The sequence below is a fragment of the Aulonocara sp. 'chitande type north' Nkhata Bay genome, linkage group LG20, assembly GCF_057382095.1.
Source record: "Aulonocara sp. 'chitande type north' Nkhata Bay isolate Kocher_YH1m ecotype deep benthic linkage group LG20, A_spYH_male_GT1.1, whole genome shotgun sequence".
Classification (NCBI taxonomy): domain Eukaryota; kingdom Metazoa; phylum Chordata; class Actinopteri; order Cichliformes; family Cichlidae; genus Aulonocara; species Aulonocara sp. 'chitande type north' Nkhata Bay.
In genome coordinates this window covers 30,639,506-30,747,320 of record NC_141363.1, presented here as the reverse complement: position 1 = coordinate 30,747,320, position 107,815 = coordinate 30,639,506, and the positions used below count along the sequence as shown (strand labels likewise).

Sequence of the window (107,815 nt, the reverse complement as noted above, 5' to 3'; positions counted from 1 at the left end):
TTCTATTCAAAACACATGCACACACTCATGTTAATTAATCCAAAAATGGAGGGGAAATCGGAAAAAAGCCCACTGTCTCCACTTTTAATTGGACTGACTGTCGTCCAACCATAAAGAGAAAACAAGCTCAATCATTCTCCTCCATCTTGTCGCTTGTTGAATTATTGATAGACGAAGCGCACACAGCACTAGAAAATGAAATGGGGAAAGAGTACAGAGCTCGAGTGTGTTTGAATGTAGTGATAAAATGTGATTATTCATGTGTGATGCATGCTGTGTGGACCCTTGTAACAGAGTGAGGAGGAGTACTGAGTTTCTCCACAGTGACTATAGAGAACCTGTATGTGCCAGACAAGCCAGCTGGTATCTTGTTGTCCAAGTACACAATGCTCCAGCAGAAAAAAAGAAAAAAAAAACAACTGAAGAAGATGAGTGCTGAGATGGTACTCAGTCAGAAGGGATTCAGTTTTCAGTCACATTTGAACTACTATTAAATGCTCATCCGCTACCAGCCAGCACTCACCGCCTTCCCGACCCTGTTGGCCCCAGTATAAATCTTATAATCATCTCTTCATTTTACCCTTGCATCTCAAGTTTGATGATCTTGCTGATACGCTGATTAAATTATATCAGATTGGCTTTTAGCTAGCAGCTGTAGTTAAAAAGATTTTTTCGAATAATATTTTGGCATGTTAGCTCTTAAAAAAAAAGAAGAAAAAACTCGCCCTCTCATAACACAGTGTAACAGGAATCAGAAGCAATTTTCTCCTTCTCTAATGGACTGGTATGTGCTTCAAAAATTAAAATATAGCTACTTGCAAACTTTTATAACTGGAAGATATAATATAATACAGGTGATCCACGATGTGGCACATTAAATACCCATTATTGTTATTACCAACAATAATAGTATTAATATAGATAGTCACATAAAATGATATGTTATATGGACTTTAACTGCATATTACCTTAATAGAAAGATGATTATTTTTGTGACCTCTTAATTTTTTGATAATTCAACCAGATAATGAGAATGGGGAAATCCCTGAATGGGCTTCTGGGCTTTGACAGTGACAAAACATGTTTCACTTAAACTTCTAGAGGCCAAATAGAGACCTTGAAATATTCCCCTCATCAATTAATCTCCATTCAATGGCACACTGCTTTACTTAGCCAACCATTCAGCCTCTTCTGACTGCTATAATTGTCCTAGTTAATTGCTTTTCAGCTCTTGTTGATTACAAGGTTGGATCTGAATGGATGGTGTACATGGCTCAAAGTTTAGCTCTGTACTGGCCCCTCCCCCGTTTCCATCCATCTCCTTGTGTCCTGTCCTCTCTCCTTTTTTCTTTTTTTTCCACGGACCCACACAACTCAGGGTATCAGTCAGAGTTGTGATGTCCATGAAAATATTCATCATGATGACATGGTGTCCTTTAAGTTTGACATAGCTGATACATAATAAACCCAAAGATAGCCACTGCAGGACATAAATAAACACTTGCGGGAGTGGGGGCTGGAGTCTGGTAGGGGAAATTTTGGAAAATATAGTGTTTGAAAAAAAAAATCAGCATTTTACTCTACATAAAAAATGCTTTTGTACTTATTGTTTTAAATAATACATTTCATCATTTTGCCACAAAGAGGCATGGAGAGGAAAACTGTAGAGGAATAGAGATATATTGATGTGGCCTCATGAGAATAGCAGTGCTCTGCAACTGTCCCTGAATTTATGTACTGTTGAGATGGTCAGAAGCAGTGCCTATGAGAAAAAACCGGAGGGGGCTGGTGAGTGTGTGTGTGTGTTGCTCTTGTATCCTTCTCCTCTCCCTCCACAGCTCACACGGAGGCGACAGAGTCCCGCTCATTACTAAACAGCACAGCCCCCAAACAAAGACTCACACACCGACAGTGGCGCGTGTTCAGTACCGATAACTGCTGTGGCCTCTCATCTGAATTAGCATGCCGCTTAGGTCCTGACACATATTCACCCCATTACACGCACAAACATAGGCATGCATTCAGGTCCGAGCAGACAAAAAAAAAAACAGCACATACATGCAGGCATGTTCAAAAGCCCGCGCTCATGTGCAATTATTCACACAAGCACACACACACAAACACAAACACTCATCCTCCAAACTCTTGTGTCGAACAGATAGCGATTACCGGATTACTTTGCAGCGGCAACTTGAATATGCATTCAAGCTTTGCATTGTCAGCACTGGCTTTTGTTCTCCATGTGAAGAAGAGCCACAAAGCCTTTCTGACATCAAAGACGGGGAACATCAGAAATAGCAAATTGCAAAATACTAACTGTGGTTCTAAGGGACGCCGCTGGGTTGATTCGGAGAAGAACCTCGTACATAAGCAGCACAGCATTATTTGTACTCCACTGAATGTAGTTTTCTCCTCATCTGGCCTTCTCTGCGTTTCACACCTGGCTGGCTAAATGTGCCACTGGGCCTGAAGATGTGTGCTGAGGGGTGAACAGAAATGAGGCAGTGAACATACATGCACACAAATACACACACATATGTTGGCTGACCTTTGCGCCGTCAAGACCCTGAAAGACTAGGTTGTGCATTGCAAAAAGAAGTGAAATGAAAAGTGTAAGATTATCAGACAGTAGTTTTTTTTTAAATAAGTAGGCAATAGTCAGATGCAGTTCTATAAATAAACATCTTTCCTCTTTTTGCGGAGGCCATGTGGTAAAAGCAGGCTAGAAGAACGCTAACTCCTGTTGTGACTAATATCTGCAATCTTCCTGTCTCTCTGCCACACACAGTCTCAATAGCTTGTGTATCTTGCTGTCATATTTCTTTGATGCTATGTCACTTTCGGCTGTGATTGCGCAAATAGTCCTTACGTATAGTGAGATGCAATAACAGCAGGGAGCAAAATGGAGGACTTTGAAAATGTTTCATGTTTCGGCGAATGCGACCATGCACATCAATAACCGCGTCCTTCCGGTGGTTATGGAGGTTTTTGCCCCGATTTGCTGTGCTATATGGAACACTTTAACGCAGGTGGGAGTGACCTGTTTGGCAAATGAGTTTGGGATTGAGGAATATTTACAGAACAGGTAGCTAGCATGTCATTTCTCAAGCTGATAATGAGGGGAAAGTGTGAGGGAGGAAAGCATGGGAGAGGAGGAGTGGAGGAGGAGAAGTGACGAGATGTGGAGTGCAGGAAGGGAAGCCTAAAATATGCATGTCATCATGTGGATGACTGATAAGTTTCTGTGAAAGCTTCTCTTGATGGGTGCATACAAGGCAGGCCTCTAATTGAGCTCTGCTGCCAATCACAAGTGCTCATAGCTTGTGTGTGTGTGTCTGTGCGCGTGTATGACTGCATGCGTGTGTTGATTTGCAGTGTTACATCCCCCCACCGGAGCGTTGAACATACACACAGAACTCTTCTGTCTTTGATCATCTGAGTGAGACTGTTCTCTCCATGTTGTAATTAGCTTGGTGTTAAATGTGAGAGAGGAGACAGATCAAGCAGGGAACCCAACAAATGATCAGTGCATGGTGGGAATGTAATGATCATCCTAAACTATCAATACCAGTCTGCAGGGCTGACCATCTATTACCGCTTTCACTGTTACTCCAAAGGGACACAAGTTGTCTCAAGTTCTGGTTGCATATTCTCGTGAATATTCTCTGGCCAAGATTAGGATTTGGTGCCCTCCTCAGTAGCTATCAGTATCAAAATTTTGGGATTTTCAACCTTGCAACACAAGACTTGCCTTAAATTCAGTGCATTGATTATTTCTAGTATTTATTTGCACAACTACACACATATGCTATTACTTGCGTTATAAACGTGTCCTTACTCACTCTGTCTGAAGTGTCCTCTAAGCATCAGCTGTTTACTGCAGTGTTAATATTGTTTTTAACAAAATATTGGGAGCTTTTGACGTCAATGGCAGACTATTAAGAATAGATCAGGAGCAATAACAAAATATTTTCCCTCATCTCTGGTGCCAATCCAGCTGGTGGCACCGTAGGCGGCTGTCTAGTAGGCCAAAAACCACTCCTGCGTTTCTTAAATCCTCTTCAGGTTCATTCATTTTACACTTTGGTGCTGTTTCCCATTTGAAGCTCAAACGTGGTTAATTAAAGCAGCCAGAATGAAGACGTCAGTGACTAGAGCAGCCAATTTCTGTGTGGATTTTTGCCTTTTTGTTCAGAAGTCACGGCGAACATAAAAGCAAGTGACGCTCATCATAGCATCTCTACAGAACAACCGCTGTGTTGACTGTGGTGAGTGTTGTGCAAGCGTACTGAATTGCTTTAGATGGAACATGTTGATCTAATTCAATGAAAGGGATTTAAAAGAGGCTGTTTTGTGCATTCGCTAATATCTAAATAAGGTCAAAGATTAAAAAAAAGTTAAGCGCCTATAGTTAAACCCCAAGGCCTCATATCCATCTCTGAGAGCATGAATAAAAGAATATATACAGCACAGACAATTTCTATTTTCATTAACCCATAATGTTCTTGATCTCCATTATTTATTTATTTCGCTTTCACTTTTAATGGCACAAAGAGTCTCTTTTTGCACCTGCAGGCTTCCTGGTTTCCATCCTATACTTCCTCCCTCTGCTGGTCCAAGGTCTCGGCACATATAGACACAGGCAGCTCACAGAGGAGTAATATCGGTATCACCTCCTCACCATCCTTTATTACCCCCCTTTTTCTGTCTTTCCCTCATGAATAAACATCTCTTACATTCACTCAGTGCTGGCATGAAATGGCCACACAGCCCCTGGCACACGCAAGAGTAATGCCGCAATCATTATTCCACTGCAGTGGTCCCACACAAGCATATTTCACCAATCATGTGGCTCTCTCCCCTGGCTTTTGTTTGGATGACTTAAACAAATGATGTGGCAGTGAGGAGGGCCTGCGTACCACAGCTCCCCCTGTTAACACGGCAACCGTTGACACAGACACAGCAAAATTTGCATAAGAGTAAGCTTGAGTGGTACTGGCAATTCCAACAGGGGTCCACAGATTTTTTCCCTCTCTTTCTGTGAGAGGGGTGAGGTTGAGGTGGGGAGGGGGCTGTAAATTGAGGGGTGGTGTGTTATTTTTAGGTCTCCCGCTCTTCTCCTTCCTTTCATCCTGTTCTCCCCTCGCTCCCATTCACTCCAACTGCCAACTCCTCTTTTCTCTGGGGTTTAGTGCTGAATTGGAAGTAATAAAAGATGCACACATGCCATGAGACTGACTGGGCTTTCAGCAATAGAGACGGAGGAAGTCTATTTGGCAGAGCTCTTAAACACATACAACACAATGGTGGCATCTAAGAATCAGCCCAGTTACAAATGACTTCTACCTGATACTGAATGGCCACATATGCAGACACAGAAGTACTGTGGGTGCATGGGTAAGGAGAAATAATTGCATTTAAATTGAATAACTACAATTGATGGATTGACCTACAGAGGATATTTGTAAGTATTTTAGCAGTAACCACTGGATTGTGATGAGAAATCAGTTGGGGGGGTTAAATGCAATGTGACATTGTGAAGAGGGAGATGTGGCAACTGTCGTGGTGATCGGAGTACACTTAAAAAAGGACAGGGTTGCTGAGGAAGGTGAGGATGAGGAGGGTAATCATGATTATGCTTATTTCTGTTTTGGCTTATTTGTTGATGTTAATGTCTGAAAATAGGACAGGGGAGTGCTGCATTCAGAGAAGTTAATCAAGCAGCCCGAAGGGCCACAGCTCCATCCTTTTATGTGCCTATCTCTCCCTGCATTTCTCCTATCTCTATCTCTTTCATTCGCCTTATCTCGCCGTTCTTTAATCACAGCATATCAATGTGACTGATACATCTAAGAGATCTATTTGCGCGCTGTTCACTTTGTGAGAAAGTTCTATTTGAATTCCGTGATCTCGCTCTCGCTTGACTTTCAGACTTCTCACAGTGAAGTAGGAGCTCACAGGAATACCAAACAATGAAAACAACCAATAATATCTCCACGTATGCTTATGCAAAGCTGGTGTGCTGCCTTGCATTTGGGCGCATGGGAGTTTTAATGTGTGTGTGTGTGTGTGTGTGTGTGTGTGTGTGTGTGTGTGTGTGTGTGTGTGTGTGTGTGTGTGTGTGTAGGCAGCAGTGAATTTGCTGAATCCTAAGGGTGGGGTGTGGCCCACCACTGTTCAGAGGTTGTTTCCATGGTGATAGATGTTGGGTCATCTCCATGACGATGGATGGGAGTCGATGTTGGCCCAAGGTCGTGGACCAAGGACAAGGGAAGAGTGATTGCAGCCACCCAGACAGGAAATCGAAGAGGAACACTCCAAGGAGGTGGGTGGGGGGGTGCTGAGGAAAAAGGTGCAATTTCACAAGCCAAATTACTTCTGGGATGGAGAAGAGAAAAATATCACAGCAATAACGGAGCAAAGGATGACAGGAGGAATGGAGAAGGAGGAGGCGTAGGTGGCAGGGAAAAGGAGGGAGGTCCCAAACAAAAGCTCAATTATCAAAGTCTTCAAACGTGTATGCTTAGCTAAGCAAATAGAGCGACATCCCATCACCTGAGCGCCACAGAAACTTCCCATCAGTGAGAGAAATTTTCAGAAGTATCTGTCAGAGTTTGGCAGTGATTTTATATGCGGTTTATCAAGCTTGGTTTATTTCTGAGACTGATGCTGGCTGTGACTCGAAAATATTGATTGGATTGTGCAACGTTTTCCACTGCAGCCCTACTGATTTCTTTTTTCTTTTCTCCCTCTCTGCTCCTCCTCTGCTCTCTGGCGATTCCACAACATTAGTATGTGGAGCAACAGCATATCAGTAAATTGTTAACAAGAACCGACACGGTGAATAAATGACAACGACGACTTAAAATTTCTGCCTCGCTGCCTCGTCCTCTCCCTCCTTAGGATTTCCCACATATTCAAATTTCTCTGTGTTTCTGTTTGTGTGTGTAAGTGTGTGTGTGTGTATGTTTGTGCACGCTGGTACAGATGAGTGTCTGTATCGGCAGACTGAGTGCACTGAATCATTAAGTCCACAGTGCCACTGTGCCCATTGCCTCATTGCACCTAATTAAGCCCCCTTTGTTTCCTATCAATTAACATTGTAATTAAAACTAGTCCTGCTTCTGTTTACCCAGAGTCTGCTGATTCATGGGAAATGAAACACAAACAGTGATGTGCAGGAATTTAGCCAACACATCCATTCGCTTACAGTGGGCACGTACAGTACATCTAGAAATAAATACGAATGTGCCTGCAGTACAGTGCAATTTTTTTTTCTCACACTATTGCAACATGGGAGCTCATCTGGGCCTCTCAGTTTATTCAAGAGTGTGATAGAACAGGGGGTGCTGATGGAGATAGGATATTACAGCAGGATGCGTGTGTGTGTGTGTGTGTGTGTGTGTGTGTGTGTGTGTGTGTGTGTGTGTGTGTGTGTGAGAGTCTAAGTGTGAACCACTGTTGAGTCGTTAGCAGAACCAGGGGATTCACATCCCGATAATCTCACACTAATCACCTAATCCTCCCTCCCTCAGGTGAACAGACAGGAACGGAGTACTTGACAAAAGTGGAAGCCTGACAATATGAAACCCGCTCTCTCTCTCACACACACACACACACAAACAAAAAAACACACTCACACATACTCACATATATATCTCTCTATATATTATATATTTAAGTACATATACATACACGCTGATGAATGAGTAAGTCAAGCAAGCGTTACTCCATCGTGCCACTAGCAGCCCCATCCTCCTCGACGAGCAAATGTACATTTTCCCAAAAAGTATACACCCTATCGTCTTGTTTCCATGGCAACTGACTGTAGAGCTGTGAGTATATGAGGCAGCAGGCGAAATCACTGGAGTGAGAGGCGTACCGGTCTGTCACCTCAGCCTCCCCAGAGATACAACACCTCATACTGTACTACTGTACTCGCTCCTCTTTCTCTCTCTGCATCTATAGCTCGCGTTTAGATGAACACATCGATTTATCTTCACCCACACTGATACACCATCCTCCATGTTGCTTCATTTACAGTAGCTCAGGGCAGGCAGGGCTGCGACACCAGACTTTTGTGTGCAAAACATGTGTGATCTTCTTATTAAAACATGGATGTGAACTGCTACCCAGACAAGCCACCACTCCCCTTTTCTTCTCCTGTCAGGGGTGACTTCTGCTGGTGGTGATGGAGGCCAAACTGTCCTTGGGTGCAGTAAAGGATTACAGCAGCACACACACCATGTGACCTTAATCCCCCCCCAATGCCGGCTTCTGCTGTGCTCAGCCAATCAGTATTAGGGACGAGCTGGGCATGTATGTGTGTATGCTGTGCATATTTGTGTGCCTTTACATGGAGACCGCCATGTTTGACAGGCGTATGTACTCGAATGGATGGATTAAGTGAGATAAAAGCGGCGGGGGAGGGGGCTCTGAGGTTCTGATTGTGTATGCATGCGCCAGCTTGTGTTTTTAAAAAGTGGGGGAGATACTATGAATCAGCAGCAGAAACAACAGTCGGCATGTGTCACACAATCAGACAACCTCATTCATCCCCAGCAACCCCCAAAATCCCTCTGCTCCTTCCCCCTCACCCACAAACAGACCTCAGCCCTTGACACAGCCGCCACCATCAGTAGGCTCAGCTGGTAACTGAGGAAGGGGTGGGGTGGGGGGTAGCAGAGAGATGGATGGAAGGAAGGATGGATGGATGGATGGATTGGGGGGTTAAGATACTTAAAAGACAACTTAGTAAGAGGCTATTTTTTTTTAACGATGCAGAGGGAATAGATGTTACAGTATAAGAGGGCAGCTAAGTCTTAAAATGTGATGCATGTTGTTGGGATGGAGATCAGTGTGTGTGTTGTGGGGGTGTCAATTAGATATGGAGATCAGACATATTAAGCAGCAGTTTAAACATGAGCATTACATCAAGGGGAGACGTCTGGCTCTTATGGTGCTTTGCACCCGCCAGATAAGGCCCGCAAAGCTTTGTGTGTGCGTCTAAGAGTGTGCCCGTGTGTTTCTTTGTGTCTGTGACGCAGCAGACCCAACAGACGCAGCACCTTGCCTCATAAGGCACCCGCTGTTGTTGGTGACCTTTGACCTTAACTAAACCTTGACCCTGGCAGAAGGGAAGTGATTTACCCAACAAAGACAGATGACACAGCAGAGCCTGAAGCTAGTGCTAAACTCTGACCCTGAGCCCTCCACTCGTGACCCGAGCTCTATCTGAAGCCAAACACAACCAGCTCTGCGGACACACGTGCATAGATTCGGGTAACAAAAATGGAGCTATGCCACACTTGTCAATCAAAGTGTCAGAAAACCAATCCCATCAAATAACATACATATGCAAGTGACGCCATTTTTGTTATCATGGCTTATTCAGTTTGCTCATTTTGTGCTTTCATTGCAGATTTTTTTTAAAGTGCTGAGTTTGTATTTATATCACATCATCATAAATTTATTTTTTAGCAGAGGAAATTAGTTGTGACAAATGTAGAGAAAAAGCTAAATCAGTGGTTAAAAGGACAATAATAATAAAAAAGAAGGGGACCGAATACTAAATACTTAAATGGACTTAGATATATAGTAAATACAGACATAATATTATAGATTATTCACAAATAAAATAAATATAACAGAGGAAATAAAAAACCCAAAACATTTTAAGTACCCATGTCTGTGGGAGTGTCAATCTATAATGGACTGAACACAGCCACAAAGCCACATTATATCATACAATACTTTTTGGATTAAAAAAATTACACAAATTTGTAAAATATCTTTTGTACCATGTTCCTAAAGATTTTGGCTCAAATGACACGTGTGGTGTCACCGATTTCCTAATTTGCCTTTTCAAGGTCTGGTGCTGTGCTAAGGACTGGATTTATAACACCATGTAATCAGATGTAGTTTTGAAAACTGGAATGCAAACCTCCAAAGCATCAAAACATAAACAATAAAAGCAGAAAATATCTAAAAATCTATTTTTAAAAATGGATGGACATGTTTCAAAGGATTCAGTCCCCACAAATAATCCGCTGTTTACTTGTGATATCAAGTTAATTCTTCACTTTTCTAAACCTTACATGGAAATAGTGTATTTCTTGTTTATTTTTTTTACAGAAAAATTCAATTATTTATAAAATCTAGGCTTATTTTTGTAACTGCACAAGGTATCTGGGTGTCTTTTTGTCTGAGTCACGTAAAGTGGATGTCTAACCCCTGAATTAAATGTTCGTCTGTAACAGATGGTTTGTGTGTGTGTGAGTGTTTCCTCCAAAGTCTGGCAGAAGCACCTTATCACAGTGTGTTGCATCATTCCAACTGTTTTTAACCAACCACACAGAATCTTTCATTTCAACCTTTTACTCCTTTTGCATCTATGCTTTTTTAGTGTCATTTCTTTGTACCTGTCATACAATCAAAGTAAAGCTAAATTTTAGACACCCCCCAACACACACACACACACACACACACACACACACACACACACACACACACACACACACACACACACACACACACAAATAAATGAAAAATAAAAACAAAACACACTTTATTAAGTAATTCCAGGCTTTCTGTTCAGTATACCTAAGAGAGAATTATTTTTTTTGCCACTTGTTGTGTCAGCAGTTGGTTGTCTGGTAGCAGTGGAAGAAAAAGAGACGCTACCCTAGGATAGGCTGTAAAATGTTTGTGACATGCTAACATAAAACATTTAGGATTCTTACATGCCTTCCCACTTTGCAAAGCTTTCAAATGTTTGGACTCTTATTTATGTGGCAAGTGTTAGAATATTATAATCGTACATGAGTTTGGTAAAAGTGTTTATTTAAAAGAGCATATATGCAAAGAATTCACACATGTTGTGTATTTTCTGATGCATTTTTTCAATTTGTAAAAGTAAACCTGCTACCATATCAGATTTTCACAACAAGAAAAACATTGGTAAACAAATAAAAAATAAAATAATTAACTTGCAAAAGATTATTGCAATATCTACTTTCAGTACTTCCTGCAGTTTCAGAAACCTAAATTAAAACTACCTCTTTTTGGCTGGAAGTAGCCTACAGTGCTTTGCTACAGTATGTATCAATTAGGAACTGAAATAAACAATCCTTACCTTCTTTCATTTGTCTTAGCCAATTAGCCGCCAAAATGCTAGGATTATGCTAATGTATGGAGAGTTCTCCCTTTATGACACACATTTCAAAATGATACAGTACAGTGTTGTGCAAAAGTCTTGAGGATTTGATTGGGCAGTGGGTGAAGTGATTTTTTTTTTTCAAATGAAAAACAAAAATGGAAGTAAAGTATATAAAACAAAAACAGAGTTTGTACAATTCTAATCAGCTTCAGATTCAATAATTGGTATGATCACATTCATAATTTCAGTCTTTGGCAATCCTTCCTCTAATCTTCAGCCAACATCCAAAGCTCTTCTGTGGATGTTGGCTGCCTTTTGTTCTGCCTTCTGACGAGATGATCCAATGCCGTTTCAGTAACGTTGGCCTCCGGGCTTTGGGGAGACCAATCCATGACCGACAGTGCTTTGTTATGTGTTTTTCTGTCCAGGTATATTTTTTCTCTATTGGCAGTATTTTTGAGATCATCGTCATATTGAAAAATGAAGCTGTTGCCAATCAGACACTTTCTGGATGGTACTGCATGGTGGATTAACTTCTGACAGACTTTTCCTGTGTTCATATTTCCATCAATTTTTGACGAAACCCCCAACACTAGCAGAAATGCAACCCTGACCTATAACATAGCCTGCAGCGTCTTTTGCAGATGGCTGTAAACATTCACTGTTGCAGTTCTCTCTTAATGTTCTCTGTGCACATTGACAATGATTTGACCCAAAAAATGTCAAATTTAGATTCATCTCTCCATCAGACCTGTTGCCACTGATTCCAGTCCAGTTCTCCTGTAATGTGGTATACCTCAGCATTTTCTCCCTCTTTCACTTCCTTGAGAACGGCTTCTTGACAGCCACCCTTCCACTGAGACCATTACTGATTAAGCCTCAGTGAAGAGTAGATAAATCAGCTCAAGGTCCAGATGCATCTCTCGGGCCCTGTGTCATATCTTAGCTGGGTTTCTTCCTAGTAAGCACATGATCCTCAGCTACTGTTCATCTGCTGCAGATAGTGTTTTTTTAGGCCTGCCATTTTTTCTCAAGGACAAGCTGCTTAATAATTGATTAATCCAGGCATTGATATTGTCTCATCTTGAGTATTTCTCAGTAGTATGGTCTGGTGGTACAGTGGATCAGATTAAGAAACTGCAAATGGTACAAAGTAGAGCAGCACAAATGAATTGTTATAGATATCGATATTGTAAATAGATGTCTTAATTGAGTCACTGTAAAACATAGATTACTTTATTGTTGTTACTATGTAAAAAAAATTATCATTACAAAGATTCCAATTATTTTGTATAAAAATTATATTTCAGTGTAGATAGGACTATTCTACCCGACAGACTACAGAAGGACATTGTTATTACCCATAGCAATAACCAATTCAACTGAAAGAATATTTTTATACAAGGCTATGAAGAAATGGAATGTGTTGCAAATACAGATAATACACACACCACACACAGTGGTGTTTTTATATGTTAGTGGGGACATCTAATTGACATAACGCTAACCATCAAATGAATGCCTAAACCTAACCATTAAACCACATTTTGAGTCTCAAAAATCCCTTCAAACTTTTGGGGACAAGCATTTTGTCCCTATAAAAGCTGTTGGTCCCCACAAAGATATGTAAACATGATGTACACACACACACACACACACACACAAAAGTGCAACTGGATTTGAAAAACTGATTTGGGATCACGCCTGACCGATCATGGCAGATGGCTGCTGAGCCTGGTTCTTCTGGAGGTTTTTCCTTCCCACTGTCACCAAGTGCTTGCTCAACTGCTGAGCAAGGCAGACTGCATAGCTAGATCCTTGATTTCATACACCTGTGGCAATGGGACTGAAAACACTTCACTTCAAAGATTATGAGGTGGGACCAACACTTTTATCCACATAGTGTAGCTAAATAGCTAAATTTAAACAAAAAAATGTTTTAAAAAAATGTGCCTATGTATACGTTTGGGGTGGATGAAAATCTCTGCTGTGGCTTCTCTCGTGGATGAAATCCTGTAAAATCTCTTGATGCTGTTACTTATCTAATTTTTGTAAAACCTTGTGTATATTTTTTTAAAATGTTGTCACAACCCCTTCTATTTATGCCACAGTTCCATGGGTCTCCATTTTTATGCACTATTTCACAAGTGTACCCTATAAAAGTGGAAGTCCAGTTAGTTCTCATATTTAGGGGGCATCCAGTTCCTACAGCTTCTTTTTCTTCTTTTTTTGTTCTGTGTTGGTCACAACTAGCGATAAAGTCCATTACAGCCACCTCCTATACTGAATATGTGGCTACTATTTATGACAGTATCATATGTATATTATTAATATGTTATTATTATTTCAATTTTGAAGATCATGGTCATAATTACAAACACATCCCAACACCTTTATGTTAAAGCAATGAAAAGCGATCCACAGTTTAGCCCACACAGACTAAACTGGTGTTATATGGGTTTAAAAATATTCATTTCTGGAAATAAATACTGCGTTCAGAAAACACCAAATACATCCACGCCGGGTATATCTGAGAGACGCAAACCTGGCAGTGTCATGGATTCTGAAATTCAATGTCTAATGACAGGGAAAATGATATTGTCCTCTCCTTTGTTGCACTTGCTCAGCAATATTTACAGTTTTTCTCAGTCGCTTTGGTGCGTTTCTCAGATCAGAATTGAAATTCTCATAACTATTAGTTCAACCTCCACAACACTCAGTCATTTGTGCACATCATAGTAGCAATTTCTCCTCTCTCTGAACAAACTGCAAATGATTTTGGACATGAATCAGTTGCTTCCATACATTTCCCTGCTGCTTTCTGACATTTCCATTTGCTTATGTCATGTCAGTCAAAAGTAATCATACCTATGGATGCTGAATAGTCGTTCCCAATAAAACTAATAGTCATACATCCATTGCTTGAGTCATCACACACAAAATTGTTGAACTAGTTATCACATGCCAAATATTGGCCATCTGTCAAGCAAATCCTATACCTTTCTGTATCATTGTTCCTGGAAATGTCTCCGAAATTGAACAATTGATCTCGGGTGAATTACAGCTGTCACTCATGAGGAGGCGTGTGAAAGTTTAGTTGTAACCAATGACAAACAACTTGTTCACTGTCAATTATGGATGAATCCTGTGAATCCCCAATTGGCAAGCATATATAAACTGCGCAGGAGCTAGTGTGTACCATTTCTACACTTCTGTGACGCAAAACGGAAGGTCAGCATCGTGGAAGAGGGGTGAGGATGCGGGGAGGAAGGGGAAGGGGAAGAGGGAGAAGAGGCAGATATAGGCGGATTCCTAATGAAATAAGGGCTACAATTGTGGACCATGTTGTCAATCACGGCCTCACCATGGAGGAGGCTGGTCGAAGGGTGCAACCCAATATTGGAAGAACTACTGTCAGTTCAATCATTCAAACATTCCGTAGGGAAAACAGGTATGCAAACAGTAATACACTGTACTGTACTGTGCCATCTCAGACACATCACATGTTACTGTACTGTATTTGCAATTTCACAAAAAGTTCACTCTGCACCACATAGGATTGTAAGACAACCTCGCGGAGGCGGAAGAGGGCCCCTTTTTACCCCACAGCAAGAAGAAGCCATTTGTGCAATGGTCATTGCAAACAATGCAATAAAGCTGAGAGACATACAAAGCGCTGTCATAGAGAATTACACGGTATTTGGCAATATTGAATCTGTTCCAATTTCAACAATTGACAGAGTACTCAAGAAAAATGAAATCCACATGAGCAAATGGCCCTGCTAGCAGCCATGGATGCAGCATGTGACGACATCACAGCAGGGTCCTGCAGAGGATGGATTCGCCACTCCAGGAGATACTTTCCTCGCTGCATTGCGAGGGATAACATCTGTTGTGATGTAGATGAAAATATGTGGCCAGACAGACAGGAACGTCTGGATGTGCCAGAATGATTTACTGTACTGTTACATGTGCTGTTTATTGTTCACATTAGTGCACAGCTCTACCAAATGGGTGGTTTTATGTTTACATGTATTCTACAGTGAACAAGTGATTGTAGCATATTTTTCTTTTGCACAATTCTGTAGGATTACAAACACTTCTACACAATGGAAATGTGAAACGTACGTATTCAGTGTCTCAGTTACTCCCAAGACTCCCATAACATCTACAGTGACTTTACTGCACATTTCAGATGGCTGTACAGGTAGGCCATAGTGCTGTCGTCAGCATTTTCAGGTGTCACCAATTGTTTTTGCAATGGGAAACACTGAAATTATAAACTGTCATAGTGGAAACATGACAATGCCATTTGACTATCTTGTTCATAAAGATGGTGTCAAGACTTTTCATTTTGATGGCACTGACAGTTTCATTGACATGGATACTTGCTTTTGAGGTATGGATAATCAATTCTGTGCATGTGACGTGCTTTTGCAGGCTATCCACTAGGTTTTGCAGTTTGCACTAATTGTTTTGGGAAATGCACTAACTGCTGTGCAAATGTTAATGGTGTTCTGAGAAACGCACCAAAGCGACTGAGAAAAACTGTAATAACTGTTCTAACAAGGCTTGTAGAAATGACAGCAGAAGAGGCCTGACATTTGCAGATAAATTTTCACGTTGTGCCATCAAGTGAGTAAATGCAAACAGATTATGAAGAGAAGAAGAAGAAAAAAGACAGACAGACAGACAGATAGATAGATAGATAGATAGATAGATAGATAGATAGATAGATAGATAGATAGATAGATAGATAGATAGATAGATAGATAGATAGATAGATAGATAGATAGATAGATAGATAGATAGATAGATAGATAGATAGATAGATAGATAGATAGATAGATAGATAGATAGATGAGATATAAAAAATCCCTAAAGATGCGTTTTCTCTGGTAATCTAGAACAGATTGTGCTTCAAAGTTATTTCAGTAAACTTTGTGGATTCACTAAAAATGTGATTGAACTGACAAAAAAGGAATGAGGGCGATGAGAGAGAGAGTGCAAGAAAGACCCGTTCACGCCTCTGAAAATCTGTGAAAGCAGTTTGGATTTCGCGAGTGTTTCTTGGGAAAGACACACACAGAGATTTCATTTCATAACGGCAGAAAATGCAATACCCAGCTGAAGAGCCACAGTGCTACAGAATTCTTTTTGGCAACACTTTGGTAGCATCAAGAGCCGACTACAAACAGCAAAGCAGCATTGATTTGACACGTGTCACGGGTGTTTTGTAAATACTTTGGATATTTTCCTCCCCCAGCATTAGACTATTGCTGCCTCCTGTCACACTGCTGCTGCTGTGACAAATACTCCAAAACACCCTTTCTGGCAGGTCAAGTGAAAAACATTTTCAAGGTTTTATGTGGGAGGAGGAATATTACATTGATTAATAAAGGCTGAATGGATTGGCAAATTATTATTTTTGAACTTCCACCACACAGTTTAGTGTGAATGAGTTCAGCTTCCCGCCTCCCTTTCTTGTCTGTATGCAGAGTCTGTCTCAGGGTTCTCATGCCATGCTGCTGCCGCTGCTGCTGCTCAGGCAGGCTGAGGGAGGCGTGGGGCGAGAGCAGTGGGGTGGGTGACAGGGCAGCATCCATGCCCAGACAGACACAGCCTCTCTTGGGCTGACGTTACCAGCATTCCTTGCTTCTAGAGATACGCACAGATGAGCCCTGTCTGGAGTCGCGGCTGCAGCCACAAAGTGTCGTCAAAGTCATGAAGTGTGTACGTGTGTGCTCACTGACACTTAGGGAAGGTAACCAAGTCCTTTAACTCATACACTTTAATCAAAGTAGTTCTATAAAGGGTAACACTGTTACATGGACTACAACTAGGGTGTCTAAATTTAAATGGAACTTTTTTTTTATTTGAACTTACAATGTAATTATAGTTACCTACACTAGAATAAAGGAGTACAGTTTATACAGGAAATAAGAAATAACTATTATTACAGTATTACTTACATACTGCTCAAAATTACACTTTAGTCTTTAATAATTACCCCATCATTCTAGTATATTTACTGCTAAGCAGGAAAAACAATGGAAATTGCATTTAAGTCGAGAGGAATTACAGCATTTGTTGCACTACTTAGAACTACTTTCAGCATAATTTGCGTGTCCTTACCTGTGAAATATAAGTTATGCACTACTTAGAATTACTTTCACACAACCTAAAACTGCTTATATAATACTTAAAATTACTTGCTTAGAATTGCTTACACACCGCATAAAATGAAGTACACTGAAATTATTTCTTATATTCTGTAAAAACCTGAATAATTGCCCTCTTATTCTAGTGCATGTACTACTAAGCAGGAAAAACACATGCAAACACTATTTATTTCGAGAGGACGTACAGCTTTAATTGGTGCTATCCTATGAAGAACTGTGTAAAATTGTTTGAAAATAGTATATTACAAATATATTTACTATCGTATATTGTTACATTTTGTGCATCTTTTTCTGTCAGACAATTTTTGCAGTTTGAAATGTATATGTTTTTACTCTAATGCAACTTTGAGAGACCTAGAGCAACATACTTGCAATTTTCCTACTGGATATAAAGCTATAGATCTGCCTGGTAAGTGTGCATGTATTACTGCACAGAATCAAAGCAGGTTTAAGAGAGACAGCCCATTTAAAGTCAACCTGTTATCGGATTCTGATAAAGTAACCTAAATTATTATTAGAGGTTAAATGCAGAATACAAGTTTATGTTGTTATTCACCTTTGGACACCTCTGAATCGTCACTGGTCTAGTCAATAGTCTGTAATTGTTAACTTATCTGAATGGACAAACTTTTATTTTGGTAAGTAAAATGGCAGAATGACAAACATTAAGACAAAGAAATAAAATAGTAACAGTGAAAATTAGATTTAAGCTCTGAAACTGGCACCAAAACTTTTGAAAAGGGTGTAACTGTGACATAAATCACTTTTCCTGTTGATTTTTTTAAAAGCATAATTAGATTATTTTTTTACACTTTTATTTCATGGAGACTGGATGGATTCTTAATCCATGATGTTTTCTATGATTCTGTGTAGCTGCTTTTAATACAACAGAGGATCAGAGTATTCTAAATTCAACTCTAATAAAAAGAAAGAAAAAGAAAAATTATTTTATATCCTGTCTAGCTGCAGCATTAATGTGATTCTTAGGGGTTTATTTCTGCCCTTAGACCCACATGACTGTAATACCTACAGTATAGGATATAATATCGCAATAAAATTAGTAATAGTACATTAAAAGTATACATTCGTGCTTTGATACTGGAGTACACCTTGTTGCTTTAAATGTGGTGCTTGAATTTTTCATCCCCAAAAAAAAAATAAAAATGCTCCTGTAGCTTCCATATCAACACAGACCTCTCAGTCAAGGCATTCATCCAAAAGAGCCTTTTTATAAAGATAATTAACCTATCCAGTACATCACCAGTGAATGAATGATGGAACTGGAGGTGAGGTGAGATGAGGTGAAAGTGGTGAGTGGCATAGAGGGGAGGACAGTGCGGTCACTGGGAAGGAAAGAAACGATGGATACAAAGCCGCGGGGTCTTGGCATTGCCTCCTTTTAACGACATTACAGTGGAAAGAACAAGCGGCAATGAGCGACACTGTCATTAACCTCTGGCTGGGCTATAAATCAACAGCAGTTCACACAAATTAGACCAATTCCCCCAGATCTGCCTCCAAAGGCCCGCGCTAGGACTATGCCATTATAAATCAGTGGCGGGGAGGAAGACACGCACACACACACACACACACACGCACACACACACACACACACACACACACAAATAAGCGCTCACACAGATACATGGAGAGACAATGCAGACACTTTTATTGTCAGTTTTTAAAGTGAGTCATATACACTAAAAGGATGAAATGTATCAGGCTTACCCTTAGTGATTCACACACATTGTCATCATCCCTGCTTATTATGGATACCTTAGTTCACTGTCAAGGGACTCGAGCGAACTAATGTTACTTGTAACCTGTGTTACAGAAGAGGAGAGTAGACAAGGACTGAAGAAACTTTACGAGATGACACAAGTTACGCAACTTCCTAATATTATTCAGCACAGCGCAGCCCTCGGGACTGATTTGATGTAAATATGAAAGAGTGCCGCATTAACTTTTTTTCTCAAACACAAAAGAATGATTTCTACAGAAACCAAAAATAACAGTGGCTACAAATAGAATACTCTAATTTATCACAAATATACTCATTAATGAATTTTGAATGGTGATTTTTTTTTTTTTTTGCCACATTTGAATTGGGCTGTTCGTAGACTACGTCCTTGCAGGGTGGTGCGGGGCGAGGGATGGACAGCTGCCGTCTCTCTGTGGTCGTCTGTAGGAAAGAGTACATGTTGCACGTCACTCGGAAAGGTAACAGATACGGCAGTATGTCCCTACCATCTGTCACTAGAGCTTCACAAATCTACACAGACAAAGGAAAACCAGGCTGCTGAGACGGCAGTGAGGCCCCAGCCTATTATTGTCCTTCAGGCTTCTGGGTGAATGCAGGGGCCCTTATCATCAGGCCTTATTGCAGTGACATAGGTTTTTTAAAGGTAGTATTGTTGATCATGCATAACCAGCAGGCCAAAGAGAATAAGGAAGTGTATATAATTGCATTGGCATGGGTGATTCTCTAATAGTAATAAACCTTTTTTTTTCACTTTTTGTCCAGTTTGATTTGTTGTGCCTGATTTTAACACGTGTCTTTTTTTTTTTTATAAATCTCTTAAATAAAACCAGAGATGTGCACACTCTTGTGAACACAGACTTCTATCCAACTCAAACTCCTGCAGATAAGGTCCCGGGCTTAGTGGACAGGGTCGATTTTCCATTATGGAATTTCATAATAAAGATAAACTGTCACAGCAATCAAAGCATCACTTAAGGCTGCCTTAAAGCAAAGCCAGGACCTCTGTTTTTATCCAGCAACCTCTTCCCCATCCCCCGAAATAATCACCCTCAGTCCCTCCAAACACTGCAGATCCTCCAAGAGTTCCATCTTTTCCTTTATCTCTGCTTAGAAGAAAGAAAATGAAGGAAAGATGAGGAAGGTCAACGATCTGTCAGCAGTAGATAAAGAAGGAGAGAAGAAAGAAGAGATCGATAGGAAATCTAAAAAAAAAAAAAAAAAAGTTGCAGTTTTTGGTCTCAAAGGAAAACAGGGCGACAAAATGCTGTCAGGCTCCAAGTATTCTCACTCTTCCTGCTGTTGCAGGTATTGTTTTTTTTAAATGATTTTTTGTGTTTTAAATAAAAATCATGTCAGCAGTGGACAGTCAAGCATGTTTGTGATTTATGAGCTTCTCTGTGTTGTCTGTGTCTGGGTGCAAAACTGTCAGGGAAAAAGCCTCCCTTGTTCCTTTTTTGGACAGCATTACAGGCCAACATGTGAGATTACAAGATTTAATCCCTGTGTAATCTCCATGTTCGTGTTCGTCTGCTGTAAAAGTTGTCTCGGCGCGAAGGTCCAACGTCTTTGCAAATCGTCTCCTAAATTTTCTGTTTGTTTGTTTTTATTGCAAATTTGTGCTCTGCGAGCAAAACATAGAAGCCGACATTAAACATCTGCACCATTGGTAATATTAACCTGATAAGAGTTTAACACTATAAAACTAGCCTAATGCAGTTTTATCAGGGCTACGTTAGACTAAAAGTGACATACAAATGTCATCAGATTTTTCATCCAAATGTTGAAACGGTTCACAGAAGAAGAAAAAAAACCAGCATGGAGGGTACAGATATGAACACAAGAATTTGCGAAATAACCACAACTGTCCAAACTTTTGCTTGAGCAGCAAAACGTCACTAATATTAAGAAACTGGATGAAAAAAGAAAAAGAAAAAAGGGGGGCAGGAGGTTTGGGGCTTCTGGAGCTTTAAAATTTGCTATTGTGAATGCACAGCGAGCCAACAGTGCATGCAGGGAAGGATTTGGTAGAGCTGAAGGGAACCAGCCCGCTGTAGAGGCCAAGGTATAACCCTTCAGATCTCAGCTCTGTGTGTGCAAGGGTGGTTCATGTTTTGAAGTTGGGGTTTCCAATCAGACAGATTGCTGTTGGGGCCCCTTTTGACATGAAGAGCCAAGTGTTGCTTCAAATCCTGGTGGGCCCACTGGCAGCCTCTGAGGAAACCTGTTTCAATTACCATAAGAGCCTTGGCTTGTTTCCATTCGTCCCATTCTTTAATGGACGACGCATGTAACATCTTATGCAAATCACTTATAGCAAGGTCTTTTTCTTTTTTTTTAGTGGTGCTGATATTCTGAAAGTTTTCTTGGTATGTGACTGGGTCTGTCTCTGTGTGTCTGTGGATGCACCGGTGTGTCTTCGTGTGCGATTAGCTATAAAAGATGTCAGCTATTACCCTGACACATTTCTGACCCCGTGGCAGCAGCGTTTTTGGGAAAGTCGATGAAAACAAAGAGTTCAAAAATACATAATTGCTGAGGCAGCCTGTGTTGACATTCTGTGAACGCGGGGCGATATCTATAAACCAGTCAACCAAAACATGCATTAGAAGCTGGAGATCAGACACAAGTCATATCAGTGTTTTCTTCACAGGCAAGCAGGGGGGAGAGACCTGGAGAGGAGAAGCAAGAGAGACAAGAAGAGCTAGAAGGAGAATGAATGCCACAAAGTCAATGAAAAGAGGAAAGACACATAGAAGTTCAGCGTTTTAGTACGGGATGCACCTGGCTGAGGATCTTACGTGGTCAGTACACACAAACAAAACAAAACAAAACAGTGAAGAAGGCGCAGCAGCGCCTCTTCTTTCTCAGGAGACTGAAAAGATTCGGCATGAGCCCCCGCATCCTCAGGACCTTCTATCGCTGTGCCATTGAGAGCATCCTCACTGGATGCATCACCACCTGGTATGGCAACAGCACCGCCTACAACTGCAAAGCTCTCCAGCGAGTAGTGCGGTGCTCTGAACGGATAATTGGAGGTGAGCTTCCCTCCCTCCAAGACATCTACAGGAAGCGGTGCCTGAGGAAAGCGGGGAGGATCATCAAGGACTCCAGTCACCCCAGCCATAAACTGTTCAGACTGCTTCCATCAGGAAGGAGGTTCTGCAGCATCCGGTCCCATACCAGCAGACTGAGAGACAGCTTTTTCCATCAGGCCATCAGACTGCTGAACACGTCATAGACACCTCAGCTTCACTACTGGAACTTCAACATTATGCACTCCACACTGTATATAAATGCCACTTGTTTTGCACATATTCAACTCTGTATATTTTATATATTTTATTATTATTATTATTATTTTATTTTATTTTTTTACTATTTAATTTGTAAAAATGTGTATACACACACACACACACACACACGTAGGAAAATATTTAGTATACACATCCAGAAATGCATACACTATTATATATTGTACATATATTTATTAGTTTCAGGTTGGCCATTCTTGTATTTTGCTCGTTTGTGTTGTTGTGTTTGCACATCTCTGTTGCTTGTGGGGCTCGCACACAAGAATTTCACTCGCATGTGCTGTGCCAGTGTGCCTGCACATGTGATGTGACAATAAAAAGTGATTTGATTTGATTTGATTTGCAATCAGCATCCAATTTGAGCCTCAGTCCTGTCTTTCATTGCTTTGCAATATCTTGTTTCTTGGCATAAACTTTAGAGTTGTTTAAATGTAAAACGTGTTAACAATCCATGATGACCTTTAAAAGAACAGGTCATTTTCAAATAGTTTTTTAGTAGAGAGATGGCAATAAATGAAAAAAAGAAAAAAACATTCAACAGCCTTGAACAAAATGGCACAAAAGGCCAGATGATTTTATCAGAGCTGTAAAAGCACATAGTAAAAGTACAGGTGTACCTAATACCCTAATACCATTAGCGATGTATCTGTTCTGGTAAAGACTCTCAGCAGCCCTGTGCGAATCACCCACAAAACCAGTATTGTAACATGCTGCTGAAAAGCAGATATGTTTATTACAAATTAGTGTTTTATGTTCAAAAGGGGCTGCAAACACAAAGAAAACCTAATTTGACCTGCTGATGGTGCTAGATGAAAGGTTATACAGTAAGCCATTCATTTTAATAAATCAACAAATTCATGGCAGGGAAATTCTGCCCTTGCGTGGTATAAATCTTTATGTCAATAAACTGGTAAAAAATAAAATAAAATATATGGAAAAACTCTGACTGTTCCTTAACATGACTTAAAATGAGATTCAAACTGTAAAACCATATGATATCGAGTTCTCTTTAATATTACTGGGCGCTCAAAATGTTTATCTATTAAGCAGCAAATATTTTAGCAATCAAATGAAAACAACAGCAACTCTGTATTCACTTTTAGTTAGAGTGTACGGACAAAGGGATTAGCCACAGTTCTTAATCTTGAAATTCAGGTGCATTCAGTCCCATTGTCGCAGGTGTATCAAATAAAGCATCTAGCCATGCAGTCTGCCTTTACACACATTTGTAAAAGAATGCAGCATTGTAAATAGCTCATTACTGTGATACTGTAATAGAATGCACTGCTGCAACAAGTCTGTTCCCTTCTAGATAAGAGCAAGTCAACCACAAAGTGTCAGACCATGTGAAGTTACAGAGTGAGGTTGTGGACTGTATAAAAGTTGCCAACACTCTGCTGAATCAGCAACTGCAGCATTCCAAACCTCTGGCATTAACATCAGCACATAAAGTGTGCACAAGGAGCTGTGTGGCACGGTGGCTGAGCAGCTACTGTAGATGTAATGTGTAGGTGACCCAGTACTTTTGTCCTTTTATAGTCTGTGCAGATATCTTGAGTTCACCTGGCAAAACCTGGATAAAGAGGAAAGACACCGAGAGCATGATTGTAAAAAATGTTTTTAGATGATAGATAATAGGATCTGGGTTTGCACTGGCTCAGCACCTCAGGCACATGAAGTCCACTTAAAGATGCCTTTGGTCTGTGTTACATTTGTTTCTACATATGAGCCTCTATGAGTTGTCTCCCATAAAATCTTGGTCCAAGTATGTGAAAATCAGTTTGAGACCAGATTTTGCAACACATTTCTTGTGAATGTAATCTACAGCATATCTAAAGGATGTACATGAGACCAGAGGGATGTTATCAGCTATCGTGTGAGATGCTCTTAGGTTCTGAAAATGCAGGTGTACAGCTTTGCTTTCCTTCCACTTTTGCTTTGTTAGTTTGTTTTTGTTTCCCATTTTATTTGCCACAAATTCAGTCAGTCAAATTATCGACGTGAATGTGGGAACATGCCTCCTCTAGGACCAATGAATATTTTGCAGCATTTCTTTCATGGTTGTCAAAGTTTGTCTTACACAAATGAAACCTACATACTGCAAAGGGCCCCGAAGTCTTAAAAGTCTGCAGTAATTTTGTACAGCACGTTATATGACTGGGGAAAAATAGAGATTAGTGAGATCCATGTTTGCTCATGTTTCAGTTGCTTGGATTAATTAGCAAGCCAGGCTAAATTCTCTACAGAGATGATGGAGGCAGCTGAACACACATTAAAATAAACTCATAATTAATTATATGTATGTCCTCACCAAAAATACACATCGGGGCTGCGCAGACAGCGCACAGCACTTGTTGCACGTCTTACACAGAAGCAGCTCACCGCTGGCTTGGTAGAGGTCTCTAGTGTTTCTTTGACACAGAAGCGACGTGAGAGCAAACCAGACAACGACTTTGGAATTGTATGAGATCCAATTATGAGAGGCGGAGGGGAGCTTTGTGCTCTTCCAGGTACTACCCCCAGGAAAGGAGTTCATCTGCTGGGGATGAGCTGTGGGATTACCTGACCATGAATTGGTTCCCGGAAAACAGGAAAAGTCTATTAGTAACAGTGTAATCTTCCACAGTTAAAATGGGTGGATAACAGCATGTCAGAACAGAGTGCCTACTCAGGCCATTTTGGTGTTGATGGGTGTGTGTGTGTCCATCTATCTAGTATCTTTCTGATTAGTATGCTCGGGCCATGAGGCCACTCTAACAGTGGGGCCTCTGAGAGCAGTAGCACCATGAATTCTTTAGCATGAGGCCGTGTGTACCCTTGCTCTCATCACGCCTGAGAGGACAAGTCCAGTCAACAGGAGACACACAGACACACACACACACACACAAAACTGCACTCACAAGTGCACACACACACATACAAATCTTAATTTGGCTCATACATCTATGCCTACTCCTCTGAGTTAAGTGAAGGTCCCTCTGGCCTACATGCTGCATCTAACCATCTCATCAGTACAAGGGCCAAACATACCCATGTATAATACACACACAACAAACACACACCCACAAACACGCACCTACACATATGCACACGCACACCAGATAAAATCTGAGGGAATTTTCAATCTCTTCTTCTCCTTTTCTCTCCCTGTCCGCCTGTGGAGAACACTGGCAGGAATCAGGGGGAAGAGCAGGGTTGCTAGGCGACAGGTTGTGGTTGCCATGGTGAATTTAAGTGGAACAGCTGGTCCAATCAGCATAAAGTGCGGGCAGGCGGGGGCAGAGCCAGGGAGGCTCATGCCAACACAGACAGACAGGAAGGAGAGGCTGCTAAGGCATGCAGGATGGAGAGGAGAGGAGAGGAGAGGAGAGGAGAGGAGAGGAGAGGAGAGGAGAGGAGAGGAGAGGAGAGGAGAGGAGAGGAGAGGAGAGGAGAGGAGAGGAGCTAAAGTAGGCTAATGGTGAGATAACACTAAAAATGGAAGTATGAGGTAAAAAAAAAAAAAAGTAGGAGGTCAGAATGACAGGACAGAATAAAAATCCTGGTTGGTCAGATGAGTAGACTTTAACTAAAGGAGGAGAATATATGAAGATCAGAGGAAGACCAAAATAGGTTCTGTTCAGGGATATTTTTCCCCCATAGATTCATGCAGATCTCTTCACTCAAAGATTACACTTCCCATGGTACCGACAGCAAACAACATCAAATGTATTTCCTAATGTGTGTGCTATATGTGTCTGAGACACGCCATCACACCAAATAAAGCACCATCTTCTGAGAGAAAATATCTGAAGGCACACTCACACACACACACACTCGAGTACAAGAAAAACAACACTGGCACCATCACAGTTAGACACAGCTAATGACAAAGTGGTGATAAGATGGTGATAATGATAATGGGGTGGGACAATGTGTGGATGGATGTGGGGATTGGGGGATTTGTGATTAATGGAGTATTTTTCAAAATATCTTGACTGCGGTTTGGGGAGGCTGAGAAATTGAAGCCTGTTTGCCAATAAAGTTTTCAGATAAGTGCAATCAGCAGCAGCTCTGAGAGATTGGCGAGGCATGTTGGGGTGACTGGTGACAGGGAGGATGGAGAAATACAGGTGAAACTGTATTGATGTAGTCAAGAGAGACTTGCAGAATGATTACATTATCGGCAATGCCGCTGTTGTCTACATCACTTATGTGGCAAGAAGCTACCGCACATTGAGGCGCTTTTATCATGCAGCATATTTGATGGTGCAGCTTTTTTTATAGCAAGAAACCGAAAACAAGGATGTGCAAAAAGCCACACAAGCTGAAACTGCGCAGAGAGTTAGACTACATATCAGTAAGACCTGACAGATGCTCCCTGGTGTCAGTTATTTCTGATTTTGCTTATCTGGTCAGTGTTCAGGAAACGGTCCATTTCCAGGTTCACCACCGGACAGTACTCCCCGCTGTCTGACACTTTATCAGTTATTGGTTTCACACTTTATCAGGCTTCTAAGACTGAACACTGTGCAGACACGCGCACATGCACACAAAAAAGATCAGAATTGTAGGAGCTGATTCTTTTCCTGCACACAGACACACTGGCGTGCAGGCATGTGTTTATTGCAGACTGTAAACTACAGCTCAAACACACACAGATAGGAACACAGAGAAACAATACGATTCAAAACTACCATCAGTGTTGCACTCGCTTCAGAGGTGAAAGCAGACTTGCGTGCTCTGGACACAGGGACACGCATGTCTTCTCCAAGGAGGACACGCTCTTAGAGCGTCTCGCATGAGCGAGCACAGAGGGGAGTGAGAGGAACACAGGCTGCCACTGCTGTAACCAATCATGGCAGCCACTTATCCTGCTCGTTCCCCTCCACTGCAAAATTATGTTGCATCTATTGTCATAGAAAATATGCACTTCTTATCCCTGAAAATAAGAATAAGAATAAAAGAACAACAGCATAATTTTAAGTCTTTCCACACATGTTGGATGGAGTGGTTGTTGAAATGGCAACATGAACTGTGATTGCTAATAATATTACTTTCAGAACCTTAAATCACGTGAAGAATAGAGTGGTGCATTTGGGTTCTGCTAACAAACAGAAAGGGCTTTGAATGTCCGTTCACACAAAGCCCTCACTCTGTCACACCTTCCTCCTGTCACTCACACAAAGCATGCTGGGAGGCATGGTTTCCAGGGCGACCGAGAGGCACCTTTCCTTGACAACAGTTCAGAATGCAGAGATGGAGGACATTGGCTTGCACCTCAGGTGTGGCAATATCAGTGCCTATAGCTCAAGAGGAACAAAGCAAGCGTGACCACAGAAAAACACAGAATTCAACGCAAAGAACTTAGAAAATGCAAAGAAAAAACCCACAGTAACTGGGATTACCAAAGAGCAATCGTTTCTCGATGAACTTTGTAGTTTTTAGTTTTGCGGCTAGTTAGGAGCCTGCAGAGCTTGGTGTGACAGAGGACCTACTGGGAGTTGAAACAGCTCCCTGGGTATCTCCTCTCAGTGATAAATGAACTAAGTCGCTTCACACTTATAGTGTGAATTAAAATTTCACACACACATACTCTCTCAAAAGACCCTCGCACACTGTCCTAAATATGCAATAACACACTCCAGAATCCCCCTTTAGGTTCCAAAATACATCTTCAAAGAAACCCTCAAGCTGTTTAACACATTTTACACACTGCACTCACACACTCACCGGTCATAGCCGCACACGTGCGCACAAAATAACACGTTCAGACTCACAGCGCTCGGATCAATGGAAGAGGAGAGTACACTTTGTGATATTGTGTTGCTTTCAGTGAAGGCCAAACCCATGAAATTCATGAACAGGAGACAGAGGCAGAGATGGGTGTGTCACGTGATCGAAAAACACACTAGATACAGAGAGGAGACAACACACAGTCACTCACATCTCATGAGAAACACACAGCGAAGGGGGAGAAGAAAACGGGTGTGTGCATTCGTAGGTGTATGCGTCTGTGTGAGTGAGTGAGAAGGAGACTGAGTGCGTAGGGAATTGAGTGCAGTTAGTAGTGTTTCCCCCTCGGCTGAGGCATTAACAAGCCTATAATGGACCCTCTTAAAAAGCCGACTAGGATCTCCTCCAAAACTAACTGATTTAGAGTGGCCAGGGCCCCCATGGGCAGTGGCCAAGTCCCCCTCTGTCCCTCCCCAGCACAACCACAGCCAGCCCCGGTGGCAGGCGGCACAGACACACATTGTGTTTGTCTACTGAACCACAAGCAATAGCAGTTTATAACACAATAAAACACCATGAGGAGGCATTAATTGGATATAATAGCCAGGGAATGATTTAGATGATTTAACACCTTTTTTCCAAGACGAGTACATAAAAGAGGAAAAAAGGAAGAGACAGATAAAAGGGAGTTAGAAACGGACTTGAACAACGTTTCCAACTTTGATTTCAAATAGCAGACTGAATCGCACAAATGCAGATGTACGTGCACGCACGCACACACACACACACACACACACACACACACTCCCGAGCAAGCGCACATGTCAAGCAGCTGTCTATTTTATGATGTCAATTATTATGATGCATGCCAAGTTAAATTTACCTAATTTAAACTGATGATCAGACACATCTGAAATGTTCGTGTACCATTATCAAATAACGCTTTTGCAGTATATTGTTGCAATACTGGGAGTACATTAACAAACCTAAAATCTAGCAAGTTAATCAAATAAAATTCAGCAATTTGTTTAGTTTGCGCTGCAAAGAAATTACAGCACTTTAATATTCATATTTCCTGTTATTTCGTAACCTGATCGCAATAATCAGGCCATCAGAAATGCGGCTATGACAGCGCTGCACAGAAACATCCTCTTTATCGGTGCTCCAGTGTCAGTGTTTCATTGACAATATAAGGATCAGGAAACAACACACAGTATATTGTTGCAGGAAATTATCCTCATAGTCCGCCTGCTAACACTTCGACATTTTCCTTCACTTTATCTATTCAGTCTCCTCTTCTTCACCTCGCTGCCTATTCTCTCCGCGAAGAGCTGAAAAGGAGCGGGGCCTTGCATGTATGTACATAATTGGCACTTTACTGTCATATCAAATTCATATCAGCGCGGGGTCTTGGGCTGGGAAGAACAATGAGGGCCAGACAAAAGCGTGGCTCCATGCTCTGAGAGTCGCCCTGATAACCACAGCACAGGCCAGTCAATAAAACCAATCATCTCTAATCTTCTTATGGGGGTCTAAACAGTTCCCCCAGATACTCCACAATGCCCACTAGACACAATGTGCACCGCACTGTACCAGTTGGAAGGACTGCAACAGCGGGGATGAAAACAATGGCTGAACCATAACCTCAGTTTACGACCTCATCAACCTCATCTGCAGCTACATTACTGTCATGTGAGTTATTTTGGATATGAAATTATGTAAATTTTAAGGGCAGTATAGCTGGGTTTTTTTCCTTTTTGAAAAAGTAAAAAAAAAAGGGCCTGCGTATTTCAGCTTTTCATGTACAGTTTTGAAAATCTGATATCTGCAAACCAGCAGGGCCTTTCAACTCATAAATCATTGTAAATTTTTCTTTAGTATTTGGTACTAAACAAGCCTACAATAGACCACCTATTAACCTTTGGTACATTCTCAGTTAAAGAACAAGGGTGTTTGGGATAAATCGTCAACTAGGCTGCATTTTTTACATTCTCATCCCTGATATAAAACAATGAATGCATGAAATGAAGAAACCTCTCTATCTCCTGGACGTTGGTCTGTTTGTTTGAAAGCAGCACCTTGAACACACAAGATACAAGATTAAAGCTGAAACCGTCATCCTTTTTGCATTTAGCTTTATCTATTTTATCCTAAGGTTTTCTTTACTTTAAACACAAATACACCTGTTTTAATCATGTAAAATATGAAATTGTATGTAGGCTTCTTCTTTTTTTTTTTTTGCCTCAATTTTTAAAAACACGCCTCCAGCATGTCAGTAGAGTTGCTCCGGTCTTGAATACAGCTGTATGCAAAACCTCTCTGATGCTCCAACGCCCAAACCTCTTTACTGGGGCCTACCCAATATGCAAAAAAAAAAAAAAAAATGGTGGGGGCCGAGGGGAGAGGTCAGGAGGGTTATGCTATATAGCTTGTGGATGGATCTTAAGCAATCTGAGTCTATAACTGAAAAGATATATATATGTGCAAACCCACCAGAAAATGTCCAGGAAAGGGACACATCAAAAAAAAAAAACCCTGCAAGAACAGGATCAATCTGGCAAAGTTGTTTATACTTTACAAACAAACAACAAAATCTCGCTTAGATGACGTGCAGCTTTACACAGGCTAAACTTCCCATACTTGCGTGTCACTGTTTCTCACTCTGTGCATTTATTTGCCCCTCATCTTTCTCAGTTTCTGTCTCTCCCCTTCTCTCTCTCCCTAATGATGTTTGGCTGAGCTGAGGGTTAATTGCGGGGTTAACCGACAGCGTAGAGGAGCAGTGTGTTGCGAATATGAGACGAAAGCGAGGTGTGTGTGTCATCCGCTGGGCACGAATGAGCATCAGTAAGAGCAATGCTTTGAAGGGAGGTTAAACGTGTGCCTTTGTTTTCATGTGAACGGTTGACATGCAAGATTTGTGTAAAACTCACCTCAGCACTGGCGTCACCTCTGCTCTCTATCTCAGTGTAACACAAAAAAAACCCGCCTTTACTGCCACAGTGTTACATTCATTGAAATTTGACTTGTTTTACAACTGCCACTAATGAATATCTGCAGAGGCAGTTAATGTTCCTCGTTGTTCAGTGTGTCCTTTTCAGGAGTCTATTTCCTCTCCAGACTCCTGACTGCTCAGGCTGGAGTACATGACCCAGGAGCAGCTTTAGTAGTGTGCAGGCTAATTGCAGCATACATGAATGTATGAGAGTCTTGTATAGACATATGAGACATGCAGTCAAATACAATTTTGCACCACTTAAGCGCCATTTACATGAAGTAACATAAGGTGTTATTTGTGATCGAAATCATCACACAAACACTAATTGTGGGCAATATCGATTACAGCCTTCTCTATCTTTCCAGTGATTACAAACACACACATTTGGGTTCTAGAGATGAATGCTCCTGCGCACACAAACACACACACACACCTTCAAGGGAGAGCTGAGATTCAGCAGACTTTTAAACATGCAATAAATGTATAGAAACAGACAGGATAATGACCCTTTTCTACTGGCTGTGTGACAAACAGATCAATGCAAACAGCTCGTGACATTTATCAGATAGAGTCAAGGACCTCCACATTAGCGTTGATGCGCACCTCACTTGTCAAGTGGCCCAGGATTATTGATATGGAGTCCACAAAGCAAAGGACAAATGTAATTCATCTGTAAAACATCCAATGAGGAATTGCCACAGACTGGTGTTGGGAAAATGATAATTTGAGGAGTTGTGTTTACAACATGCACACAGCATCATGCGCGTGTGAGTGTGTGTGTTCAAGTCATTGTTCTAAGCCACACAAAGTGACAGTCCATCTCTCAGCAAATGCACAGTGCAATTTTTCTCATTGTGAAATGATGAACAGTGACATCGTAGATGCTTTTTATTTGGTGGGTAAGAGCTGATAAAGTTTCCTTTTCACTGTACCAAGATCACTTTTAGGACAACTTTAATGGGAAATGCGTAAACCTTTCTTTGCTCTTATATTTTCTAATTTAATTTGCAAGTTATCTAAAACTGTGTGGGTGCAATTATATATATATGTATATAATATTTTTAATACTTAAATACAGCAGGTTGCAAAGAGATTCCAAAACACTGCAAAAAATTAAATATCCAATCAAACAAAAAAGTTGGCAAGAAATAACTAATTGCAATTTAATTGATCCGAAAAATGTCTGGAATAAGAGTACCTTTATAGTGCAAGGGTAGGCCTTTATTCCTATTAGCTAACATCATATTATTATACAGCTTCACGTATCATATGGTATTTTATATTATTATATGACCCTTAAGACAATTACAGTAACAGACGAAGGCAATTATGGATATCTGTTTAAATTTAATTGTCTAGAGCACTAGAGAGTTATATGGTCAAGTTAAAAATAACATAACTTGTCAGGAAACAATTCAGCATTAATGGAAGCTTACCTGTAACCATGTGTACCACAGCTTCATAACTGAAGTTTGAAGGGGGGGGAGTGAGGTTTACTCTGAGCGCAGGTGCAGCCCATTGCATCCAAAGTACAGTAAAGTGTTCTTCAAACTTCCAGCTTCCACCTTATCTTTCTGTCAACTGTGTTTGTGCTTGCATTTGTACAGAACTTGGTAATAGCACGGTTTAATATAGGATACTGTTTGGAGTATCTTGCCATATATTACCATTTCTCCTTGGAGGGGCCCCTTGCATTCAAATCAGCGGCTGGCTGCCTGATCGTAGAGGACAGCTTACTAGGACCCTTGAATTGTTCACCAGGAACAATGGATTCCTTTGTCAACGTGTTTCTCTTTCTCTCCCTGGACAATACTAGAGGGTCCTTCTGGCTCTGTGCACTTAAGAAATGTTTGCAAAATTACACCTTTTTATATGCCTCTCAAAACAAGTAGCAGTGCCAGTATAAAAGTGTGGGAGGTTTAGAGGAAAATGCACCGGACACTTGTTTTTTTGTTTTTTGTTTTTTGCTTTGTTTTTCCCCCTCTTTGATAAACCTCATGCAGCGTTTTAAAGGAAATTTCCAGCATTTAAAGATCTATTTGAAACAGTTTTTTGTGTGTTTTATCCTTTTCTTTTCCTTTCTTTTTTTTTTCTTTTTTTGGGGGAAAACCCCGGCGTCTTTAGCTGAAGTGTAATGTGTTTGCTCGTGATTAAAAACTATATAAAACAAGAAAAGAATTAAAATGCAAATGCTAAAAAAATATGAATATTATAAACAAGATAGGAAGAAATGAAAATGCAACTAAAAACACAACTAATACAAGACGCAAAATTATATAAGTGTCATTACGGGGTTTTTCTTGTCGCCTGGTGAAGGTAATTTTTTGAAAACACCCTTTTCCCTTATTAAAGTTATAAACTATAAGCTGTGCATCTGCATAACGTGCTTATAGTGCAGAGCTGCCCACGGAGCAGCAGTGCTGACCTCTCCCTCCTCTTGATGAATAGGCCCATAAGCAGATGCCCAGCTGTGCCTATTCGGGCCTTCAACAGCATTTCGGAAATCGGTATGATTTCCCTGGGAAAGTTGTCTTCATCCGGACTATTTCTCCACAATCGAACTGTTTTCGCTTATTATTAGTATTTTTTTTTATTATTATCATTATTCTTATTGTTATTGTTGTTGTTGTGGTTGTTGCTGCTGCTGCTGCTGCCGCTGCTGCTGCTGTGTCAGATTTTATGATGACTGTGGATGTTTGTTTTCTTGCACTGGTCATTACTGCAGGACTTCCAGATGTTTGTTTTTTTTTTGTTGTTGTTGTTGTTGTTGTTTGTTTGTTTTTAAATTAAATTTTTGTTACAGCACAAAAGCTGCTAATTTTTAAATGTTACTATTAGCATAAAAACATGTTTCATTTTAAAATTACATTTTTCCGCAATGTTTGCAAATGCATTCATTTTTAATTGATTTGCATTCTGATTTGCAATTTCGCGCAGAGAGCGAGAGAGAGAAAACTAAACTTCACGCAGCATGTGCATGAATATGCAAAACTGTGTTTGAAACTGATCTATAGCTCACCTCTCTTTGCGCATTCTCTCAGCATTTTTTTTTACCTGTTTGCGCCAACTTAACATAAGTTAACATTAACATTAATAGGCAGTTAAATAAGAGAGCGTTTTGTGTTTTACCTCATAACTGCTTTGAACGTTTATAGGAAAGCTTGCTGCACCTGCTGCAGAAAAGGTCAATATGTTAAAAAGGGATAGGCATTGAGAAATTATAAACAGCACGCAGCATACAAACCGTTTATTTTTGAAACGTTTTAATGGCGTGTTCACGTTAAACTCCACCGCGGCACGTTTCTTAATGTAATTCACATGCACAGGAATATTTTCCCAGCATACCTCAAAAGTCCAGGGGCCGCAGCTCGCACAACTGGGGCCGACTCTCCTCTCTCTTTTGTTGGGGCTATTGTGGGGGGCTCCATGTTGGGATTGGGGGTGTAATGAGGGGGCTGCGACCCCCCGATGGGGGTGCATTTGCTGTCCAAAGACCGTTAGACAGTGGCTGAATGAATGGGGCCTGAATGTCATTGTAATGCACAGGGACAACTCCCCCTTCATTCAACTTAAGATGTGGAGGCCGCTTAGCTCGGCAGAGGGAGAGACGAGGAGGGAAAAAGCAACTGCAATTCAATTCACAATCTAGCTGTCTTTGCTTCTTCGTCCATGTGGAGAGACACGGAGGGCATTTCGTTCACGTGTAGGCGTAATTCCCGCTCTTGTATGTATTTTTCTTTTATTTATTTATTTATTTTGTTAGAGCGTTTTTTAAACCGTGAAGAAAACCTGCGCTGCACAAAGTGGAGAGAAGATATGATGGAGCCACACTGTGGTGCATAGCTGGAGGATGCCAGGAACGACGAGAGTAAGACACTGAACAAAGGATTTCGAGTCCAAGCCGACGTGGATTTATCAGTATAGGCTATATTTGGATAGAGGACGCATCTCCTGTAGCAGGTGGCCGCTGTGCTATATGGGTTATTGCATTTTGGCATCAGGAACCAGCAGGCTTATAGGCCTAACGAATTAGGTGACTTGGGGAATTGACTTGAATTAAAGTAAATGCTGGAAGCTTGTTTAGCGATGCAGATTGCAGCGGGGGCTGGGATGAGTCAATAGAAAGCGCCTGGTAAAATAGTTAATAATTACATGTGCTCGAAAAAGACCACATTTGCGATTCTATGGGCTCAGTTATCGAGAGCAACGCAGCGGATTCTTCCTAAACAAGGCTGACGGTTCTTCCTCTCCCTGTCTTTGTTCAGCCAACAGTGGGAGGTAGAGCCACGCTACGGAAGAGGGGAGAAACATTTGAAAATCCAATGACATTTTCTTCCGGGACAAAAATCAAAATAGTGAAGGATTTCATGGGAATGGCGTTTAAATGTATAATATGCATACGTGTTAGTATGCGGCACTATTTAGGGGACTTGTGTGTTTACGCAAAATTGCGATGAAAACAATCATATAGATTTAATAACACTGTTCGATGCTGGTATGGAAACGGCATCTAAAATAATAAAATAGATCCAATGGAATACAAAAAAGCAGGGAACATTTAATTTGGCCCGAATGATATTAAGAATATTTAAAAGTATTTTACAAATAGGAACTGCAAGATGGAAAGTGAAGGAGGAAGCAACAGGCAAAAATATCTCCTCCAAAACAAGCAAACCAAAAATAAATAAATAATCAAACCTACCTTTAGGGTCACTGACAAATATACACCTAAAAGGCAGACAACTTAACAAGTCAACGCCTCTAAAACTAAAACATAAAAAATGTTTAACGAGACTGCTACAATACTATCAGTCAGGCTAAAGAATAAAATAATAACCACTTCCTAGTGTCTTGTACACCATTTACAGAGTGTGCATGATGTCGTGGAACATTATACACTGCGGCAGCATGTGATGATGGCCCTGACCATCCAGGATCACAGACCGCAGACCTTAGAGGCAATAACCGTGACTACAATCACAGTTTTGCAAACTGGCAAGCACCGATTTTCTGGATAAAACGTTTAACACAGAAAGCTTTACATGCTGTGTGACTGTTACATTTGCAACATGCTAACTCCAAAACCAGTGGTTAGTTTGCAAAGCAGAAACCCCTTCACCGTTTGCCACGGTTAACATCTCGTTAACATCTCCTAATCTAGTCATAATTTAAGATTAGACGCCAACGAGCTGTATTTTGGGTCCCTGAAACAAGCGAAAACTTCATTTTGTTGCTTTAGGAAATTATGCTGAACTCATAATGACAACAAAGTGCTGGTCACGTTTGAGCATGCTCAAATTTAATTATTTATTTATTTATTTTTACCACAAGCCTGAAACATCACATGAAGCAGGAATTGGCCGCTGCGCCTGCATCTGGAAGGAAAACCTTCAAGGGGTTCAGGTGCACACAAGCGACGCTGGACATCCCACGTATATTTGGCTTCTTCGGTAACCAGGCTAACTTGGATTTGTCAGTAAATTCTGGCTATGGACTACAGCTACTCTATTATCTGTAAGCATACACAGTAAAATGCACCGATGCATGCATGCATGACGCGTTGCAGAAAGTCAGGTCGGTGGTTTCAAGGACATTTGGGGCTGATGAGGATTTGGTTTTAATGGGGGGAGGTGAGGAGAGAAGGGGGGCGGGTGGTGGTTTGGGCCCAGGGCCATGACGTCATTGTGCGCCCATGTAATCCTCTTGCGCTGAAGCCCAATCAGCAGAGACTCGCGATTGTCTAGGATGGGAAGAGAGGGGCGCTCTAATCCGGGAGACAGTGGATCACACAGCCCGAAAGAGAGAGAGAGAGAGAGAGAGAGAAAGGGGGGAGCGAGAGAGGGGGCATGCATCCAGGGCTGGATTGTGCCTGAAATGGGTCAGATTAAAAAGACACGAAACGAAAGGAACCGACTGACTCTTGGTAGAGGAGGACATTTCTGAAGATGAAGAAGCCATTTTCCCCTCACCTCAAGCACGAGAAAAGCAGCCTGCCGACTCAACGAGCTTTAGGGATATGCTAGAGTGCTGTAGAAGAAGCGACCTGGGGTCTCAAGATATTCAGTAGCCTATTGTAAAACTAGCCTTCTGTAGTTTGTCAGCAGCAGAGGAGACATCGCGCGTTTTGTCCGAGGGCGTTGATCGTGGACAAGTCGAGGAACTGCACTCAAGCCAAAATGAAATGGAACATACAGTACTCTTCGCACTGGGATGTATGACTTCAAATAGCACTGCCATCGTGGTTGCTTTCTTTTACATTTACCTCTTTGTGTTTTTGGTCAGGCTAATGTAAAATGAGTGGGTTTTCTTTTTCTTTTTTTATGAGGAAGGACAAAGCGAGAGGCTGTGTAGCTTTGAGGTGTCAATCTGCGCGAAGTATCGTGCCAAGAGATGCGTAAAGACTCGCAACCCGCCGAATTAGACAGTGCAAGTGTTTGCAAAAACGTCACGCTAAGGTTTGTTTCTCATCTTTATGGATCGTATTCTGATATGATGGGGAGAGGGGGAGGAGGGAGGAGGGCTCCGAGTTGTGGCGCAGTGATATCAATATTTCTTTGCGTGCAATCTAAAGAGGCGCGGGGGAAAGAATGTGGCGGTGCGCATTATTGCTGGTGTAGGCTACAAATCGGCTTTTAGATCTGAGTGTCCGAAATGCTTGTGCGCGCGCGTGATTGTGTTGCAAATCGGCTTTACTTTTGCCTGTATGTTTGTGCGTGTAAGAGAAAGATAGAGAAGATGCGTACCTGTGTGTGTGTGTGTGTGTGTGTGTGTGTGTGTGTGTGTGTGTGTGTGTGTGTGTGTGTGTGTGTGTGTGTGTGTGTGTACACCCGAGCGCGCGCACGGAAACGGGAGCAGTACTTAAATCGCAGTCAGGCAGTCTTGCATCCTCCTTGGCAGAAGATGCTGGGGGTTTGAGCGTGTGGAGGTCAGGCTTTCTTAGAAGCTGCTTGCTCGTCTTCATTCTGCACCCGTCGGCGGGGTGAGAAGGCGACTTCTTAAAGGGTTGTCACTCTGCGTGTTCACAGCGGACCTTGATTTAATGTCCATACAATTAAGGCACGCGGTGAATGCCAAGAGAGGAATCTACACAGCATCATGCTTCACATTTTATTCCTTCGTTATTTCATCAGGTTGTCGGCTTAGAGTGCGCTCCTTTGACCCCGAATGCTAGGAGGGGAGGGGGACAGGCCCTGACTGCCGACCATAGCAGCAGGATAAAGCTGACTGCTGTACTGTCACTCAACGGCGCGTGTGTGCGTGCGCACGCGGAAGCTCGGATGTGTGTGTGTGTGTGTGTGTGTGTGTGTTGCTTTGACTGTATGGACGCAATGCGTACTTTAATAGGCCATTTTGGTATAGAATTGGGATAGTCCAATCTAGCGTTTATTTCAAGTCATTGGTGAGAAACGTATTGCTTTGAAATCCCTGATTAGTCCGGGATGTCCTTTAAATGCAAAGTGTATCTGAAATCTGGATACGCACAACGTAGTTGCCAAGTCAGAAGTCCACCTCTTGGTTTTATAAAACACTCTCGGGAATTATTTTAAAATATGGTCTTCTTCAGCCTTCTTCTTCTTTTAAATTTAGTACTCAGTGAAAGGCTTTCATTTTTAAGTGCGCCAATCCTAAAACAAAAACACAACAACAAACAAACACATGACATTTCTAAACCCAAGCGGGAGATTTGGGACCAATTAAATAAAAAAATAAAATAAAATGTTTTTATATTTGTTGTACTTTTAAAATTAAGCGAGACCGTTAAGCAGCAAATTGTTTTGGTGCACCAGCTCCGAAGCTTGCCAAGAAATCGCCAAACTGTATGTCTGACAGCGGAAACAGCTGTGAGCGCATGAATGCTAAATCCATATCGGTGGGATTCTGTGCTGTCCTTGTGTGGCAATTTTTTAAAGGTATTTTACCAAATGTAACAGAGGCCACCAACGAGGTGTTGTGGACTTTACTAGCTTCAGCTGGGGTTGGCGTCTGATATATTATTTCTAGAGGAAAAGTAGGACAGCAGTTCCACTCCGACACACCTCACGGTGTGGCTGAATCCTCGGGCCCACAGCACAGGCTGAAGAGCCTCGAAGGGATACAAACTGACCATAGCGACAGGGTTTATTCGCACGGAGTCAGCATATAGAAATATAGGCAATTCAATGCCACCTACAGGCGTCCCTCAGACAACGCATCGCGGAAGCTGTTTATCACTCAGGGGGCATAGCAATGAATACTAAATAAGATAAAGTCCCACAAAATAATTGAGTGCTCCTTTTAGACCAGCTCGGATTTCACTCTGCTGTTAAACAGGCCATTGATTTACAACCAGCACTACAGAAGAATAGTGCCTGTGATAGTCCTTGTCTCCACTGGATGCTTTTGGTTGATACCTCGATCAAATTTAGCTCAGATGGGTATGCTTCTAATGATCATCTGAAGGTCTTCAAAACATATTAATAAATAAAAGCTTCATTAGATATGAATAAATGAATGGTCCAACATTACCACAAAGAGCCAAAGGTCGTGTTTTCTGTCATTTTCCAACACTTTTAGTTCAGTATTTGCTGCTGTCATGTAACTTGAAGCCTCAGGTTTGGAGCTTGTGCCACCTAATAAAATCTTTTTTTTCTTTAATTCACTCAGAAAGATTTCCAGCAAAAAGAACTCATCTCATTCTATTAGCAGTTATATAGCACCTTTTGCTGCTTAATCTGTATAGTCTGAAAATATTGTTTGCCTGTTGTTATAGCTGAAATTATATTTTGTAATGATGCAAAACAAATAAAGAATAAGCTGCACTGAGTTTTCTATCTGTTCTTGTAATTATTTTATTACCGATTGTATGCCCTCATCCCAGTTTTGAATCCATGGCCTGTTTGCATAAGCATATTTTATAAATGTAGAACTAAGAGTTACACATTAGCAGTCTTGTGATTTAGGTTTTGTTCCACAGATCTTCCCTGATGATCTGGAAAGGATTCACTCATTTGTCCACACATCCTTTAAAATGATCACATTAATGTATATCTAAGGTAGAAGAAATTCTCCATTTCAGAGTGTTTTCACGCCAGATTGTGACTGGAACATCCTACCAGCAGGTCCTTCAAATCAAGAATTCAGCACCACGGAGAGCTCCTGTCAAGGGAAGAAAAGAAAATCTATTGTGGATCAATTATATCATTAACGGAGTTTCAAAACAACTTACATTTACAGCAAGCGAAAAAGACATCTCAGACTAAACAACTAGATTACCCCCACCCTTTTCCTAATTCAAACCTAAAGCCTCTATCTTGTATTATTTTAGAAGCGTAAAATGGCTAAATCAATTTCAATAAATGTCAAATCTGTTTTTATTTTTATTCCAGGGTGCAGTAACTCCATTTGTGCACTCAAATTCTTCTCTAGACTACTTGAAACTGTGGACACATTTGCCTTATACTACAATAAAGTATTTACACTGTTGTCAGCATCATGGTGAAAAACACAAAGAAAAACAAATTGCAGCAAAGAAAACCTTTCAGTGACATTTAAGCTCTGCAGGCTGCACTACAGAGATTTCACTCATTATATAAGGCCACATGTTTGTTTAGTTACTCACAAAGAATTCATGAGATCAAGACGAAGTAATTTCTGAATGGACAGTTTATTAAGGCTTGATTTTTTTTTTAAGATAGAAAACCAAGATAGATCTTTTGAACAAGGTATCGTCACTACAGCTGTGGCCTACAAGATAAGGTTTATTTAGTACTTTGTATTTCATTGATCCTTTAATAAATATAATTTCATGGCTAACCTGACATCCCTCTTGCAGCAAACATTTCCTGACAGTTTACATTAACATGCATTTAGGCCCTGTCCTACAATCACAACCAGTCGCTTCCCGAGAGAAAGACGGCTGTGGCTGCGATGGGTTGGCGGCGGCATCCTTAAGCTTTTCCCTGCCTTTACGCTACTTGGTGAGAGCGGTGTTGGTGAAGTTAAACATGTTCACCGTATTGCTTATATCCACCTAGCTATTGATTAGTGCAGATTTAAAATAAAAAATAAAAAAATGAGGAGACAAAGAACAAAGGCTACTGTTAGATGGCAGTTCTCTCAATGATTTTTTTTTTTTTGGGGGGGGGGGGGGGGGGGGTTACACTGGTCAGGTGCAAACACACACCTGGAAAATACTGCTGTGAAGCAGACAGTTCAAATGATTTGAAGTACCTCAGCACAGTGCAGCACTTGTGCCATTTCAATGTTTTAACGGTGTTAACAGTCAAGACAGATCGCACAACACTCACATAATCTAACATAATCTGAGAATACAAACAGCTTATTTCCAGGACATGTTTACCTGACATTACTGTTAAGGTGACACGACTTCAGAGAACTGTGAAGTGGAATCTGAAAATTGAATTAGCTCACTGTAAAATCACAACAGATTAAAAATAAGAATTACACAGACGAGAGAAACAAAAATAAAAATCCCTTAAAAGGCAAAAAGGCAGTCATGAATTCCTCTCTTCATCTTTGTAATCTTTCAGTCCAAGATTAAATGACAATCTCAAACTAATCACGAGGCGCGAACCAACTGATCTCACAAATAATCTTGCTGTGAATGCTCCAAAACGGGCGTCTGAACACCCGTCATCACCCGAAAAAACAAGCTGCAGAGTAAATAATACTTCAGCCATCCCCAACAGACTTCCATTATGCAGCTTGCCATGCATGGGCACACACATCTATTAATATTTTTTATTTTTTAATATCCAATCTTTTTTTTCTTTTTTAAACATACCTCAATGTAGTTTACAGTATCATAATCAATGGCTTCAGTCTAGAACAAACTATAATCGCAACATCCAAAAAACACACAGAAACCACATCTCATTCTTCGTATTTTTTTCTTACTTGATATTAAATCAGTTACATTAATTTTTAGGTTATACATTTTTAGGCTTTCTCCATGAATATATAGGCTCCTACGTTAAAGCTTAGCATTATGACCAACATGATAGACTTAGCGAAACCAAATTAAAGGAAAAAACAAAGAAAGGATTAAGACAGAATGACGGTGACTAGACAAATATCGGAACCTTCCCCCTTTTTGTGGAACAAAAATATGATAGCAACAATTGATTCAATGCAGCACTTACATCATTACATAAATCTGATAAAGTAATTTAAGGTGGTGGATGCGACAATTCTCTCAGACTGGGTTGTGTACACAAGCAGAATCTCCTGATGAAACATACAAAGGACCCCTTCACGACAAACATCAAAAGAAAGCAAAGCAGAGGGGTGTGAAGGATGTCAATAGTACAATTTTTGATTTAAATGGTGAGAGTTCTGGTTGTGGAGGACACATCCATTATTTCTTTCCCAGAGGCCTTTGCAATTCCTCCTCTGAAATGTCTCGAGTCCCGTGTGACTTCACACTATCCCTGATTTCTCCAGCAGTGTCACTGTTTGAGCAGTTCTTTTGAGAAGTCACCAATAATTAGAAAAAAAATGTTAAGGCTCCAGAAAACAGGTTTCTGAAATGAAAATTGTCAGTAGTAAGCCAAAAAATAGAGATTTTGTCGATCTGAATGAAAAATAGATAAAACCTTGAAGAAGTTTTATTATCGCACAGTTCCAAGTCCAACATTGCCTTTGTGATCCTCCAACCCTGTTGGCACAGTTAAACCTCTGAAGCATGGCAATGTTGCCCCCAAATGGACAAATAGGGGCAGGACACATCCGTTCCTGATTGTACTGAAATATAAAGTGGCAGATTTATTTTTTCCTCCATGGTGCAGTCAAACCCTGATTCAATTGTAAAGAGGGGGGAGTGGGTGGGCAAGAGAGAGAAAACCAGTCTGTTGAGAGAAGAGTACGTCATGGAATGGGAAGAAAAATGTTTATAAAAAACTGAAATAAAAAGAGTGGTGGTGGTGGTGGCTAGGTAATACATTAAATCAGCTTGTTATCCCTGCACAAAACGTGGTGGTACATGGGGCAAAAAAAAAAAAAAAAAGCACAAGTGTCAATGATGGCAGATTCACCAGGATTAAATTAATAAAAATAAAAAAAAGAAGGGTTTGCTTGCATTTTCATAATCTTCTGTCTTTTTTAAATCAAGTCCTAGTGTAACTGTTGATCAAGCCAAGGATAGATGTCTTCTATTGTTTATTCCTGTTCTGGCGCTCCTGTTCAGAAAAAAAAGAACAAAAGCAACAAACAAACAAAAAATTACTCAAACATTACTCATATGATCATTAGACAACAACAAACTAAGTGCAGCATTTCTTGGTGAACAGATGTCTGCATGTATTTAAAGTGCTGATCAAACAGCAAAAAAAAAAAAAAGTCAGCTTTTTACCTGATCCAACCAGGAGCGGTTCTGTATCTGAGCAGGTTCAAAAGTCTGTCAAAAAAGAGCAAAGAGGAGACAGACAAAAACAAGATCAGGAACAAATCAAGAGTCAAATTATCTAAAGAAACTTTCACCAGTTTTCCACTAAAAAGGTACAAAATCCTATTTTTAAGATAACAGAGAGATGACTGTACCCACCTTGCGCACCTCTTCCTCTTCTTCCTGTCTCTTCTCATAATGGGAGAAGTCATCAAAGATGGAGGTTGTGTGTTTGTAGGTGGCAATGATTTTGAGCACCTGCTTGGCCTTTTCCAGGGGTACCTCCTGGGTATCACGGGAGTTGGTCACTGGCTTGTTGTCGTTGTTCTCCAAGCGGATGTGGCGCAGCTGGCTATTAGGCACATCCTTAACAAACAACCAGTCCACATCAAACTTGCCTTTCCACTTGTCCTGTGCCCAAACACCAGCACTGGTCCCATAGTCCACTGGTGAACGCATCTCTGCCACACCACAGAAATGACCACTGCCATTGACACTGAACAGGAGGTATACAGGACCTTTACCATTCATGGCCCGGAAGGCTGAGTCCAGCCGCTTGTTGCCATGCTCAGTGCTGCACCAGATGGAGTACTTGATGGAGCGATGAATATCATCCTCAGAGTAGCTCTTAATGATGAAAACACGGCCATTCTTCAGGTTCCAATCAAAGTCCTTGGGGTTGTAGCTATGGGAGGCCCGCAGCTTCTCCAGCACTGGGTGCGACTCTCCACAAGGTCCTTGGCTGGAAGATGCTTGGGGACCATTGTTCCCACTACCAACCACACCCATCACACCACTACCATCATGGCCAGGTCCACCCTGGCCATAACCTTGGTTACGGTTGCGTGGAGCAATCCAGCGGGTCTGGGGTTGTGGGGGCTGTGTGTGGTTTTGGTAGGGCTGGGGTGGTGGCTGGTGGTGATGGGGGGGCTGGGGCTGTAAGGCCATAGGTGGCATCTGGGGTTGCACCAAAGACTGAGGAGGAGGGGGCTGCATGGGTCCTTGCTGCATGGGGGGTTGAGGTGGCATGGCATGAGGCAGGCCAAGAGGCTGCTGCTGTTGCTGCAGTGGAGCTGTGGCTACTTTAGTCACTGGGCCCTTTTCCCAGGTCCCAATGTTCATGTTGTGTTTGATGGGTGGTGGGGGAAGAGCTCCCCCTGGGTTGGGCATCCCTGGCTTCACCTTAGCTTTTAGCTGCTGTGGTTTGGCAGGCTTGCTGGCAATGGCCGCCCAAGAGGTGGGTTTAGGTGGGGGCATTCCAATCGGCGTTGCTCCGTTTCCTGTGGCTGCCACTGCAGGTCCACCAATCACAGATCCTACAGCCTTTACTGCTGACCCCTGACCAGTGACATCCCCACCGATCTTCAAGCCAACCATACCCTGCTCCAGGCTGTTCATACCAGGGGCTTTGTTCAGGGTGTCACTGTGAAACCCTGTCTGACCATCAGGCACCAGAGTGCCCCCCAGGGAGCTGGGAGGATAGCTATAGCTGCCACCATAGGCTGAACTTTGAGTCTGCTGGCCCTGGGAGCCACTCGTCCCCCAAGCAGAGAAGGCAGGGTTTTCAGGGAAAAAGTTAAACCTGTGGGGATAGATACTGCTTCCCAGGCCCCCTGGCTGGCCAAACACTGTGTCCGGCATGAAGTGATGGTCTCCATTACTCAAGGGTCCATATGGGGTGAGGTATGGAATAGGGGGGTCACCACCTGTGGACCAGGGAGCCTCACTTAGGGGGTATGGAAATCCAATGGAAGGAGCGTAGTAGCTTGGCAAGTAAGGGTCGGTGATGGACTGGTAACTGTTGTTCTGAATGAATAGAAGTCAGAATCACAACATTAGCAAATAACTGAGTTACACTTAAAAATACCCCACAACAAATTAAATACAACTCTGCTAGTTGTGGATTTTTGATAGGTAAATAGCTAAAGGCTTCTTAACAGATCCCATTTCATTGCGTAGGTTACAAGGTTCACTTTTTTATAAAAAGTGACTGTGCATACATTTGCCATGCTGTGGCATTCGATAATGAATAACATTCTTACAACTCATGTGAGAGAAGCTGAAGAGCAGACTTTACCTGAGTTGATTGACTAGTGAGGTATGGCTCAAAGTCATTGTCATGGACAGTGTCCTTCTGATGCAGTGAACCATTTTGCACTGCAAAAAAACAAAACAAAACATTAATGGATCGTTTAAACTTATTTTGTACTGAGGATGCAGTTATGTTTTGAGGTCTATATAGCAACAGCTTTTTTAGCTTTCAAGATGTAGTGTGTTCAGGGATAACCTTATGATTGTATGAAACTCTTAATATATTTTTACAAAATCAAAAATCAAATCACACTGATGCTGTCTTCGATTTCTCAAACATATTAGTTCTATAAATGTTAGTTTAATCAGTTTTTAATGTCTCTGCTTTTCCAAAAGCACCCCCCCCCCAAACATTACACCAAAACTGCCAAACCATGCCAGACAACCAGATGTGGATGAGCTTGTGGCCTGCTGCCAGCCAGACCTGAGATGAGCACAATTTAAGACCTGTCTGTCCAAAAGCTTCAGCAGATCAAATATACCAATATCAGTGTTCATGAAGAACCAACAATAATAAATTGCAAGTAAATCTTTCTGTGTAATAATTGGTTGGGATAAAAAAAAAAAAATGTTCATTTACACAAATCAGCTACAACATTACAGTACAAAGGAGTCATTGTTTTGGACAGCTGCAGTAATAAGAATTTTGAGGCACAGGTGGAGTAATAATGTAATAAAAATGTGATTTATTGTCAAAAACTACATTTTGATATTTAAGGCTCTGAGTACTCAGGACTTTTGTGTTTTACACTGAAAATACCAAGTTTCTGGAGACACAAGTGTGCCCCTCACCTGTGAGATGAGAGCAATTTTGAAGCAACAGGAAGTTCTTATTGTGCCTTCAAAACAATATTAAGCAGGTTCTTTTCAAAATAGCTTTTTCATTGCAATTTTTAACAATTTGGTGGTATGATACAATTCACTCTGATTACAAGGGTTTCTGATTATGTTGGCCCATATGGAAAAGAAATAGAAAAAAATTATAAAAGACTTGCATCAGATTTGGCTTGCTTCATATAGTGAATCATATAAGGCTTATATGATTTACTCATGAAAGTGGCCACTTTCTCATTACTTTCATATATTGTTTTAGGAAGTATCCAAAACATACAGGTTTCATTTATATAATTTTTCAAGGGATTTTATATCTGTTTTCACTCTTGTGTGTTCATACAAGTTTCACACAAGACAGATACAAACTTTATAAGATTTATATATATATTTTCCAAATGGGAGTATTCACTGGAAAAAGACTGTTAATGTGGATGGAAAGTGTGTGAAGGATGTGAAATTTTATCAACATGGGATTTAGGAAATGTAAACTGGAATATAGTGCATCTCCAGTGATTGGAACCTTTATCCCCCCACCCTTTATTATATTGCAAAAATTTGCAGGCAATTTTCTAGGCTATGGGTGTGTGTGTGTGTGTGTGTGTGTGTGTGTGTGTGTGTGTGTGTGTCATACTGCAGAGATGGATTTGTGCCCTTACTATAAAATCATGAACTAAATAAATGCCAAACCATAAGAGACATAAATCATTGCATTTCATAAATATCAATCTCGTATGTAAACATAAAAATAAAACACGTTCGCCCAAATGCCACATTCTTCAAAAAATGTTACTGAATCCACAGGAAAGGGAGGATGTCAAATTTTACATCATAGGCCATATACACAAATGTAAGGCCACAAATGTAAGAGATCCGTCTGTACAAATAAAAACATTCTGCCAGCCAACTGCCAATTAAATGTCCATCCCCCGGGCCGGAACGGGGTCTTTGCCAGACTAATTCTGACCCACGGGCCTTGTGTTTGACACCCCCAATCTACCAATTTAGAGGTTTCTGAAATTTTTATTTTTAATAGCAAAGGTATTCTAATCTAGTATGTCCCTCTGAATGTGAAATAGTACAATATTTTGCCATTTGGCTTTAATATTATTTGTATTACATGTTAACACTTGACTTATGAAGAATAAGAGCATAAATCTTTTTAAAAATCGCTAGCGGAAAGGATATCACCTTTAAATGTAGATATTCATCTACCAGTGTCAAACACAATAAACAATGTAGTTTGACAATCCAATTAGATAATTTTAACTATAAATTTTCATTACACTGTATCAATCTCCAGCATAGTGTACTAATTACTCAGAAATATGGTATTGCACACCACAGAGAGGACAAGGATGCCAATCTCACTGGTTTAAGTAAAACCAGACTATGGTTCTTCGGTCTGTTGTAACACAGATGTTGTTACATGTTGTTACAGTGTTTTAAGTAGTACCAACCTGGGAAACTATCTCCTTTAATTGCTACATGTGGAAAAGGACAATTTTGGACACTGACCCAATCTTAATCTGCCAAATTCTAAAGAGTTCATCTATGAAAGTTGGCATTTATTCTAAAAAGTGTCTGTGTCTGGGGGGTGGGGGACTGTAAAAACATTGTACTAAAAGATATTTAGTGTTATGATAATGTGATGGTGCACTGTCCAAGACATTGGTTCAAAAATCAATCATATGCTACTTGTGACATGGCTCTGGTAGCATATAATTTATATTTGAGGGATGAGGGTACTATCATCCAAAAAAGGCCACTGACATCTAATTAAACTTATTCGTCATAGAACAAAGGTGATCTTCAAGAACAATATTGTAGTAATTCAGATACTCTTCCCTCTAAGGTGATAAGTGGACTCAAACCACAACAGCAAAACAGATCCACTGGATATCTCCAGGCCAAGCATTTAAAGTTTTCCTTTAATTTGTCCTGGTCTTTAGATGTAAAAAGTAATTATCTTGATACAGTCATCCACAACTCACCTTTAGATGCTTGTCCCTTTGATCTCTGTGTCCAAGTAAATCATAGGAAAGGGGGGAAAAGAAGACCAAAAAGTTATTTTGAGTCGGCCTGAGATATCACACGTAGCTTGTGAGTACAACCCATAATGTTACCTATCCATTGCCTAGAAACTGAACATGAGACTACTTCCCGAAGAGAGCCATCTGAAACACTTGCCTTACGCTATTCTATATTAAAAGGTGTATAGTAATTACACTTTTATTTGACATATTGTACAATGTAATGGTCTATGATTAACTGTTTATTTAAATAACCAGTTTATGATAGCTCTAATCCACATACAACTTTGCTAACTACCATAGCTCCCTTAAAATGGCTCTACAAAAGCCATCAGACTTAATGCAGCTTTCAGCTTAGTGTTTCTTAGCAGATTCAAATATTTTTCACAGCCCAGACACGAGAAAATATTCCATTATAAAAGTTACTATTTAAAGAATAAGTTAGCCTGAGCCTTTATGTAAATCTGTTGACGTTAACTAGCTTTGGGTTTCACGTATTCAGGTATTGGCTGCTACTTTTTTCCCCGTCCCCAATAGGCAACAAAACATATCGATTCTGTTAAAGATACATCTGACAACAGCCTGAATATTTTCGCAAAAGTGTCATCTTTCTTACTCGTCCAATAAAACATTTAGCAATTTCACGGAAAGTGGCTAACTCGCTAGCTACAAGCACCGGCCAAATGCTAGTGGCTTGCTAGCACTTCCGAGCAATAGCCATAGCCCAATAAATCGTTAACGTTAGCGGGTGAGGTAGCCTAGAAGCTCTCTACAGACGAAGTAAGTCGTCCTTCCTACCTGAGGGTCAATGCTTGTGGCAGACATAATTCATTAAGCAAATCCCTGGATTCTCACAGAGCCTGAGCTTGTGACTGAATTGCAACCCCCGTGATTTGAAAAGCAAGTTCACAGCTCAGTTACAGTTAGCTTTGTGGCTAGCTGCGCCGCTTAGCGTGTGGCTAGCAGTTGTAGCGCAGGCTCAGCTGTATATTTTCCACTGTGTGGACGTATCCCAACTTCCACAGTTCAAGTCAGTCGCTTCGGATACTGCGTCCGAAAGCAGTCAAGTCCCCGGTAAAGGTATTCAAGTTGATGGTACGTGTCGCCGAACGGGCCTTTCCGACCGTGAATATTTTCGGTCGCCTCTTACTTTGTCTTTTTTTTTAATTCCACAGAGGGAGAGAGAGAGAGAGAGAGAGAGAGACCTCCTCAGTTACGTTAAAGCCCTGTACACTTCCCCAATGGCTGCTCCATCCGGGCTTTGAGCCGCCGCTGTAGTTCACGTCGTTCCCCACGGGGTGGCAAAAGTTTGAGGCATCCTTACCATCGGCAAAGTGCATCCATGGCTGTGATTTAATGGTAGCAACGAATAAATCCAAGTCGTTTAACAAAAAACAAAATAAAACAAAAAACACAAAAACATAATTCTAGTTCTATAAGTACTATTCCAGTATCACGAGTGCTATTTTCTGCATCCCCTGTGGGTGTAAATAGCGCCAGGAGGTGTCAGCAGACTGCTGGTGGTTTTCTGCAGGCCCCCTAGAACTGACAGTTCAGTCAGACACAGCGCTCATGTGAGACTGTGTGCACAGCGCCACTGGTTTCCCATTGTTATGAATTTGGTATATAATCAGCCTGAAACACAGTGAGGAAAACAGTTGAGTTGTCATGATTATTTTAGTATAGCTAATTTTACATAGATTAGAAATGCAATTGTGCAGTAAATGTTACACCCTTTAACCACTAGGAGGAAGCAACGAGACATACGCAATCCCCTAAACTCAGTCAAAGGTCAAATTTATTTACTGTGTATAGTGTAAATAGATGGTGAAATGTTTGATTATCTATAATCAAATCAAAGTCGCTATAAGAGCTGTTTTATTTTCCCCATCTTGTGTAGGTTATGTTTCGACTTGGCTTGCCTCGTGGCTCATCATCTAGATATTCAACATCCCATATATTATAGACTATTTAGATAGAAGGTCTTTTAATTAGATTTAAATGTACACTTTTTTCCTTCCAAGAAAGAAGATGACACATCTTATTATTTTGTGTATTTAAGCAATTTGTTTTCACATTTTATTGTGCAAGCTCTCATTTTTATTTACCTGTATTCTTATGATCTATACATTAAGTTGTTTTCTGCTATTTTGTTTAAAGAAAAGCATCCTTTTAAAAATTATTAGTTATTAGGGAAAGGCATGCCGCTGAAATGTTTTGCAGTGTTTTCCTAAGAGGCGGAGCAACATGGCATGTTCAGGCTGTCATTCATTCAAGGATCAAAGAGCAAATATTCTGGCATTTGGGGGATTTTCTGGAAAGCAGTCTCCTGTAGGTCACTGTGCAGGCCCCCTGCAGCTGATCACATTATTTTCAACTGGATGTGCTGCGCTGACCTTCAGTGTGCACTCCACTATGGACCGCAAAAGGGATGACTGGCACAGAACAAAAAGGGAAAGGGAAACCTATATGCTACACAATGATGGATGACAGGCAAGCTATGCTTCACATCCTTGAGGAGCCTCAGATGCGAAGAGAAGGAGAGAGACTTCGAACTTTTCACAACTGGCCAGCAGATGCACCTGTCACATCTGGAGATCTGGCCAAGGCAGGGTTTTTCTTTCTAGGCCCTGGGGATAAAGTACAGTGTTTCTGCTGTGGAGGGATTTTAAGATGCTGGGTACAAGGGGATAGCCCAGCCACTGAGCATAAAAGACATTTCCCTGCTTGCAGCTTCATTCTGGGTCGAGCTGTAGGAAATATCCCACTTCAAGCTGACTCCTCAGATTCTGTGGATGGACAGCTTTTGAGTCAGCTCCAGAGGATGACTATGGATGACCAGGGAACAGCTGGGCAAGCAGTCTACCCAGAGATGGAAGCAGAGGATTCGCGGCTCACCACTTTCCACAACTGGCCCACCGAAGCCTCAATCCAACCCGATGTTCTTGCCAGAGCAGGCTTTTTCTACACAGGTACTCAAATGTCTGACTCTAAAGCCTAATAATGCTGATCACCTCTTGTTTTTAACAAACGATGAGCAAAACTATAGTATTTACTCGTATTTGTAAGTAAAATATCCAGCACAGATCTTGTCACTGCTAGAGTGACCAACCCCACTGTGTGAGAGTTCATGGTACAATTGTCCTGCTGACTCATGATGTTGTGGACAGAACAACCTAGACAAAGCTGGAGCTGCTAAAGAGGTAGGATGTGTACAGCTTCAGGCAGTACACAGGGTGTGGACACAATATCATGAACAGCATTCCAAGTAGTTTTGTCAAGACAGTATCAGGGAAGGCTTGATTAACCTTCATTACAATTTGTTCAGGTTATAGTTTTTGCATGTATTTTATTCCTTTGGTGCGTGAGAGATTTTCTGAGTTCGTTCTAAAGCTGCGAAGATTAAGTGGGCGTGTGTCATTGCTCCCTTTTCACAGCCGTCTTATATTATCGCAGGTCACGGTGACAATGTCAAATGCTTCTACTGCGACGGAGGGCTGAGGAACTGGGAGCCAGGCGACGACCCCTGGCAGGAACATGCCAAATGGTTTCCACGGTAACAACAGGACATTTCCAGGCAGATATTGAAACATCAGCTGAATGCTTTTTTTGTGTCATGCCATGGCAATATTTCTTTTTATAATGAGAAATGTGCAAAGGTTTTAGTCACTCTGGATGTCAAAATTCGCATCACATAATATCATCAGAGATGCACGTGATCAGTCCCAAATTCGTTCTGCAGCATGACCTAATTACCACAAACCTACAGCCAGAGTTATCAAGATCTTTCATGTTTGATTTGAGAAATGAACTGAAAAAATAATTAGGTGGTATTATATTTGAAAAGATGCTCTTGGCCAAATCTCTGACATACACATATACACCATATGCATAAATGTGTGTCTGTATATTGTAGATTATAAAGCAGCTTTTGTTTTCAGATGTGAGTTCTTAATCCAAACGAGGGGGCAGGAATACATCAGCAACATACAGGACACTCATTTCCACCTGGATGACACTATGGTGAGACCTTTTGCTTCTTATCTATTTGGAACATTGGAGATATTATAGCTGCACATTAATGAGCTGTAGTTTGTCACTGCTGCATTTAAATCTGTAAAAAAAAAAAAGTATATTACTTCTCCAGGGAGGATCACAGACCTCCTCGGGTAGAGATATCAGCTCCAGAGGCGGTAAGTCCTATAAAAAACAAAAATCTAACTTTTGCTGAGGAGATATGATTAACAACATAGCAGCCTTCTGCTTTCATGTCTCTAATTATATATGTGTACTCTATATATAGCAAAGATTTAAACCATCAACACTCAGTCTTGCTTGTTCACACAAGAGAGAAAAAGGGGGATCAAACATTTCTGTTTGCACTGCAAGTCACACAAAGAGAGAAAAGAGGTCTGCGGCCACTTGATTGATTTATTCCTAAGTCAACCACTTTTGTTGAAATACAGATCTGATGGATAAAGGCATACCTTTCACAAACTCGATTTAATACCTTAAATTAGCCACTGAGTAGCAGGTCCATTTCTTTCTATTCTCATTGCTTTGGGGGCAGCTGAAAATGAAATTAATGGGCGATCAATTACCTGAGCTAATGTTTGCTCTAAAATTGAAGTAATTAGGGAGAGCTATGGAAGCCATTTGACTATTGCTCATGGTTGCAGGGCAGGCATGACAGGGCAATTATTCCATACAATGAAGGAAGCACAATTATAATCCATAGCAGCTGAAATGCAGAAGGGGTCTGTGCTTTGAAATGTTTATATATTGGCAGACGGAGGTAAGCTTGCACAATTTGGCAATTATTTACACATTATCTTATAGAGGGTAGAGTGTGTGGGGTGCTTAGACTAGTATAAAATTCACATAGTGTCCAGTGAAGGCTGCTGCTTCTCTAATCATCCTGGCATCTCCCTTCCTCTGATCCCCAGATCTGGTCGGAGGTCTGGGAGCTTCATCGGCCATGCTTTCTCCTGTGGTACAGTCTGTGCTCCAGATGGGCTTTGAAGCCAGCCTGGTGGAGAGTCTGGTCCAAACCAAGTACCTTCTGACAGGCCAGCATTACACGTCTGTATCTGACCTGGTTACTGATGTACTGCAGGCGGAGGAGGAAGACAGACAGAGCAGGCCTCGAAGCAGAGGTAGCTGTCATTGTTAGAAAGCAACTAAGTTTATTTACATACATTTTCTGCTACTGTATATATTTCCACTTCACAATAGAAAGGGGGGGGTGGGGGTTTCTACTTTTCCTTTCACTGTATTTGTTCAACAGCCATTGTATTTCAATTAGAATTCAAATGGTTTTGTTTTTATTAAGGAAAATTCACCATTTTAATGGATCCTTAAGTTCCGAATATATCTGACTGACTCTTAATGTTCGCATACATCAGACCCAGAGATGAGGCAAGGCTCCAGTGCTGGAAATGTAAGAACACAGACACCTGTCAGAGAGAAAGGTCAGCAGTCAATATCTCAAAGATTTTCAAAAAAGATCAAAATTTTGTGCTTGTAGTAGTTTTATTTATTTGAAATCAACCAATTAAACAGTAAATGTGTATAATTACTATAGGCTTGACTTACAACATTGTGCTTGAACAAATAGTTTGTGTGTTTGTCTTCATCGGTTTCTCCCAACAGTTAAGGAAAACAGTCCAGAGGAGCTGCTGAGGCAGCTGCAGGAGGAGAGGACCTGTAAAGTGTGCATGGACAAGCTTGTGTCCATTGTCTTCATCCCCTGTGGTCATCTGGTGGTTTGTGGTGATTGTGCTGCCAGCCTACGTCACTGCCCCATCTGCAGAGCTGTCATCAGAGGCAGCGTCCGTGCTTTCATGTCCTAAGGCTGTAGTGAAAAGCCACCCCTATACAGGTGTTGCATGAGTGGCCTTGAGTTTTCCACAGGCCCCAGTTTCTGTTGTACTGGAAAGAATAAAGAGTGCTGATTGCTTATTTTGTCAGGGTTACCAGATCATTTTCTACAATAAACAGTTCAAGCTGCCATCATATTTATAGCTTCTGGATTTTATTTTTTTACAAAAACAGAATTACCTACTAAATGACACATGGGACCATCAAAAGAGCACATTCTTTTATTAACAAACACATATTTACATGAGCACAAAGCACAGTTCTGGATAAATAGGAATACAAATTCAGGTCACATCGGGTTGGAGGAACACAGGACGCAAAATTGAAGAGAAAAAGAACCATTTCCACTTTCTATAAAAACAAAAAGTATCTACACAGAGATAGACTCTTTTCAGTGGAAATTTAACAAATATAACATGTTTCAACTAATACTAGTCACCAGGTTAGGAAAAGGCTGTATTGCACTGAGAGGAAGACCTGTTTTACATTAGGATTTTAGAAGCATTTTCCTGTTAATACTGATTATGTTACAATATGAGGTGCTTTGTGTTTTTACTCACACGCTAGCTGGCTTCCCAGGAGTGTGTAAACTTTAAATTATAAAGAAACAATGACACAAAAATTATTGCATCTCTCAGACAGCGAGGTGATCAATCGAATGGAAACAGTATTCAGATCATTTTAAGAATCCTAACAGTTGAAAAACTGTTTGTCTGGCAGTAAAGCACATTTAAGATCACAGAGGACTCTGACACGCACTTGATAGCTGAAGTTGCTGAAAACAGAAATGAAAAAACTTCCACAGAAAACAAGCCAAGTGGCCAACTATTCCAATCAATTAACACAATGCAATTACTTTCAAATGGACCAAATCTCAGTCTATATGATGTAGCATACAACTGAAGGCAAATACAACTATGACAACACAAAAATAAGAAACAAATCCTGGCCAGGGAAAGTGCTAAAAAAAAAGGGAGTTTTATGGAAGGTTAAGCATGCAGCAGAAACTCAGTAGCCTTGAAATTTGCACATGAATACTATGAACACCAGAGGGCAGTAGTGATTCACACAACCAGTAAGGCGTGAGCGAATCTGACTTCTTGATGACACTAACAGGAACAAAAGAAGTGCTACCAATCAGTATGGGAGATATGAACTTTTTCATTTCATTTCATTTGAATAATTGTCGTTTTTCTGGGTCAGAATACAAGAAATTTAAGTTGCCAGTTTATATAAAGCAATTTAAAGACACCAGTTTTGCTTTTTACTTATTACTTAATATGCATAAAATTACAAAACAAAAAAACACCCCAACATGCTCTCAAACAATCACAGCTGCGACTATTAACACTGACAATTTAATTTAAACTGCTGAAGTGACAGGAGAAAACTCTCTGATCTATTCATGTATATGCCACGCTACTTCTACACTGAAGACCATACCCAGACATCTCAGCACTGTTGTGCTTAAATATGAACAACGAAACAACTTCTATTGTTTTCTTCAAGTTAAAAATATGCTATGTAACCTTTGTTTGAGTGTGTGTAATGATCACCCTTGGCAGATCTGTCAGTAGTTAGAGGGGGACTGACGTGAAAACAAAGCTTTCAGCGTATCATCGAGCACAAACACCTGACACTTCAGAAACACCGACTTTGTTGTTGGTGAAAATAGTCACAATAATAAGACTCCCGAAATAAAACTAAGACTCGCATGCCATCCTTTGTGTTTGAATGCCTCTTGCAGGCTCACGCTATTTTGCATTCTTGATAGCTCACATTTTCAAACTCTAAATCAAAAGCTAATTTTAACCCTCCCAGTTTCATTATTTACATTTTCTATTTTTGACAGATGCCCCTGTAGGTTTGGTGCTTTTGTTCCCTCCCCACCCTCTACCTCTACACTCCCCTGTCTCTTCCTGCTCTGCTTCTGTATTTATGCACACACATCCTGGCCTAAAGTAAACAGACAGCACACAATAGCTCATTCCACAGGCTCCACTGTAATTCAGCCCTCCGGCTAAGATTTGAGCCAAACCAGCAATAATATGCTAAATCAGTGAGTCCTCTAAGACACAGCACCACAGACTGGCAATGATGGGCAGCCCCTGATTACATCCACAATGTATTTAATAGCTGTACATGTTCTATACAGTCACAGTCTGGGAGGGGGGTATTTGCCCATTGTGGGCAGGTTGCAGCAGTGGGAGCACAGCAGAGAAATCAACACGAACAAAATGATTGATACTTGCCCAAATACACAAATACCCCTAAATACATGCTTTGTTTTACTGCAATTCCCCAGCTCCCTAAACCCGTCACGATGGACCCTTACAGAGAAATGTTGGCTTTTCTGGGCAGTACATCAGCAAATTACACGTTTAAAGGACTGAAATCAAAAGAGGGAGGAACGTCTCGTGCACCGAAGCGCACTGGGACGTTTGTGTCAAAGCAACCATTTTGTCTCTGTAGGAATTTGCTGCATCACCTCCCGGCTGGATGTTCTCCTATTTACGTAGACCTGGAAGGGACAAAAAGATAGACAGAAAGGGCATAGCTTTAAGACTTGTTGAACAACCAAAGGAAAAAGATATTTCTATTCACACAAACACACACACACTTAGAAGAATTTCTCCAGGATATACAGGTAACTCTCAGTAGGTTAAGAGGGGAGATGAAAACTTCCTCCTATTAGAGACAGAGTTGATTAAACTGTCAAGAAGCTAATAAAATATTCATTTCATGTTGGCAGAGAATTATTACATTACTTCCCAGGCTTATTTTTATTAATTCCTCTGCACGACTTAAGTGATTAATCCAATTGTAGACATATTTTTATGTGTTTTTCTACCAGTAGCTGCCTGTGGACACACACACTTACGCACACGCACACAGTGCTATGAAAGGTCTCCATATTCCCCAAAGCACACTGACAGGATGTACCATGTTTCAGACACTAGTTTACTCCCCAGACATGAGTCATTTCTCCAGATACTGAGTAAGCAACTCTGTGTAATCTCTGTCAGTAAACGCTGTGTTGCAACCTAGAGATGCTGACACTAAACTCTGGCACGGACATGAAAGTGGAGATTATTTTCTTGCACTTTCCAACGCATGTAAAAGTTTCACGATCACAACTTGCACCAACAACAATGTGAAAGGTCACATAAATATGCTTCCAACGCACAGAGACAAATACACATGTAATGGGATGAGAGCGCACTCGTACTTACGGGTACATGGGCTTTAAGAGGAGATGAGATGATTTCTCATTGACATGGTAGAGTGGGAATGGGTCAAATCCTCCAATAAAATCAACTGAAAACAAAGTATTGAACACATAAATCCCGGAGTAAATCAAAAGACAGACAACTAAAAATACATGCACGATTAAAAAAAGAAACTGAATGAAGAATGAAATGGAAACAAAAAGACACAATGGGAACAAATGGAGTGCACAGATGTTGTAAGGTAGCTTGTGAACAACAGTGCAAACTTTGAGTCTCTTTTAGTTTGACAAAATCTACAAAAGTAGAAGAGAGAGAAAAAACTGTTTTTCATCTGTGCATCTGCCTCAAGCCTAAGGGAAAGCTTGGGAACAGGTGAAAGCTTGCCAGCTGTCAAAATAGCTTAAGCCTTTTTATCGCTCAGAAACAGAGGTGACCTTCAGCCACCAAATTGATCCTCAAACCTTTCTGTTTAATTTCTCAGTTAAGAGTTCAGACTCTAGGCGAGGTGCAGATGAGCGAGCGAGTGTTATGTCATGCGAGAAACAGAAGGACATGCTGGTACCAAAGTGCAGTGTGTTTTTCACACATGCGGAGAGAGGGATTTTTGAGATGGATGGAAAAGGCTTGGGGCTTTTGAGGGGACATAAACGGCAGAGAGGGAGACAGACAGAGAGGGGAGGAAAAAGGAGGAGAGGACGGGGTGCGTCACGCTTGTCGGTCTGACTGACAGGGAGCCAAGGAGATTAGGGAGTCCGTGTGAAAAAGGCCAGCGTGTCCAGGAGCTGCGAGTCTCCTCTAAACACAGCGAGTGGAAGAAAAGTAGAAGCTGCACCCTATTCAGTGGGAAAAGACACCAAATATATAAAGGACCCTAGCTGAGTGAATAACAAAATGAGCACATCTGTTTCTTTTTTGGAACCCAGCACCTGTGGTGGAAAAACACACATACAAGCCAGCCATAGAGACTAGTGGAAGGCCCAATCAGTTCCATCCAGATAAGAGGAGGCAGGGGTGGTCTGCTAAATGCTGATAGGTAGACAGGATGCGCACACCAGCCAGAGGGGTTGTGCTGTGTCACCCCTTTCCTCTGACCCTGTCCCGGTTTCCAGGCATTCACTGTTTCATCTGCACACCACAAACACACACACATGCCACCCACCCACCAAAAGATACAAAGATGCACACACTCACACACACACAAAGCCCTCTCCCCTGCTCTTTTCTGTACGAGTGATTTTCTCATTATAAGCAGGTGGGGATCCATCTCCTGCCATGATAAACCGTGCTGAGGAATACAGCTGGATGATAATCATGGTTGCCATTTTTAGACACGCTACAGCTCGTGGGATAGCAAAGCAATATCGCTCGGTGGATCCCTCCACCAGTCTGTGAATCTAATACTCTGGCTCAGAGTGAAATATCAGCTTGACTACTGGATGGATTGCCACAAAATTTGACACAGATATTCGAGGACTCCGGAGCAGAAATCCCAATGACTTTGGCGATATGTGTGCCTTTCATGTAAAACTACAAATAGGTCAACTTCTCCACTTGGAAAGTATTTGAAAGTCAGATTTCTGTAAAGAATCTTGTGACATATGCACTGACCAACCTAAACTTAAACTGGGCCCGGTGTGTATGATGTACTATTTTGTATTATATCCTTATTTTCTGTCATGTATATACACTGTTAGGATGCTAGTCTCTCTTATTTAGCAAAGCCAGAGCTAAAAATAATAAGCTCGGGCATGTGCAAGCAATCCACATAAGCTCTTTTCACAGTAGTCTTTTCGCATATAATTGCTAAGTAAACACAGGTATTACTAATTAACCAGTAAGATTAATTATGGCTCTGTTTTTTAAGACAGGAAACAGCTGTGAAACACTAAATAGAATGGGGCCGCTTCTGTTTAATCAACCTGAGCTACAATGCTTAAAATTGCTGCTTAGAAAAGGACCTATGAACTAAAAACTAAGGCTTTTACAGTACAGAAGCCCCACCCACCTGCTGTTCAAACCTTTTGTTTACCAGGGACAGCCAATCATAAGAAAGCTGGCTTAAAGGGAGGGGGAAGGGTTGTGAAAGAGATTGTTGCATATAGATGATGAACTGAGGAGCTGTGTCTGCCAGGACCCAAATAAGGATTATTTTGTGTGAATCATTTAAATCTGCTTTATTAAGATTTCAAGAACGAAAGAAAGAAATCCTGGCTTGGGCATAATAGGTTGCCTCTAAAGCTGCCTCTTTTCACTCTAATGAAGACATTCAGTGTGTCAAAACATTACTTTGCTCTCTATTAAATGCTTAATTTATAACCCCGACCTCTATTCCTCCTACAGACTATATTGTTTTTCAGCCAGTTAATTGCTTGTTCCATGTTGAATCATTTCCCTATTAATTACAGCATGCATCAGTCTGATCCTGCTCTGAGGCCGGTCTTCTGTGCAGCTCACTGATTCTTGATGGTTGAGAAATTACTGGAAAAAAAAATCCATATGACTGTGTTTTCAACATTAAATCTAGTAACACCAGTGCAAACAGAAAACCTTTAACAGGAGAGATTATTAAAACAGATACTGGCGGTTTTTTGACACCAACACTGACAGAAGCAAGATCACTTTCTTCCCAGCAGATTGAGCAAGCTGGGTTTTTTCCCCCTTCTGCAGACACATGCAAGATATGAAAGGTATGTAGGTCAGTAGTTAAGGCATCTAAGTAGTGCCCCCAAACAAGCAGGGAGTAATGTAATGTAAAGCAGAGATACAGACAGTCAGCAGACAGTGGTGTGTGTGTGCATGTGTGTGTGTGTGTGGTGGGTGGGGACAGCGGGGCTTCGCTTGAAAAATTAGACTAAAACAGACAGAGTATAGTGTAAGGAAAATCATGAAAAACAAGGGTGAGAAATGGCAGAGACAAAGACAGAGAGAGTGATAAAAGACTGGACAGCTCATTCAAGACTTCTGTAGAGAGAATCTGTAATGATGGAAGAGGTCAATTAAAAGACAGTTGTGGTCCCTTTCACACACACACTCCTAGCTGGCTCTGCATGTCTGCATCTCTCGCCTCACACACGCAGCCATCTTTGCTGTTTTATGCATTGTTATTCTGCACATAAAAATGTTGGGTGTGTTTGATTGAAAGTGCATTTAAATTTTATGATCCATGCAAAGATGAGTGAGAGTAAGATGTTCAAGGGAGAGATGGAGTCTGTAGAAACTTTGTCTGCATTAATGATGTTTCTAAACTCCAACATCCAGCACCGTCTTCACTGGTTTTCACTGGAATTTGGAATTGCTTGCGCTTATTATGAGCTATTATTATAAAGTCTTTGAAGATAGTATATCATAAACAATTCCATTAACCGTCTAGCTTATGTTATCATAGTATGACCAAAATTATTGCAACTTTGTTCAATGAACTTGCGACTTTGTTGCCATTTTCAAAGGCAGGGACCAGATCTGTGATGATAAACGGGAAATGAAAAGAACAATTCAGACTGATTTCAATGTGTTGGCAATTTGTCTGTACTTATACAGTAATGTGCAAACCTGTCTGAGAACAACTGCAATCACTGGTCAACCACTAACTTTTACTAGTCGCAAAGAGGTTGCCACCGTAATTTTACTTTAATGTGACTGCTGATCCATTAAGCATGTATTGATTTTGAAATTTGCTGACCAACATAATAATATTTGTTTTATTATTATTTTTGCTTCAATTGCTTGTTGGGCAGCTTATAGACAGAAATTCATGCATCTTTGCTGCCTGGATCCTTGATTAGCATATATTATGGGGCTGGCTAATCACCCCGAAACACTTGCTTGTTGGCTTTTTGTTTGTTTTGGCAGATCACCCCCATTTCATTGTGTTTCTGCAAAAGACCCTGGAGAGCACACTTGTCTACTGTAAAATTTGCAATATTTAATGCATTCTCTGGTTCCAGCCTTTCCATTGTTTCTTTTTGTTTTCATATGTCTGGGTATTTAACTCTTAGTTGGGTAAAACAAGACCTTTATATTAGAAACTGATTTGTCATCTTGGTTGACTAACTTAAGTTTATTTGCATAAACATCAGCTATTAGGTCAATGCATCAGTGGAGCGATGTTTGATCCTCCAGTTTCGGGGATCTGATGTTGAACATTCTGACCCAGTGTCACACTGATGAGATGTTCATAGGTACAACATAAACATCAGATTAATATCAGCCATTATTTAGTTTGAACTACAGCAAATGAAAACAGCTTTGGTGAAAAGGGACTGTAGTTTAATTAGCACAAAATCTCTGACAGTATTGATTTCCAACTTGGTGGAATGCCACAGTATCATTAAAACCTCCAACTCTAGTGTCAGCTTTAAAAACAATGCATTTTATAATTCAGTTCAGTTTTTATATATTTTATTGCTGTGATATTTTACTTGTAACCCACCAAGGGACTGCAGATGCAAATTAGCTCTAAGCTAACTCTGATACAATGCTAATGTTAATATTAAACATGTTCCCTTAAAAAACAAACAAACAAACAAACAAACGAACAAGCAAACAAACAAAAAAGCAAACAAGCAAATAAAAAAGAAAATTAAAAATTCTTATCCCTAAGCAAAGATCTGGGCTTGTCCCTACTGTTTATATCAGGATACTTTTGATGAACATGTGTCTCTGCCTCACCTCACACTACCAAGCTATGACTGGCTTTGTTTCTCAACCCATCATGAATCCACAAAATATGTTCGATCTCCTCTACTTAATACTTTGCTACTGTTTTAAAATTAGCATGTTTTATTCTTTTGGTCAGTTGCTTTATTTTCATGGCATAAAAAATAAGATGGACAATGAAGTACAGGTACCTCAGATTTGCAATATGAGTAAGTTAAATTTCATTTGTAAAATTGTGATTGGGATACTGTTAAATGTCAATGGAAATTATCTTAACGTTACAGTGTGTAAAATATCATTGCTAGTTGTCAGTAGATTGCAGACTGCAGTTAACTGAGTTCTGTTTTTTTTTGCCTACTTCAAGGGTATAATGGTAGTTATGGTGGCCACTGTTCATCTGTACTGACTGTAGGCTATAAGTCTGCTGTTCACCTCAGCTGGTGTCTACATGTATTTACTCTGAAGCAGGCTGTAAAACTGTGAAGAAATTCTGATACAAGTCAATGAGTCAGTGAAGTTCACTTGTGTCTATGACAACAACACTGAAATGAGTCATTGAGGATATCCTGAACTTTTCTCTCGGTACGTGAAATTTTCTTTGAAGTCGACCTATCATTGTTGGACTCTGACGCTTAGTGAATAAACTCTCATATGATGTGAGAACGTAATCAAACTGTTTATCAGAGGGAACGTGTGATTTTTAGGACACTCAAGCGTAACATTAACTGTCATAACGTTAACTTAAAACTAGCTGTTGTTGTTTAGTGGGCTCATTGTTGAGTTTCTCATCTGCTGACAGTAACTTTGTTATTATCAGGAATAAATCAGCACGCTTATACAAACTTTCACGTGTTAAAGTCCTGATTTCAAGAAGAGGAAGATTTTTACTTCTTTAGTGGGGGGGAGGGGGGGGACCCTTTCTTAGACGATAAAAATATGAACCTTCATATCTGAAGTCTGAAGGCCTTTACTCACCAGGCGTGTAAAATTCATGTGAATATTTTGAAGCTTAAAAATATTTTTCAGACTAACCTATTCATTCATGCCGACCACATAGTTTTGCTGGACCAATTTGTGGCATTTTTCTTAAACCCAGCTTGATTTTCCAGACTTTTCGGATACGAATAAAGATAACGGACCAATCTGATCACTGCCTTTGGGAACAAGTGGACTCGTAGCTCAAAAATGCAGTGGTACAAAATATACAAATAGTAAAATAATACTATTTTACCTCAGACACACAGCTAGACGCTGCTCGAGTCAGTCTGCACTGGGAAATCGTTTTTCTGCGTCCTCAGGTGTGGTCCTAACTCTGCCAACAAGAGCTTAACCTGCTCCACTGACATCCTGAAATATGTACTCCCGGATTAAACCATGAAATTCTCCCTGCTGCTGCCTTCTCATTAGAATTGGATGAACCAAGAATTTCAGTTTCTTCCTTTGCTTGTTTAGAAACATCAGGACCAGCTCATCATCACTTGATGTCGACTTCATATTCTGTGTGTTCTTTGTGAACAGGTTTTCCAATGCCTGCTCCTGTGTATTTTTAATGGATTCATTCAAAGTTCATGAGAACACATCAGTTTGTTGCACACTAATTAATGTATTTTTTTTTATATGTACAATATTATTTTTTATGTATAAAATGACCTCAAAAATGACTGACTGCACTACTAAGGTTAGGTTAAAGTATTAAAAAGGTCCTGAACACGTGCATCCATGTTTTTGAAGATACTAGAACTTTTGTTATTTTGACCTTCTCACACAACTTGATGATACTGCCCCCTGTGCATCCTGCCGTATAGCTCCTCTGTCTGTTTTTAGAGCATTTTCTGCAGATGTGACTCAGCACAGAGGGCGGCAGCATAATTAGCAGACAAGCTAAAGCAAGCTTATCCCAGTGCTAGGCGGCTAACTCCATGACCTACTTTACAAAGAGGATTTTCCCCACCACTCACTCTGCTGGTGTGTCTGCTCACCGCAGATAACTCTGTGTAACAAATTCATGCACACAAATATAGACAATCACCTACACTCAGTCAGTCAGTCACACACAGTCAGCTAAACGCGCACACAAACGCATCCAGGTACGAACGAGTGCGCGACCACGTATAGATGCACTTGTGAGTGACAGAGGGAGAGAGACTCACATCAAAAGGGAGCTCACTCATGCACACGCATACACACTCTATCAGTAATAAAGCCTGAAAGCCATGTCAAACCCTGAGCTGATGGTATATGATGCTTGTTATTCTCCCCATTGTGTCTTCTTGGCTTTTTGAGAGTGTGTATGTGCCTCTATACACGTGTGTGTGTGTTCATTTTGCTAGTCTTTACGCAAGTCTGAGCACTCAAATCCAACTCAGTCCTGTCCCTGGAGAGTGAAAGAGTGCTTTGCGTGAAAGGAATTCCTCTCTTATCTCCTTATTCATGAAAAGCTCATCATGTCTCTTGTTGTTTTGCATACTGGGTCCTTTTTCTCCTCCCAACTTGCTCCCGATAAACACCTCCCTCTGCTCCCCTAACGTATGCCCACTCTTTCTCGTTCTCTCTCTCTCTCGCTCGCTTGCTTCCTTTTCTCTCCATCCCTCCAGAGGATTGTCTCTACCTTTCTTCTCTCAGTAAGGCGCAATCAGCCGTGGAAGTTATTGACCAGCAAGGCGCTTAATGAGGCTGATACAACGAGTGACCAGAGACCTTTAACTTTTTACAAGCACACCTCATTAAAGTTCAAAAGCCAGATATGGTAAAAGAGCGGGGGAAAGAGAGGATTTCTTAAACACAATAAACCTGGGCTATGATATATTATCATTCCCTAAACCTGTGAAGAAACTGGGAATTGAAATGAAGCAAATGAGAGAGAGGAATATGGAAGATATACTTCTGAGTAGGAGGAGAAATGCTGAGACAGCCAGGGAGCTCAGTGGAGAAACTGGCTTTAATCTACACATCAAATAGGAGGAGAAAATGAGCACAGAAAGTGGCTTAGCTGGTGTGTGTGTGCACCTGTGTCTGCTCGAACAAACATGTGCATATTGGTGGGTGCGTACAGGCAAAGGGCTGATTACAATAACAAAGAGCTAGCACTTGGAAGCGATGTAGCAGCGTTTCACTTCAACACAGCCTGGGCCAGATAATTAAAACCAATAAAAATCACACCACAATCTTTTTTCACCCCAAGCTTTTTTCTTTTGCCATCCTTTCGCTGTTCGTTTGGGGTTTTTTTATCTCTTATTTTTGAGAGAGGATAACTATCCACTTCAGTTTTAATGGATGTTCTCACTGGGAATGAACAGAATTCAAAAAAGAAGGAGTTGCTGAGGGAAAAAACCCTACTTTTTTTTTTTTTAAAAGCCCTACTTGATAGAACTGGTTTTGCCTTCAAAGCAGTACTTATGGTTGACTGCTGATTAAGTTGTACCAGCTAGAGCTAAGACTGCAAGACACTTGGGTGGTGATGCAAACCCCTCACAGCCTTTGGTATGTGACCACCTAAGAACTGCTTAGACCTTTGTAACACTGGTGTGTAGGAACACACACACACACACACACACACACACACACACACACACACACACACACACACACACACACACACACACACACATCTCAATTCCACCAAATTACAAGAGCCTGCAGTTTTAATTCAATTAGTGCATGTAGTGTTTTGTTCATTACTCTGTTTTCAAATCACATTAAAAGCAACAAAAGAGACATGAACACAGCCAGGCTCTAGAAATTAGTATTATAAAAATCGTGTACATAACTATGCCAGTGGTCCATTTAACTACTAAATGATATATTTGTGAGGACAGATTCTCAAGCTTGTGGACAGGCTTGTGTAGCTATGAGAGCTACTGCAGAACAAATCAGAAATTTATGACTACCATTGACCCTTAGATCAAATTTTTCCTGGCCTGTGATTGGCTAACCTCTTGCAGGACCTCCAACCTGCTGCCTATGAGGTCACAGCAGCTGCTGTCAAAAGTGTCCGTCTCTGCTTCCCCCCCATCTTCTCTTATTTATTTCATGGTTCCCTGCTGTCTTTTCCCACACTCTTCACCAGCTCTGTGCTTGTTTATGCTTGACAGGAAAAGAATGAGCCTCTCACCCTCAACTAACTTTAACTTAAGGAACTAACACAGATCAGCATACACCAAAAGAAACAGGCCTGTGGGGGGGGGGAGGCAGAAGGCAGAAGGTTTGTGTTTGTTAACAAGAGCCCCATCTCACCTCTACCAGGTATGAGACGGCTGGAGTGTTAAAACGTGGGGCACACAGAAAGAAGAAAGTGAGAAAACAAAAGGCCACAGTACATTAAAGGAGGGAAATAACAGGTTTCCAACAACAGCAAGGATGACAGGCTGCGAGAGACAAGGCGCCCAGCGTACACGTGAAAGCGAAAGGAGAGGAAAGAATGGGCTGAAGGAGGTGTGGAGAGTAACACAGGGCTCCTTTGGTTCTGGAGGGAAAGAAAAACAAGAGGGCCCAGCTGGTGTGGGGGAGGAAGGAGGTACAGATAGGAGAGGTATAGGGTGGGACAGGAAAAGAGGGAGAAGAAAGATGCAGCTTTATTCCCCTCAACTCAGGCGTTTTCGTCTCCCTTGTGCGAGTGGCTCTGGGTGTGATTCACTCATTGTTGTGAGGCTCCTTTGCAAGAATGAGTGTGTGTATGTGTGTTTGTGTGTGTGTGTGTTAAGTCACTCACAGCTGTCCTCCTCCTCAGTGATAGCGCTGACAACATAGCAGGCATACACGAAGCCAAGGAGCTGCGAACACACAAGCAAACATAGGAGGTTAGACACCACAGACCTGCAAGGCTGAAGTTAAGCTGCTGAGTGCTTTCCTCGATAGACAAAGAGACAATAAAGGAGGAAAATGGGTTTGTTCTCCGCATCCTTAAGTAACTGGTGATGCAACACTGCTCAAAGAGCAGGGTCAAAGCCAGAATAACTTGTTCATTAATTAAATCTTTCTGTGAACAAGAATATCGAGTAATCATTAAAGACATTTATTGAGCAAAAACATTTTAAAAAGACACCTTACAAATTTGTGCTTTACTTCTTCTTCTTTTTGCAATTTTGTACAATTCTAATGAGCTTGGAAGTAAATATTTGGTATGAACACCTTTCTTCTTCTACACAGCCTGAACTCTCGTTCATTTGTCAAGATGATCCCACACTGCTTTAATAATGTTGAGGTCTGCACTCTGATAGTGTTCCATTGTGTATCCACGTATGGCTCTACTGCAGTGCCAGTATGGCGTGCTGAAAAATGAAGCCCTTGCCAATCAGACCCTTTCCAGATGGCGTTCCAGTGTGGCTCAAAATCTGAAAGAACTTTTCTGAGTTCATAATTGAGATAACTGTAGCCCCAAACCGTGACACATTGCACGTAATGCCGAGATATGAAAAGGTTTTATGGTAACAGCTCTAAGGGAATCACAAATATTTGCAAAATAATATTTTATGCCTGGCAATTTGTGCCATCATTAGTTTAATTGTAGGTTCAACTAAAGAAATTAGATCAAATGATGTGTTTTTGCAACAGACTGCTTGTAACAAAGTGCCTAAAACTGGTTCTTTGCTAAGCTGTCTGTTTATGTGCAGACACAACACTGATTCATAACTTGAGTTAGATCCCTTTTTTTAAATGCTTGAATGATTCACAGGTCAGTATTAAGTGGCTTAACAAAAAACCCCAAAAACAACATTCCTCGGAAAATGATCAGGTACAACGCCTAGACTGAAAATGACTAAATAAGCAGCCAGTGTCCAAAGAAAAACTTTGGAAGACCTCCATAAAGCGTCTTGCTTTATATAACTATTCCTCAAGAGCACTTTAATAAAGACAAACAAGTCCTGCTCCTTGGAAGTAAAGTATAAAGACATGAGAGGTGTCTTAAGCACTGTAAATACCTGCCAAAGCACTTAGAAATTCTCTTTTGATAATGTGATATCCCTGTGGTGAGGAATCCTCAGAGAACTGCCATCTGACTCTACAGTTTCCCTCTGCTCTACAGAGCTTCATAGCGCCTCTCAGCAGTGTGGCTGGAGCTTTACTGTTTTGGACCATTCTTACTGCTGATACTAAATGTTTTTCTTGGGAACCAGGCAGCAACAATAACCTCTAAAAACTCTTTGCCACAATACCTGCCCGGCATAGAAAGGCAAAGTTAGTGTCTGGCTGGAATACACAAAGGAACATTTAGTCAGTAAAAGATACTGCAGTCGAGGGTTTCTGCCAGAAACGTTGTTAAGCCCAGTGGCTGGATTTGGCCCCACAGTGGGAGATTTAATGTTGCACTCTATTAGCACAGTTCTATTCACCAGCTGCTTCTGGTGAAGAGAAAGAGTCAAACACAGGGGAGTTTATTTCCCCTTTCTACCAAGAAACGTAGGATACAGCAGGAGAAAAACACCAAGTCACGGTTTCCCTGAGTACACATTAAACAATAACTGAAGGGAAAAGTGTGTTTAGTCATAACACTTCCCCATTTCTTTGTTTTCCATTTTATTTCTACTAACACTGCAACTCTTTGAGCTTTTAGACACTTATAAAATACATTAAATAACCCAACAGCTGCAACTTTTGTCACCAGAAAAATGTCCCTATGCTCAACCCTGTCCAGGATTCAACCTTGGCTGATAGAAAGAAAAGTTCCCTCCCAGAAAATAAAAATACAAAGCCATTATTATGATAGCATTTCTCTATACTGGCTGTATATGAATAAGTGTGTGTGTGTTCGCTCTAACTGTAATTTGCTTTACTTTGGCCGTAGGTTATGGAGTGTGCATAGAGTGGTTGCCCGTGTCCACAAACACAGCAGAAAGCAGCAGAGCCAGCACACAGCTGACTATAGGAGGAACACACATGTGGGGAAACACAGCACTGGGAATGGCCCGTGGCACTGGCAGATGGCTGTCAACTCAGAAATATACACAGCGAGTCTCTGCACCCAGCCACCCATCCATCACTTGGCACTCTGCCATGCCAATTAAAACAGCGTCGGGCACGCTGCCCTGCTCGCACACTGGGTTCACAAACACAAAACCCGAGGGGGTAATGACTGTGCGCGATGATATCTATTTATGTAAGATTCATTCAACATATAACTCAGCTTGGCTGATGTAATTATAGATGAAACAAAGATAATGTGCTGTTCGTCTCTGTCGTTTGCGTTTTTGCTCCATTTTACGCACGCACAAAATCTGTTGGACCTTCACTGAAGTTCCAGATGTAGATTAAATGTTTTATTTATGAGTGAAAAGCAGGTGTCACATTTAGTATAAAAGGGAAGGTCTCTGTCTCTGTGTGGGCTAGATAAGATACTCTTCTTTCTGCTTCGCTGTCACTATATTTTTTCTTTCTAATATCTAATTGCTGGTCTCACCCCATCCATTACACTGGCAGTGAAATGGAGGTGAATTAGCATATGTATAAAGCCAGTGTCAAACACAAGATGGTGTTAACAGCAGGGGGCACACCCCGTTTTTCAATTTTATTGTGTCTCGGTGTGTGTGCCCATGTGTGTTTTGCCTGTAAAAGTGTGTGCTCTTATGAGTTAATATATGCATGAGTGCATGTTGATTTAAACTTCATAAAAAGGGCCCTGATTTCTCCAGTCTGGGGTTGACCCAAACACAGGATAGGCAAAGCATCAGCGTAGAAGGCCAGAGCAGGAAGCAGATGCCTGTGTAGCATACACAAGTGAGTCGAATTAAAGTGCGCGTCGACATAAACTGTCTACGTAAGGTTTGTTGGATAACTGAGCTGCCAGAAAAGCTTTCATGTGCTGCTTCATTGATTTTGTCGGTGTCTGGACATTCTTTCACGAATAAATATTTTGCCATTTTGATTGAATACCTTTGCTGTTATGATTATGGCAGTGAAGAACAATCTAATAGTTCATGGTCAATTCAGCGATAGCAAAGAAAATATGGGCAGTAATTTTAAAGCAAAGCTATGTGCACTGCAGTGCAATTACCCAACACTGCTTTTGCCTAATACATGTAGAAGCAGGTTGCTGGTGGTACAGATGTCTGGCAGATTACACTGTAATGTGAACAGGGTAATTCTAGTGTGTACCTTTTGACAGATGAAAAATATTTCCTGTCTCTTAACAATCGAGAGATGCAAAATTGTGATTCATAGTATCATAAAATGCTGAGATGTTTTGGTGTCTGATATAACAATTTTACTGACTATCAACCGAAGCCAAACACTCAAAGTGTGCCCATCGAACGGTCAGGCATGGGAAATAAATGCTGACAGCAAGACAGATCAAACACTGCATGTTACAGCTGATTTTTATCTTCCATTCCTCTTTTATATGGTTTCCACTAAATTTGGACAATTTAGGAAGAATCAGGTCAGGATATTTTTCCCTGTTGTGCTTTCTCAGATTTAGCACACAGCAGGAAATAGTCTGCTTCACATGCGTTTGCGCTTCTTCAACTACTCGGTGCGGTTAAAGCGAGACTGCTGCCTGCAGGCGGGAACACACATGATTCCAATTCACAAACAGTAAATGCACAGTTTTATTAGCTGCGCTATTCATGCACTGGTTCAATCCCAACATCACACAGACTTTGCACAAAGGAGCTGGCAGGTAGAAGACTTAATGTCATAAGCCTGAACCAACTCTGTCAGGTGATGTCTAGAAAAGTCAGGACTGCAGCTTTGATTTTATGTGTAAAAAGCCGAATTTTGGTGTCTGATAGAGCTCTGAAACTCCCACTGACAGCAGACCATTTTCACAAAAGCAGTTTGCAAGTACTGACGCGTAGCTCACAAATGGGAAAACTTCATGTGTCAAGAGGCCAAAAAAATTCCAGCAGTTCTCCTGTTAACAATTAACAGCTAACAAATTACATCTCTCTTACTCATTCGCTCATAACAACTGGCTGCAGGAAAGTCGGACACTGCATGTTAGAGCTAATCTTAAACCGATCTGTCTTCAAGTCCTTTTTTATATTGCTTCCATGCATTTAGTGCGACAGGAAATGCGATTTAAAAAAAATCAGAGACGCGAACGCTGGGCGGCTTTTTGCTGGAGGCAGCAGCCAATATAGGTCGGTGTCCTCAATAACAAGTGACAGAGCTCCACTTATGTATCATTGCATATTAAGCGTCCTTAAATGAAGCTAATAAAATGCCTGTCTCTCTGTGTCTCACACTCAAACTTACACACACACACCAACACACTCAGTTTTCGGCACCTATGTGTAGAAATGAATGTCATATTAATTAAGCACATAAAGCCCCCGCATGTCCTCGGTGACTTGACCTCAGTCTTTCTGTGAAGACGTGCCACACTAAAGCCAACTAATTTGGCTGCCAATCATTTTTCCTTCTCCTTTGCGCTGTGCACTTTATGTGTCTTTATAGTAGTCACTTTTCTAAACACAGGTCTATATGTTCCTGTCACTCTGCGATCTGCAAACCTCCTCTACTCTCTTTCTCTCCAGCCCTCGGTGATTCCCGATTTTCGGCTCTTCTAACACTAAATACCACTCTCTTCTTTGTTTTCTCTCCTTTGTCTCCGGGGCTGCTGAGCAGTGAACAGTGATCTCCAGAATTAATAACACAGAGAAAGAAGCAAGCAGGCGGACAATTGGATACTATAACTTCAGTTCAGGAAAACAAGTAAAGATGTCCTCCAGTGGGTCTTCATTAAGCCGAGTGAACTAAGCAGGTATTAATAGTATTTCAGTGCCATTTGCATTTCTTCTCTCAGATAATGAGGCCGAAGAGAAGTTAAAGGCTCTGACATTAATGTGTGTGTGAGTGAGAAGATCAGGCACAGAGCTAGAGAAAGGTTACTTTTATTTGCATAGGCTAATGAAGGTCAAGTTTACAATGAATGTGTCTGTCCAGAAAGACACAAAGCCACCTTTGAAAATAGACTTTCACTCATAAACATAAATCCACTGGGCATGCAGCTACTTTGGTCAACCGCTGTAAAATGAATGCAAAGTGCAGCTCACGATGCTCTGGTGTCAGTTTTTCAGGAAACGAATGTCAGGAAATCACTAATGTTATTTAATTTTGATCGAAATCATAAAACATCGAGTTCATCACTTGGAGATTATGAATGTGGATGTTAACTATAAAATCGGACCTGCCTGTGGTTTTCCAGTAAAAAAAAAGTACATTTGTCGTTGAGATATTTTAGTCATGCCTGATTGGAGCTGGTAGGATAAAAACCACTTCATGTCTAATCTGAGTCAGACAGTTGTGCTCTCGCATGCAGCTCAGCCAGGTAAAGTTAAAGGCTGCAGTTCATGTGTGATAATGACTTAGGAAGGCATTCGTTAGTTACAGCTTTTCTAACTGGAAGAAATGCTGCTTTACTATTTCAAATAAGTAATTTGATATTCATATAAATGACAAATATCAACAAAGGATTTTGTGAAAGATAATTAAGACTCCACAAAAAAAATATTTGACAGTTTATGAAAATACTGATCATTAGCTTTTTTCGGTCACATTAGAGTAGGTAAAAGGTAGCCTCTTTGCAACTAATGCTGAAATTGTGGTTCACTAGTGGTAGCATGTTGGGAGTCCATGGATATGAGAGGAGAAAACATCTGTGGATGGATAGAGTGCATAAAATATGTGGTAAAACTGGTCTGTGTGCTACTACTCATCTCGTTGTTGCTTTTTCCAGGCGGCTGGGTATAACACACAAAGAACTAAAGTGAAACCGAGTGTTAAAAACAATGCAAAGTGTCCACAGCAGCCCCTGTTGATACCTTTTTAGTCTTTGATTCTTTTTAAACTTCTTCCTTTCCTGGTGATTTCTGCTGTTGGTTTCTTCCCTGCTCTGGTTCATTTGTCAACCAATCAGCATCCACAGCATATACAGCATCATCTGTGTCCAGCAACGTGCAATTGGGATTTTGAAGGACTTTATGGAAGCACACTTATAATGTTTCAAAACCTCTCTGTATAACGTCCATCGCAAAATACATACGCAAATTTGCACTATTGCGATACTACAAAAAAAAAAAAAAAAAAAAAAAAAAAAAAAGTTGTGGTTGTTGGGAAGCAACTTGTCACCAAACAATTGCAGTCTGCCTTGGAGTGACTGCAGTCACTGCCTGACACAGTGCAGTTTGTCAAAACTATGTATGTAGACGTGCTGCCAGCATGTTGCAAGCAACTGGAGTCAATCTGTGCTGAGGACATCAGCCCTGCAATTCATTTTTCCAACTCAATTAGTTGCCAGCAGGTCATATTCGAGGGTTGCCTGGTATTTTGCTGTTAAATAGCTGTTTTGCAGCAATTGCATCACTTTTTGTGGAGGAATTTCAGTTTCAAATCTGAGGCTCTGGCTGGACTCTGCATTTCCGATGAACATAGACTACAAACGAGTCGTAATTTTTCCAGATTTATCAAAGTTAATCACCATATTATCACAAACAGATTGCATTTAATTGCCAACTTGTTCCCATTCAGCCACAAACTGATAGAAGACTGACTGTCTTATTGCTGTTTTATCACCATCCATCACTTTGAAGACAGCAACTGACTGCAAATGGTCACAGGCCTGACCCCCTCCCCTTCAAAGCAACCATTTCAAAGGCAACAAGATCTCAAGTTGTCTCCAGCCACTGTTTTGCCTTGCACAACTTCAGCCTTAGTTAACAGTTTTAGCCCCATATACTGCTCTTTCCACCATGCCACACTTAAATTCAGTTTATCTCAAGACGTCGTCAGTTCTTTGCTGCCTGGTTAATGTATGTGCTCGTAACGACGGATATCTGGGTCGATCTGACAGCTAATTAACACAGTATTGACTGTGGCTCAGTGTCAGGAGAAAACTCACTGAGTGCACTACAATTAAAGGAATTTGCAGGTAAAACATACCACATGGGAGAAAGGGGGAGGGGATGCAGAGAGGCGTAAAACAGATAGAGAGGTGGTACAGATGTCCTGTAGGTTAATTGCACAGGACTCTGCCTGACAATAAGGTGCCAACTCATCTGCAGAAAATTAGATGTGTGTGTTCGTGTGTAGACAGCTGCATGTTTAATGACAAACCATTATAAGGGAGTGCACAGTCCACATTTATCAATGTTTTCTCCCACATACGCAAGAACACGGGTCTGTACAGCTGACATACAACCACAAGGCATTGGGAAGTGTCTGCGGTGCTTATTTGCATCTTCCACATCAAGTAACTGCACTTAACAGCGTGCTAATGTCACACAAACACAACAGGCTTACCCAAGCAGAAATAAAAGCTGCATAAAGAAAGCAAACACAGGCTGTTCTTCACACGCTGCCCCACACAATAGATTTTAGATGAAGTCTGAGTGAAGGAAGGAAAAATGGGGCTCTGTGGGATAAGAAACGAATGGACTGAAGCCGAAACAAGAAGGTAAATAACAAAACAAGTAGGCGCTCAATGAGCAAACAGGTAAGCGAGCATCGCACTGGAGATGAAGTTAACTCATTTAAACTTGCTTGTGTTTCACTTCCACGTTCTCCTCTGTTGACTCTTCTTTTTGCGCTCTCTCTTAAGTTTAAAAAGACCAAATACTATAATAAGATAATCTTTATCCTTCACCCTGCAAACCAGATTAACAATTAAAGCTCTTGGCCGAGACAGCCTTTGAAGTATAACAGCGACCAGTTGCTTTTTTTTTTCTCCCCTTCTTCTCCTCTGGTCTTGAGGTCGTTCTCTTCTCCGCTTCGCTTTTGGCTGCAACCAAATCAAATCAAATCAAATCAAATCACTTTTTATTGTCACATCACATGTGCAGGCACACTGGCACAGCACATGCGAGTGAAATTCTTGTGTGCGAGCCCCACAAGCAACAGAGATGTGCAAACACAACAACACAAACGAGCAAAATACAAGAATGGCCAACCTGAAACTAATAAATATATGTACAATATATAATAGTGTATGCATTTCTGAATGTGTATACTAAATATTTTCCTGTGTGTGTGTGTGTGTGTGTGTGTGTGTGTGTGTGTGTGTGTGTGTGTGTGTGTGTGTGTGTGTATACACATTTTTACAAATTAAATAGTAAAAAAAAAAAAAAAAAAAATAATAATAATAATAATAATAATAATAAAATATATAAAATATACAGAGTTGAATATGTGCAAAACAAGTGGCATTTATATACAGTGTGGAGTGCATAATGTTGAAGTTCCAGTAGTGAAGCTGAGGTGTCTATGACGTGTTCAGCAGTCTGATGGCCTGATGGAAAAAGCTGTCTCTCAGTCTGCTGGTACGGGACCGGATGCTGCAGAACCTCCTTCCTGATGGAAGCAGTCTGAACAGTTTATGGCTGGGGTGACTGGAGTCCTTGATGATCCTCCCCGCTTTCCTCAGGCAGCGCTTCCTGTAGATGTCTTGGAGGGAGGGAAGCTCACCTCCAATTATCCGTTCAGAGCACCGCACTACTCGCTGGAGAGCTTTGCAGTTGTAGGCGGTGCTGTTGCCATACCAGGTGGTGATGCATCCAGTGAGGATGCTCTCAATGGCACAGCGATAGAAGGTCCTGAGGATGCGGGGGCTCATGCCGAATCTTTTCAGTCTCCTGAGAAAGAAGAGGCGCTGCTGCGCCTTCTTCACTGTTTTGTTTGTGTGTACTGACCACGTAAGATCCTCAGCCAGGTGTACGCCAAGGAACCGGAAGCTGCTCACTCTCTCCACAGCAGCGCCGTTGATGGTGATGGGGGTGTGTACTTCTCTGCACCTCCGGAAGTCCACTATCAACTCCTTTGTCTTTGCGACGTTGAGGGTGAGATGGTTGTCTTGACACCAGTGGGTCAGGGCGCTGACCTCCTCCCTGTAAGCCGTCTCATCACCGTTGGTGATAAGACCCACCACTGTAGTGTCGTCCGCAAACTTCACAATGATGTTGGAGCTGTTAGTGGCTGTGCAGTCGTAGGTGTAGAGTGAGTACAGGAGAGGGCTCAGTACACACCCCTGTGGAGCACCAGTGTTCAGTGTGATGGGGGATGAGGTGATGCTGCCCAGTCTGACCACCTGGCGTCTGTCAGACAGGAAGCTAAGGATCCAGCTGCAGAGGGAGCTGCTCAGTCCTAGATCCTGCAGTTTCCTGTCCAGCTTCGAGGGAACGATGGTATTGTGTACAGCCCTAATAACTGCTCACTACTGCATTATAAATCTTTTAATCCCAGAATCTTTATAATCCTTTGAGGCAGAAGCTGTAAAACTTACAGTGCAGCTAAAACGCAGTGTCAATGCTGACATATCAGAGAGGTGCTTTGTGCCATTGTTATACTGGACGATGCACAGCTATTTAATGTTTTTGGAGAAATCCTCCACATGGCTCCCAGTGCATCTTACACAAAAACAGAAAAAAAAATGCATTCCCAGTAGTGCTGCTCAGCACGAGAGCTGGAATAAAGAGCATGGACTAAAGGACTTGCCAGAGAGAGCACTCTGACCTCTCCGATGTATCAGGGGGCAGCCTGGGTGCCCGTGATGTTTTAACGCTGGTGAGCTGAGAGATTCTCAACAGCCAAAGAACACACACAGACCCTGTAGACAAACAGACCCCAGAGTAGTGATCACAGCGGTCTACTCATGCCAACCCTGCTGAAAATACCCATCTAATCAACTGCGGCTGCTTCATCCACCATATTACCCTGCCCCCTGGTGCTAAAGCAAACTGCGCCTTTAAAACAGAGAGTAGACCGACATCACAGAGCTGTCAAAGCGCAAGAGAAAAAGGAGCACAAGTGACACTGAGTGAGCAAGAAATGCATTGTCATCGTTTGTTGTTTAGGTTCTTGTGAATTTGAATGACGTGAAGGTCAAACAGTGCGAGATCTGTTCAGGAAAAAGACAGGAAGACGGGCTGAGCTGTGAGAATGTGATGTGGGAAAAACATGAAAACAGAGGAAATGAGCAATGGAACGAGAGAATGACGCACACTGCCGATTCTCCCGTTATCATCTTCCACCCATTGCGGGTTTCTAGGGAATAGAGATGCAACAGAAGAAAGCATTGCCTGTGGCAGCAATAACCTACGCTAAATGATATGATATCTGCGTGTGTATGTGTGTACACGAAAGCACTTTCTCCGGCTGTTTTATGAGTAGCACAGCATCTCAGACAGCTTTCACTGTTCCCTTTAAGCTCGTAAGAGTTATGTCTACAGATGTAAACTCAATTTCACATCCTGCACCATTTTTCTTTTCCTTTTTTGGCCGTCTTCCTACCCACACTCTACCTACCACACTGGAAATGTTTTCTCAGACACAACTGTTTTATTTACCAGTAAAGCAAGTTCACAGGAGTGAAAGAAGAAAGACGGAAGACGGGACGATACAGAGAGACGACAAAAACAACTGTGGGTTTTCTGCTGCCTGCATTGATCTTTTAATGACTCATTCTTATAACGGTACTATGATAACCAAACCCAGTAAACAGCGATGTGTACTATAATATCGATTTAGTGAAGGCAACAAAGAATAGAAGGACAGAGATGAAGGAAAATATCCCTCGCAGTGATAAATGAATAATACATTAACCCAGTTCGAAAAGGTTGCCTCCACTTCAAGCTCATCCTTCAAATCTTGAAGTTCCTTTTTTGGCTGAATGTTGCCTGCAGCAGCAGTAGCAACAAAACAAGGCAGACTCCCCCTAACCCAAAGCTTTACTTCTGAAGCCCTTCCATCCAGCTTATGACAAATCTGAGCTGATAGATGACAGCGATGCCTCCATTATTGGCCGATGGATCCACATTTTTCAACTTAATGAAACATGCTCCTTGGAGCCCAAACTAAATATTTAATGGTCTCTCACTGCGACCTTGAAACCCTTCTAACAAAGACAAAGGGACACCCCACTTTCTTCCTTTTCTTTTCAACCATCCCTTCAGCTCTTTCTTTTTCCCCGTCTGGCCCCGTTTTCCAGCGAGAGAGGAAAAGGGGACTAACCAAAACAACAGTGGACATCTCAAAAGGATTCAATTTTCCTAAGCAGAGCCCTGCATTTACCCGGAGAGGAAGTGGGGATACAGGGAAAACGATGTCACTCGTGACGCTAAGATTTCAGTACCAATTTCCCTGCTCCTCTAGGGAACGAGTCCCGTGGAGTTGCAGTTGAATGCTTGGTTGAACAATTTCATGTAAATTGCAGGCAAAAGGGTGTTGCCATCTCATGTGGAGTAGAAATCCAACGAAGGCGAAGGATAAACCAATTCACTGTGCATAATGCAAGTAGTAATGAGGTTCAGCGAGAGTGCCGGGGCTGTAAAGTGAGGCCAGCCATTTTATTATCCTTCTCCGTGGGGGCCATGGGATGAATGGTAAAATCCAGTGCTTCTCATGGCTGGGTCCCTTTGCTTGTTTCCAATCTATCAAACTGCATTCACGACACTTCCCCAGTTGTAAATAATTCCAGCATTAGATAAAATCAACAGGACTCTGAAACACACTGGTACATCGTAGTTCAAGGCTGACAACATCACTGTGTGTTCACTCTCTCTTTCTGTCTGTCACCTACTGCCAACATTAACTACTCCACATGTATTAAAGTGACAATAACTGTGAAAAATAGGTGTGGGTGTGTCACGGTGGAGTCAGAGGGTAAGTGACTGTTAGTGTGAGTAAATCTGTGCCATTGTGCGTGTCTTGAACCCAAAACTTCCTGCAGAGCTGGTCACCAAGAGTGCCCTGGCACCCATCCAGGATTGGGGCAGTCGGTCATATATGTGTGTGTGTGTGTGTGTGTGTGTGTGTGTGTGTGTGTGTGTGTGTGTGTGTGTGTGTGTGTGTGTGTGTGTGTGTGTGTGTGTGTGTGTGAGAGAATGTCCATGCTGGCAGGATGGGAGTTTTTGGCGAATTGATACAGAGCTTATAAAGAGAACAATAACAGTCCTTCCAGTGTTTGAGTAACCTGTTAGCATCTGGCAAGTCTGAGCCTCAGCAGACAAAACAACTGAGCAATTTTTCATTTGGAGACCAGGGCAGAGGAAGCTGTCCCGGACAAAATAACTTAAGCTTAAAGTAAGACAAAAACATCACCTTCCTTTCTATTCTGTTCACATTTAACTCACAGATATCCAACTTACTGTGATACAATGAAGTCCTGGCCATCTAGACTCAGCGTATGAACGGTATTTTAATGTGCATAATGTCAGCGGGTATTGTTAACTTGTACTCACAGCAACAAGAATCTGTGCCCCACTGTGCATGACCTCAATGTACTGATAGTCCACGAAGCAGCCCATGACAGTGATGTAGGAGTGGCTCTCCGTGGTATGGACCCCAGGAGCCTGTGGCATCTCTCTCCGCACACAGCCGGGGCCATGTTCACTCCACCAGGAATGATGAGCTGAGATGTTAAATGTTAGCAGGTCACTGTCCTGGAAGGAGAAGGAAAAACATTAACTTCTTTGCTAGGACTGTATTCTTTAGTTATTAAGCACATTCATGTATTTTTTATAAGGAAACCAAGGCTGGCTTTCAAAGCAACCAAAGCACCGATGCTCAAAAGGCAGGGAGCTTAACTTTGGAAACTTACAGAAGCTGTTGGAAGACTTTTTATGATTGTAATCCTTTGCTGAAAGGGTTGGTTCATAAAATTACAGACAAGCATCTTTAGACTGCTAATGACTCTCCAAAGCCTTACTTATGTTAGCGCTGCATTGAGCTGGTTCTCAAAACACAATATAACAACATGTTCACCGTCTTTCCTTAGTGTGCTAGCATGTCAACGTTATGCCAGTGCAGCTTTGACTAATAGAAAATCACAACCAGGAAAATGTGGTTTAAAAAACCCTTCAGGCAAACATAGTGGTGACAATTATTACACTTCATCCAGCTGCAGAGCATCTGGTTCATTTGAAGGCAATCCACCAAATAACTCAACACTAACGTTTTAGTGCAAAAATTCTTAAATTTTGACCTCGCTGTAGCATTGAAGGGATTGCGAAGGTACAATCTGCTTTAAGTCTTTGTAGCATAGATTCAACAAGGTGCTGGAAACATTCCTCAAAGATTTTGGTTTATATTGATGCATTACACAGTTGCTGCAGATCTGATGCAAATCTCCCATCCCACCACACCCCAAAGCTATTGGATTGAGACCTTGTAACTGTGGAGGCCATTTGAGTACATTGGACCAGTGTGTGTGTTTTGAGTTTGTGACATGGCGTGTTATCCTGCTGGAAGTAGCCATAAGAAGATGGGTATATTGTTGTCTTAAATGGAATGGACATGGCCAGCAACAAGACTCAGATAGGCTGTTGCATTTACATGATGTTCAGTTAGTACTAAGGGGTCTAAGTGTGCCAAAAAATATCCCCCACACCATTACATCACCACTACTCTTAAACTTTGATACAATCCAGAATGGATTTCATTTTTTTTATGTCAAATTGTGAAAACAAGCAGTCTAGTCATTCTCCGCTAATCGCTGTCCTTAACTAAGAACAACCTCCCAAAGAACTACCATTCACTAGATAATTTCTCTTCCCAGTACATCAGCAGTTTCTGAAATACTCACACCAGCTCGTCTGGCACCAACAACCGTGTCACTGTGTGTCACATGTCACTTAAATCACCTTTCTTTCATACTTGGATTTGAACTTCAGGAGGTTGTCGTGACCATGTCTGCACACAGATGAACACATTCATCTAATACAATAAGTGACCGTACATCACATGTATGTCAGGTATTTAGTATGAGCACATTTTCATGGCATTATATACTGAGTGGACTGAACTTGTCATACCAAAAAACACATTCTACCACTTAGAAAAAGTGCGATCTCTCCATGTAAACAGTTATTGTTTGCATTATTTTTTCAAATGTCTGCTTCCATCACTATATTTGACGTAAATAAAATAGCATTTATAGTTTAAAAACATTAAAAATGTCATAATTTCAAATCATCTATGTGCCTTTCCAGAAGCTGCTTGTTTCTCAGGATAACTTGGAAACATCTCAGTCCCTTTTTATGGAACTACTTTCTGAAAAAGAAAAAAAAAACAGCATAAATGATAATATTAATGCCATCTTTCTGTTGACATCTTAAAAATGCACTCCTCTCTCTGGACCTCAATTGTCTTGGGTTGAACAGAGAAATCTTCAGAGGCTTATATCCTACATTTAATCGAGTAAAATCAAAAACAACTGCCGGACTAGACAAATAATATTTCAGAATTTGGCTGAACTAAATATTATTAATATGTGCATAAGTCTCAGCCAGGAGATCTGCTGTTTATGTGAGGTTTATAAATTCTTAAGCCATACTACAGCAATACTGCAGCTTTTGGAGAAAACTTTTTTATGCATAGAAGTCTGCACGGTGTTGCTCAATTTTTACACAACCATATGAGCTCATGGACACACACACAACCAAACACACACACAAATCAATACCCCGATACAGCAATCTAACCTTGCATCTGCCCCTCAGTGACAAGACATGCATTATTAACGTTGCCAAGTGCTGTCAGGAAACATCTGATTCCTATCAACCCCCACTGGCACATACATGGACACATCAACAACACATACATCATAATATAACCAGATTATAAGAGCAGGGGCAGAACTGGCTCAGGAACACCGATCTTCCGGCTCAGGATTCAGATGTTTAGGGGTTCCAGTCCCCAGAAGCTGTAGTCCACATGCCAAGATATCAAATCTAAATGTGCACCTAAGACAGGCATTTGCGTGCATAGAAGAAAGCACAAAAAAAAAAAGTGTGTGAATGTGGCTCGCAGTGTTAGAGCACATTGAGTGGTCAATAACACCAGAAAAGTGCCACATAAACACCAATCCATCTGTGCAGTCAGTAGCAAAGTCTTCAAGGAGTCAGAAAAATATTAATCATGATGCTGATATTATCACTCTTTCTTCTTGTAGATTACCTATCATCCCCCTCAGTTTCTTATTTTATTTTGCCATCATTCTGTCATTTTCTCAACAGTCACAAAAACAAGGACAGCTGAAGGTCAATAGATAGGATTGTGAGGACTAATGACTTGACAGATGCCACTGATGGATCCTGCAAGCGAAGGGAACCATCCCTATCCCAGCTGTAGCCATGCTCACAACTGCATTACGTCAGCAGTCGATACTGAAGAGGCTTTGGGCAACTTACTGTCAGGAGTGTTATTGTTATGCTTCCAGCACCCCAAAGCAGAAATCAATCCCCCCATATCATAGATTTAAGATCAGTCTACTGATGTTACTCAAACTATTTTCTCTAACAAAAGTCAATAGAGATTTAGAGACAGCTCTGTTAGAGGAATACTAGGAACACGAGGCAGTCTATGAGGCTAAACGTCGAAATGATTAGGCTCTTATTTAATTTGTCGTTTGTGAAATAAAAAGATTAGAAACTATGCTTGAGTGATCGCATTGGGGAAATAAACCTGCTTAGATGCTTTAGATTCTTCTAGTTCTGATTAGTCTCGAATTTACTTAAATTTCACAACCGTGAGCACACACCGTGAGCCGCATATTGATTCATGAGCTGGAAAGAAAGTGCTCGCGGTGGTCTTCTATCATCTCTAAAACACAGTCAGCAGACACAGTGTGTGCTGGGGATGAGTGACAGAGAGAGGCAGAGGGTAAAGTTTCACGCTCCGTTCACACTAAGGTGGATCGGTATGAAAATTTGTCCGAGTTATTGTTTTAAGATAAGAAAATAGAGGAGAAAAAAAACACTAAAAATTGATTTAAAAAAACCAAAACTAATGGGAAGTCGAGGGAGCTCACACACAGTCACATAAAGGAGAACTTAATCCCATTTGACTAACATCTGTCCAATGCTGTAGGAGGAGCAGGGATTTTTGTGAATTGCAGAAGAACGGACAACAGACTGAACATCACAAAAGCTCAAAAACTGTAATTTGTGATCAGCTGCTTTCGTCAAAATAAATTAAGCGATCACAGAGGTAGGCATATTTATGATAAACACAAAAGTAGAGTTTTCAGATTTCTCTACTGTGCAGCACTTTTATTCTTACAGGAAGAATAAATAATTGTCCTTTCACTTTCCGACCAGATAAAACTAAGATTAGGAAAGTATTTACTGTAAGTATTAGGCAATATTAGTCACATGTCAATTTCGGACAGTGTCTGCAGGTTTGGACACTATCTGAGCTGCGTTAAATCTACAGGTTTGATTTAGGCGAGAAGCTGCCAGGAATGAGTCAGGACAAAATGTTTCCTTTATGAGTTAAATTGAACATTACACAGATTTTGTACTAGACATCTGGCTGGCTGAAGTCTTTTTAATGTGTGGTCCAACTAATTTGGACACTGCCATTTTTATGTACAACCCCTCTGAAAAAAATTCAGAAAAAAAGGGTAAAATGTCAATTTTCTGTGAACCAGTGTCTCGTGTGCAAAGCATGAGAGAGAATTAAGACTGTGAATGACCAGGGACTCTTTAAAACAGAGGTGCGTGCAGAGTAGCAGGGGTCTGTCTGTCAGTCTGTGCTGTACCATGGGGGAGGGGATAAGGGATCAATAGGAGGTGACAGAGCATGTGGCATATGACTCTGACAACCTGCCCCCTCACTTTGAGGGTCTGGCTAGCACACACCACTCACACAAACACATGCACACCCTCCAGTAAAGTTCTGTCAACATCACTCAGAGCAAGCCAGATAAAATTAGCTGACGCTGTTTTATGATAAAATGTGTTAGGGTCCTGTGTGTCAAGTTTGGCCATGCATGTGTGCATGGGATATGGTTGTGTGCGTGTGTGTGCTCCATTAGCCAGCCTTTCTCCTGGCCACCATATGCAGAGCTTGGAGCCCAGGCCGGCTCCATCTGTCGGGTTAATGCCCAGCCTCAGCCCCGAGCAGCTGTCCCCTACAAGCCTCATTATTCTAGCAGGAACCATGCAAAAAAATCACAACCGCCACACGCACACCCAGCGGACGCACAAAGAAATTCGCAGTGAGAGACAGACACAATTGATGGAGCCAAGGACTATCACACAATGACAAAGTCGCCAGAGCCTGCCTGGGAAGGTGTTTCTGAAACTCATTTTGGCTGTCTGAGCAGGTGTCAGATGAACACTGCCGACAAGAATTCATTATTCTCAACGGTCAAGCCTGCAACTGGACAAGCTACCCATTAGTGAAGTGGAGTGGAGAGGAGCTGCATTTTCTAGGCTTTATAAGTTTAGAATAAATAAAAAAAATATTTTTTATATATATGTATGTATGTATGTATGTATGTATGTATGTATGTATGTATGTATATCTATATATAGATAACTATATATATCGCTCAAAGGCACAATGAACAAAGTGAAAACACTTGGAGAAAGAGGGAAAGAGGAGGGGGGTAGAGTGAAGGTGACAACCCAAACACTTGCCTTTGTCTGGTTGAATACCAATTTGATCTGTGCTGAGGAACCACAGGGGATCCAGCCACAGAGAACTCAAAAGTATGCATGTGTGTGGGTTTCACACTGCTTTGGGAGGGATTGTTCCTGATTATTTACCTATTACATTTAAGCTTCCACTTGAAACACAGCAGGGTAACCCACAGGTCGACAGAAACGCACCAGCCAAATATAAGAAAACACACACATACATGCACACACACATGCTGGGGGTGTTGCTGTTGTGGGTGAATATTGTACAGAATCCTCAAGGGAGTGATTTGTTCAGAGAGTGGATTCATAGATGGCTGTGTCACACATTCATTATACACTGCAAGTAATTGTGTTTACTCTGCCTTCACTGTTATTCTCACCAAGGCCTTCGGGCTTGTTCAGGCAGAAAAGACCTGGCGGCAATGCATCATATCTAATTAAAGCTGAAATATGTGTTCAGTGCCGATAAAGCTCAAGAAGCCTTAATTATGCTTTTATATTACATGGCAACAATTCTTATAGGTGCAGCCTGCATGGTGCAATAAAGCAACAGCACTGGCACAAGGTCAAAAGGAAGCTGAATCATTTTCAGGAAAACTATTACTTGAGGCTTTTTTTGTGGCTTCTTTTCCAGAGAACCATCTTTGCCTTCATCTGTCCTGGCTCTCAGGACAACTGCACCCTTTCTCTTTTGGAATTTGTAATCAAACCTCAAATTTGAAAACACTAAAAATTTAATTAGCTAGCCTTTCACAGAGATTTCACCCTCTGTCCTCGAGTGGAATAACAAAAATAAGATTTTAAACCTTATCTAAGTGTGGTTTTTGAAAACAAATGCCTTCCAACATGGTTAGAGAACACACCTACCAGAACCTGACAGTTACCCTTACAGGATTTAACCCACTCTCTGCTCATCATATCAACACAGATTGTACCAGACTGAACAACTCAAACTGAACACCTGCAGAACAAAAGCGTCAACAAAAAAGAAATGCAAAAAATTTTAATGGCCTTAAACAAAAGCAAAGGAAAGAAAGCAAGGATTCAAGACGTCCAGGTCTGCATCTGGTAACATAACTAAAGTGAGGCATATGTACACATTATAGCTCATTGTGCAGAAACTCTTGTATTTTCACTTAAACAAGCAGCTGTTTTTTATGTGCATTAAAGCTATATAAAAATTTAACAGTGCAAAAGCAAATTCCTTGCTGACAGTTTAACCAAAAGGCATTTCCAGTGGAAATTGGCCGACATACCCTCTGCATAACCATGTATAATATCCACAAAACTTAACGGAGGTTAAACACACACAATACGGTAATATTATGTTGAAGCACAGTACGTATTAATCCACCAGGCTCCTGACTACGGTAGCCGTAATGCTCCAACAATCCATCAAGAGTTGCAGCTTCGTAGCTTGCCAAAGTCGTATTAAAACTAGTTCTGTCAGCGTTAATCTCATTAAAATGACGTTAACGCCATAAGCGCGTTAACGCAGCAAATCTCCGTTAGCCAGTTAACGCGGATCGGCCCGTGCGTGGGGCTGGATGGTAGGGCTGTGCGATATGACCAAAATCTCATATCCCGATATAAGAATTCTATCGTCCGATAACGATATAAATCACAAAATTGTAACATTTTCTGTAAATTCTGTGAATCTCGGGCAGCTCGACTTGCGAGAAGTGTTTCCAGCTGCGCGTCATGTAGCTGGAGTCGAGTGTTTTAACAGATGCATGAAACTATACATTTCTAGACTTAAGTTGTAGCGGCCGCCGTTTTCTTTGTGAGTATTTATTACACAGCGTGCTGCGGGGAAAAGCCTGTTCTAATGTTTGAGTCGAAGGTTTATTTTTTAGCACCTGGCGGCTCTTTTTTACTTCTCATCCGTAAATAATCTGCTCTTTCATGTGATTTAGTTTATTTTGAAAAGTCTCAACAGGATCTTGAGCTTTATTGTGAAAGGTTTATGTGGAACATAAACAAGCGGACACGCAATGGTGTTACCGTTGTTGTTGCTAACGACAACGCATAAAAACAGGCGCTTGTCCGTCTGTAGTGTGGTTATATAAAATATAAGAGAAAGAGAGAACTTTAAGAAATTAATATAACCACTACAGTGGCCATCAAAACGATGAAAAAATATTGCCGTAAACAGTTTATTTTGCGACACCACGAAACAAACGATAGCGTAAAATGAAACGATAGACGTTTTTATATCGTCATCCAATATATATCGTTATATCGAACAGCCCTACTGGACGGTGCTAATGCGTTGACGCTGTGCAGCCCCAGGTTTTTCAGCCCGCTTGCATGTTCTACCAAAAACTGTCCTTTGGTGGGTATCTGACGGATGAAAACGAAACCAGTTCCACACTACTGAAGTTGGCACCATTTTTACAAACCAATTGTGGTTCATCTGTTTCATTCAACGATCCGCTTTTGCCCTTCACATTCTCTGTCGCCGCCATGCTTTTTTTCTGCCATGTGCATATGAAAACAAAGGCACTGCGCATGGGCGTTTTACCCATATTCTATGGGTCAGTTATATAAATATATCTGGCAAGTTAACTTGTGATTTTTATTTTTGGTTTATCATCAGTGCTACAATGGATTTCAAACAACACCATCACTCGCATTTTGAATGTATATTCCCGGCCCTTTCTCTCTCATAATTTCGTTGCTAGCTGGCTCACTGACCAGGTTTGGCTACTATGTTACTCTTTTATTTAGTACTCAGAAAGTATTAGGGGTACATCTTACAAGTCACATTTTTTAATAATTAATTTAAAAAAGTGGGAATGTTTCCATCCACCTGCATGTGCACATACATAACAAACATTTATCTCAGGCACAAACAGTAACGCTTCAATGGGACGAAGACACATGAAGGAAGATCCTGAGAAAACAGCTAGGCTGGAATTTTGACATTCTCACCTTGGACAGGCCTCCTACTTCCAGGTAAAAACAGATGATGAAGACGTTCCAGGCTACCCAGATCGCGGCCCATACCGTGTACTGGAGGGGAATAAAAAACTGTTAGTAAACAAAGAAAAGGTTGTGGCCACTGGGCTTTCAAACCTACATAGCTCTATACACATGCAGACACTATACACACACAAATCTATATGGAAGACCTCTTTTTTTTCTTCATGATGCCAGTAAGTTCAGCAAGTCTATCTGAGCCCTAAGGGGGCTGCAGGTTTTTAAGAGCTGAGTGAAGCTCAAAACTAAACCACTTCTAAAATTGTACGCTTAGACAGCCAACTGTTGACAGCTATAGAGTGCTACTGAGCGGTATTCACTGACAGACTCATCACAGTGAAGATTGTCAAATCCTCTGACTCATGATGAACTGTGTATTTAAAATGTCAGCGAAAGAGTAAAGGGCAAATCAGCGCCCCTGTAAAAATGTTCGTGTTAGATCTTGGAACCCCTTAGCTTGCACTCTTCCATTTTCCATCTGACAATAGACAATGGCTGAAACTTTTCCTCCTTCCTCCCCTCCCTTCAATTCCTGCTTCCTCTGTGTCTTCATTTTATCCTGCGTGGCTTCAATCTATCCTCCCCTGCCTCTCTTTATTTATTCTGTTCTCTGTATCTGTTGCACACTCCTCCAGTCTTTTCCTGTCATTAACATCGCCATCTGTGCTTCCACTAATGCTGCTCAGAACAGGCTTTTAATGCCTTAGATGAACGTTACGTTGTCAAATAAAAACCGACGTGCGTAAAAGTGCATTTATAAAGCCTTGTAGTGGTGCTTTCTGGCAAAGTAATGAACAAGCTGCATATGCATTCCACTGCGCTTTAAAGAACGACCTTCTCTGTCCCCAAACTTGAAGCCGTGTATAAATCTGATGAGCTCCTTAGTGGCCCACCACCCCCTCAAGATCCCACCCCCTTTAATTAGGCCTAATTACCAAGGGATTAGAGTGATTTAAGGGTGTCGCACAATGCACAAAAGAGTGCAGCACAACTGAAAAGCAACAACATGTCCGAGGTATGGTACATGCACAGACAGAGAGCAGACGCAAAGTGATGCAAAACCCCCACAAAAAATAGGATTATGTGAGAGACTGTACAGAGTTTCAACTGAACTGCAAGACAAATGTGATTTATTTATGTGCACTCACCACTACAATGTAGCGTGGCCGGTACTGGATAGTGCCAAAGAGGCCGAGGATAACGATGATGATGTGGAAGAAGTTGGCGAGGATGGGGGCCCACTGGTAACCAAGGAAGTCAAAGATCTGTCTTTCTAAAGCCAACACCTAAAGGGTGAGAAGAAGAAGAAGAAGAAGAAGAAGAAAGTCAGGTTAACATGCAATGGAAGAAAACCGTCTTTCTCGAGGCTGCAGGGAACTGCAAGAAATGAAACCTGATTACTTAAATCTGGAAAACACCAACGGGCAATAATTAATAATAATAAAGAATCAAGATAAACACTACAAGCCTGTGCTGCTCTTGGTTTATTGAAGACAACATGTGTCTCCCTCAAAGGAGACACTGAGCCACTTGACATGAACAGCTTGAGAGTTTAGCCTCAAACGATGGAAGCACCCAGGGTGGGGTGGTGGTGGTGGGGGGGCAGAAGTTTTATAAAATAAACAATGACAGATTTATTGATTCAGCCCCTGCTGAGCCATGGACTAGATCACTATTTCCAACCTTTCTGCCAATGCCTGCCAGGAAAGAGAATGCTCTGGGATCTTTATGGGAGGTGTGGGCCTTCCTTAATAATACCACTGCAGTGAGCTTACGGTATGTGCTTACAAACAACAACGAATATTCACATGCACAAGAAAAGTAAAACCATCTACAATTTTTAAAAAAAGAAGAGAAATTCCACAGTTTTCCCAGTACAGTAATCATTCTTAGTCCTGCATCAATAATGTTTTAAGGCTAGTTACGTTTAAATAAAGATTTGTTCTAGTATGATGTCTTTGGTTTTTGCTTTATTTCTTCTTTTTTGTTTGAAGAGGACATCAGTCTCTTTCACCTTTCTTTGTAGCTCCAATCTTTCTGTGCAGTATTTTGTGACATGAAAAAAAAAAAAAAAACACACAAAACAAAGCAAGCTGAACTTTCAAGAGTAGCAGGCCCTATTTGCATCAACGCAATTAGCATGCCATTTGCTGGAAAATACAGGGAGAGGGTGCAAACCGCTTAATTAAAATTCCATTGCCAATCCAATTCCACTCCATTCCCAATGTGTGTGTGTGTGTGTGTGTGTGTGTGTGTGTGTGTGTGTGTGTGTGTGTGTGTGTGTGTGTGTGTGTGTGTGTGTGTGTGTCTCAACCAATGATGTGTTTCGTTGGGTGCTGACATGTCATTTACAGCCAAGCGCTTGAAGATGGATGAGAGAGGGAGAAATCTTGTTGCTGCCTCAAAGATAGGAAGAACCCATCAAGCACACACACACACCACACTCCATACACCACGGTGGCTGCGCTCCTTGATGTAATGGAAATGTTACTAGAAACTCAATGAGACATTGTGACAGGGAGGGGAGGGAGAAGATCAAACACTGAGTGATAATTAAAAATGAACGAGGGGAATAAGTCCACAGGCAGGGTGTGAAGTGACAAAAGGTGAGTGAACTGCATCAAGCCTTACCATGCCAAAGTCAACGAACATCCCCACGAACTGCACTTTTCATGCACATGAAAATAAGACAACAGACAAGAAAAGATGGCTGGAAAACTGAGACAGATCGGGCAAATGCTGGGGTCTAAGTCTCTAAGTCTTCTTCCTCAGAAGACTTAGAGACTTCCATCTGCCACTGAAGGTGCTCAAGAACTTCTACTCCTGCACCATCGAGAGCGTCCTGACGGCAAACATCTGCACCTGGTTTGGGAACAGCACCAAGCAAGACAGACGAGATCTGCAAAGAGTGGTGCGCTCAGCCGAACGCATTATTCAATCAGAGCTCCCTGACCTGCTGTCCATCTACACCAAGCGGTGTAAGTCCAAAGCTAGGAAGATTATGATGGACCTCTCCCATCCCAACAATGGACTCTTCTCACTGTTGAGGTCTGGGAAGCGCTTCCGCTCCCTTAAGGCCAAAACAGAGAGAATGAGGAGGAGCTTCTTCCCCCAGGCTATTCGGGCCCTGAACCAGGTGTAGGACTGGACTCTCCCACACACGTCACTATAAGACTGGACTCTCACACACGCACCACCACACATTTCCTATAATCCTATAATTCCTATAATTTATAATCTTTATAATCTTTATAATCTCTTCTGCTATTTGCACATTCTTTACTGTAAATTCCTAAGTTAATTTGTAAATTCTGTAGTAAACTGTAAATTGTAAATATTGTAAAACTTTTTTTCTGTCATTTAATGGTCGGGTATTGTACAGCTACAAGCATTTCACCCCCATGTCATACTGCTTATGGTTGTGTGTGTGTGACAAATAAAATTTGAATTTGAATTTGAAATACATGGTATAAACTCAGAGAGATGGGAAAGGATAAAGGGGGAAAAAAAAATCACAAACAACATATGCTAATGCAAGACGACTGAGCCCCCCCAACTCTCCTGATAACTTCTGTCTATCCCCAGAATTGAGAAAGCCTGGAGGGAATGAATAAAATCAGGAGTCATAGATCTTCTGGCCAGCTCTGGGTCACGGTTAGAGAGCTAAATAAAACTGATGCATGAGGACTTCAGCAAAAATTAGATGCAGCTATAGGCTGCAGTTAATTTGTTTGAAGTGTTTGCCGGCTTGACCCAGACCCCATTATTGGAGTTATAATTCAGCTATGACTTTTATATGCACGTCTGGATAAATATCTGAATTAATCCCTCCCTATTTTGTGAAGACATAAGAGAAGGTTAATAAGAATCAAGTGCTACTCCTGCATCACACTGGCTACAATCAAACATGAAAGAGACCCAGTTTTAAGCCTGATCAATGATTTTAATGCGATACCTCAGGCCGATCAATAATAAATTTTAAATTTTAATAATAAACTTAATGGAAGACAAGCAAACATGTACTGTTTGTGGTTTTAAAGGAGCTTTTTAAAACAGGCTCTTGAAGTTGATACAGATGACTTTCTAAAAAGCAGCTTTTTTAAATCCATAATTGATTGTGTAATGGTTAAATGAATTAATGCGCTGTACTTCTCATGTGGCAGGATGGATATCAGCTCTAGTTATCCAGGCTTGTGCTCCAGGCCGATGAACACAAAGTCCTGCAGCCAATCACATGCAGGAGTATTGAAGGAGCTGCACTTTGAAGTATCTTGCACTCCTTTCCTGCCTAATGATACCCTGTATATTAGCCCATTGTATGGTGGTGTGAGGTATATCCCATCTCCCTGTCAGCCTTCCTCAGCTCCACAGGGAAAGCCTGACATTTTGTTATACGTTTTTTTTTCTTTTTCTCCCATTTCTCTTGTCCTTTCAGTTGAGAGGAAGTTAAGATTGCAAAACTTTTTGCTTTGGTCTGTTTATCCAGTATTCACTTTATATTTGTTCTGCTCTCGGTTACTTGCGCTATATTTTTTTTGCCAGGATTCTCCCTGAGGTTAAAACTGAGCTTTATTACTGTTGCAAGAAAATCTGAAATAAGAACAAATTGACTTCTCATATTTTTCATCTAGTTATATGTTACTCCGAACTCCCCGAGCACCCTTGATCTCAAAATAATTATCTAAGTGGGGGAGTGAAATGTGGGTGGGGTGGAGAAGAAAAGAAATAACGGGAAGAACAGATGATACAGCTCCCCCAAAATGTTGTGCGCTAATCCTGGTGGAAGAAAAAAAAAAGAGATCAAATTCTATTAACCAGCTTTTATTCTCTTTGGCTAGATAAGTGAAAATAGCCCCGGGGTCTTATCTGCGTGTGCTTGGCACAATTTCTGAAAAGGCTAAAAGAATGAGGAAAAGTCACGAGGTAATTTTAGATATTTTCTTCATTAAAACTTAGCGTGTCTGTCGGTTTAGAGAACACAGACTGCAGTCAAGTCTACCATCTTTCAGTTCTAAGGTTTTATGCATAACAACGTAAAATAAAAACACAACAAAACCAGGTTTAAATTAGACATAAGATGAACAACAACACATGATAAATGGCTGTGTGTCATTTTTTAAGCTACGCAAAATGCAGAAGCAGTGAGGAAAAAGTACACCCTATGATTCAGCAGCTTGGCGAACCACCTTTAGTAGCAATAAGCTGCTGTTCCTGTATGACTTTATCAGTCTCTCACGTCGCTGTGGATGAATATTGGCCCACAATTCTTTAAAACGTGGCTTCAGTTCAGGTTTGCAGGCATTTATTTCTGCACAGCTCTCTTAAGCTCCTACAGCACTTCAGTCAAGTTGAGGTCTGGACTTTGAATGTGGCCATTGCAACACCTTAAATCTTTTCTTTTACAGCCAGTCTGTTGTAGATTTGCAAACCCTTTGGTTTGCATAATTATCCTGCTGCTTTAGCTGTCAAACAAATGGTAAACAGAAGAGTTCATGATCAACTCAATGACTGTGGCTGCCAAACAAGCCTGAATCCTGATGTGCTGTTTGCTTTTCCAGATGTGGTGATGCGTATTATGGCAAACATCTCCACTTTGGTTTTGACTATCCAAAGGACATTGTTTCAAATGTTTTGTTGTTTGTTCACATTAAACTTTGTAAACCTAAGCCATATTCTCTTTAGAGACAAGAGGCTTTCTCCTTCTAAACAAAGCATATTTGGTCAGTATTTTTCTAATTATACTGTCATAACCGTCAACATTTCACATGCTAACTGAGGTCTGTAGAGTCAGAATTGTTGCTGTTGGGTCGCACAGCGTGCAGTGTTGCACACTCTGATCTTTGGGTGAATTTGCTGACATACACACTCCTTTCCCTCTGTAAAATGATGGACTTGAAATTGTCTGGAAATGGCCTGTTAACGCTTCCTAGATTGACGGGCAGCAGCAATTGCATCTCTAAGATCATTACTGATGTCTTTTCTCCTTGGTATCATGTTAACAGACAGTCGAATGCTCCAAACAAGCAAAATCTCAAAACTTCTGCTTCTATAGAGACGCTCGGGCTTGCTGATGATCACTGAATCAAGTGCATTTAAATAGCAGCATCTGGCTGCTACTTACCCTCTTAATTCCTCAGGAATCAGCGAGAAGTTTTTCACCCACTGCTTCTGCGTTGTGGTTTAGGTTTTGTTAAATTGTTTGTCAGGTTTTATTGTTCATCTGACGCTGTATTTACCTGATTTTAAGACCGGTTGATTTTTTTTTTATTGTGTCCTAATACTAAAACCTTAGAACTGAACTGGTGTACTTATCTTTTACGTATAGAAGATGGATGTTACATTTGGGTTTCAGAAGCAGCACCAAACAGAAATTGCCTTAACGCTGCATTTTTTTCTAATGAGTAACAGAGGTCAACTCCTTTGGATTCAGAAGGAAGTCTGATTATATAGAAGTCCATGGAAAAAATACCTCACTGCTGATGTAATTTATAACCTCAGTAAACACGCATTAAAGCTTTCAGTCTCTTGCCTTATTTAGCGCAATGTGATGTTCATGATGTAAAATACAGTTTCATTTAGAGTGAAATAGACAAGAAAGCAGAGTGTGCTTTACCGCATGGCCATCTGTTGTCCGTGACATCCATTTTGCAATGTGGCGCCAGCCAAAATGCTAAACTGTTTCCTAATAATTCTTATCCTGACACTGATTTTTTTTTTTAATATTGCTTACTAATGTAAAAATACACACACACACACACACACACACACACACACACACACACACTGTCCTCAGCACATATGTTATCTGACATGGACTGCTGTCGCGGCTTGGGACAGAAGTCTAGTTAATAAGCATAAAAACCATCCATCCAACAAACATAATTCAGATCCCATGATGTATTTATTACACACAGCCATAGACCTTTTCCCTGAATTATTTCCACCAGTCATTGAATTAAAGATCATATAGGCATGAGGCATGTGTGGGTGTGTGCGCGTTGGTATGTGTCCTCTCCTCTGAGAAGCTGCAGTTGCCCTATCACGCAAGCTGCTAACTCAATAATACACCAAGATGACAACAATCAATCAAGGATAGAAAGGCCTTTGCCCACCCCCAAACACACACACACTTACACAAAAGCTATATAGCACAATTAGCCCACAATTCAAAGGGAGTGGGTTACTGGAGAGTGGGGTGGAATTTGATCAAAAGATACCAATGCTCTTCCAGGAATATTGAGCCGGCTACATAACGGCCCGTAAAAGCCTCCCACTGACCTCTCGCAAGCACAAATGACTCCCTCTTGGGTGACGGAAACTCTTAGTGTGCATTTTGGTTTTGGGTGTGTATATGTGGAGAAGCATGTTGGCCACACATACCACTCCTCCCACTATAAATAACTGCCAATTATGGGATGGGTACGGCAGCAGGATGCAACAAGCACTCCTCACACTTCTACTACTGTCCATTCTGAGTTCTCTCTCTTCTCTGCTTTTTAATATCTATTTAAAGCTGTCAATTACATGGCCATGCAATACCAAATTAGGAACACAGACCTCAGTGCTGCTGCTTCTCTCACTTAGCTGGTAAATATACTCAGTCTCTAGAGGTCTGCATACATGAGCAAACACAAACAGAGCAATAAAGAACACAGCCCGACATTATAGACCCCATTTTCTCCAATATGAAACTAGTGAATATCAAATCCAAAAGACATTTCAATCACCGCCACCTTTTAAATGTGCCACAACAGAAGGAAAGAAGGAAGCAAGCCACACATAAGAGTGATGTGGGGGATCAGAGTGAACCTGTCTGAGGGAGAAAAAAACGTTTGATCTGCATCATTTGAGAGCTAATTAAGACGCGTATGTGTGCTCAAGATAAGTGGCTGAAATGAATGAAAGGCAGCGTGCTTTGACTGCGCATCCAACCGGGGTTTCAGACAGAGACCGAAACATGTGTCGCGCCGTCTTGGCAGTTGTTTATGATTATTAACTCAAACCGTGTTGCCGTGAGTTCGAGATATCCAGAAAGTAGGGCAGATTTCTGGTGAGGTGTTAGGTGTGATTTCCACCCCGAGCTAGAAGATAGAGGTGACTGCTGACCCTCTCAGTTCCACAGCTTCCCACCTTAGCCTGCAGATACCAGAGATCACATCAGTGTTTCTCTTTCTTTTTGTCCTCAGTGAAATGTCCTCTAATAACATGTTACTAGATGTGTCATCAGGATAGGTGTGTGTGTGCGTGTACGTGTGTCCATTCTTTATGACTTTAGGCTGCATGAGTCAGACTCCTCTGTGTTCAAGCGTATAACTCTGACTCACACTGTCAGGCTGAAGGACAACACTGAGGCGAGCCAGGAGATATGAGGGGTAAATTAAAGACAACTCCTACTTATTCGGCCATCTCCCGTTTTCTTATCTCATTGGCTTTAATGGTTGATTTTACTTGCATAAAAACACACGACTCAGTGAGAGCAAGCCAGATAAAATGAGACTCACAGGGCCAATTTGTATGTAATATTCAAACAGGCACTAATGTTTCACGTGTGTCTTGCCCTCTAACTGGCACTATCCTGCCTGCTGGAAGTTACTGGGAATAGAGACAAAGTCAGCGCAAAGCATGGCAGACTATTAAAAAAATCTAGTCCAGATTCATGCTTGTCTCTTCTAATTTTTTGACTTTTCCACACCTAATAACTGAAATATGAGTTCCTGCATGGCCCCGTTAAAGGGGTTGCCAATTTGGGTATTGAAATACCCCTGAGGGGATACTAGTCTAAGGGGTCTGGACGAGACAGCAAATTAGAAAACTTTTCTGCTGCACATTTTATCCGAAATGTCATTTTCATGTATTTTTTTTTTTTCTTGTGAATTTCTGGAAGAACTGAGAGACAGGTGGATCAGAGAAACAGGAAATCACCCTTTCCATGTGGATTAGGACAATCCTTAAACACGTTTTTCACAGGTTCACTCAGTCCTGAATAACAAACGAAACAGACCAGGTTTAGAGTCAAACGAACATCATCTTGGGTCTGTGTGTCAATATGCAAATGAACCTCAGTGATTCCAAGAAGACACCGTGCTTAAATGAAGTGCGACCAAACTGCTGTTACTAGAGGTAACTACTAAAATGCTTTACTCTGAGACTAAATAAGGAGCAGGACAGTAACAGGGACAAACCATGAATCAGAGGCTGGCTGTCATATCTTTTCTTTTTTTGCTCTGACTTGTCTTTTATTCTGTGACTCCCAGCAGGCACTAAAGTACTTCTCAAAAACTTTCTACAATCCAATTTTTCACCTCTTGCCTGGGTAAAGTTATTATACTCTGGTGGCTGCCTGGTCCTTGTGTAGCAGTGTAACTAATGGTGCCAATCTCAGTATGTGTGTGGTGGTGGTGGTGTGTATGCGTGTGTGGCTTTGATTGGGCACATGGAGAGTTGGACAGATAGATAGCCCTTGGTCGTGCCTAGTCTAGCAGAGCTGAGACAGGGATTAAGAGGTAGGGTGCCTTCATAAGCCACTTTCTTCTTCACTGTTTGAAATATGGCCTGCACAATGAAACACAGAGAAGCTAGTGCCTTTAAATATCAATTGCTTAAGTGGCAGTGCTAAAGAGAGGGGAAGAGAGGTGCTCGGGGCATCTCTTTTTTGAAGAAGAAGAAGCTATTTCAAGTATATAAAAAATAATCAACCTTATTTAAGATGAAATATGTAAAACCGTAAGTGTTCCTACTACTAATAACATGCTAATCTGTCAGTGCTACTGGGAGCACGTAAATCTGCCCCTCCTGAAAGAAACGTGACAAAAGCCAGCGCTTTGAACTAACTCTCTCTCTGAACTGTGACAAACCACTTTAAACTTTTTGGATTCTGCCCTGTGTTGTTGTGCTCGCTCTCTCATGTGTTTGCTTTAGGATCAGGTTTTAAACATCTTCTGGACTGGAGGCAACAACCAGCTCAGGTAATTGAGCTTAATCAGTTCAAGTGAATCAAGCTTACTTCATAGCATACGTTCACGCTGAGACTCAGAGTTCTTAGCCTGTCTGTCCACTGACCTCATTACGGGTAAAAGTTGTCCCACTTCCATTTCTCCATCTGCTACGAAGTTTCTTCACCCTGTACTTCTTTTATTTTGAGTTTGCTGTACTTTGCTTAAAAATTATTACATCCACTCTCAGAAATCTTTTAGATGGACGTTAAACATGATTTTGATGAGACAGCAGTCAATCTATAATGTATTTAAATCAGTGTTTGCGCAGCAGACATACAAGACATACTGTCTCAACGAAAAAGCAACAACTGTGAGAGACTATCATCAATAGGCATGGAAGATCAGTTTTCTGCATACCTTTATTTCTCTTGGCTTCTCTGGTTTTGAAGTGGGCAGGAATGTGAAGCTGCAATGTTAAAATCACCTACCTAATCTTTGGAAATTTCATGGTGATTACTACTGAAGCCCCAGAGCCTAAAGAAACAGTATTCAGGACATTCCTAAAAATAATTTCCTCAGAACTTAACTAAGACCTTGGTCCCCGTGGTGGAAATGTACTGAGCCCATCCAAAGGTTCTTGGCAAATCTTTAGTTACAAGTAAGGTAATATTTTTATAGTTAACCTTTAATGCATGCAGTCTTAGAGAATGGAATAATACACCTGGAAAAAATTGGCCAGCACTGAGAGGAATTAGCACATGTTCGTCATGAAGCTGACTCGGTGATTAACACTGAGAAATAACCCAAATGTGTACACTGTGACACCAGAAAGCCTTCTCGTTTCTGGTAAATGGCTGTCTTGCTCAATATCTCTTCCTCTTTCTCCTCCTTCAGATAACATTTTTAAGCTAATCAGGGACAGTAATGCTCACGTTATTGAAGGTTAAACGAGACTTTACTGCATCATCTTTCAGGTAAATGTAGCAGCTCTTATGAGTTTAGCCTCAGACCAGAGGTTTAATGTAAGTTTAGTGGGTATGTGTGCTTTTCTTGAAAAAAATGACAGCAGACTGAATCTTACTTCATCTCCAAAAGAAATAAATTATATCAGGTCACGTTAAAAAAAAGGTTCATGTGCAAAAAATATAAAGTAACAACATCTTCTAGGGAGATGATAGAAGAAAAGCACTACAAGAATAAAGTGGTGATTAAAACCCAAACACATCAACCATAGATGGGATGGTAGAAAAAGTTAAGAATGGGAGCAGCTTAAACCAGCCAATCGTCTCCGCTCTTCTGCTTCATCATGTCCCAGATTTAACAAAGAGCTGTTTAGGTTTCGCCCCAGTTAACAAGTAGGCAATTTAGCAGCGACAGAGGAAATTCTCATCAAAAATATGCAGTCAAGAACAGCAAACAGCTGTCAGCAGTTTGCACCCTCCAGCTCTGCTTTCCATAATTGAGTCAGTAATGTTGCTCTTTTCATCATAATACCATCACTCGTAATCTTTCATCCACCGTAGAGGAAGTTACGCTGCGTGCATCCGTGCTGTCCGACCATTTGATCACAAAACACAATTAGAGCAAAAACATCCGTGAAGTCATCAGCTGCTTGTAAAACAAGGACAGGCTGCCAAAAACTGTGGGGGGGAATTTGAGTGGGATGAATATGCATTGCAGCCATTCAATTGAGTATGATCTGTCAAGATAGTCATCCCAGCTGTGGTGCTCCCCAAGCAATTTATTCGATGCCACACTATAACAAATGACACCACTGGAACCACTGGAATGGAAAGAGAGAAATGGGCTTGCAAATAGTTCTAGTTCTATCTCCATTATAGCTTAATATTGCAATATCATTGATGTGGAACACACACACACACAGGCACACTGGCACAAGCCTCTGCATGGATGGGCATATGTGCACGGTCACATTTTCCCAGTCCACGGCTTTCTCTCTAAGAACATAATTAATGGTCTAGTAAATTGAAGACATTAAAATTGCAAATAGTTGTAAAAAGGGCAACAAGGGACAAAGGAGATGGGTTTTTTGACAAACACTCATATTATTATAAACTCACATCCATGAGCAATATCGTGACGGTGAAGGTCATCACCTAGCTGCTTTAATCTGTTAAACATCTCATCACGGACAGAGGTATATTATAAACACATTCCAGTCAGGACCATTCTTTTTTTTTTAGTCCGAATCAGGGTTGCGGGTGGAGGACTAAGACAGCTGTCACAGGGTGAGAGGTACACCCTGGAGGGTTAGGGTCACAGAAACTCACACCTACAGTCAATTCAGAATCATGCATGGGTGTTTTGGAACTATGAGGAAGCCGGAGTACCCAGAGAGAACCACTGCAGACACAGAAAAGCCTCAGTCTGGTCTTGACCCAGGACCTTCTTATGAGGCAACAGTGCTAACCAATGCATAACCATGCCCGCTCCAGTCAGGGCTACTATATTCAAAAGAAGGCTGTTATTGCCATCTGCACTGGTAGCATGGTTATGTACTGGGACCTCCTCATCTTCACATGTGGGGACACGCAACACTGACCCATTAAAAAAAAAAAAAACTGAGAAAGCATCAGTAACTGGTGACACAACAGCATGAAGAGGAGATTGAGGTGGACTGCAAAGCGGCTTGCAGAAGCAGCGGTAGGCAATTTAAAGTAATATTCCCTGTAATATGTTAGGCTTTGTCGGTTGAAGGCTATCAGACAAGCCATCGGCTGACGGTTGGCTTGAGATCAGCTGATTCTTGCTCTCAGATAAAGTTTGTGAACAAACCAGGTGGGTCATACTGATTCGAATGTTGGATTTCAGACATTTTTGCGGCACGGTTAGAGGATACATACTGCATGTAAGTAAGGTTATCTTTAGAGTGACAGCTGCCCTGACAAAAGGATGTGAGCCATCATCGTTGCAGTCTAACGCCCAGAGGTTGTCTACTAACACTCATCTCCCTTCTCAGCATGCTAACTCAGATTTGCATCATACATTACCAAGCTTCCTTTTGACAAGCTGGCTTTCATTACCTGCAGGCTCCTCAGCATCTTATTGTATAAGTAAAGGTTTCCCTGGTAACAGCGCACCAGAAAGAGGGCCGGAGAATGAAAGAAAATGAAAGAGAGGGGAAGGGGAAAGTGAAATGTAGAGATCTCAGGTCTCGAGGGTCATGCTCATAATTGGTCTAGGGTGAGAGGTTGAACTACCACAACCGCCCCTCTTTTGACTCCCTGCTTCTCTCCCTCTTTCTATCTGTATGTCTTCCAAATCTCCAGTGACTGTTGCCCCACTGATAAATTAGATGGTAATCAATAATGCAAACATATTCCAACCTGCCCGCGATCCCAGCAGGGGGAGAAAAGAAAACAGGGTGGGTAGAGGGGTGGAGGATACAAAAAGAGGGAAAGAAGATCGCGCAGAGCCTTATTGTCTTTCCACAAAGGATACATGCTAAAGACATTCATTACAGATTCAAGCAGTGCTTCCCATCCCCGAGTACCCAGGTTACATTAAGCTCTAAGGTGAGATGATGACACATTGGAGCTCCAGAAGTCAGCGATGTGACTGTGAATTTATTACGGAGTCACCTTGTCTTGGTGTCTCATTGTAAGCTGTTGTTTAATCAACTTTCCAGCTCAGGTCAGGCATGACCTGTCAGAAACTGCTCTTCTGTGGATGAGGGTTGTTCAGGAATAGCAATCAACAGAGCACCTGGGTCAAGACCACAATCAGCATTGAACACTGGGGGTCTATTTGACAGCACAAGCACAGCACTTACACACATACACCTACGGTACCTAATTACGGTGAACCGCATGACCTTCAAAACAAAAAGAATATGGGCCCATAGACAATATAAGATGAGGTTAAGACCTTCATTTCTGAGATTATCTGAACTAATGGAGCTCTGTGAGCTATAGTCATTTACTGTCAGACCTTTGAGCTCCCCGTTTCACACACAGCAATTTTTGAAAGGAAATAGGCTTCTGCATGTGAACGTTCTTTTAGAAAAATGCTTTTTTCTATTTAGCTAATGCAGTTTGAAGAGCAATTTGTAATGCAGAAAGAATTAATCAATTATAATAGGTTGGGCAGGCTGTTACATTATTATTTTTAAATACATTTAAAAATAATAATGTAATAAATGTATTATTAAGGCCTCATAGTGTGTTCAACTGACTCCAGATTAGTTTGATTTATTAGTTTATAAAACAGGAAGAACACTTAACTACAGTATAGAACAATTCTACATCGGTTGTCCCTGGTCCGTTAGCTGATAGGTGCTGCTCTAGGATTTAACAGGAAATTGTAACCCTCCCCCACCTAGTCCACTTCTTGCAAATCTGTTAATCAGCTTCTATAAACTGTATGATACAAGTAGCAATTCTTCTAAGACCAAAGCACATATCGGGACAGATCCAAAGCTACAGTACTGGACAAATGTCTTTAGCAATTCCTCATTTCTTTATGTTTTGCTGGGAAATAATTGCAGCAATTTGTGGACACATGCAAACATATATGGAAATACACTATGACAATATATAGAATTTATGTAAGTAGACTTCAGGAACAATTCTGAAATCTTGTAGAAGGACATTCATAGCTGTTCTTTGGATGTTGGATGTTCTCTTCCTAACAAGATGATTGCACACTGCTTCAATAATGCTGAGCTCCTGGCTCTGGTGAGGCTAATCCATGACAGATAGAGTTCAATTGTGTGTTTTTCTGCATTAGCGGTGTGTTTGGTATCATTGCCATACTGAAAAATGGAAGTAGTTGCCAAACAGATGCCTTCCAGATGGTATTGCATGGTGGAACAAAAACAAAGTAGTATTTGGCATACCTTAGCATCTTCTACCCAATTCCCTTCCATAAGAATAATCACTTGATCTACTGAAAATCCAGTTGCATCTTTCAGATTCTGTGTCAGCTCTTTGCTGGATTACCTACAGCATAACCTGATGTGCACCTCCCCAGAAATGTAACTACATGTAGGGCTGACGAAGCCTGCAACTGTTGAAACTGGCCTATACAGTACTGTCAATTACTCTTATGCATTTCTAGAAACTTTTTTTGTTGAATTTTGTAAATTTATCAGTGAGAGAGTAACAATTATCATCTCAATGTAAGAAAAAAATTAATGCTGCATCAACCAAAAGGACTCACAAATGACAGCAAATTCATGGAGGGACATTGCTGAAACCATTGGAGTGGATGTGAGAGAATTTACAAAGAAGTGGAAAAACTCAGGGGCAAAAAGATTTACCCCCTAAAGATTTAAACAGTTTATACAAGCTCATTACCAGATTTGCAAGAAGTGGACTGGGGGCAGGGATGCATTTCCCTGTTAAGCTTAAGGCAGAGCATGATCACTTATATTGTTTTCAACATCTAACTGCCAGGGGACAGCAGATGTAAATTTGCTATATACTGTAGTAAAGTACTTGAAAAAATGACAATGACTTCAGTTCTGAAGAAGCTTATCGCATGAGAGGTGCAACGTCTTTGAGAAACTTATAAGTCCAGTCACTTTTCTGTCCAAGCTCCTTAGATTACTATGAGATTACTATGACTGACTGAGAGTGTACACAGACCGACCCAAGAAGTCATTTTGCTATTGGTATTCAGTGAATACACAGAGTTTGCGAGGAGTCTAACATACACTGACAACACATTTTGTTTTTGCATGGATAATTCAAGTACGGGTGCTGCCTTAGTCCTCCACCATCTGTGCAAGCCAAAACAAATAGTAAAAAATGTGCTTGTGCCCACAGTGATATAAATCACAGTCCAGAGAAGTTTTATAAAACATAATAGGAGCACCAGAGAGGTGAAGACAATGAGAACGGAGTGGAGCGATAAAGAGCTACGACCATTCATTTTATTCCTGCCGGCCTATCTCCTCCATCAACCTGGCAATGTCAAAGAAATGCAGTTTATTATCACTGATCAGACAGCTACGACTCCAGGTTCACTCAGGCACTCTGTAAAGAAGTTACACACAAATGCACTTAGCAAAACCCACTGAGCAGATGTCCGAGGCATCTGTAACTGGGAAAATTAAAATATTCTAGCACTTGCGCTCATATTTCTGTAGTAAACAGCTTTCAAAACATCACGCCACCAGTAAATTTGCAAGGCACGGAAGGATTACACAGCAGCAGTAACCCTCACACCCTGGTTTGCTGGTCTGACAGCATATAGTGTTTTATTGCCACACAATTTGCTCCAGCTGCAGTAATTATTCTTAATTATAGCTGTGCGACACATCAATATCAAAGCTACAGGCCAAGACCTTCCATGTGTTGTGTGCCCGCTAGCACACACAGATTAGTGAGGAGAGAGAGACAGTATGTTAGAGGCATCCAGCATGTCTGAGATCATGAATATTCAGCAGGAAATTTGAATGTTCGTGCCTCCATAAAGCAGATGAGTTAGCAGAGGAAACTGGGGAGAAACACAACCTAAATCCTTTGTAATATGTAGAAGATGACGTGAAGCTTGCCAAGGGATGATGTTGCGCCTTTAGAGATAACACTCTTCAGGACGAGGCGCTCTGTTTTTCTGCTAAAAAACTTTCTTGGAAGTACTTTGGTTGAACTCGCTTTTCTTCTCTGAAGCTTTCTCTACCGAGTATATTCTCCAGCTTTGTCATCAAAAGACTAGAGGAAAAGTGGGCAGTGTGATGCAAGATGTAACACACAAACACTCACACGGTGCTTGTGGGTAGTCTCCTTTAAAGGGTGAACATGAGGTAAAACTTGCAGTTCTCCTGTGCCGCTGTACCGTGGGTGACTTTTTCCTTCCTAGACACAAATTATGCAGCTACTGTGACAACAAGGACATTGTTTATTCTCCTTGCATGTGATCAAATTTAAAAAATTAATTAATTAATTTTTTTAAAAAGCTTCAATTTTCTTCCTTTGCTTGCCTCGTCTCGTCAGAGGTCAAACACAGCTGCACTCGTACGAAGGCTCTAATCTTTACCCACCACTAGACCTAATAACCTATAACTCAAAGTTAAGAATGTGCAGCTGTGACTGTGTGGGTGTGTCTGCGAGACGCATCTGTCAGTGTAGCCAGACTAGTTATGTCAGGGTCAATGTTCACTTCTAAGTTCATTGCCTTTGCCCACTGTGATTGTGTGTGTGTGCGTTTGTGTGCTGGCCTGTCTGCCCTCTCCTGAAAAACCACCATGACCACTGAAAAGGCCTCCTTCATCTATCATCAAGCTCCGCTGAGCCACAATAACCATCAGCTCTACTAAGGACAACCTCCTCGTCATTGCAAGTCGCTGACATTCATATGTCTAGACTGGGTCCTGTATCTGACCAATGGAAGTGCTTTACTTCCAGGTCAAGTTAAGGTCAACACCTCAAAAACCCAACCGGTTGATAACAAAATGAGCTCCCTGGTGTCTCTGAGTACAAACAAATCGTTACACAGACGGGGCTTCCTGCCAACGCTCGCTATTCTCTGGAGCTGATCGGGGTTCTGACAACCATCCAGCACTACTGTCTGGAACAGTTAGGCTGCAAAGAGAAGAGGGAACAGAGGCGTTTTCGATCAATACGGGCTCATTATCTGTTGCCTTCTGTCCCAGAGAGATCAGTCCCAGCACTCGGCCTGTTGATGAGGAAAGCGCACCACAATTCAATTAGGGGATGGCCGAGATGCCAAAAGAGGTTTGATCAAAGCACTCTGCCAGGCTAATTAGCACACAGCGGTTCACAAGGGCTTTTTTTTTTTTTTTTTTTTTTACATCTGAGGAGCAGAGTATGTTGTTTTGTTAATGGTAGTTTTACCCTTTAATGGACTGGGAATAACCTGGCTCATTTTAAATGCATAGGTTTCAGCCAGGGGAGATTGAGGGTCCCTCTTGCTGCTCTACATACACATGCATATTCATGTGAACACATACGTAGACACACACACACTGCCTGACGACCTTTTCAAAGGTCAGGCAGGGTTTAATACAACCCCTCGCTGCAGTTTAAACGTGTCAATGTGCAGGTGTGTGTATGTGTGTATGTGTGTGTTCCTCCAGACAGGAAGTGTCAGGTCATCCAGAAATACTGCCAGGGGAAAATAAAGCTGTTTCCAGAAGTCTTTGGGGACTTTTTAGGCAGCTAGTTGACAGCTTTATAAACCTCGTAACAAATGGTCAGCCTCCTTCTCTCTAATGAGGCAAGAAGGTCCGAGGACTGTGAAGGAAAAACAGGTGTGTGGTTCAAAGTGGGCTGATAGCCTACTGTATTCGTGCGAGTGTGAGACGATTGTTTGTGTCACCAGTGAAGCGAGTCACATTTTAATCAAGAGGCAACACAAAGACCCCTGTGGCCTAATAAGCAAACTATCAAGAAAAAGTCTGAGTTCCCTGTTCTTCACACTGTGATGAACAGGTCCGAGACACAAAAGAACAGCAAGACACTGAGCAGCAGGAAGATAGCAGGAGCTTAAACAAATATTTAGGAGCTGAAAGAGCGATTGAGCTCTTAGCAGCCTTGCAGTATTTAAAAGGTATGACCGCGAGACAACCCAGCAGCCAGAAACCTAAAAACTGGTGTAAAATGTTGGTTTTAGGGCCAAAAGACTTTACAAATTAGAAGTTGTGGGCTTTGTTATTAAATCCGGATTTTTAAAGTTTGACACCAGCTGATACTTGCTTCCTTTTTGTTTTTAATGCTCCATTTTGAATTCCCTTCCGTGTGGTGCAATATATCACAACTTTCCCATTACACTCTTTGTCTTGAGACGATTTTATAGCTGTGTTTGTTTCTGAAAGTGGCATTTACGTGGGAGCTTATGGTGTGAGCAAGCTGAGTTTTAATGCCATCATAAATAACACTGTCACAGCCTGTCAGGTAAACTTCACTCGGGATAATGGCAAAGGGAAGCTAGCCTCTGAGTCAATAGGAAGCATCATCCGAGACGTATCATCAGTAAAATGTCACAGCCCACACACCACTGATCAGAAACTAAAATCTCTCAACAACCTTTTTCCTCCTCTTGTTATTAAAAATTCGCAAATTACAGCTGGTTAGAATTTCCAAGAAACACATTTCGTAGAAATTAATTTCAAAATTCACAAACTGACATATTAGCCAATGTTTTACATGAGAACTATACTACACAAATGTGAAATACATTAAGTGGCTATATGAACACTTAAGTAACACCAATACAAAGATGATGGTTAGTTAGAATGATGGTTAGTGCAGGTGGAAGATGGGACTCAATTATAATATTGTGATTAGTATAAATTTGCTCTGTCATATCTCTGTACAGCTGCTTAAGGCTTCTGGTGCTCAGAGAAGTTGAGTTCTTTGGACCAACAACTCATGTCAACACAACACTTCTTCACTAAAACACAAAAGTTAGAAATCCACGATTATTCCCAGAACTACTATGTTTAAATAAACTGGATTCAGTAGACATGACGAATGAAGATTTGTTTTAAGTAGGATCCTACTTAAAGTTAAAAATAAATAAATAATTTAACATGTCCTCATCAGTTTTCAGCATCCTCCAACAGAAGCCGAGCTCCTGCCCATGTAAAAACAGACACTGTATTGGAAACTAATTCCTTTGTCAAACACGCAGTGGCTTCCTCGTAGAATACAACTTCTAACAGCTAAAAAGTGCAGAAGTGTGGAACAACTCACCAGCTGTAAAGTGCAAATAAAGATGAGAGTGCATCGTCCGCTGCAGCAGCCCATTGTGTCAGCGGTGAAAACACGGTGACTCTGGGAGGGGGAAAAAGAAAAAGTCAGAGGAGCTCTCGGTGTGCCGGCAGGACTCAGTGTTGATCCAAGCACCGGCGTCCCATTCTTCTCTTCCACCCCGGTCTCTTTTACTTGAGCCCAAAACACGATAGACGAGAGTCGCTCCGGATGCTCTGGATGTGTTTGTTTGCCTCCGCTCCAGCCGCTCGGCCGCACTTGAGGTGACTGACTGGGAGGGTGGTTGCAAGCCGGTGTGTAAAAAAAAAAAAAAAAAAAGAAAAGAAAAGAAAAAAAGGGAGGAGGGGGTGGGAGGTGGTCGCGGTGGTGGGGTAGTAAAACCGAGGCTGAGACAGGGCTGACTGAGGGCGTCAACTGGTTTCTGACTGTGGCAGTCGATAAATTTCGCGCTTTATAAGTCGAAATATTTTAACACAGGTTAGTTTATTATCGTGGCGAATAAAACTCGGTCCCTGTTGGACTAATTAAAAAGAAATGAGCCAATTAGATTTGCAGAAATGGAGATTAATCTCATTTGGGCAGTGGAAATTGTCAAGAAGTGCACTTGTGTTTTTAGAAT

At 41.2% G+C, this 107,815-nt stretch overlaps 3 protein-coding genes across 4 annotated transcripts; 1 reads left to right on the top strand and 2 right to left on the bottom strand.

Annotated features, from left to right (window-relative positions):
* Positions 1-39,980: 39,980 nt before the first annotated feature.
* On the bottom strand, positions 39,981-49,964 carry LOC147305923 (YTH domain-containing family protein 1-like). Its single transcript, XM_086276132.1, has 6 exons — positions 49,262-49,964; positions 48,425-48,449; positions 45,586-45,665; positions 43,668-45,314; positions 43,476-43,520; positions 39,981-43,302 (listed from the first exon to the last, which is right to left on the bottom strand). The coding sequence occupies exons 1-6, from the start codon at positions 49,286-49,288 to the stop codon at positions 43,276-43,278; spliced, it is 1,851 nt and encodes a 616-aa protein (XP_086132258.1). The 5' UTR covers positions 49,289-49,964; the 3' UTR covers positions 39,981-43,275.
* birc7 (baculoviral IAP repeat containing 7) lies at positions 49,609-54,474 on the top strand. The gene is made up of 7 exons (XM_086276141.1): positions 49,609-51,435; positions 51,920-52,019; positions 52,405-52,486; positions 52,611-52,656; positions 53,410-53,619; positions 53,869-53,934; positions 54,116-54,474. Exons 1-7 carry the CDS (start codon positions 50,895-50,897, stop codon positions 54,313-54,315), a joined length of 1,245 nt encoding a protein of 414 aa, XP_086132267.1. The 5' UTR covers positions 49,609-50,894; the 3' UTR covers positions 54,316-54,474.
* Positions 54,475-54,548: 74 nt separating this feature from the next.
* nkain4 (sodium/potassium transporting ATPase interacting 4) lies at positions 54,549-107,519 on the bottom strand. Of its 2 annotated transcripts, XM_086276142.1 has the most exons (7): positions 107,179-107,518; positions 88,712-88,849; positions 87,516-87,596; positions 79,395-79,595; positions 66,938-66,998; positions 57,577-57,661; positions 54,549-56,864 (listed from the first exon to the last, which is right to left on the bottom strand). In XM_086276142.1, exons 1-7 carry the CDS (start codon positions 107,230-107,232, stop codon positions 56,855-56,857), a joined length of 630 nt encoding a protein of 209 aa, XP_086132268.1. In that variant the 5' UTR covers positions 107,233-107,518; the 3' UTR covers positions 54,549-56,854. The 2 variants fall into 2 exon arrangements, with proteins under 2 accessions (XP_086132268.1, XP_086132269.1); XM_086276143.1 differs by lacking the exon at positions 57,577-57,661 and having other exon boundaries at positions 107,179-107,519.
* Between the last annotated feature and the right edge of the window lie 296 nt (positions 107,520-107,815).

Bases quoted from the DNA above. Each gene is read 5' to 3' on its own strand.
- birc7 (XM_086276141.1), top strand. From the start codon at position 50,895: ATGACTGGCACAGAACAAAAAGGGAAAGGGAAACCTATATGCTACACA. The intron at 52,487-52,610 runs GTGAGACCTTTT...TTACTTCTCCAG, and splicing joins TCCACCTGGATGACACTATG to GGAGGATCACAGACCTCCTC. The intron at 52,657-53,409 runs GTAAGTCCTATA...TCTGATCCCCAG, and splicing joins AGATATCAGCTCCAGAGGCG to ATCTGGTCGGAGGTCTGGGA.
- LOC147305923 (XM_086276132.1), bottom strand. From the start codon at position 49,288: ATGTCTGCCACAAGCATTGACCCTCAG. The intron at 45,315-45,585 runs GTAAAGTCTGCT...CTATTCATTCAG, and splicing joins TCACTAGTCAATCAACTCAG to AACAACAGTTACCAGTCCAT. The intron at 43,521-43,667 runs GTGGGTACAGTC...CTTTTTTGACAG, and splicing joins AAGAGGAAGAGGTGCGCAAG to ACTTTTGAACCTGCTCAGAT.
- nkain4 (XM_086276142.1), bottom strand. From the start codon at position 107,232: ATGGGCTGCTGCAGCGGACGATGCACTCTCATCTTTATTTGCACTTTA. The intron at 87,597-88,711 runs GTGAGTGCACAT...ATTCCCCTCCAG, and splicing joins GGCCACGCTACATTGTAGTG to TACACGGTATGGGCCGCGAT. The intron at 79,596-87,515 runs GTGAGAATGTCA...TTCTCCTTCCAG, and splicing joins AAGTAGGAGGCCTGTCCAAG to GACAGTGACCTGCTAACATT.